This window comes from Lygodium microphyllum, chromosome 23 (assembly GCF_053477565.2).
Source record: "Lygodium microphyllum isolate KBCC chromosome 23, Lygodium_microphyllum_v1.1.10, whole genome shotgun sequence".
Taxonomy (NCBI): domain Eukaryota; kingdom Viridiplantae; phylum Streptophyta; class Polypodiopsida; order Schizaeales; family Lygodiaceae; genus Lygodium; species Lygodium microphyllum.
The window spans coordinates 478,217-603,753 of NC_141157.1; the positions used below are offsets into that span (position 1 = coordinate 478,217).

Here is a 125,537-nt window from a genome sequence, read left to right on the forward strand (position 1 = left end):
TCAAGCTAGAGAGAAAAAAGGAAATTTTGCAATGTGAAATATTTCCATTGTTATAGGATAAGTTTTAGAGATGAGTATCTAATGAAAATCTAGCATACACCTCAAATCCTAAAATTGTGCACCAATATGGATGATGGTAATTCATTAAAGCCTTTATGCAATTGGTTCTAGTAACAGATAAAGAAGAGCCTCAATGGCTTGGAAATGAGATGACATTAGGTTCACCAATTGAAACATTATTCTCTTTAGGGCAAGAAAGGAAACTACAAACTCGCCTAAATCTTTACTTGATATCTTTATAGTGGAACATTTGTGACCTCAATTGACGAATACAAATACTCACCTAGAAGGCTCTAAAGTTCACTTAGGTACATAAGCATTTGTTCCACATGATTGATTAATACTATCGTTTGCTAATGATTGTTTAGTAACAACACTGAATGCATATAAACACACGTGCTTTGTAGTAGATGTTTCAGTCATTTCGAGTTCCCTGCACATGACTGACACATCTTAAAATCACTTCTTATTCAAACATGATTGTTTATCGGCAAGTTCATTAAAACAGTTGAACGAACTAATTGATGACTTTGACTTCTATGTGCAATGTCCATGCGGTCTAACTATAGTGGCCGATCCAAAGGGTTTTTCATAATACCTCCATTGTTTCTATGTAATGGTTAATAGTGTAAGTTTTTGGAAGGGTTAATTCAACAATATTTGGGGCATGCAAGTTCCTGCATTATCTCACACATTTGCTGTGGCATTATTCGTCTTATTCCTACTCCTTTCCTCCATCTAGGCACACGTTTCCTTTGACCTTATTAACTTCCTAATCCTTTTGTCCATGTCTGCCCTCAAATGCATTGCTTTTGGCTTTTGGTACCACAGTGTGTACTAAAGAATAATAACCTCTTTGAATGACGATCAACAGCACAAAGCATGTACTAAAGAAAGCAGTATTGACAAATCATTAAAATAAGCAACTCAGAATGGGTTCCTTAGCTTTGATTTGAGACAACACTCAAGGGCATCATCTACCCTAGGTTGCTGCGCCAGCTTCAAGATTTGAATCATATCTGACAGATATAAAGCAAATTCCGTGTCACTTTTGCATAGAGGACACACAGTTCGAATTTCTTTTCCGTTTAGATGTTCTATGCCTAATTGGACACTTGTGTGTGTGTGTGTGTGTGTGTGTGTGTGTGTGTGTGTATATATATATATATATATAGATATAGATATATATACTCCAGCCTAAAATAAAGGGTTGGGTTTCCCTGTTCTCAGAACCAAATATTCTCCAGCCTAAAATATTCAGTTTGCTACAACTGTTGGGTTTCCCTGTTCTCAGAACCAAATTCCTGCTCTATCTCTACACCCAAGGATTCCCATCTTAAAACCATAAATGCTTAGATCTGCTGTTAAGCCTCTTAGCCTTACGAAGGAACACATCTACTATAGCAAGAAAGCAGAGGCTAGATCTAGAAGTAGCTTTATGGAAAGCCACTCAGATTTAAGCCTGGAAAAGATATCTGCTAATCATTTAGCTTTGGCAATACTAATATAAAATTACCACTGACCGACTACCACATATGTATCTCTCCACATCGCTTATTGAGAAGATTCGTTTGCCAGCTTATGTTTGAGAGCAACAGTTGAGATCTTATCAGAATAAGTCATAGCGTTAGTCCAGACATATCAATCAAAAGGGATCACCCTTGATAGATGATCCTCTCCAATCTTACCAGAGCCGAAGCTTAATTTCGTGCATTCACAATGAAGCCAGCTGTTTAAAATTCCCTACTTTTAATTTTTCATGGTCAAAGCATAAGCCTATCAAACCAAAAGATATCCTATATAGAGAACCTTTGACAGGGGCAAAGCACGATAATTTATTTTGCAGTAAAGTACACAATTAAGAGCATCATCTAGAGGAATGATAAAAGCCCACTTGGCTTTGTCACAGGCTTTGCCCGAATCCAGATTCACAACTCACCATGATAAATTATTTTGCAGTAAAGCAAAATTAAGATCAAGTAATTGATTCAAGAAGGCTTCCTGATTCTCCCTGCTACAAACAAACGTAAACTGTCTTTAATGAATAATTTCAGTCCCCAAAAAAAAAGATTTAATCCTTAAAAAACAAAGCCTTAGCCAATATCTTTTAGGCATAGCAAAGATCCAATTCTAGCATAGCTGCCTACTTGAGCTTTTAGGAATGAATTTGACTGTGACACCTTCCACTGTAGGAGAGAGAACCAACTCTTCATTTCATTCAATATCATCCCCACATAAAGGCCAAATTTCCTGAAAAAAATCCACAGCAAAAGCCATTCATACCAAGAGCCCTGTTTTTCTTCTTGAAAACCACTATCTTCAGCTGATCCACTGCCATAGGCCTGTCAAACAGTAGAGCCTTTTAATGGGACACCATTCTAGGCACAATTGCCAAAATTATTGCACCCTCTGTACACATCCACTTTGGAAGCAAACCACACAACGCTTGAGAGATGTAGCAGAAAGCCTTAACCATACTAAGATCTCGCACCCTGCTCATCCATCACACTATTTATAATGCCACTCAGGATTTTTTAATTTCACAACCTTGGAAAAGACCTAGAGGGGCAATCGCCATGTTTATTTCAAGAGTCAAACTCACAGCTTCAAGGTTGAAAGGTGTTAGCTTCAATGTCATGGAGAACGATTTTAAGAATGTGATACCTTTGTTGCTCTCCACATAAGCTTCAACATCAGAAAGAACTTTTAAGGACTTGATTATTACAGCACTTCATAACAACATGCAATGAACCATCCTTAGCATGACTTGCTACTTCGCATGATGGACTGATTAACCTTTTCCTTGCACATAAACATTGGACACCCTGAACCACATAAAGGTGCTTAGAAAAAATTATGAATACCTGGCCAAATCACCCAAAACTTTGGTCTTTTGTAAAGCTTTAGTCTCAGGCTTTTCATCCTTGCACATTTGACACAGCGCTTGGCACTTAACATCTCTGCACATCCCAAGTACATTCCATGACAGAAGTTTCAAATGCGCAAGAGGGATAAAGCTAGACATTAGAGCCCAATACCCCCAGTGGTACATACTTGTTGGTGAACACAGGAAGTTTTAGTACAGACTTTTTAAGGGATTCCTCTTGAGAACCTCTTTATTACTTCAACATCTTCATCTGCGCCTTTGTTCCACGAATCTTCTGAGATACAGTGTTCACCTTGTTTCTAATATCTCCCAACACCAAAGCTCCAGGAGTCTTCTCTTGATAGAAACCTTCTTGAAGGCCTCAACCAGTTGATGTTCAAGGCTTATCTGGGATCATATTAACCTGATTTTATTCCACATCCATCTTGAGATTTCTCTTCAGAACAACCTGAGGTTTGAGATTCTTAACTTTCTTCCGTGTACAATCACAAGCAAAGCATACGAGCTCCTTGTAGACATAACACGTCTCACGAAATGGGAAAACTTAACTTAGGTCACAATATCCAAGCCAGTACTGTCCTGCAACTCCAGGATCTCAGGGGTTCAGCCCTACAACCCCACAATGACCAACCTCTTCCATCAACCTTTACTACACTAATACCCACATACTATGGTAGGTTTCATCATCATATTTTGGCATAGGTGTTTGTGATAAAGCAGCATGCCCACAAGACTTGGTGCATGAAATTAAATTCAGAACTATCGACATCACCTTATCCATGCTCTATGTGAAATAAAATATCCGTGGCAGTTTCAACTCCAATATGAGCTTCTCTTTGGTCATGGAATGACATTTTTTACAGTTTTCGTTTGTACCTAAGATCCATGTGAGACATACTTATCCTATTATTCTAACATAATTGATATTTGCCATGTGTATGCCAAGTATGAAGTGATTTAAAAGGTAATTCAATTGGCTAAGATAAAATTCTCTTTTTATACCCCGAAAAGACACTTAAATGTCCTATACGAAGTTCCAATAATCAGGCACAAGAGGGACAATATTGAGACATGGTAAGAGTTTTTGTTTCCTCTTGCATTACATGAATGAAATACCATGGATATATTAGTTCATGTATGCACAAGTTTAGTTGCTTTCTGTTTTTGGAGTTAAATCTAAAGAATCTTAATTTCTGTGAAACCTGCTAAGTCAATATTGCCTTTGAATAAACTTGGCAATGATAGCAAGAAGATTCAACAATCAAAAAGAATAATGGGCGACTATATGATACATGGGAAGAATATAAATAGGAGATCTTCTTTGCTATTTATGCAGTGAAGGCTCAAGTCAAATTCCAATGCAACAGCAAGCAACACCAGAAAATCTTGCTGCTAGAACCCTACTTTGTCACTCAAATAAGAGCCCACTTTCTGGGATCTCAATTATACATCACAACAGATCATAGCCCCCTTGCCTGCCTTTCTGCAGCACGCTTTATCTTAAGGGCAGCCCTGACAACATTTCCTCTCGTCAATAGTCCAATCTGTAACAGCCTCAGCACCAGGGCATAAACACATTTGTCAGTGACAATTCAGAAGCTTGATTTGCAAGACAACAAGGAACCTGCATAATAATTTCTTTACCAGTCGTCCAGAATCATCCACCACTGGTAACCTTCGGAACTTTGTCTCCAGCAGTAACCTGTACCGATTTAGGAAGCATTGAATCACAAGCTTTAAAACTGAGATAGGGAAATCAAGTTGTACAAAAACAAAACTGGCCTACTGCAAACCTTGCAGCATCCTCCAAATTAGTCATCTCTCGCACTACCAAAGGTGTGGGGGTCATCACTTCACCCACAGTCTTCCCTTGGGTTTTACCAAGAAGCCTCTGGATTTCTTTGAACGCCTGGAACCAAATTGTCATCAATCAGTGAGATCACCAATCAAGTCAAGTATACATGTTCAACTTGGTCACTGAATTTGTGAAGGCAACAGGCCAATATAGAAGCTGACTTAAGTTTTACTTTCCTCAATTCATGACCTGCCTACATATTTTTGTTTGGTTGCAAAGCATCAATGACTTGGCTAGAAACAATTCATTCTATCTTCATTCTCCCCACCACAGATAAAAATATGAAAAATGTAACATATCTAATTTGAAAACTTGTTGATTTTAACATGACCAAAGCATACATCTCAGAAAATGATAAGGAACTCTGGATGATAAAGTATAAACTCAACTCTTACCTATAATTTTTCCAATCTCTCCTAACTCACATCAGCTTAAACTTGTGGATAACTAGTGCTAGGTCAGAACCCTACTTATTTATAAAGCCATACAATCAACATCCCAAGAATTGACCAATTCAAAATGTAAAAGGACAGATACCTTCCAAGTACTGTCAGCTTCTGGAAACAAAGCAGTGCCCGATGTCCTCATTCCTTCATTTTTTTAAATTATAAAAAGAAAAAATAATTGGACTCTCTCTCTCTCTCTCTCTCTCTCTCTCTCTCTCTCTCTCTCTCTCTCTCTCTCTCTCTGACACTTGTATCATGATACAGATGGTAGTAACTTATGCTATCATAGGTCATTTTTGGCCTCTTGCAGACATTAATAAATCATTTCATTTCTCACATAATATTTCATATACATACATACATACAGGGATGGGTTTTGATAAGCAGCTATGAAAGAATTTTGCTGCTAGATAGGAGAATCGACACAAAAACTCATAACAACAGAAATCATGCAAAAAGCATAAGATTGATGGAGCACGAGCTAATATGGCCCTTGACATCGGCCACTGCCAGGGAATGGCTCAGAGAATCTAGAAGCCATGATGAAAGCTCCAAACATCTATGGTCGAGAAATGCTAGAGACATGCAGCACTAGTAGCTGAAAAGCATATGAAGACATTGATCTTTCTTAGCATCATTTGCTACCAGCATAAAAGGACTTGGGAGCAAGAGAGGATTACGGTCAAGGAATTTAAAGGAACGGCAACAACAAAATCCACCTGCAACAGATGGAAGAAACCATGCAAAATGTGTTGCCCATTGTGGAAAGCTTTTGGTCCACGTCCACCTCCTCCAAACATCATAGCAACCAGAGAGGTGATGTTACATTAAGTTAGCGCCAGCAAGAGACCTTATGTTACATTTATTGGTACATGAAAACTGCACTCACCAGTAGAGCCACAAGAATCTTAGAACGTTTCAGATTTAGGCAAATCAATCAAACAGGGATGCCCACTGAGCGCCTCACTTCATAGCAGCTCATATATATGAGGATACTTGCCAACAAGATGGAAGCATTGGTCAGAGCTTCCCACCCATGTTGATTACCCAAGCATATGCAAGTGACTTTCTTCTTCACTAGAAACTTGAAAGGTGATGACACATCAGCTTCCTTTTATCCTATATAGTCTGATCCATTCATACATACCATGTGCATGCATGCATAGATACTAACTCACTCACTCACTTATGTGTGCAGTATGCAAATACCTATGTATATAGGTACCCATTTGCCTTCCCAGACTGCCATTACCATTGAGAGTGCAATTACATATAGTGTTTGGGCAGGACCCCCAAATGATCATTGAAACAGAAACACGGAGACAACCATAATTTCGTGATGGTTACCGGCAATTTTCCAACAACCAGTCATCATGGATACTTCATGCTCATAGGCACACTGATGATCAAAAAACATTCCACTGACAGTTGGACTTTCCAGAATTTTGCCATTTGGGGAAAAGTGTGGAAACACACGAAGATCTTTAAAACTTGATAAAAGGAGCAAAATGCATAACGAATATGAAAATCCATGGCACAGTACATTTCATACATCCCAAAAATGCTACATAAGAAACCCTCTTAAAAACTTCTGATATTTCAAAAAGACACCAGAACGTTTGAAAAGACACTTTGCTTGCAGTGTAAATAAACAAATCAAAAGATCATTCATAAAATGTCACCTGAGACAGAATCCAAAGCCAGTAAGTCATAGTCTGACACCACTCCGATCTGCGAAAGCCAATAATACAATGATTTTAGCTTGCAGAAGAAACTATCATAACCAAATTACTTGGCACTTCTAAAAACAAATTAGAAAACACTATAACCGAGTATTTTGAATCACAAATTCTACCAAAGAGAGATCCCCTGCCTTAACAAGAGCCATTGTCTATCCTTGGACTTCACAAGAATTGACAAGAAGTCTCTTGCAATATTCATCCTCATAAACTATATTATAATAGTGACTCTGGAAGACTATGCCCAAGGTGTGAAATAAAAATGTGTTACATAATCCAAGACTTGAAGTTAGTAACAAAAACAACCTAAGGGTGACAAGATACGTATACCCTGCCTTAACAAGAGCCATTGTGTATCCTTGGACTTCACAAGAGTTGACAAGAACTCTCTTGCAATATTCATCCTCATAAACTATATGATAATAGTGACTGTGGAAGTCTATGTCCAAGGTGTGAAATCGAAGTGTGTTACATAATCCAAGACTTGGAAGTTAGTAACAAAAGCAACCTAAGGGTGACAAGAAACGTATGTATGTTAAACATCCACTCTGAGCATTAACCATATATGACACCATGTTTCCTAGATACACAAAAGTATTCTAGAGTGGTGTATACTAGAGTTGTCACAAAAATCATGTCATGCATCTGATTGACTTGCTCTTGGCTGCAGAGCACCAATGTATGAAAAATACTTCAGACAGCAGCAATGCATCAATCTTGTCCTCACACTTGCCTTCCTTTTACCCTTATCTTAGTATTCATGTAAGTATAATCTTAACCTTGATAACATGAGCAATTTCATGATCTGCTTGTGAGCCCTCATTGGGTGAGGTTACAAGAGCAGACCAAGTCACTTAACCAACCGGTTCTTGGCCCTCAACTCTTTATTACAAATTCAATTGATCATTTTTTAGGCTGCCACCTTCAATGACAAGCTTTATAAGTTTGTGCCTATTTAAAGGCAGTCCAAAATTTAATTCCTATTTTCTGCAGCCATGTAAAACAAGGCACCAAATAGTCTCCCAACTGACAACAGCTGCAAAGATCATGGAAGTGTTCGCAAGATTGTCAACTCATGTGTGAGTCTATGCATGCCTGATGGGTGGGGCACATTTGTTGGTATTTTAGGCATTTTATGCCAGTTGGACAGTATTTAATGCTGGCCAACCAGCTGCTGGTTATGGCTAATTTTGGGCCTATTTCTCGGGCTCATCCTCCTCCTCCACGTGTACAATCATCGTCATTCTTGGAGTGGTCTTCCCATTAGAGAGAGGAGCCAGTGCCAATGCCCACGCAGCCAATGACTCACAATTTTATGCAACTGTCTCATGTTTAGTACATGGATTCCATTTCTCGAGCACATCTCTAAGTTCTCTTCTTTTGCAGTGTTCTTCTCCTTTTTTTCTCTTCTATCTTGTGTTCAGCAGTTTATTTCAGCACTTATCTACGCTTCCATTGCTGCACCACTTCTGACCTGGTATCAGATTGTAGGATCAAGGCTCCTGCTGTGTGTTTCTCTGCTGATTACAGGCTTTCTACACCCCCTGTTGACTTGGCGACTGCTGCATGTTGCCATCATCCTGTCAGTCCCCTCCCCCCTTCTAGAGGCTGCATTTTTTTTTCACCAGCTGCCTGTGTTTACCTATTTGCTGCATTTAATGCAGGTCGCCTGCCTTTAATGTCATTTATCCTTCGTTTTAATCAGCAACTGCTGCGTTTTCTGCATATCTTGCTCCTAGAGGCTGAACTGCAGCGTATGCCCTCTAGTAACACTATTTGTTAGCTGTTTTCATTCTGCAGTTTAATTTTCGTGGTCAGCTTGTGAATACTGCATGTGAACTCTATTTTTGTGGAGCCTATGTTGTTTGGTTGGCTATCTTCTCTCTTTGTCTACCTTCTCTTCTCTATATTCTCTACTCCTCTCCAGATGGCTCCTCTATTCACTTCTACAGATGAGCAGTTACATGCACTTGACTATCTTACATGGAGTGTTGTGATGAAAGCCTAGTTTGTGCAAAAGCTGATTTGCTACATCGTAATCCTTGACCTTAGCATCCTTTTCCTCTTCTTGAAGATTTTGATAAGGGCAACCATGAGGAAGTTGGGCTTACATGGGATTCAAACGATGCACGTGCACATTCTGCACTACTTCAGTGTATTTCTAAAGAAGTTCTACCGACAATTACCTTCTACATGACATCCCCAAAAATATGGTCAAAGCTTCAGATGTCGTGCAAGGCACCTTCTACCATGTGTGCAGTGACCCTTTATGGACAGCTTCAACAGATGAAGTTTGAACCAAAGAACACCATTGAGTCCGTTTTGGTCCGTGTTACACCGGTGCAAGACCAACTTCGACACGTGTAGTCTGCTCTTCCAGAGGCACATCTCATGGAAATAGTACTCTACAAGCTCCCCCCCGGAGTTTTGCTGGAGTGGCCAATGCTTTGCGGGCACAAACACTGTCTACACCAGTGAGCTTCATAGATATGTCCTCAATGCTACTTGAGCATGAGGCATCTTTGCATTTACAAGGGAGACTTCCATCTCATTATGGAGGTTCCAATGAGGCCTTTACAACTTCAGATAGGGGTGACAGGAAGAAAAAATCGAAGGCCCAATGTGACCGCTGTGGTAAGAAGGGTCACTTGCAAAAGGACTACAAAGAGTTAACAGCCCTACAGAAGAAGGAGAAGAAAAAGTAGGATACCGACCCCTCCCACGAGTCATCCTCTTCCTAAGACTTCGACTCCGATCCTCCAACCAAGGAGTAGTATAAAGCATGAAAGGGATCTACTTCTTCAGATCAAGGTAATGGTTGTTGGCCCCTTCCTCTACTACTTTTCAATCCAAGTGATGGGGTCATCCCTCAAGACTCTCCAATGCCAAAGAGGGAGTGTGAGAGGGTGATGAGTTGTGTTGAGAAACCCTTCACATGCAATTTGTGTTCTGCATTTTGCGTTTAGGGTTTCGCGTTTTGCGTTTAGGGTTTCACAGTGGATAGTCCACAAAAGGGATGGACGCCCACAGTGGTGTGCCACCCTAGACAACCGTCGCCTTCCCTCCGGGTGCCACCACCCTAGACAGTCTCTTGCCTATTTATGGGTAGCCTCTATCACTCATTTTTTACAACTGACTCATTCAGTCTGTCACCTCTTCTCTCCAATCTTTCCACTACGCTCACACCCCTTCAAGAGGACATTGCGGTTCATGGTTCCTAGCTGTCTTCATCATCTTCCTTGTGCTACAACACCCTTGTTCCCTTGTCTCACATTCCCTCCATGATTCAGATCTTCATCATTCCATTCATCAGAGTTTCTTCTCTCTTCTCTTCTCTTCTCAGTGTTTACCAAGTTCACTCAGTGTTCCTCCCCGCAAACCCTACTGTCTCGTTAGTACGTCGTCTTTTGACATGGTATCAGAGCTGGATCTACTCAAACAACGGCAAAGATCCCTCCACTCCAGTGAAGGCAAAGACCGGTGGCAAGTTCGGCATCCACTTCTCTTCTTCTTCTACTACATCAACATCCTAATTGGCAGCTACTCCCTCCTACGTTTGCTGTTTTCCAGCCTGCATTTAAGGCTACCACTGCCACCTCCACCTCCTAGTCAGCTGGCGGCTCCTCCTTGCTGCTGGCGGCTCAAACAGACTACTGGCACTAATATTCTGCATTTGGCGGCTCCTCCCTCACTACTGCAGGCTGCGTTTGCAGCTAGTGGCTCCTCCTTGCCAACTGGCAACTCCTCCTTGCAGCTCGCAACTCACTTTCAGCCCTTCCACTACCCTCCCAGCCCTTGAGGCGAACATTGTAGTTCATGGTTCATGGCTGAACTCTTCTTCAACAAGGCACACCGGTACCCATGGCTTCTTTACCAACAAATGACCAGACTGCTAGGTACTCCTACTGTGGCATCAACGGATACACCACTGATGCTTGCCGACTTCGAACTTTGCCCCCCACCCCCCTAGAGTATATGCATCTTACAACAAGCACTCCTCGTGCCACCTCTCCTTTCCGAGCCATAGAGATCTTTCTACATTGGCTAGCTGAGTACTATACTCAAGGCAATAAGACGCATCCAATGCACACTAACTCCTTTCGAGCACATGGAGGATCGATTGGCCCTACAACCTCCTGGGGATCGTCGCAATGCCAACAGCAGTCTTCTCCCACCTATTTTCGGGTAAAGTGGCTACCATGGCCTGCGCTTTTGCAATCCACTCTATCAAGAGACAATGATTATTTGATACGGTCTCCTCGTCACTCCGCTTCTTCGAGAGACAATGGTTGCTCAACTCCTTCCTATTCTTCGGCTTCCCAGTCTGCTCCATTGAAAAGCAGCAACTGTTGTCCACTCATTGCTCAGTCTAAGCCCCACCCTTCATCCTCGCCTACTCAGTTTGGAGAGGCCACCTCTAGGAGTTTTTCACTACCCCAAATACCTTCTTCGGCACGACCGGTGGCACTTCCTTCATCCTCAACCATTTCAAAGTCTGTGATCCATGAGTTTTTGGATTCCCTATCTACCTCAGAGGGGGATTCATAAGGGGATGATCTTTCTTTGCCCTCCCAGGGGGCATCTACATCTACTGCAACTTCAAAGGGGACTCCTATTCCTCCAGTTTCAAAGGGGTTTCCCACCCACCGCTCAGTCCTTCACGCACCCTTGCAGAGGCCTTTTACCTTATTTTTCTACCCTTGGATGAGGTGGCTTCCTTTCAGCGGTCATCTCACCTATTGATACCCAAGATCTCCAAGATCTACCTAGATCCGGGCCTTGGAGGTTCATCCATGACTTGGTGACGAGGCCTTCGTATTCCTTCTTGCATGGATACATGGAGCTAGTGGCTTCTCTCCCGAGGTTGAGTTTCGGGTTCTCCGGTTCACTCTGTCTACTATTCTTTACTACAGGTTACCTTTCAAGTGGAAATCTTGGATCTTAGGGATCCTCTACATCTTCTTCATCCTCTTCTTCTTGCCTTGGTCATTTGGTCAACATGGAGCCAACTCCCGAGATCGAGTACGAGCATATCCTTATGGTTCTCAGCACCACACAAAGTCCGACATTCCTCCTATGCATTGCATGTTTTCATCATCTTTGTACTAGGATGCTTAGGCAAGTGAGCAATTTCCCCATGAGGGACACTGTCCAAGTGGCACCTACTGCATGAGCGTTCTTCAACATGTCGCATTCCATCTCCACCTCACTCTTCTTTTCTTCCCCTTTTTGGGTCTGAGAGGAGGTGTTGAGAAACCCTTCAAATGCATTTTGCATTCTGTGTTTTGCGTTAGGGTTTCACGTTTCGCGTTTAGTGTTTCACGTTAAGGGATTCACAGTGGACAGCCCCAAAAAGGGGTTGGGCGCCCACAATGGTGCGCCACCCTAGACAACCGGCACCCTCCCTCTGCACACTACTACCCTAGACAATCTCTTGCCTATTTATAAGCTACCTCTGTCACTCATTCTTTACAGCTGATTCATTTAGTTCGTTACCTCTTCTCTCCATCCTTTCCACTACCCTCACATCCCTTTAGGAGGACATTGCGGTTCGTGGTTTGTGGCTATCTTCATCATCTTCCTTGTGCTACAGCACCCTTATTCCCTTGTATCACATTCACTCCATGATTCAGATCTTCATCATTCCATTCATCAAAGTTTATTCTCTCTTCTCTTCTCTTCTCAATGTTTACCAAGTTCACTCCATGTTCCTCCCCGCAAACCCTACTGTCTCACTACTACGTCATCTTTTGACAAGATGGGGCAACTGAGCCTCATCTAAACATGTATACATGTGCCCATGTTCGGGACGTTCTTGACGCATCAACTGAAGTCTGTCAGGTTCAAACCTTGGAGTTGGGTTTGACATCCAAATTCATGATGAATTGGGCTTGGCTCCTAGTCTTGAGTACACATGAGGGAACACTTTGATAGTCTAACCAAAAGGAGGAAATCCATGGTCACATATGTTTAGAGGCATTTTTGACAAGATGATCTTGTATGCTACTGTGAGTCTCCAAGGCACCTTGGCGGCGGTTGGATCATCCACTGCTTGGGTATCCATAGTTCTACTCTGGTGGTTCTATATTGTATGGATTGTGATGAGTCATTATCATTATATCATTGTATTGTATAAGATCACCCATGACCTCGGAAAGGGTATTAGCAAGATTATTAGCTCATGTATACGTCCGTGCATGCTTGATGTGCTGGGTCCATTTGTTAGTATTTTAGGAATTTTATTGGCTTGGCATTTTATGCCAATCGGCCAACATTTAATACTGGCCGATGAGTTGCTGGTTATGGCTTATTTTGGGCCTCTTTATTGGGCTCCTCCTCCTCGTCCATACATACACTCATCATCATTATTCAAGTGATCTTCCCATTTGGGAGAGGAGCCGGTGCCATTGCCCACACAACCAATGACTCACTAGTGTATGTGACTAGTATATGGATTCCATTTTCTGAGCACATCTCTTAGTTTTCTTCTTTTGTAGTGGTCTGTTTCCTCTCTCTTTTGTCTTGTGTTCAGCAATTTATTTCAGCACTTGTCTATGCTTCCATTGCTGTGCCGCTTCTGACAAGAAGCCACCCAACACAAGCTGCAAATGTGACCAATATGTCCATCAATGACAATGTGCTCCCTCTAGTCGTGCAAAAAAAGCAATTGCCATTCGATATTCGAAGCTTTTCAAGAGCCGAGGCAAGGGTCAATCCACCAATGGGCACTCTCCAAAGAAAGACCTTGCATTTGGGTAATATCTTGTTCAGCCATCCTTCCATCACAATCATTTTTCACAAAGTCTTAGATAAACCACATTGGCTTTGGTGACCAAACAATGATGATCCTAAATCATGAGATGGTACACCTAGTTAGTTGAAGCCCTTTGAAAGTCAAGACAGCCAACAAGATCCCAATCTCTCTCTCTCTCTCTCTCTCTCTCTCTCTCTCTCTCTCTCTCTCTCTAGATGTACATATGTACATACATGCATGCATACATACATATGCCATTGCACATAAAACTTTGGATAGCCCAATCAATTATTATGGCCTATGTATAGTCTCATTCACCACTCTTGTTTCAATAATGCAAGGATTTTAACAAGGGAATTTGAAATGTATTCCCAAGTTGCATCCAGAGGGGTCTCCATATACTTAATATTCACAATCATGTGATGTCAAGAAACCTACATTCTTGACTGCTTTGTCTCAGCAAAAAAAGCTTTGAACAATATGTTGGCAGCCATCTTCATTAATCTAAAAATCAAGGCATGTGGCCACTGGTTTACAAACAACTAAGGTGGTGTTGGGTCACTTTGCTTAGTAAGTGTTGGCAAGGCACTTAGTATAGATCTTCAAGGGGAAAACTTGAGGATGTCCTCACTACTTGTTTACTACAAGATTGGAAGATAGTGTTTTCTCATATTCAATTGTCAAGCAAGCCTCCTTCACAAGGTAACTCTCAATGAAAAGAAAGTATGCATTGGAGAGTTGTGTTTGAAACCGCCTTCAATAGAGCACAAGGCAATAGAATTTAACTATAGGCTCAAATGGCTGTTTTTTCCTGGCTGCATAACTCATCTGTTGGTGAGTATTTCAATAATGCACTCTCACTGCAGAATAATTCTTCAAGAAACACTCATATATTAGCATCTGAAAGAGTCAAATGGGCTGCTTTTATGCATCATATCGATGGATGGGATTTACAGGATTCAGCATCTACAGGCTTGCGTGATTACAAATGCCATCATAATGCATACATTGATTATTGGCTGGCCTAGATAGATAGTATTCCATTAATGCTATGCAACATTATGTATTTTCGTGCAAACAAGATTCCACGAGACAAGAGAAGGTGGCTGATACTAACACTATCCAAGCATGATTTTGGGGTTGCTTTGTTTGCAGCATTTCCAAACGTACTTGATACTCCTGCTTCTACACCTCTATTCAGGGAGCTAGAAGAAAGCTTTGGGCCGTTCATCCCATCATTGATCCTTATGAAGCTTGTTCATTTGAAGATCCTTTCACTAAAAAGAAAATGAATCGTGTCATAAGCAAGCCAATCTAGATAAAATCTGCTGGATGGAATGGCTTTACAGTTGCATTTTACCTGGCTTTTAGAATGACTTGTAGGATATTTTATTGTTTATCATCAATCATGCTCATAGTTGCGCCAATACATCATACGGACCTGTCAGCACTGTATGGTTCACGTCGTGCCATATTGTACTGATTTGTACTTAAAAAAACAGGTGTTTTTCCCTCCCTATACTGACAGTTGGAGTGCAACTAAATGTTCTTTTACTGTTCTTGACCATTGTATGGCTTTTTAAAATTGTTTTTTCATGTTGGCCTAGGCACAGCTATTTGGCTTTAAACATGTGTTCTATCATATGTTGTCCAAACCAATCAAGTCTATTTTGAATCGTACTTTTATAATATCATACCCTATAACGTCTTAAGATACCATTTAGTAGCGTACAATATCATATCGTACCCTTCATACCTAACCCCAAAAAGCAATTGTGTGAATCGCTTGCTGATTGGAGACCAATTACTTTAATGTCTAAAATGTCACAAAACTGCACTGATAAAATGTCACATGGAAGCAAAGGTATAAGCATGGATATTTGTCCATGGTTGCAGAGATGAAGGCATCTTTGTCCCTCTTAATGATGAGCATGCCAATGCTATCCTAGACTAACCACATGCAAGTCTGTTTCGGGTGTGGGGGACACCCAATCCGACATAATTATGGAAGGCAAAACCACATTCATGGGACTCCCAAGTATTTCAGAGCTCAATTTAAATATTCAAATCAACAACTGATGAGAGCGAATGTTCAGGTAATGATCTAGAGATCTAAGGTAACACAAATAGTCCCCATGTTGCCATTGCTCTATCCAGATTTGACTTCTCAACGCTAAGGAAGATGAAAGAATCATTGGAATTTGGTATATTTCGAGAGTCAAATGCGACTATTGGGGAGTTATCTACATGAGCTTTGCATGTTTGATTGCAAAATCAAGCAATCTATTATCATGGCTTGCATCCAGTTTCGTTTGTTTCTTATTATGTGGTCCAAAGCTGAAATAGATCCTTTCATTTCAATGGCAATGGAGTTTTTACGGAAAACTAATAGAAATACGAGCAGTGTGAGACTTTTCGCTATGAAAAAGGTTTGCAGCCCAAAAACTACATGGTGGATTGAATGTCCTCAACATCCATTCTTATGTTCTCGTACAGATATCATCTTTATTGCAGAAATTTGCTTAAAGACAGCAGCCTTGGATTAAAATGTTGGCTGCTTAATGAACAAATACTCATCAAAAAGTGTCTCGTAACTTGATGATTTATGCTAAGGATTGGAATTTGGGGCACTTCCAAGGGTCCATTACTACGTGTCATTTTGCTGCCAGACAACTTGCTACTTGGAAACAAGCCCTTTCTCATATTAAATGGATTGTCTTGACGGTAATTCCGTAATGGAAACCTTCCTTGAAGTAATGTTTATTATCCTCCTTTGGCTGTTGTTAAACCAAGAAGGCTTACTTCTTTTTGGCAATGACAACATTCTAGAGTGGCTGATGATCTCACTGCTCATGGTACTAATTATCTCTTTTTCCCTAGTACAAATGCTTTGGGTCGTTATCAAATGCCTTTTTGGACTCTCATTTCAAATATAATTGAGCCTTTTCAGCTGGTTCCTAAACTGAATTCTGAAACCCTAAAACACGGAGCGGTTCGAGAGAGTTCCAATGAAACCCTAATTTGTGAGGGTCCATCCTCATCTATAAATAGACAGGCTGCCCCCATTCAGTCTCAATCCCTTTTGTGCAGGTTTCTCACCCTTAAGTGCAGATTTCAGTAATCAGTCCACACACGTGGCTGTCCAGCCTTTGCGACTACTGCCACACTCTCTCCATCAGCCCTTGCAGTGTCCTAGCATTAGAAATGCATTCCATGCTGTTTAGCCACTTAAACAGCCTGAGAACAAGCTTCATTTAATGAAAACCCTAAAACACAAAGTGGTTCGAGAGAGTTCCAGTGAAACCCTAATTTGGGAGGGTCCATCCTCATCCATAAATAGACAGGCTGCCCCCATTCAGTCTCAATCCCTTTTGTGCAAGTTTCTCACCCCTGAGTGCAGATTTCAACCAGCAGTCCACACACATGTGGCTGTCAAGCCTTCGCAATTGCTGCCACTCTCTTTCCATCAACCCTTGCAATGTCTTGGCATTAGAAACACATTCCATGTTGATTAGCCACTTAAACAGCCCCAAAACAAGCTTAATTTAAGAAAAACCCTAAAACACGGAGCGGTTCGAGAGAGTTCCAGTGAAACCCTAATTTGGGAGGGTCCATCCTCATCACATTCCATGTTGATTAGCCACTTAAACAGCCCCAAAACAAGCTTAATTTAAGAAAAACCCTAAAACACGAAGCGGTTCGAGAGAGTTCCAGTGAAACCCTAATTTGGGAGGGTCCATCCTCATCTATATATATTAAATAGGCAAGCTACCCCCATTCAATCTCAATCCCTTTTGTGCAGGTTTCTCACCCTTGAGTGCAGATTTCAGCCATCAGTCCACACACATGTGGCTATCCAACCTTCCCAATTGCTGCCACTCTCTCTCCACCAGCCCTTGCAATGTCCTAGCGCCTTTCCCCTAGCTGTCACCCACTATCTGGTGCCCTTCCCTTTGTTACATTTGATCCTATTCTTCATTGCTAGTATCTCCACCACCATCTCTCTTCTGCGTTTGCACCTTCAGTGTGTAGGCAAGAGCTGGCAGCCCATCTCCCTCATCAGGCGACATGTTGCTACGTTTGAACTTTGGACCTCTCCATCACTTGGCAATAGCTGGCAATATCACTCCTCCTGGCAACACTCCTACTACTACATTCTCAGCTTTCTGCTGTCACTTTCATCATCATCCATCATCCTCTACAGTCACCTACCTCCTAATGATCAACGCTTGCTGTTCTTCCTCACTCCACACTCCAACTGCTGGTCACAAACTTGGGTTCTGTGTCCAGTGGACATCACTCTCCAACACACTGCTCTGCCCTTGGGCACACTATATACTCTTACATTCACTTACAGTATTCATTCACTTTAGAGTTTTGTTCTTTCTCTCCCTTCTTCTGTTTGTGTTTGAGTTTTGAGTTTTGCATTTAGGGTTTGAGTTTTACTTTCAGCATCCGTGTTTGTCTCGTGCTTCTGTCGTGGTCGTACACTCTGTGTTTCCCTAGGTGAAAACCCTAGCAGTGCCTTCACAATCTTCTTCACATGGTATCAAAGATGGTGCTCTTCTAAACAATAGTCTTTGCACAAGGCACACAATATGACTCGTAATTGCATCATAATGTCACAAACACCTTCTCGTGACCCCATGATGTCTTATCATGGCTTCTCTATCATTGGAGGCCCTGAGGAGGCATTATGGACTCAACGAGGAAAACAACACTCCATATTCACCCTCACCATCACCCTCTATATTCACACCTATACCAAATATTCCAAATTTCATTAACCTCTTAGAGGAGGAGATTGAGGAGTACATACGCAACAAGTATGGACGAGAAAACATCGCTTCTTCCAATTTTGCTACTCCTTCCGGACCGATTGGTGAGACTAGCCACCTTTCTGATCATTGAGGCAATACGACATTTGGGACAACGGGCAATCCATCTTCATCATCTTTGTCGAGCCCTATGTTAGGTTCGTACAACCCTTTTGAGTCATTAAAATCAAAACCCTCGCTATTTTGCCTTTCAGTGTGCAAAATCCAGATAATCAAATGTATGTAAATCTTAATATAGGGGGCTCAAAAAGCCGACATTCATCATTAGGTATACCTACATCTTCTATTTCATTTGAGCAAGTCAATCGCTCTTCTTCTCTCCCTCCCATCCCATCCTCTTCTCTTGAAGCCATATCACACTCATTTCAAAATCTTGGCCTACATTCCACATCCGCCTCTACCACACTGAGAGTTGGACCTTCTATCTCCACTCCTAGCACATTATCATTCTCTATTCCATATTCACACTTCCCTATCACTTTACTGAAGGGGAGAATGCGCAGCAGCAGTGTTTAGAGTAAGAGAGTGAACACAAAGAGATAGGTGTATCAGATTGTGATAGTACACAAAGAATAAAGAATGTATTTATATATTAGGGTACAATAAGGGTGTGCTCACACCTGTATAACTTTATACACGGAGACGAAGTGACTTTACACCCAATAACCTCCCACTTAAAGGCCCGAAGTGGTACCTTTAAGCTAACCAACTCCCACTAATCAGATGCGATCCTCATATTGAGCCCTTGCAAGACTCTTAGTGAGAACATCTACAGGGTAATCTTGGGTTTTGATCTTAGTCAGTGTGACAAGACCATCATCCAAGACATGTTAAATGAAGTAATACCACACATCTATGTGTTTGGTATATGCATGGAACATGTCATTCTTAGTCATATATACTACACTCCTGCTATCACAACCAAGCACTGGAGTACTTGAAGAAAGACCAAAATCCCTAACCAGATAGCCAAGTCTAATAGCTTCCTTAGAAGCTTCGGTGGCTAAAATATATTCAACCTCTGTAGTACTCAATGCCACAATTTTTTGCAACCTTAAACACCAAGAGATAACCCGACCAACCAAAGTAAAGACATACCCACTGGTAGATTTTCTAGTATCAAGATCTTCTACCATGTTTGAATCACAAAATCCATGCAACTCTAATGTATCCTTTCCATAGCATATACACTTCTCTTGTATACCTTTCAAGTATCTAGCGATACATTTCACTACTTCCCAATGTGGATTGCCACAATTAGACATGAATCTACAAACAACTCCCACTACATGAGCAATGTCAGGGCGAGTTGCAACCATAGCATACATCAAAGATCCACAAGTTGATGCATAAGCTATGCCCTTCATAGCACTAGCAGCTGCATCATCCTTTGGGATATCAACTTTGCTCAGCTTTGTATGTGGCGGTAGAGGCTCACCAAGAGGCTTAGCATCAGCCATATTAAATCTATCAAGTACTTTGCTAATGTACCTTTCTTGTGAGAGAAGTAACAAATGCTACCCTCTCTCTCTTTCAATGCGCATGCCCAAAATGTGTTCAGTTGCCCCTAAATCTTTCATTGAGAAGGCTGAACTCGACTGCCTTTTAAGAGGATTCAAAGTACTCTATTGCTTTCCTACAATCAGCATGTCATCCATAGATAAGACCAGCACAATAAGACTTCCATCATCAGCCTTTTTTGTGTATAAACAATGATCTGTATGACTACATTTAAACCCATGGCTGAGTATGAAGGTATCAATCTTTTTGTACCACTGTCTAGGGGCTTGTTTCATCCCATATAAGCTGTGTTTCAGCCCACAAACCAAATGCTCTTTCCCTGGAATAGCAAAACCTTCAAGTTCTTTCATATACAACTCTTCATCCAAGTTACTACGAAGAAAAGCAATCTTCACATCCATCTAATCCAACTCTAAATCCAAGGATGCAGTGAGAGCAAACAAAACACAGAGCCTAGTCATCTTCACCACTGGTAAAGAGACCTCTTGGAAGTCTATCCCTTCCTTCTGTGTATAGCCCTTAGCAGCCAACCATGCCTTGTACTTGGGCTTCCCATCAATACATTTCACCTTGTAAACCCATTTGTTAGGGATAGCTTTCCTATCCTTGGGCAAAGGTACAAGTCCCCATGTGTTATTTGCATACAGAGACTTCATCTCTTCTTGCACAGCAAGCTCCCACTATCTCTTATTTTCACATGACTGTGCCTCTCTAAATGTCAGAGGCTCACCTTCATCAATCAACAAAATGCAATCCAAAGATGAGTGAACCCTTCGTGGCTACCTTCTAACACATCTAGACCTTCTTACCCAATGATCTGTACTGTCAGGCAATGGGCCTACATCCTCAAGTATACACACACCATCACCTGGTGGCTGATTTTCAACATGTCCCTGCTGCTGTAACATGTTTTCAGCATGTTCTTCTTGTTGTCCTATTCCATCTTGAGCATCTATTTGCTGTCCATTATCTTCTAGCTGTAGCACAATGGGTTGCTACTCATTTTCAGCATCAAAAGCAACACAATCTACAACTAATGACTGCTGAATGGCTGGCTGTTCATGCTGAAATTTGGCCTTCTTTTTGTCAAGGTCACCCTATGTAGCATGTTTCAGCAACTTTGCCTCATTAAATACTACGTCTTGGTTGTGTAGTATCTTCCTGCCCTAAGGAAGCCAAACTCTATAACCCATCCCTCCCTCATCTCCATATCCTACGAAGATGCCCTTGATGGATTTCATGTCTAGTTTGGTTCTCTAATCTACAAGTACATGCACAAACGCATCACAACCAAAGATACGTAAATGGTCGTATGAAGCAAGTTTGCCAAACCAAACCTCTTCCCGAATGCCATTTTCAAATGCACGATTAGGAGAGCAATTATATACATGAACTGCAGTTTTAAGAGCCTCTCCCCCCAGAAGTGTTGCCAAAGATTAGATGTGAACCGCATGCATCAAACTCTCTCACAAAGTGTACGATTATATCTTTCAACCACACCATTTGATGCAGGATTATAAGGAGCTATCAACTCCCTCTTAATGCCATGCATCTCACAAAACTTTTTGAACTTATTAGAAACATACTCTCTCCCATTATCCGTTCTTATAGCTTTTAACTTAAGCCCTTCTTGTGTGGTAACAAAAGCATGAAACCTTTTAAAGGCATCCAAAACTTTCTTTTTGCTCTTTAACACAGACCCGTGACTTTCTACTGAAATCATCAATAAAAGGGACAAAGTATCGTGCGTCCCCATATGAATGAACAAGCATAGTGCACAAGTCAGAGTATACTAAATCAAGAGCATTGGACTTCTTAACGACACCAGAGTAATAAGGAGATTTCACATGCCTTTCATACATATAATCATTACAAAATTTGAGACGAGAGCCTTTTACATCAAATCTCCCTAAAGAGGAGAGAACCTGAACGTCTTCCTAACTCATATGGCCAAGTCTTTTATGCCAAAGTTCCATCAATGAATGAACTTCAACCACATCCAAGAACGTGCCAAGTAATGCTTTACAATGCAAATAATACGAAGCCCCCCTTTTATTGCCTTTAACAATCAGCATAGAGACCTTGTGGGCCTTCCAAAATCCACCACCAAAGGTTGTAAAATACCCTCTTGCATCAAGCTATCCAACTGATAGTAGGCTTTTCTTTATGCCATGTACATATCTAACATCCTATAAAATCAACTCTTGGCCATTTTCAAATGTTGAGAAACCCTTCACTCTTCACCAGTAGTTTGCTTTTTTGCGCTTTTAAGTTTTGTGTTTAGGGTTTGCAGCCCCAAAAAGGGGCCCCATCCTAGACTGACTATGCCTATTTATAGGCCACTCTCTCATTCATTCTTTCCGGCTGATTCATTCGGTCTGTCACCTCTTCTCTCCAGCCTCTCCACTGCCCTCACACCCTTTCAGGAGGACATTGTGGTTCATGGTTCGTGGCTGTCTTCATCATCTTCCTTGTGCTATGGGACCCTTATTCCCTTGTATCACATTCACTCCACGATTCAGAACTTCATCATTTCATTCATCAAAGTTTCTTCTCTCTTCTCTTCTCTTCTCCATGTTTGCCGAGTTTACACTGTGTTCCTACCCGTAAACCCTACTGTCCAGCTGGTACGTCGTCTTTTGACATGGTATCAGAACTGGATCTGCTCAAACAGTAGCAAAGATCCTCCACTCCAATGATGGCAAAGACCAGTGGCAGGTTCGGTATCCACTTCTCTTCTTCTTCCGTTGCATCAAAATCTCGTTTTTGCAAGTTTCAAGTGTTTTCAGCTTGCTACCCACACCCCTTTCGCAGAGAACATCGCAGCCTCAGCTGTCCCTTGCTGTCATCTACAATTTGGCGCCTGTTTCCAACCTTCCACCCGCAATTTGCAACTATTTACAACAGAGCAACTGTTGTTTATCACTATCCATTCAGAAAACAATCTCGTTTTGCAGATTTCAAGTATTTCAGCTTGTTGCCCACACCCCGCACGCAAAGAACATCACAAATCAAGCTAGCCATTGTTGTCTACAACAGTTTCGCACCTGTTTCGCGCCTACCACACACTGTTCAGAGCTGATTTTAGCATATTGACTGCTGCTGTTGGTTTTTCCTGCATTTTTAGTCTTTCTCTCTCCTCACCTACGTTTTTCTACTGGTTGCAACCTCTTACTACTGGTCGCATCCTCCTCCCACTAACAACTTACTTCTAGCCCTTCCATTGCCCTCCTAGCCCTTGAGGCAAACATTGCAATTTATGGTTTGTGGCTCACTATCACAAGACTGTGACAACTATTACCTTTTTATTGATTTCTTTATTACATATTTTATTTGGTTTTTCTTTTTGGAAGGATCCCTCTTGAAATCTAAAAGCCTGAGTTGCATGGCCAGTATGTGAAATGGACAGGAATGTCTAGTGAGTCAAGACTAGACAGTTAAGGTCCAGTACAAGTCTGGAAGAGACTGATGGCACTATAGATTGACAAGTCTGGAAGAGACTTATGAAAGTGTATATGGACAAGTGTGTTGAGGAACTAGCCTGGAAGAGACTAGTTCAAAGTGAAGATGGACAAATCTTCAAGAGATTAGTCCATGTGGGGTCATCAGTGGAAATTCACTTTCAGTTGAGCTACATTACAGATTTGAATGTAGCCATAGTCTGCAAAGATGGTCAGAAGACTAGTGGGGATGCAATGGAAGCAACTCCTAAAATTTAGGGAGTTACTATTTTTGGACCCCAGAATCTATTCGGGTCATCATCTTCATTTTTGTACGAGGATTAATCTTCTGGCCTGTACCGAGGTCAAATTTTGAACCGAGGATGGAGAATTTTAGACCGAAAGGTTTAAACAAGAAAATTGTTACACGTATGCCATGTGTCACAATTTGGGCATAAATTCCCAAAAGAGAGAGAGAGAGAGAGAGAGAGAGAGAGAGAGAGAGAGAGAGAGCAGCACAAAAACGAGTTTCAATGCATGGGGGGCTCATTTTTGTGAAAGGGAGATGGATTGCTGCATATGGAGAGCTCTTGAGAGCTGGTCTATCTTGTCTATGATGCACAGAGGGCTGAGCTCGCTTCCTACTCTCTCTCTCTCCCTGACAGTATGGTTATGCTGCAGAATCAAGGGCCTTTCTTTTGATTCAGGTACAGCTGTGTGGAATATGCTGTTTTTGCATGAGGCAAGAGCCTCTTTTCTTCACGAACAGGAGCAGTTGTTTGCAGTTCCCAGCAGGGACAGGTGAGGGTGGTAACCTCACCAAGCAAGTGTCTGAAACAGCACTAAACCAAAACTGATTCTGGACTGTTTAAAGGTTATTTCAGAGCCCAATTGATGTCAGAATCAAGGGGCACTTGGCACAGATGATGCAGAACAGTGCAGGGAACAATAAGAGTTGAAAACAGGTTTCAGAGCAGGTTTGAACCAGCAATTACAGTGGGCTGAATAGTGCAGGGAACAGTATGAACTGAAAACAGGTTTCAGAACAGGTCTGAACCAGTAATTACAGCAAATTGAAATGGTCAATTCTGCACTCCAACCAGAAGTTTCAGACTTGGGCAGAGTTTCCCCTCCTGGTCAGCTTGATTTGGGTCAGTAATTGTACTGTTATGCTGCCAAATTTCACTCAGAATAGGTGAAAGACAGTCCATTGTACTTTCTCTCTTTAAAAATAAAGAAATATTGCAAGGGGCGTCTAACTTAGGGGTCAACAGGGTGTCTGTGTGGCAACAGGAGCATTCTAGCTTCCTGTATTTCTTCTTGATTCTGTGTCTTTAAGTTCAGGTAAAGTGGACGACTGTAAATTGGATGAAAGCATTTATGTATTTTGGTTGTACACTACCGCCCTTTCCAGTGAACAAGCCGGTTTCAGCAAGGCAGACTGGTACCCATGGCTTCTTTACCAACAGATGACCGAACTACTGGGTGCTCCTACTATGGCATCACCGGACACACCACCGATGCTTGCCGACTTCGACATTTGCTCCCCACCCCCCGAGAGTATATGCATCTTCCACCAGACACTCCTTGTGTCGCCTCTCCTTTCTGGGCCACAGAGATCGTTCTGCATCGGCTATCAGAGTACTATGCTCAAGACAATAAGACGCATCTGATGCGCACTAAGTCCTTTCGAGCACATGGAGGATCGATTGCCGCTACGACCTCCTGGATATCGCCGCAATGCCAGTGGCAATCTTCTCCCACTTATTTTTAGATACAGTGGCTTCCACGACCTACGGATCTGCAGTCCGCTCCATCGAGAGAAAGTGATTGTTTGATACCGTCTCCTCATCAATCCGGTCCTTCGAGAGATAGTGGCTGCTCGCCTCCTTCCTCTTCTCTAGCTACCCAATCCGCTCCACTGAGAGATAGCAATTGTTGCCCGCCTCTTGCTCATTCTGAGCCCCACCCTTCCCCATTCTCGACTACTCACGTTCATTAGGCCACCTCTAGGAGTTCTTCGGCACCCCAAATACCTTCTTCGGCATGACCAGCGGCACTTCCTGCGTCATCAGACATTTCGGAGTCCATGATCGATGAGTTTTTGGATTCCCGACTTCAACAAGGACCCCTCCATCTCCCACCTCAAAAGGGGAACCTACTCCACATAAAGTTCTTCACCCATCCTCTACTTTCTTGGGGTGGCTGTCTTTGACTAGTCATCTCTTCTACTAATACCCAAGATCTTCACGTACCACCTAGATGGAGACCTCGGAGGTTCAGCCGCGCGACTTGGTGACGAGGCCTTCATAATCCTTCCACCATGGATGCACGGAGCTAGTGGCTTCTCTCCCGAGGTTAAGTTTCAGGTTCTCCAGTTCACTCTATCTTTTTTACTACACGTTACCTTTTAGGTGGAAATCTTGGATCTTAGGGATCCTCTACATCTTCTTCCCGCTCTTCTCTTCTTGCCTTGGTCACTTGGTCAGCATGGAGCCACCTCCTGAGATCGAGTACGGGCATATTCTTATGGCTCTTGGCACCACACAAAGTTTGGTATTCCTTCTATGCATTGCATGTTTTCATCATCTAGAGAATGGTACCTACACCCTCTATCTCACATGCATAGTCATTTTCCAAGTAAACCTTGCCTGAGCAACCTACAGTGTATGTAGAAAATGACTCCAAAGAGGGAGTAACATGAAAAGAGGCATCTTTGTCCACTATCCATGATTGGGACAGCTCATCATGGGTTGAAGTTGAAAGTAGGCATCAATCACTTCCTTTTTGGAGATGTGCAAATCACCTGTTGTTGCCATTGTTGAGCTAAAAATGCATTAGCTTTACTTAAAAAGCCCCAAAACATACTTAATTAATTAATCAAACTTGTTCTTTAAACAAAAATACGTTCCTAGAGAGTGTTTGTGTCCCATAAGCACAACCCCACTTGGGAGGACCCAAACTTTTTATAAATAGGTATGCTACTCTCCATTTAGTCAACCTCGTTTTTGCAGATTGCAACCATCAGTCAACTCACACGTGGCAGCACCTCCAACCTTGCAGTGCCCTGGCGCCTTCTTCCAACTCTCACCCACTGTCTGACATCTCCTTCCAGGCTCTGTTTGGCCTCCAACTGCCATCTCCAACCTCTCCACCATCATCTGGTGCTTGCATTTGATCTTCATCAGCCAGGCATCAGTCTCCACACCCTCCAGCTACCTGCGTTTTGGGCCTCCATCAACCTCGCGACAATGTAGCTGCTCCTCCATCTGGACACATCTCCTTGCTTAGTGTACTTCTTGCTTGCGTTTACACTCATCATGAGCCGCCTAACATCACCACACCCTAATGCAGTTATCGCCTCTGTCTCCAACAGCCTCTGGTGTCAACGTTTTGCAGATTCCTCTCTCTTCACACTTCGACTAGTGGTCACAGACTTTGGATCCGCCTTCGGTGCTGGACGTCACTCTCCAACACACAGCTTTGCCCTTGAGTATTTGTACACTCTTACATTCATTTGCAGTATTCATTTACTCCACAGTTGTGTTCTTCTCTCCCTTCTTGTGTTTATGTTTGAGTTTTGAGTTTTGCATTTAGGGTTTGGGTTTTGCTTTCTGTGTTTGAATCTGTCTCTTTGTGTTTTTGTCGTAGTCGTACACTTTGTGTTTCCTTAGAGTAAACCCTAGCAGTTTTCTTCACAGCCATAACATCTACATCATTGCATGAGGCTGCAACAAGTACCTCTTCAGTGTCAAGAAGTCCTTCAATGGCCACACTAGATACAACATTTGTCTTTGCAACTTCTTTTGAGAAAGAACTGTCATCCTGGAATCAGCCCATCATGCAAAGCATTTCCTTTGAGAATAGAGAGAGAGTTGATCAGAGGGAGCAAGCTCTACCTTCGTACATGAATCAAAGACAAAGAAGTACTCTCCATGGCTAATGAAATTGCAGCAATCTGCCCTCGGCTCCTCCAAAACTTCATTCTCCGATCTACCCCTTATGCCTATTACGTTTTTTTTTTAATGCTCTCTCTCTCTCTCTCTCTCTCTCTCTCTCTCTCTCTCTCTCTCGCGGGAATTTTTGCCACATGGCATACATGTAACAATTTTCCCGTTTAAACCTTTCCGTCTAAAATTCTCCATGATCGGTGCAAAATTTTACCTCGGCACAGACCAGAGAATTAATCCTCGTCCAAAAACAAAGATAATGACACAAACAAATTCTGGGGTCCAAAAATAGTAACTCCCTAACGTTTAGGAATGGTAACCCCTGCATTCCTCGAGTTGTTATGAGTAACTTTTATCATTGCAACCACATCAAAAAGTATAATGTGGCTCAGTTACAGTGACTTTTATTCCGTGAGCATTCTTACATATGTGTCTTCTGTCTTGGCCAGGCTCATTGTCTTGCACCATCTCCAGTGGCTAAGCATATAGCCCCAAACCACTGGCATTCTATTCTTCAGTGTCCATTCAATATGGAACTGGTCCTAAGGCTCAGACAAACCATCCGTCTAATTTGTCCCAATGGTTGCCTCTTCTGGCCATGCAAAGATCTCGGCTTATTCCAAGAGAACTCTGGGGGTAAAAAGCAACAACAACAAAAGAAAAGAAAATTAAAATATTTATATAAGTAAATACGAAAAGGAACTGTAAAAAGTATCACCACCTGGTGACATACCCCCCTCTTGAAAGAAGCAAGCAACCTTGATTGCATGCCACACATGCTAACGGATAACATAGGACAATAACAAGATTCTTCATGTTATTAGTGCCATCGCATGTATGACTTGCTAACAGATGACACGGGGCGATGGTAGGAGTTTCCCAACTACCATTTGTGTCACTGCAAGTTCAAGTCTCACATAAGTGGAGGATCACATCCTCTATCCAACTATGATTACTAGGAGCCTTTCTAATATACATATTTCGGGATGCAACACAGGGCAATAGCACATATCCCCGAACTATTAGTGTCACAACATGTATAATCATTCAACTGAAGTGTAACAAATACAACTTCAAAGCACTGAGATTTTATTCAATGATATAGATGTTAATGCTAAGTGTAAACCATACATTGTGCATTATTCAATGAGATGCAGTATTCAACTGTACAATAGAGAATATACATTGCTTCAAAAGGCATTCTAAGTCACTGTAGGTTCCAGCAAGAAAGCTTCTCGGTAAAGTTGCAGTAACTGAGGCGAATCTGCTAATTCAGCCTCTTCCATCCATTTGGCATCCATTGGTGAATAGTTCTTGAACTTCACCAAAAATCTTCTTATAACTCTACCTTTCACTTTCCTATCCTTATGTGCCACGAGCTGCTCAGGACTAGAATCTCATCTAATTCCTCTACTTCAAGTTGTTCCTCTTGAACCATATCTTCTGGCACTTCACCAATAAAAGGTCTCAATAGGCTCACATGGAATGCATTATGAATTTTTCAATTTTCTAGCAATTTCAGCCTATATGCCACGTCATTGATCTCTCTGAGACCTGAAAAGGGCCATAGTAACACATACTCAGCTTTGGAAACAAATATTCCTTGCCCTTCTGTTTTCTCAAACGTGCCTTTTCAAAACACAATAAGACCCAATCATCCTTTTTGAACAAGAGTTCCCGACGTTGACTATCAACAGCTCTTTTCTGTTTAGCTTGTGACTTTTCTAAGGCATACTTGACCTTTTTATATGCTTTTTCCCAATCTTTTACATAATGATTTGCTTCAAAAATGTTATCTTTAGTCTGCAAAATGGGAGGCAATTTCTTTCCACCTTCCACAGTCTCAAAAGGTGCTTTGCCAGTAGATGAGTGCACTGTATTATTGTATGCATACTCAACCAATGGCAAGTAGTGTTCCCAAGAAGTCTTATGATTTGAAACATAACACTTCAGTAGATCTAAAACAGTTGAATTTGCTTCTTCAGACTGTCCATCAGTTTGTGGATGGAAAGAAGAAGAAAAATTCAGTGTAGTGCCCATGTTTTCAAACAATGCTTTCCAAAACAAGCTAGTCGTTCTTGGGTCTCTATCACTGACAATTGACCGTGGCATTCCATGGTACTTGAAGATATTATGCATAAATATATTTACCGTGTGTTCTGACCTAATCTTTTTCCTTACAGGAATGAAATGTGCCTATTTGCTGAATCTACAAATGATAGTCTAAATTCCATCATCCCCTAAAGAAGTTCTTGGAAGATCAAAAATGAAATCCATGGCAATACTTTTCCATGGCCTTTCTGGAATAGGCAGTTGTTGCAATAACCCTGGTGCCTTTTGTCTATCAAATTTGACATTTTGGCATACAAGGCAAGATCTGATATATGCATCAACATTAGATCTCAAGGCTGGCCAATAGAAGAAAGTCTCTACCGCTTTAACTGTAGCATCAATACCACGATGTCTTGCATACAATGAAGCATGACTTTCTAATAAAACTTTCGGCCTTAGCTGTTTTGTAACGCATAGTCTTCCATGCATCATGATAAAGTCTTCTTTGAACACATAATGATCATGATGTTGGTCATTGATCAACTTTTCATAGATTTCAGAGAAATCTTCGTCATCAGCATACCGCTCTTTCATATCATCCAATTCATGGTGATAAGAAATGGAAACAGTTGACATCTGTGGTTTGCAAGATAAAGCATCTGCAACTACATTCTTCTTGCCTTCCACATGCACTATCTGAAAATGAAACATAGATAGAAAAGTTACCCAACACATGTGTTTCTCTGACAATTTAGCCTCTGTAAGAAAGTATCTAAGTGTTTAATGATCCACTTGCACTACAAAATCAGCACCAAGCAAATAGTACTTCCAACTAGAGAGTGCATGGATCACAACCAATAATTCTTTCTCATAAATTTGGTAAGTCCTTTCAATGACAGAAAGTACTCTACCCTCGTATGCCGCAACTTGGCCATTCTGCATTAATACAGCACCAATGCTATTTCCACATGCATCACACTACACTACAAATGGCTTAGACAAATCTAGCAAAATAAGTACTAGATCTCTAGTCATTTTCCCCTTCAAACATCTAAATGCTGATTTCTCTTTGTCAATCCATTGCCATTTGACATCCTTCTTTTCAAGCACATGTAAAGGAGAAGCAATCTCTGCAAAGTGTCTTACAATCTTCTATAGTAAGGGCATAGGCCAAGGAAACTGCGGACACCATGAACAATTTTCAAGTCTAGCCAAGAGACAATTGCTTCTATCTTTGCAGAATCCATCTTCACACCATCTTTAGAAACTATGTGCCCAAGGAAGTAAATCTTTTCCAAAAAGAATTCACTCTTCTTGCCATTAATGAGCAATCTGTGACACTTAAGCTCATTAAAGACTATAACTAAGTGTTTTCTATGCTCCTCTTCATTCTTTGAAAAGATAATCATATCATCAAAGAATGTGGCAACAAAACTTCGATAAGGCTGGAAAATTCTATCCATCATCTTATTAAACGTAGCAAGAGCATTGGTCAATCCAAACTGCCTGACTAAAAATTCATAGAGACCAAATGTCGTTCTAAAAGCAGTCTTATGGATATCCTCTGGCCTGATTCTGATCTGATGGTACCCACTTTTCAAATCTATCCTGTTTTATATTCCTACTCCCTTTAATCCATCAAGAATGGCATCTATCCTTGGAATCAGAAAACCTATTCTTGGTCGTGTTCTTATTCAAGGCTCAATAGTCAATACACATTTGCCAAGAGCCGTCCTTTTTCTGAACTAACAACACAGGTGCACAAAACGAAGAACTATTGGGCTGAACTAGTCCCTTCTCTAAAAGCTCATTAACCTGTGTCATAATCTTTTTTTGTTGTGCTGCACTAACCCTGTACGGTGGCCTATTGGGCAGACTAGTCCCTGGAATAAGATCTATGGTATGATCTTCAGGCCTCTCAAGGGGTAACTCTCCTAGTAACGAATCTGAGAAACAGTCACTGAATTTATCCAAGAAAGCCCTTCTACTTTCATCTAGTACAAACACATTATTGTCAACTTCATTAACTTGCTTTGCAAAAACCAAGTACGCAAAAATATGATTTTTTATAACAAAAGTAATTGCAGAAGCAAAAACAACTGGGACAGACTTACCTTTAAGCTTCGCATCTAACACGAGTCTTGCTCCTATGTACAAGAGTAATCGTTCCATTGTAAGTATCCAAGGTAGCATGCTTCCTGTGGCACCACAGAATACCCAACAGAACATCACGGCCCTCTAAAGGCATAATATGGAACTCCTCTGTGTCCACATAGCTCTGAATCTGCATACGGAGTTTACCAAGAATAGGGGTGACAAGTTCAATATGTCCTGGGCATGCCAAATCAGCATGTCCAATTGGTCCCATTTCCTCCGGACGTGTACCCAGCTTAACAGCCAATGCCGGTGAGAGAAAGTTTGCACGAGCTCTAGAATCAAAGAAAATAAGCACTGTGGAATCTCTAATCTTTCCCCAAGCTCTGCACAATTCTGTAGCATCATCAGCTGATTGATCTCCCACCATATCAGGCACTAAGCCAATGCTGGGCTTCTTTTTACTTGGCACATCTTTATCCTCCGCATCTTTAGAAGATTGATATGGGCACTTAGAAGCAATATGGTCTCTTTGTTCACATATAAAGCATTTCCCAGCCATCATTAAAGCCTTTCTTTCTTTAAATGATTTGCCAAAAAAAGGCCTCTCCTATCCTTTACCCTGTTTAAAAGAAATCTGCCTTGACCATTCACTCCCTGATCCTGTGCTTGTGCTTCTTATTGCTGAGGAGTTGTGCCATAAACAAGTCCTCCTGTTCTTGCTTCTCATCCTGTGGTTCAATCTCGATTTTAGGTGTTGACACCTGTGCACCAATACTCTCTCTTCGGTGTCTATGAGCAGAAGAAGAACTCTCTTCTTCATGGGAGAGTTTTCCTTTGCCTTTATCCATGTCTGCCATCTCTCTAGTCCTGTAATCTCAGTAAAATTTGTATATGGCCTTTCACCCAAAACTGTCCGAGCTTAAATTCTTGCAAAAAAGAATTCAAATCCCAAGGATGAAACCATGTAACTAGTCTATGACTCACATAAAGCGGTAGTTCCTTCAATTAACACCTGGTCTTTTCACACAAACACAAAAACAGAGACCTCACTCCCTCGCTCAACAGCAGATTGGCCCCGAAGACCGGCACCCCTCTCAGTATTTCTTTATCGATTAAAAGATGGAAAGCTACAAAAATAAAATGCTTCAAAATATATAACCTAAGAACCATTGATTTTCATCTTTTCTAAGTAAATCCCAGCTGCATAAGGACTATACAGCATGACTAGAACAACATCCCTTTAGGAAAGCATTTTCTGCAACCATAACTCAATGATTTATGTGCAGAATTGCAGTCTGCGGATCTCTGAATTCACTGTTGTTACTGTCCAAGATGTCCAGCATTTTCTGTGAACAATACTCAATGATTCATGTGCAAAATTGCAATCTACAAATCTCTGAATTCACTGTTCTTACTACCCAACATGTCCATCATTAAAACAGTCCCACAAACAGCACTAAAATCAGAGCTGAAAACCCCTATTCCTTTGATGGAATCACCCCATCATGCAAAGCATTTCCTCTGAGAATAGAGAGAGAGTTGATCAAAGGGAGCAAGCTCTACCTCAGTACACAAGTCAGAGACGAAGAAGTACTCTCCATGGCTAATGAAACTGCAGCAATCTGCCCCCCCTCAGCTCCTCCAAAACTTCATTCTCCGATCTGCCCCTTAGCCCTATTACGTTTTTTTTTTTCATTCTCTCTCTGTTTTTTTTTTTCGTAAAAGGTAATTGTATTAATTACGAAAAAAGTACAAGATTACTTGATTACAAGATACATGACGACAATCTAAGCCATCATGTGAAGAGGTTCTAAGTACTACAAGTTACAACGTCATGGCAAAGACGCAGAGGAAATTGCCATATGCAAGGGACGTAAGTCCTCCCTAGAGAGCAAATCAAAATGCTGGAGAAGATCTAACTGCCAATACAAGAGGCCCTTAAGCCTCGCAATATGCCGCTGAACATTATAGGCGGAGTCAAAAAGAAAAGCATTCCGAATGGTCCAGTTATGCCAACAGCCCCAATATCGAAGAAAATGATACATGAGCTTCATATGTGGCTGTGCCGGAGTGGGGTAGTTGGGCTGCCCGAAAACCCAATCAAAGGGGCGCAGGGTGAAACCAACCACCCCTTGCCAAACGGCCGACAAAAATAACCAGACTTTCTTAGCGATGGGGCAAGAAATAAATCAGTGGCGGGCGGATTCCACAGTAGTGGTGCAAAAGAAACAGTTGCCATTGGAGATTCGTCGCTTGGAAAGAGCTGAAGCAAGCGGAAGACCACCAATCATCACTCTCCAAAGAAAGACTTTATATTTGAAGGGTGTCTTGTTCAACCAGCCCTCCATCACAGTCACCCTCCACCATGACCGGGATTTACACAATCCCCATAAAGCATTCGCTTTAGTAAGTAGCCATTGATGATCTTTAATCAGAAGATGATACACTTGGTTAGCAGAAGCTTTGCTTAAAGTCAGCCGGCCTTGTAGGTCCCAATCCTGCCAAGGATGATCCGAAGCAAGGGCAGGAAAGGGTTGTCTGCTCTGGAGCACCCTCAAAAGCTGTTCCCATAAAGGCCTATATCCACGAGGGATCCTGAAAAGCCTCCTAGCTGTACGAAACGATATAAGCACATTGCGACTGGCAAGGGTGGCATCCGCAACTGAAGACAAGCCCAAACGTGCCATCCGGTTGAATTGTGGTCTAAGCTCATGTTTACCTTCCCATGAAAGTAAACGCGAGACTGCCAGTAATTCAAATTGAAAAGAGTTAGTAGCTAAGCGATCCTCCGCTCGATGCCACTGAGCCTTCTGGAGGACCTGTTGCCAGGAACATACCAAATGAGTAAGCAGCGACGAAGAAGAACTAGAGAACCGCGAATCAGCATTAAGAACATGCCACCAAGAACTCCGGATTTGGGTATTGCCATGCAGAAGGCCATGGCCCTCAAGGAAATAACGGGCTATATCGACCCATGGATGATGATCTGAGCACATGGCGCGGAAAAGAGACCAACGGAGTGCCTGCATGTGAGTTTGGGCATCTAAAATAGCTCCGTCACCCATGTGTTTGGGGGTGCACGCATGCGACCAAGAGATCCACGAAATACTCTGAATGCTCTTACTCAGTCTATTCGTTCCATAGCATGAAACGAACAGACTGAGTAAGAGCATTCAGAGTCGTAGTAGTCCAGGGCAACAATGCCAAGAAATATGTGAGCATTGGCAACATAATTGTCTGGGCTACTTTGAGGCGAACATGAAAGGGCCAGGCTTGAGACTTCCAATACATAAACTTATCCACCATTTTCTGAGAAATCCACTGCAGAAGCTGCTTTGGGGGAACATCAACACCCAAAAGGTACCCAAGGTGCCTGACAATGGAGCCACGAGGAACAACCAGACCCTGCTAGTCCAAGGACTGCAAATCCGACTCCGTGCAGCTGAGAATGGCTGATTTGAGCGCATTGATACGAAGGCCGGACGCCTGACCAAAGAGACCCCAAACATCCAATGCTTTTCGAAGGTTATCCTTGTCCGCACGCAAAATCATAAAACTATCATCCGCCAGGGATTGGCTAATGAAGTGCTGTCCTGTAGGAAGCGACAGTCCGGCCAACTGAGAAGAGGCTGCCATATGAGATAACATCGAAAGAACTGGATGTGTCGCAAGGGCAAAGAATAGAGGGCTCAAAGGGCACCCTTGTCTGACAGAGCGGGCAAGGACAAATGGCTCAGTAACACCTCCGTTCAGCATGACCCGCGAAGACGTTGCAGCGCTAATGGTGTATATGAGACGAGACATCCGCGGACCAAAGCCCATAGCAGACATAAGTTCAGCAACGAAAGACCAGTCTAGATAGTCAAAAGCCTTTTCCAGGTCCAGTTGAATCAGTACGACCTCCTGATTGGAATGCCTGGCATAATCAATTGCCAGTTGAGCATTCAATACATTGTGTAGGATATTTCGGCCCTTAATGAAACCATACTATAGAGCGTGCACAATGGCAGGGAGATGCTTATGGAGCCGATTCGCCATTACTTTGGAAAAGATTTTGTACATTGAACCCATCAAAGAAATTGGGCGCCACTGTGTCAACTTAGATGGCGAAGGAACTTTTGGAAGCAGTTTAATAAGTCCTTCTTTCCATGAGGAAGGCATGATCCCCGTTTCCCACACCTGCTGAAACAAAGCCTGCAATGGTTTCGCTAGTTGGGTAGCAAAAGCTTCAAAGAACTCATTGGTGAGACCATCCCAACCCGGACTTTTATCCTTGGGCAAGTGTAACAAGACGTCCATAACCTCTGCCTCACAAATATCTAACTCCATAGTAGCTTGGATGTCCTGCGGAAGCTGATTGCGGACCAGGTCATAAAAAACCGAACGGGCCTGAGTAATTTGGGCTGAAGGTGGAGAAGTGGAACCGAGAAGGTCACGGAAATAATTCCTGCACATATGCACAATAGTCTGCGGATCCAGAATAAGGTGGCCTTCTGCAGCCTCGAGTCTGGTCATATTCTCTCGAGCAGGAGAGGCGTGGAGAGCTCGAAAGAACTTATGGGTCTGACATGCACTATCTTGCAAAGTCTCCGTTAGATGTTGCAGTTTGGCCTGCTGATATGATTTCAACTGGAATTCTTTAATAAGATCAGCCACCCGCATGGCTAGTGCGAGCAGAAATGCATCATCCGGAGTGTCCACCAGAGAGAACGAACCAAAACCAGCAGGTCCTCTGCTGCCTGGCGACGCCGCCGACAAAGAGAGGCATGATAGATCCCATACTGCCGAGCAACCCGCTGCACATTAGAGAGCAATCTTTCAAATGACGCAGTGCCCTGAGAGGAGAAGTCCAAGAAGAATCTGTCAATCAATTGCTGCATATAGCCCTGAAAGATTGCATGCTTCAAGTAAGACGAGTTGAAACGCAAAGGGAGTCTCTCCAGAAATTACTTGAAAGGTGCAATGGGTTGTGCAAGCAGCTCGAGCTGCAGAGGGAAATGGTCCGACAAGGCATATTGCTGCAAAACTTTTATTTCGAGCATCTCGGGAAGAAAATCATCATTCTGCATGATATATATACGGTCCAATCGCGACCATGTTGTTGCATACTGGGCAGAATGGAAAGTAAACCCTGTAGAAGACGGGTGTAGCCAGAACCAAAGATCTTGCTTAAGAACAGCAAGAGCCAACTCATGCCACATACGACTTTCCGGCGCATCCATTACCGAATGCTCCGATGTGGACTGGGAAGAATCCACATATTGAAATCCCCTATGAAGAAGCCCCGTCTGCCAAGCGACAAGGAGGTCTGCAAAGTCTGCCAAAGCTCCCTCATTCTCTCTCTCTCTCTCTCTCTCTCTCTCTCTCTCTCTCTCTCTCTCTCTCTCTCTCTCTCTCTCTCGGGAATTTGTGCCACATGGCATACATGTAACAATTTTCCCATTTAGACCTTCCAGTTTAAAATTCTCCATGATCGGTGCAAAATTTTACCTCGGCACAGACCAGAGAATTAATCCTCCTGCAAAAATGAAGATAATGATGCGAACAAATTCTAGGGTCCAAAAATAGTAACTCCCTAAATTTTAGTAATGGTGACCCCTGCATCCCTCGAGTTGTTTGGAGCAACTTTTATCATTGCAGCCACATCAAAAAGTATAATGTGGCTCAATTACAGTGACTTTTATTCTGTGAGCATTCTCACATGTGCATCCTCTGTCTTGGCCAGGCTCATTGTCCTACATCATCTCTAGTGGCTAAGCACACAGCCCCAAACCACTGGCATTCTATTCTTCAGTGCCCATTCAATATGGAACTGGTTCTAAGGCTCAGATAAACCATTAGTCCAATTTGTCCCAATGGCTGCCTCTTCTCGCCATGCAAAGATCCTAGCTTATTCCAAGAGAACTCTAGGGGTAAAAAGCAACAATAACAAAAGAAAAGAAAAATAAAATATTTATATAAGTAAATAAGAAAAGCAACTGTAAAAAGTATCACCACATGGTGACAAAAATCCCCGAAATTTCACTAACCAATCTGCCTGATTGCATGACTACATGTTCCCAAGAGCATAAAACGAGCAAATTTGGCAAAATTCCACAAAATTTTGCGAAAAGCCCCGAATTTCTCGGGTCCGAATGTGCACCAATGTCAATAAATTTGACTCAGCCGAGCAAAATTTTACTGGTACATGAAAACCCCAAATTTTACCAAAGCCAATGTGCACAATGTTTGCAATTTCTGGGTCAAATGTCACTATTGTGCATGTACGACATCAAATCTAGGAAAAGCCCCAATTTTCTGCCATGAAATTGCTGAAAAAGCTTAACTGTGCTGCCAGGTGTGAACCGGGGCCTGTTTTAGTGTGCCAAATCACAAAAAACTGTGAAACAAACAGTTGTGACCTGTTGTGACTTGTAGGAGCTATCATGAGTTGTTCCCGCTGGTCAAAATGGACTGCCACCTGGTCACGTCAGCTGTCGCCTATTCGTCGCCTGGTCAGGGAGCTGTCGTTGAGCTGTCACCTGCAAAGATTTAGGGTTTCAGACCTATCGCCTGCACAGATTTAGGGTTTCGGACCTATCGCCTGTCTATCAGGTACACACATGCCTGAATAAAGTGACAACCTGATGTTTCTTCGCACATAAAAGCTGGAGCTAGCCCACACGAACTTCAAGAAGCGGACACACCTTAGCCACAACTCTGATACCAGTTTGAAGGGGAGAATGTGCAATGAAAGTGTGAGATAGAAGCGAGAGCAGCAGCGTTTAGAGTGAGAGAGAGTGAACGCAAAGAGATAGGCGTACCAAATTGTGATAGTACAAAAAGAATAAAGAATGAATTTATATGTTAGGGTATAATAAGGGTGTGTTCACACCTATATAACTTTATCCATGGACTTTACACCCAACATTCACATCACCGTGCCTCGTTAGGGGGCATCTCACCTCTTACACTGTCACCTACCCTTTTCCACAAGCCACTCTGCACTGAGGGGCTTTGTTACAAGGAATGATACCCTCTAACACAGTTCCCTCTACCTTTTCTCATGTAGGCATCTCTTTTCCCACTAAGATAGCTGTGATGGGCATTTCCCCTCACTACCCCTAAGCACACACACCCCATGACCTCTCATATATAGGGATTTCCATCCTTTGCCTATGGTGCATCATCACACTTTCCATGGGTCACTCCTATGCAAGGATTTCCATCCTCTCCTCCACGTGTCCCTATCCCTCCACCATGGGGTCCTCATGCGGCGACACTCTCCATGCCTAGTCATCCCATGCAAACATTTGGATCTACCATGCACACTTCTTGTATGCTTGGTAGGCACTCTGGGACGCATTCCCAAGTGTACTCCTTTCCACCACACTACACACCCTATCCACCTTATCCAAGCACTACCATTGCTGTTGCATCACCCAAGAATGCCTTCACAGTCTCCATGCCTAGTCATCCCATGCAAACATTTGGATCTACCATGCACACTTCTTGTATGCTTGGTGGGCACTCTGGGACCCATTCCCAACTGTACTCTTTTCCACCGCACTACACACCCTATCCACCTTATCCAAGCACTACTACTACTGTTGCATCAACCAAGAATGCCTTCACAAACAAGACTCATTTCAACAGGTCAAATTTCACCACTTGGTCGAACTATATGCAACAAGTGTTTGAGTCTCAAGGTCTTCTAGATCGCATTGTTGGTCTTGAGCCTATGTCTCACCCTCATCTAGCCCACCTTGATTACACCCATCAATGGCGAGCTTGCAATGCCACAAAAGTTGGCCGAATATCGGAGGTTACTAGCTGAGTTTGCCACCGTTGGCTCTCCGAAGTCAAACGACTAGGTCATGTTCTTCTTGAACAAGTTACCTGACAAAAACTTCCATTTTATCCAACACATTATCTCACTGTCTAGATTGCTGACCTTCTATGAGTTCGAGTGTCAATTTTTGCATTACGCAAGGCTATATGATCAAGTCCACAAAAAGTCCTCCACTCACATCTATTCAGAGGGACGAGGGTTGGTTGCCTCTTCTTCATGAGCGAAAACCAACAATGGCAAAAACTCGCAAGATACGAAGGCAAGCCCAAACAAGGGTGACACTACTTCCTCTGACAGAAACAAAGAAACACGACCCCTTTGGCAACAATTTTCTAAGAAAAATAAGATTTGCACGCATTGCTAGAGGTCGAGCCATGTGGATGAGGAGTGTTGTACCAAGGCCCAAGATTTACCAACTAGAAAACCACAACAGACTACTACGACTACACAGTCTAGTAGGGCTATGCCTCCCACTATTGCCCCATCTACTCCAACCCCCACAGCTAATACTGGACATGTGGCACACGAACAACCTCAACAGCCATCCTTCTCTACTCCTAAGGAGATGATTGATTGGTCTGCTAGCACAAATCACATTGCACTTTTTGCATCCACATCATATTTGCCTTCTTTTAGGACTACCTCACCACCTCATCAAATGTTTCATTGGCATCTATCTGCTAGTGGGTGTACAAGATGGTAGCCATCCTCTTAGCTTTTTCTCATTGTCGCTCTCTTAGGACTTTAGGCTATAGAGCCGGGCCCATAGAAGTTTTGTTGTTTCCCTTTCCTTTTCAAGTTTTCTGCTACATTTACACACACATAACATTTGCATTCTTGCACTTGTTTCCTCCAGTTAATTCTCTATTTCAATTTTGTTTTTAGAGCATCTCACTACTGGCCTCTTTGATTGCAGACCTTGCTCTCTTTTGCAGACTTTGTTTTCAATGCAGAGCTAACATGCAAGTTTGTCTAGTCCTACCTATGCTGGAGACATGATCCAATCGGGATGCTTGTTCCCATCATGGTTCTCGGCACCACACGAAGACTGACATTTGGCTCCTCTTCCTCCTTCGGCATCAGCATTCAAGGTTGAAAGGGGGTTCCTACTCTTCTTGGTATTCTACAAGTTTCGGTACTTATCTTCGACATCGGCTTCTTCAACATCCTCCAATGGATGGGCAGCTTGTATATTTAATGATGGGTTGGACCTAACCATCCCTTCTCGTTCTTCCATCTTCTCCTTGATCGACCGCAAACCATCTCTCACTTTAATTATTTTTTAAAAAATATATAAATCAAACTCCATTGTAGTTTCATCCAACTTTGTAGGGCTTGGTAGGCCACTGGGCAGCCAACAAGCACCCTTTGTCCAATGCCCAATCCTCTCTCGGTTAGACTACTCAGACTCCCTTGGTAAGATACCCATTGCCTCTGTAGTCTTGATAGGCCATTGGGCAATCACCGTGCACCCTTTGACCGATACCTTGGTTCTTTTGGCATGGGAAGCCTTGGCCAAAAATGGGTTGGCCTTCTCTTTTCACCCCGTTTTGGACCTGAGACGGAGTGTTCAACTAAGAAATACATTCCATGTTGACTAGCCACTTAAACAACCCCAAAAGAAGCTTAATTTAATGAAAATCCTAAAACGGGAAGAGGTTCAAGAGAGTTCAGCTTGGTAGGCCACTAGGCAGCCAACAAGCACCCTTTGTCCGATGCCCAATCCTCTCTCGGGTGACTACTCAGACTCCCTTCGTAAGATACCCATCGCCTTTGTAGTCTTGATAGGCCATTGGGCAACCACCGTGCACCCTTTGACCGATGCCTTGGTTGTTTTGGCATGGAAAGCCTTGCCCAAAAACGGGTTGGCCTTCTCTTCTCACCCCGTTTTGGGCCTGAGACGGGGTGTTCAGCTAAGAAATACATTCCATGTTGATTAGCCACTTAAACAGCCCCAAAACAAGCTTACTTTAATGAAAATCCTAAAATGGGAAGCGGTTTAAGAGATTTTAGTGAAACCCTAATTTGGGAGGGTCCGTCCTCATCTATAAATAGGCAGGCTGCCCCCATTCAGTTTCAATCTCTTCTATGCAAGTTTCTCACCCTTGAGTGCAGATATCAGCCATCAGTCCACACACACGTGGCTGTCCAACCTTCGCGACTACTGCCATCTCTCTTCATCAACCCTTGAAGTAACCTAGCACCTTCCTCTACGCTATCGCCCACTGTCTGGCGCTCTTCCCTCTGCTACGTTTGATCCTATTTTTCATTGCCAGCATCTCCACCATCTTCTCTCTTCTATGTTTGCACATCCAATGTGTAGACGACAGTTGACATCCCATCTCCCTCATCAGGCGACCTATTGCTGCGTTTGATCCTATTCTTCATCACCAGCATCTCCACCATCATCTCTCTTCTATGTTTGCACCTCCAGTGTGTAGGCGACAATTGGTAGCCCATCTTCCTCATCAAGCAACCTATTGCTGCGTTTGGACCTCTCAATAACCTAGCGGTAGCTAGCAACACCACTCCTCCCGGCAAAATTGCTACTGCTACATTTTGAGCTTTCTGCTATCACTTTCATTATCAAGCATCATCCTTTGCAGTCGCCTACTTCCTAGTGATCAACGTTTGGTGTTCTTCCTCACTCCCACACTCCGATTGGTGGTCACAGACTTGGGATCCGTCTCCGATGGCCGTCACTCCCCAACACACTGCTCTACCCTTGGACGCATTGTATACTCTTCCATTCATTTACAGCATTTATTCACTTTAGAGTTGTGTTCTTTCTCTCCCTTCTTCTATTTGTGTTTGAGTTTTGAGTTTTTCTTTCTATATATGTGTTTGTCTCGTTGTGCTTCTGTTGTGGTCGTACATTCTGTGTTTCCCTCAGTGCAAACTCTAATGGTGCCTCCACAGTCTTCTTCACATGAGGATCAATTACAAGATTGGGACACTCCATACAATGATGGGATTATTCTCTGCATGATATGACAGCCAAGAGAACGTATCGCATGCTTCTCCTATGCCTTCCATATTTGAGTATGTCAATAGACTATGGCATCATACAGATTGTGCTATTCAAAAACATGGAAGACACTCAAAAGCATTGACAACAAGCTCTCATTCAAGATATGCCTTCAGCTTTGGAAATGTATGATTGGTGATTTTCCTTCAAGTGCATTTCTTACCAACAAAAGGACTGCTCTTGACGCTTGTCATAGATGTGGTGCTTCAAATGAGACTTCTATGAGAGTGCACAACGGGAGAAGAAACAAGAACACACACACACACAATCTACAAGGAAAGAAAAAAAGAAACCTGTACTAAACAAGGAACAAATACTGAATACAGAAAGGGGATTGATCAGTCCCCTGCACGCAACCCACGCATCAATGAGGACAGGGCAAACAAATCAGGCTGATGATGATGGCAACACTGGAGACAAAGGAAGATGATGACGCTAGAGTGTGCACCTGCCAAGAAAGAAGGAAGATAATCTGCTAACTAAGTGGAGAAGGCTATAAATAGCCAAATACACCCAAATCTAGCCAACTTGAAATCTAGGGAGAAAATATGACCGAGTAACATTTAATGCCGGTCCGCCAACCAGCATTTAATACTCATACATTGCCAAAAATGCTCAAAAAAATCTTGATAAAAGTGAACGACGTTTGACAGGTGAGACAAACTACTCCATGCAAAAACCGCCCGGGAAATGCACACAAAATTCCAACTAGAGGTGAAAATGCATTGACAGGCAATAAAGTGATTGCTCTAGAATGAGCTACCTCCTCCATCAAAACAACTGACAGATAGGTCAAAGCTCCGAAAGTCCTCATCTCACTCAAACTTGGGCTCACAAGCAAAAGATGACAAGGCATGACATACATGATTGCTAACACCCCCTCCCAAATCCTGGGTGTGGCGAAAGGCCAAGGAAGAAATGGATCTTGGGATGGCAAGAGGAATGCCAATGTCAATGAAGTCCATCAATGTAGACTGCCCGTGAAGAAGAAGCTCTTGATGATCCTAAGAAACCCCCTCTACAGCACTAGGAGCCACAAAATCCACAACCGCATCACCGACATCATCCCCCTCTGAAAGGGATGGAGAAAGCAAGGGAACCACAAGAGGAGAGGATGGGGAATGGAAAGGAACCTTTGGAATAGATGGTGCACAAGCAGGAATGAGTGTAGCAATAGACAACTACCTCGGAGTTCCTTACATAAGAGAAGGGGAATAGAGCCTGTAAAGCCCGCTCTCCTACCAACTTGAAGCAATAACAGCCCCTATAGAAGAATCATCAATACAAACAGCTTACTTGATGAAGACAACCCGGATACCAAGCCTAGTAAGGCCATAAACTAAGAGTGCAAAGCTCAAGTCCGAAACATAAAGGGCATGTGAAAGGGAGCTCGAAGAGCGGTTGGGAAACAAAGGCAAAGTGCTAACACCACTAATAGGCACCAAAACAATGTCACCAACAGTGACGGAACTCTCAGAATGGCATAGATCCTACAACAAATCACCTCATGGAGTCATACAACTAGAAGCTCCACTATCAACCATCCAAGGCCTCTCAGAAGATGAGGCAACCACTAAAGAAGGCTCCTCCAACTAAACAATATAAAGCACTGACTCATGGGTAACCACTAGAGTAGAGGTAGAAGGCTCGAATGTTGTAGCTCCATCCATCATCTCGAATGAATATGAGGGTACTTCCAACATTTCTCCTCTAGATGTATCCTCTTCCCATAGTATGGGCACTTAGGCTTCTCCAAGTCAAAGTCAAAGCTTGAAGAACTCTCTTATCATTTCGCCTTTGACTTCTCTTTCTTCCTCTTTCCCCCTCCTAAACCTACAACAAAAGCTTTGGTGGAGGTGGACCTACTAACAACCTCTTTCGTGCTTATCAAGCTCCAAAACAAGCGATGCAAGCCCCTCCCATAGAAGCTTCTCATGGATCCTCAATATAAGAGGGCTGATGTAGAAGACATCAAGCCAAGGAGATGGCAACTGAGTCAAAAGAATCATGATCATATCCTCTAAAGAGATCATCGTGTCAAGGGATGCAAGCTCATCCCTTGTATCCTCCAACCTATTGATATGATCCTTTATGAAAGGAAAATCATCAACAACCATCATTCGTAATTTCTTCTCGAGAGTAATCTGGTGGGCAAATATCTTCACATGGTATAAAGAAGTAAGCTTTGTCCACACTTCCCCCGATTTCCACAACCTGCACACATGCACTAAGACAGAATCCTGAAAGCTCATAGAGAGAAAAGATCCCATAAGGCCATACGATCTATCAATGATCCAACAATGGGATCCTCCACTAGACAAGAAATAGGCTGGGTAACAAACTCCCAAAGATTGAAGGTATCAAGGATACACTCCACATTACACGACCAAAGGAAGTAGTTTGTGGAACCAGTCTTTCTTCTTGGAAAGGGTGATAATTCCCTAAACAAGCACTTAAATTACAACAATAAACAAAAACATAAATTGAAATGCACAACTTACCTTAATAATCTTGGACAGTAGACACCCTATTGACCCCCAAACTAGCCCCCCTTTCAATATTTCTTTAACTTCAATTGCCAGTGGATGTATTACAAGCCAAGATTCCATGACCTCTTTGGCTTATCCAAAAGCCCCTTGCTGATCCCACAATCAGAAAATGAATTGGGTAATTTGCTACTTGATTTTTACCTAGGACTTGCTCTAACAAGACCCCAACTAGCCAAATGCTACCCCCAAATTTACAATGGATGGTTCGACATCTGAAATCCCTAACAATACAACAAATTGTAGGTGCTGATTTCAACGTACAATGCCTTATCTTGTTGGCATGAGTCTCAAGGTGCCTACTAAACCCTAATTTCTATAAAAATTTAGGATTTACAGCAGAGATCCCTCTATAGTCCACCAAATTTGGCTAAGCTCTGCTCAAAATGGCTGAGAAATGCTGAGATCTCCTAAGAATGGGTTGGAGAAGGGGAGAGAGAGCCAAGATCACATAAAAAATCCGATTTTCTTTGCAAGAAATCCCTAAAATCTCCTTGTTGCCTACTCCATTAAGGCCTCAAATGGCTATCTTCTGCAGCGAATTGACGTTCTCTAATCACAAAATGGACCAATAGCTCCTTCTCTCCTTCCCAAGCTGTAAACTTACTAAATGGCTAAGACCAAGCCCCCATAAACGTTTTCTCAACTTACATGGGCATTTTTACTAAGTGGCAACCTTCTAAACCCATTTTTCACCGTTATCAAGCCATTTAATTAATTTTCATAATTAAATAGTCCTGAAAATTAATTTCAGCTCTTCTGACCTTGCCCAAAATTAAATATGTCCATCCATAATTAAATTAGCTAGGCCATTTGCAACTTGGAGTGGTCCACAACCTCTGTTGACCCTTAGACTGGTATTAATTAATTAATTAATGCGAGTCTCTAGTGTCACCACTGACACTTACTGGCCAAACAATTGTCCTAGGGTCAAAACTGACACCAATTAACCACCAAAACCCAACTAGCATAACTTATCACAACTTTTGTCTTTGACACCCACTGCATTCTCGTGGTCCTTGGCTTGCTACCATGAAATAACTGTCGAGTGCACATGTGCTAAACAACCTTGCACATTTCATTAATAACTTAATCAAATGTTATCAGCAAGATTAAAGCATCTCAAAATTTCATGTCCCCGTGACAGTTTGAACCATAAAGCCAATCTTCTTTGGGTAGAGAAGGCAGTAGAGGCACGTATAGCGGGTGCCATGCATGGCATATCAAGGCTAGTAGAACAGGCCTTCTATGAAACATGGAGAGAACAAGGAGGAGAGGGATCTCATACAAACAAGCTAGGTGATTACCGTTTGTCGAGTGAACTAGTACGAAAATCTCTCTATCTCTCAGAGAAAGAAATAGAGACCTCATTCTCTAAGCTCACAAAGAGCTTATGATAAGACATCCTTGCGAATACCCATCGAGCTGAAGAAAATCTGCACTAGACACAAGGAAACAGCCACAATTAGATTGTAGATCCTTCGTCTTGCCTTAGTATGCAACTGCCTTACCAGAAAACTTTCGCCTAGAGCTGAAAAGCTGTTGCCTACAGCCAAATAATGCCGCCACATGTAGTAAAGGCTGCGTTTATAGTAAATGCAAGGCTGGGAGCTGTCATCGAGCTACAAGGAAGATCAGCTATAGAAAGAAGGCTACGTGTGCAGAAAACACAAGGTCTGAGGCTTGCATTAACAGCTGAGGTAGTCTCCTCTGCAAGCAAACTTCACTCTATCCTCTCTTTTGGCGATGATACCATGTGAGTGCGCAACAGAAAAGGGTACAGAAAGACATACACACAGAATCTGCAAGGAAAGAAGAAAAGAAACCTGCATTGAACAAAGAGCAAATGCTGAATACCAAAGAACTGATCGGTCCCTGCAGGCAGCCCACAGTATTAACGAGGGCACCACATTAAGCTAATGATTATGGCAGCACTAGAGACAGACAGACTCCTCTAGAATGAGCTACCTCCTTCCTCAAAACAAGTGACAGACAAGTCAAAGATCCAAAAGTCCTCATCTAGACTAAGGCTCACAAGCAAGAGATGACAAGGCATGACACGCATGACTACTAACAACTTCTCTAGACTTTTTTGGCAATGTCCTTGATTGCAAGAGATTCATTTAGCAAGTGTTTGCTGCTCTTAGACTCTACTTTCCTTCTTTTGAATTTAGCAAGCTCTTTTTTCTTTAATTATGAGAATGAATGAGTCATACTCATCTCATGAGTTACAATCGTCCTCATTGGTCGGGCATTAAGGTATAACTATCGTTTCTTGCGCACTTCGTGTGAAAAAAATGCTAGGCCACTTTGTGGCTCATAAACCTACCACAAAGCAGCTTCGTGTGAGCAGCGAAACTATCATTCTATCACATGGTAATTTTGCTTCCCTCACTTCCTCACCACACAGCCCCAATATCGAAGAAAATGATACACGAGCTTCATATGTGGCTGTGCAGGAGCGGGGTATTTGGGCTGCCCGAAAACCCAATCAAAGGGGCGCAGGGTGAAACCAACCACTCCTTGCCAAACAGCCGACAAAAATAACCAGACTTTCTGTGCGATGGGGCAAGAAATAAATCGGTGGCGGGCGGATTCCACAGTAGTGGTGCAAAAGAAACAGTGGCCATTGGAGATTCGTCGCTTGGAGAGAGCCGAAGCAAGCGGAAGACCACCAATCATCATTCTCCAAAGAAAAACTTTACATTTGAAGGGTGTCTTGTTCAACCAGCCCGCCATCACAGTTTCCCTCCACCATGACCGGGATTTACGTAATCCCCATAAAGCATTCGCTTTGGTGACGAGCCATTGACGATCTTTAATCAGAATATGATACACTTGGTTAGCAGAAGCTTTGCTTAAAGTCAGCCGGCCTTGTAGGTCCCAATCCTGCCAGGGATGATCCGAAGCAAGGGCAGGAAAGGGTTGTCTGCTCTGGAGCACGCTCAATAGCTGTTCCCATAAAGGCCTGTATCCACGAGGGATCCTGAAAAGCCTCCTGGCTGTACGAAAAGATATAAGCACATTGCGCCCGGCAAGGGTGGCATCCGCAACTGAAGACAAACCCAAACGGGCCATCCGGTTGAATTGTGGTCTGAGGTCCTGCTTACCTTCCCATGCAAGTAAATGCGAGACTGCCAGCAACTCCAATTGAAAAGAGTTAGTAGCTAAGCGATCCTCCGTTGGATGCCTCTGAGCCTTCTGGAGGACGTGTTTCCAGGAACACACCAAATAAGTAAGCAGCGACGAAGAAGAACTGGAGAACCACGAATCAGCATTAAGAACATGCCACCAAGAACTGCGGATCTGGGTATTGCCATGTTGAAGGCCATGGCCCTCAAGGAAATAACGGGCTATATCGACCCATTGATGATGATCCGAGCACATGGCGCAGAAAAGCGACCAACGGAGTGCCTGCATATGAGTTTGGGCATCTAAAATAGCTCCGCCACCCATGCGTTTGAGGGTGCACGCATGCGACCAAGAGATCCAGGAAATACCTGCATGCAATGAGTCTTTCTTCCATAGCATGAAACGAATAGACTGAGTAAGAGCATTGAGAGTCGTAGTAGTCCAGGGCAACAATGGCAAGAAATATGTGAGCATTGGCAACATAATAGTCTGGGCCACTTTGAGGCGAACATGGAAAGGCCAGGCTTGAGATTTCCAATACATAAACTTAGCCACCATTTTCTGAGAAATCCACTGCAGCAGCTGCTTTGGGGGAACATCAACACCCAAAGGGTACCCAAGGTGCCTGACAATGGAGCCACGAGGAACAACCAGACCCTGCCAGTCCAAGGACTGCAAATTCGACTCCGTGCAGCTGAGAATGGCTGATTTGAGGGCATTGATGCGAAGGCCGGACGCCTGATCAAAGCGGCCCCAAGCATCCAATGCTCTTCGAAGGTTATCCCTGTCCGCACGCAAAATCATAAAAGTATCATCCGCCAGGGATTGGCTAATGAAGTGCTGTCCTGTAGGAAGCGACAGTCCTACCAACTGAGAAGAGGCTGCCATATGAGATAACATCGAAAGAACTGGATGTGTTGCAAGGGCAAAAAATAGAGGGCTCAAAGGGCACCCTTGTCTGACAGAGCGGGCAAGGACAAATGGCTCAGTAACACCTCCGTTCAGCATGACCCACGAAGACGCTGCAGCGCTAATGGTGTATATGAGACGAGACATCCGCGGACCAAAGCCCATAGCAGACATAAGTTCAGCAACGAAAGACCAGTCTAGATAGTCAAAAGCCTTTTCCAGGTCCAGTTGAATCAGTACGACCTCCTGATTGGAATGCCTGGCATAATCAATTGCCAGTTGAGCATTCAATACATTGTGTAGGATATTTCGGCCCTTAATAAAACCATACTGTAGAGGGTGCACAATGGCCGGGAGATGCTTATGGAGCCGATTCGCCATTACTTTGGAAAAGATTTTGTACATTGAACCCATCAAAGAAATTGGGCGCCACTGTGTCAACTTAGATGGCGAAGGAGCTTTTGGAAGCAGTTTAATAAGGCCTTCTTTCCATGGGGAAGGCATGATCCCCGTTTCCCACACCTGCTGAAACAAAGCCTGCAAAGGTTTCACCAGTTGGGTAGCAAAAGCTTCAAAGAACTCATTAGTGAGACCATCCCAACCCGGGCTTTTATCCTTAGGCAAGTGTAACAAGACGTCCATAACCTCTGCCTCACAAATATCTAACTCCATAGTAGCTTGCATGTCTTGCGGAAGCTGATTGCGGACTAGGTCATAAAAAGCCGAACGGGCCTGAGTAATTTGGGCCGAAGGTGGAGAGGTGGAACCGAGAAGGTCACGGAAATAATTCCCGCACATATGCACAATAGTCTGCGGATCCAGGATAAGGTGGCCTTCTGCATTCTCGAGTCTGGTCATATTTTCTCGAGCAGGAGAGGCATGGAGAGCTCGAAAGAACTTATGGGTCTGACATGCACTATCTTGCAAAGTTTCCGTCAGATGTTGCAGTTTGGCCTGCTGATATGATTTCAACTGGAATGCTTTAATAAGATCAGCCACCCGCATGTCCAGTGCGAGCAGAAATGCATCATCCGGAGTGTCCACCAGCAGAGAACGAACCAAAGCCAGCAGATCCTCTCCTGCCTTGCGACGCTGCCTACAAAGAGAGACATGATAAATCCCATACTGCCGAGCGACCCGCTGCACATTAGAGAGCAATCTTTCAAAAGACGCAGTGCCCTGAGAAGAGAAGTCCAAGACGAATCTGTCAATCAATTGCTGCATATAGCCCTGAAAGAGTGCATGCTTCAGGTAAGATGAGTTGAAGCGCAAAGGGAGTCGGTCCAGAAATCGCTTGAAAGGTGCAATGGGTTGAGCAAGCAGCTCAAGCTGCAGAGGGAAATGGTCTGACAAGGCATATTGCTGCAACACTTTGATGTCGAGCATCTCGGGAAGAAAATCATCATTCTGCATGATATACATATGATCCAGTCGCGACCATGTTGTTGCATACTGGGCAGAATGGAAAGTAAACCCTGTAGAAGACAGGTGTAGCCAGGACCAGAGATCTTGCTTAAGCACAACAAGAGCCAACTCATGCCACATACAACTTTCCGGTGCGTCCATTACCGAATGCTCCGATGTGGACTGGGAAGAATCCACACACATATTAAAATCCCCCATGAAGAAGCCTCGTCTGCCAAGTGACAAGGAGGTCTGCAAAGTCTGCCAAAGCTCCCGACGAGATAACGAATCATTCGGAGCATAGAGGCCAAGTAACCATAAGATTTCCCCTTCGAATAAAATTTCAATCACCAAAAAGCGGCCATGAACATCATTTTTAATAAGCATAGGCTGATATTTGTCATGTACAATCATGAGCACTCCCGAATAATGCATGGCCTGTGTCCCTGCATAGAACAGTCGAAAGCCATTGCAATCTACTACTTTTCCGGCTTCACCGTGACTCTTGTGCTCAACAGCGCACAGGACATCCCACTGATTTTCATGCAATACCGTCCACATGGCATGTTGTTGTTGGCGAGAACAAATTCCTCGCACATTCCATGTGGCTATTTTCATGTGTAGTTAAAACCAAATCAGGTACGAGGCACAGCTTGCCTCGATTTGACTTTGTCAGCAAGAATGTCCAGGACTCCCTCGTCCAAGAAATCCGCCAACAACGCAAAAGAGTTCTGAGGACCAGATTTGGAAGTAGACGGCATATCTGCTGGCTTGGGGTTGGAACGGGGATAACGACGATCCCACGGGGTAATGACGTTACCTCTGGTATCAAATGCCAGCTTAGCAGGGGGACCCTTTGGACGATCTGAATACATTTTTCTGGCGGGCTGATGACGGGGGGCAGAGGAAACCATAGCAGGAGCAGAGGGCTCGGAAGACAACATTTCCTTCCTGCGCATATATGTACGCATGGAATCTTGTGAGGGAGTAGGCACAGTATTTTCCATGCCAGCAACAACCCTGTTGCCTTTTTTTGGACGTATTTCCACCCAATCAGTGGCGCGGGAATCCAAACCCGAAACCTGTTGTTTACCTTTGGCCAAAACTTGGGGCTAGTGGATAGCATCCAGCGCCGGGGCATCACACACCATATCTTCCATGGGCGGCGCAGCATGGCCAACATCGGAGGTATGTTGCTGTTCCGGGCATTCAGCCATAAAATGCCCCAACTGTCCACAGGAAAAGCAATGCCCTGCAAAATTGCCCCATTTCAATCGAAAGTGCAACGGATGCATGCCCGAGCAGTTGAGGCGCAACCATGCAGGTCTTTTTCTTGTAGTGTCCCATAGCATGCACAAGCGGTTACGATTCACTGCCCGGAGACTGGGAGGGATGAGAACAGTGCCCACCGCGGCCATAGCATCCTTCAACAGTGGCCAATAAACAGCCGGGCAGTTTTCCACTTCTACCCACACAGGGCATTCACGTTGCAGCAGACGCTGAAAATCTGCTATTGGGCGCCATGGAACCACATGAACCAACCGGCGTTCAAAAAATAAAGGCAGTTTAGACAGGAGAGCAGCACGGTGCGTCTCTGATTTCAACAGAACCTCAAAAAACCCCCGGGAGCCAACAAAAATCTCTTCAACACATTCCCCTTGTAGCAGACTGTGCAGCCACTGGCGAATACGGGAAAGCAGCGGGATTCGACCAGTGAAGAAGAGTATCACAGCGCGATCATAAAATACCGAAAAGGAGCGTAGGACAGTTTTTGGATCAACGGTGGCGTCCAGAACATCGTCAGGTGCTGAGTCGGAAAAGGCTTCCTGATTATGTTGAACGTAATCGCCAAGCAACTTGTTGGCAAATTCCAGCAAATGCTCCCAGTCAACATCCTGGGAGTCCACAGGATCCGAAGCAACCTGAGCATAGGAACGATCCTGAGGAACACCTATCTCTTCCGAAGTATGCTTGGTACATTTACCCGCAGGCTGAATGTCGGGACCAGGGGGCATCTCTTCGTTGCACGGAACCATGTCCTCAGGTTCCTCGGCATCAGAATCCGGGCCAAGTGCTGCCACTGTTTGGTCTATGAAATCCAGATCCAAACCAGCCATCGTGTGACAATTTGATCTTGAAGGAGGACTGACCCTGTCTCTCTCCCGCTCTCTCTCTCGCACGCTGGTCTGTACAGAGGCGCTGTCCAGGGGTATACTCTGCAAAGACAGCTAATGAAAGCTGAGCTGTACCTGTCACCGTGCAGGGCCAGAAGGGCGAAACAAAGGCCTGTCGGTCGCAACGGCAGGACGGGACAGGCTGGGGTGCCGGGCAGGGATCCGTCAGGTCAAGGGACGGGGCAGCAAGGGCGGCCGTGGACAGGGCGTCAGGGGCGGCTGTGGACAGGGCGCCAGGCGAAGAAGGTGTTGACGGCGGCAGGCGCAGGGCGTCAGGAACAGGGCGCGATGGGTTTTCACTGGCGGCGCAGGGAGAAAGCTCGAAGAAGGTCGAGGGCGGACGAATCTGCAGGCGTCGACAGGGCTGAGGAGGCGCGAGTGACAGGCGAGCAGCAACGGACCATCAGGCGAGCAGCGACGTAGCGGCGGGCAGCGACTGGGCGGACGCGAACGCGAGAGGAAGACAGACGAGTCTTCAGTCTGCGACGGCGCAGATGAAGGCGACGCGAGGGCGTGCAGGACCAGGCGAGGGCAGGGCGGCACGACGCAGGGGCACCATCGCTGTTCGCTCCGTCGCGTCGATTCCTCTCTCTCTCTCTCTCTCATATACCACTACTTCCACTATCACCTACCAACTAAGCCTACCCTGCATTGCTTTATGTGACCTCTAAGAGTTCAATCACCACTTCAACACCACAGTTCACCTACTAGGGCAATGTGTTGGAGTGAACATCCTATTATCTCTACCTTGTGATCACTTTCTCCAAAACCAATTTATACACAAGGACAGCTACAAATCACACTAACACAAGGGTTCGCAAGGCTCACCCCTCTAAAGAAATAATGTACCATTATCTGCGATCATATCACAATTAAATATCACTATATTTGATACACCACGTAAGTCTGTACTTCAAATGGAGTGACAACTTAAAAGATCATTGAAGGCCAAAGTTTATGAATGGTTTATAATGGTTTATAACCACTCACATACATGAAGGCATACCAAAACAACAAACAAACACTAAGGCATATCCTTTCAGACCATCGGAAAATGCTTGATTTTGTATAGGCTGGTACATATGATCTACTTGTAACATCTCTTCTATTTGCTTTGTTCTGGACTTGTATGCATATGACAAATTTCCTTCAGAATTACTTCCATTGTACATTGTGTCCCTTTTGGCAATGACGTGTTAAGACACACACGACAAAACATGATCATGAGCAAGAGTAATCATATCAAGTTAGAAAAATGCCTAAAGAAAGTTCTATCTACAGCATGACCAGCAGACTTCAGCATTGGTTTCACACTGACCTAATGACATGAATAACATAATCTCTTAATCTGAGATAACTAAATGCGGAACTAAAACATTGCCTTCAACAAACTCAGATTCTGTGGTCATTAAAAAAGGCACTCCTTACTCAAAATCCTGTGATTGAAAAATTAGACCTTTTTTCTCTGAAAAGAGCTGGTAAAAGTTTCATCGTATTACCAATTTTCCTGCATCATCAACCACTGGTAGGCCTGTGATTCGATTCTCCACCAATAATTCCAGTGCTGTTTATTATAAGAAAAATTTAGCGAACACTGAGCATGCTTTATAGGCATGCACCCCAATGCCTTAGCTCTAAAATGATTAAGCAAATCAAATTACCCTCATCCACAGTTGTTGATTGCTTGACAACAAAAAGCTCATCTTTGCTTGTCATGAAATCTCCTACAGTATAGCTATCTTGCTTTGCCTGTTGAAAAAAGAAAATTAGAAACTCAATTTTACATAATAACCACCTACATGGCATCAATAAAACATCCTATGTTAAGCCCCAATACCCTGCCAACATTACAAATTTCCAAGACAAACTCAAACCCAAAAATCAAGTTATTTGATGAGAAGATGGAAAACCATGAACCCATTATTAACTTGGCAAAAGAGAAAAATGACAATTTTGTTGCAGTAAAGAATTGTATATACACTATGTGTGCTTTCTTACACACTTAATGCTTGGATATTTGAGTTTGCAAGTTTTGGCCTTGTGAAGAACTAATACAACCCTCCCCTATGAAGAATGGATACTCTATGTGAGATAGATTGGCCACTCAATTGCACAAAGAACAAACTCACTCGAATCGCAAATAAAGGCTAATGCTTTGTATGATAAAGGGAAATGACAATGATGGTGGACATGAATGAACATGTGCTGTAAGTTATGAACTGAAATGTGGATGTAGTATGTAAGGTGCCAACTATTGTAGAATCTAGAGCAAAGGTACTTGCTTGAAGAAGGTGATAGTGTTGAGAAACCCTTCACCCACAGTTTGCGTTTCTGCGTTTTGCATTTAGGGTTTGCAGCCCTAAAAAGGGGCCCCATCTTAGACCGACTATGCCTATTTATAGGACACTCTCTCATTCATTCCTCACGGCTGATTCATTCAGTCCATCACCTCTTCTCTCCAATCTCTCCACTGCCCTCACAACCCCTTCAGGAGGTCATTGCGGTTCGTGGTTCGTGGTTGTCTTCATCATCTTCCTTGTGCTACAGCACCCTTGTTCCCTTGTATCACATTCACTCCATGATTCAGAACTTCATCATTCCCTTCATCAAAGTTTCTTCTCCCTTCTTTTCTCTTCTCCATGTTTGCTGAGTTCATTCCGTGTTCCTCCTTGCAAACCCTACTGTCTCGTTGGTACGTCATCTTTTGACAAATAGTAGGGTGCACAAGGGTCAAGGACTCCATGATGCCATGAATAGCAAAGTGGTGGTGTATCACAAGGACATGTATTTTTAATGCTTGCCTTTGGCATTATTGAGTTGTGCACATGTGAGGTACACATATAAAATGCAAGTCAGTTAAGTGATAGTGAGACCTTAGTAACCCTAGTGATCACTACGTCATGACATTGGTAAAAGTCGTAATAAGTTATGCCTCATATGTACTAGGTGGTACCCACTGTTAAAACTTTGCCTAGAATATTTAATTAGCCATTAGTATCAATGGTTACACTAAGGAATTCGCATTAGTTAATTAATTAATGCTAGTTCTGAGCTAAGGAGTGATCCAAATCACTTGGGTGATAAATTGGCCTAGCCAATTTAAGTGTTGGCCACTCATATTATTTTTTTTGAGACATACATAATAATTAACTTAATTTTTTAGAATATTAATAAAGCTAGATAATGCTGAAAATTGTTTTGAAAGCCTGCCACTTGGCAAAACTTGTCGATACAAGTGGAAAAAATTTAAAACGTTTTCGAAGCTCGAAGAGATGTGGAGAAATGCCATAATACAAAAACTTAATTACAATTGTGCAACAAAACACAAACTGATAATAGAACACATTGTTAGGGTTAGGGTAACTAAGAGACAATGAACATAGAGAATAAGAAACTGAATGAACCTAAATATAATACAATGCTCCTACAACAAACACATTATCCAATGAGACAGAATAATGACCCCTTAACTCCTGTCTCTTGAGGGTTGGAGTAGAGAGTATGAGCTGAAGAGTGTGTTGTACTCCAACCAATCCTGAAACCCAACAAGGCAGCCTCCGTAGGTGTCTAGCAACAGCAAATGCAACTCAAGTGTGACTAGATCAATGGAAAACAAGCAAAGGACAAACAAGTCTGGAGGATGATGTGGCAGCCTAGGTGGAGAGTGGAAACAACAAAGCACGAATTCCCTAATGATCTAGAGGAGACAACAACTGCTCTAGAGCAAGCGACAACAAGAGAGATCAAAATCGCTAGTAGTAGGCGACAGCACTAGGGTAGGTTCCATGCGGAAAAACTAGTTGCCAATAGCAAACACAATGTTCTGAGACAAGTTGATAGCGTAGGACAGCTAGAAAGGGCAGCAGACTATGAAGGAGGACTGGTAAGCAGGTGCCAGATGGTAGGAGATGATGATGCGCAGCTGCAACTGAAATATTGTCCACGAACGGGCTATAGACAATGAAGCTTCAACAACTACATTCTACAAAAATGAGATTGGCTGAGTGATAGGGCAGCCGGTATATTCATAGGAAGTTTAGGTCCTCCCCAATTACGATTTGCATGTGGGAAACTGAAACTTTCAAGGACTCCATTTGTTTTAAATAAAAATGTCAAATTCATTAATTAATTTGAGTTCTGGGGCTGTTCAATAAATGCTAATGTATTTTTAGCTCAACGAGAGAGAGAGAGAGAGTCATTCCAACATGGAGAAAATTAAGAGAGAGAGGACTGTCATTGTTGCTCCAACAGTTGACATGCCATTTTCAACCAACAAGAGACCCTCCAAGACCTCGTGACATGCTCATATGACATCAATTTAAGGGTTGTTTCAACCAAGCAACATCATATTTGGGATGTTCCATTAGTGGAGACAACTTTCACGACCGTGTAGACAAGGCAGTTGTTGATTGCTTCCATTTTCTTGCAATGGAAGTCTAAATTTTCTCTCCCCTCAACATTCTATCTCATCCTTTGGCCTATTCTCATCCTTCCTCACTAGTTTCAAGCAAAATCAGCCATTGGAAGAGGAGATTTTGGCTAATCTCTACTACAAACCCTAATTCACAGTAAAAATTAAGGTTTGATAGCCACCTAAGCAAGCATGCTCACAAATTGAAGGCCTAAAGATTGGAATTTCAATCACTAAAATTAAGGCAATTTCAAGAGATTTAAGTGGCTATTCAGCCACCAAACATTTGGGGCTCAATTCATCACCCAAGAAGCACAATTAAAGGCCAATCCTCGAGCAAACCACGGTGCAATTTGGGTGGAAGGATTGATGGTCATTTATGACAGCAAGAGGTATTTGAACTAGCTACATAGATTAGAGAGAATCTTGGTTGTACTCCATCTATTTGCAATTAAAGATAAAGAAATACCACAAGATGTGCTAGTTTTGGGGCGAACACACTGTCCATTGTCCAACTTTACGTGGTAAATTGTACATTTCAGTTTTATGTGATTATTTACTTGCTGTAATTGTTGATTAATCAGGTCATTACCACCCTCTCTAATAAGGAAGGCTAGTTTCAGCCTATATCGAGTCAATGATGCCATGAATAGCAAGGTGGAGTGTATCATCCATCACTCCACATCTCAAATGTAAGCAGCCAACCAACACTCCCAGGTAGGGGTACTGAACTGATGTGAATCTATGCTTTGTATAATAAAGATGAAGGGAATCCTGCATTTTGGCTGGTAATAGCCATCCTTAGTGCAAAACCTGCATTTAGGCTTGCAAATACTTGCATTTAGAGTTGCAGGATGCTGCCTTTTGGCTTCAGCAGCACTATGGGGAGTAGGTGTGGAGAAATGGTAAGAGTTTGCAGGGAGGAACACACAATGTGTACAGCAAACACAAAGACTGTGAGTGAACTCACAAACTCAAAGAATGAAAAAAATGAATCATGTACCTTGATGATACAATGGAGCCTCAAGGTCCCATGTCTCATGGACCAATACTAGTGAGCATAGAGGAGTCAATAACATCGAACATGGCTGAACTTTCAAACCCCGACTAGGCAGTAGCACCTTTGAAGGGATTTGCAATGTGAAGGGACCAAAACACAGTCCTTTAGGCAGAGGCGTGTTGATGACAAAGATGAGCATTGCTTTGAATGAAGACCAACTATAGTGTGAATAGGTGGGGGAAGCTATGTCAGAGTGCAGCGGTGCGGAAGCGTAGGACTGAGAGAGAGAGAACGCAGAGAGAGAAGGGAGAGAAAGAGACAGTGTACATTGAAGATCTGCTGTATAAAGAATGCTGAATACAAAGATATACACGGGCGCAGTGCGCTGGACTGCGTGTCTCCACCTCGACGATGCGACCTGCTGTCCACCTCGAAGTCTGCTGCAGTCTGCACTGTCTGCTGTCTGAAATCTGTGAACAGAGACAGAAATCTGCACGGCACCGGTCTGTAATCTGCGACAGAGAATAATGACCAGACTGCTGAAAACGTCAGCAATAAATAGGCGAAAAATCACCTAGAACGGGGCGCCAAAATAGGGCGCAGCCAGGAATAAAATGGCTGCAGGCAGTCGGACTGCCACGTGGCAGTCCGACTGCTGCAGGTCCGACTGCAGCAGTCCGACTGGACTGCACCTGCCTGGCTGTACCTGCCTGGCTGTGATCCTCTCTAACACCCCCTCTCAGAGCCTGGGCAGGGCAGAAGCCTGAGGGAGCTGGAATGTTGCCGAAGTAGAGCCTGAGGAAGCGCCTTCGTAAACAAATCCGCAAGATTGTACTCCGTCTTGCAATACTCCTCCGTCTTGCAATACTCCACAGTGATGGTCTCATCCAGAAGCTTTTCTCGGATGAAGTGGTACTGGATCTCAATGTGCTTCGTCCGGGCATGAAAAACAGGGTTCCTTGCCAAGGCAATGCAACTCTCATTGTCACATCGCAGCAATGTAGGACGAGTCTGGGGGCACCCAAGCTCCTCCAACAATCTCCGAAGCCACACAACCTCGCATGTAGTGGAAGATGCGGCCCGATACTCCGCCTCAGTAGACGAAAGGGCTACCGTGGGCTGCTTCTTGCTACTCCATGAAATAACACCTGCACCCAAAGTAAAGCAGTAACCTGTTGTAGACCGCCTGTGGTCCACGTCACCGGCCCAATCCGAGTCGCTCCAACCTGCAAGTACAAGATCTGACCCATCTGTCCTTGCGGGGTAATGAATCCCCAAATCAGACGTCCCCCTCAGATACCGAAGTATCCTCTGAGCAGCCTGCCAATGCACCGTCTTAGGTTCACTCATGAACCCTGCCAAGAGCCCAACAGCAAAACATAGATCAACCCTGGTGTTGAGAAGCCAAATCAAAGACCCTATCAACTGTCGATAGCGGGAAGCATCCGCCAAAGGAGAAGCTGAGTGGGAAGTGGCCTTCCAGTTCGGATCCATAGGAGTAGAGAGGGCCCGACAATCTTCCATCTCAAAAGACACCAAGAGCTCCTGTACATATCTCTGTTGGGAGAGAAAGATCCCCCTCTAATCTCATGTCCTAAAAAGAAATGGAGTAGCCCCAAATCCGTCATCTCGAACGTCCGATGTAAAGCTGACTTTGTCTCCTGGACCTGCTGTGCATCATCACCTGTGACAATCAAATCATCAACATATAATACAAACAGCACACAACCATCCTCGGAAGTGTGAACATACAGCTGCAGATCGGCCTTGGACCGCCGATATCCCAACTGAGTCTGGAGGAACGAATCAATCTTCTCGTTCCAAGCTCGCGGGGCTTGCTTGAGACCATACAGGGCCTTCTTCAACCTATAGACTTTCCCATCCGAAGAACCAAAGCCAGGAGGCTGCTCAACGTAGATCTCCTCCTTCAAATCACCATTTAGGAAGGCCGACTTCACATCCAGCTGATAAACGGGCCATCTCCTATGGCCAGCCAAAGCAAGAACAGCTCTAATGGTTGCCATACGAGCTGTAGGGGCAAAGGTGTCATGACAGTCGATCCCTGGGCGCTGGGCAAAACCCTTAGCAACAAGGCGAGCCTTGTGCTTATCCAAAGTACCATCACTGAGATATTTGGTCTTAAAGACCCACTTGACTCCAATCACCTTCTTCTTCGGGGGGCGTGGCACAAGTGACCAAGTGCCATTCCTCTCAATAGCCTCCAACTCAGCTTCCATAGCTTTCTTTCATGGGGCGGACTGTAAAGCCTCCTTCACGGAGGTGGGCTCTCGATCCTGCATAACTCGGGACATCAAACAATAATTGGAGCAAACAAGCTCCGAAGAATGCGCCTGGTGCCTCCGTGACCGCCGCGGACCATCCTGCGGTCCCCACTCCTCAGGAACCCCCTCGATCCCTGAATCACGGAGTGTGTCACGGGCCCAGCGAGGAGGAGGCCGAACCTCCCCTCGTCGTTCTCCATCAGTAGAAGACTCTGGAATGTCCACCGGTGGTAACTCCTCAGAAGGATCCGGTGGAACAGTAGACTCTGTGTCAGAAACAGAATCATAATCAAACGGCACAGGCTCCAATGGAACTGTAGAAGGAGCCAAGCTCTCCCCTGGATCTCCAAGAACGGGATGCTCCTCACCCGTTGAAGAAGCCGGAACCTCCACAAACCGCACATCACGGCTAGTATATACATCCCGCTTGACGGGATCATACAGTCGGTAGCCTTGGGACTGGGAGCTGTAGCCAACAAATACCTGTTTTCTTGAAGCCGCTTCAAATTTGTCACGGTGAGCCTTGGGAATGTGAACATAGGCATCACACCCAAAGACCCGAAAGTAAGAAACATCTGGCTTCGTCCCAAAATAAGCCTCAAATGGAGTCATCCCTTCCACGGCCGAAGTAGGGGATCAATTAAGAATGTGGACTGCAGTAGCCACAGCCTCGGCCCACAGAACCTGAGGGGTCTGTCGGTGCTCCATCATGGTGCGCGCCATCTCGATCACACTGCGGTTCTTCCGTTCTAGAATACCATTTTCTTGAGGAGTATTGGTATTGGCAAACTCCTGGTGAATTCCTCTATCTGCACAAAACCGAGCAAATTCATTAGACACAAATTCACCTCCCTTGTCGGATCGCAAGGTCTTCAACTTCCGGCCTGATCGGTTCTCCTCAAAGAGAAGCCAATCCTTGAAGTGCGAGAAAGCTTCTGACTTTAGTGCCAAAAAGTAGGCCCATGTCATCCTGCTATAGTCATCCACGATCAGCATGAAGTACGAGCTCCCACGCAGGGACTCATTCCTCATAGGGCCACATAGATCCGTAGATACTAACTCCATCGGTGAAGTAGACCGCCGCGAAGCGGTGTGGGGAATGGCATCCCTATGCTGCTTCCCCCTTATGCAGGAGACACATGGCTGCTGGCTCACCACTATATCCGGCAACCCTCGAACAAGCTGTCCCCGTGACGCCTTCCGAAGATAGTCATAGTTCAGGTGACCAAACCTAGCATGCCATAATTCAGAATGTGACTGTGAGGTAAAAAGAAGAGTGGAGAGGGCAGTGGAAGACTTCAGTTTGTAAATGCCGTTCTCCTCATATCCAGATGATAGAACCTTCCTCGATTCACGATCAAGGACTCGCACTGTAGAACTGTCAAACTCCACCAGAAGACCAAGGGAGCAAATCTTATGGACTGAAAGGAGATGGTACCCCAATCCTGGTACATGCAAAACCTCTGAGGTATGGGTGCCACCTCGTCCATCCGGAATAAGCTGCATCTTACCCCGACCTGCAATAGAAACTGAAGAGCTGTCTCCAATGAGAACCTGCCCACGCGAAGGTCGCAGCTGGGCAACACCATCTGATGAAGGAGTCATGTGCCGTGAGGCACCACTATCAATAATCCACTCTCGAGATTGGGAAACCGCCATCGCAGCATCAGAAGCATTCGGTGAAGCATCCTCAATGACAACTAAGTGTAGAAATGCAGCTGATGAGGGTGCAGCCACCGCTCCAGAATCCTTGGTTTCCTTCTTCTTGGTGTCCTTCGAGTCTTTGTCAGGGCAATCCTTCTTCCAATGGCCAGTCTTTCGACAAATATGGCATGTGGAGTCTTTGTCCTTGTCCTTCTCCTTGTCCTTCTTGGACTTGTTATCCCCCTTCTTCTTCTTTTGGTCTTTCCCCTTCTTCTGAGAGGCTTGACCTGTCAACGCCTCCGTCTTGGAAGCATTCTGTCCCTTTAACTGTTCCTCTTGGTCCAAGACCATAGGAACCAACTCCTCCCACCGAAGAGTAGACTCTCGCCCCGAAGCAATAAGGGCAGAGTAAAATGTACCGAATTGTGGCGGCAACTGGGACAATAGTGTGATCGCCATGTCTTCGGAGGAGATCGGCTTCCCCGCATTCTGAACCTGCATCTGTAGCTGCCTTAGCTTGTTAATGTGTTCCCTTAGCGAAGAAGACTTATTGACGGACAAAGTCCACATCTGTACCTCCAAAGAAACCCTCTTCATCAGGGTCATCCGATTGTACATTTGATCAAGCTCCAGCCATATCTCATGAGCCACCGTCAAGTGCTCGATGTGAGCGATCACGGCTGTAGTGCATGATAGAAAGAGAAAGGATCGAATCCTGGCATTCAGTTTGTCCCAATGAGACTGGGCCCTGGCCAACTCCGCACGAGCATCGGAAGAGAGTTTGGACTCATCTCTTACCGAAGGCCGGTCAATATCTTCCTGTACCAACTCCGCCAAATCATAGGACTCCAGAATGGCCAACATCATAACGCGCCAAATGCGGTAGTTGTCGCCATCGAGCTTCTGATCTGTAGGAAGAGCCGGTAGGACAGGCACCTTCCGGTCCATAATCGCCTGGAACTCCAAGTCCATCTCTGTAGACATCTTCACCTGCAATGCCTTCTCAAACGCAAAAGCAGTCCCCCTCTGACTGGGTAAACTCAGCCTGCTAAGGCTCTTCCGCGTCCCGAAGCTTCTTCACCCGCCGGAGGCGATGAAAAAGCAAAACCTGCACTTTTAGGTTGAAAACTCAAACTTTCTCCGCGTCAAACAGCAGTAAACAGCAGCAAATCCACCACCTGTACTCCTTTCCTGTGCGCCCACACTCGTTTCAGCCTTGTTTCAAGGCGCAGCCCTCCTGTCTGCCCTTAAACGCAAAAAACGCAAATTTGTGTCGCGATGGAAACTCCTCTTCAGGTTGATTCTGCGCTCAGTCAGCCCTCAAACACTGCTCTGATACCATGTCAGAGTGCAGCGGTGCGGAAGTGTAGGACTGAGAGAGAGAGAACGCAGAGAGAGAAGGGAGAGAAAGAGACAGTGTACACTGAAGATCTGCTGTATAAAGAATGCTGAATACAAAGATATACACGGGCGCAGTGCGCTGGACTGCGTATCTCCACCTCGACGATGCGACCTGCTGTCCACCTCGAAGTCTGCTGCAGTCTGCACTGTCTGCTGTCTGAAATCTGTGAACAGAGACAGAAATCTGCACGGCACCGGTCTGTAATCTGCGACAGAGAATAATGACCAGACTGCTGAAAACGTCAGCAATAAATAGGCGAAAAATCACCTAGAACGGGGCGCCAAAATAGGGCGCAGCCAGGAATAAAATGGCTGCAGGCAGTCGGACTGCCACGTGGCAGTCCGACTGCTGCAGGTCCGACTGCAGCAGTCCGACTGGACTGCACCTGCCTGGCTGTACCTGCCTGGCTGTGATCCTCTCTAACAAGCTATAAATGATGGTGTCACGAATCACGTGGTTGAGGGACTTGCTTGAGCTTCTACATCAAACACACACTATATACACAAGAGAGAGTTTACTCAAGAACATAAGAAGAGAAATGAAAGCCAAAACCTTGTATTGTTGGTTTCTTTTTTCTTTTTTTCACACAATACAATGTACACAAAGTATAGGTAAGATACAATACTAAGTCAAACATTGCATAACTGACTATACTAATCGATTGGCACTATAACTATGCCAGTTGTAGATAGGTGTAACAACCAAATATAATAAGTGATAAGTCAATGGCCATGTGAGGATCATAATGACCACCAACATGCTAAGTGTAGACATGTGAACACATCTAGCTAGGTGGTTCATCATCAATGTCCGTATACGTTGAGCTTGCCATCTCAACACTCCCCCTCAAACTCAATTGTAACTCTACAACTCCAAGTAAGCTTTGAAATATTTGAAGCTTCTCTGCACCCAATGCCCTTGTGAAAATGTCAACTATCTAATCCTGTGTATTGGCATATACCAAGTCAATCTCTCCTACAAGTACCTACTCTCTTACAAAGTGGTAATGCACCTCAATGTGTTTAGTCCTAGCATAGAACACCGAGTTTCTAGCTAACTGTATGTTGCTCATGTTGTCACACTGAATGACAACTGGACCATCTCCCTACACATCCAAATCACCCAATAACTTTTGTAGCCATACCACCTCACACGCTGCCATTGCAGCACCTCTGTACTCAACCTCTATACTTGATAAAGCAACTATAGGTTGCTTTTTATTACTTCACGTAACTACTACACTACCACGCGAAAACATGAATATACTAGAAGATCTTCTATCAAACATGCTACCAACCCAATCTACATCTGTGTAACGTAACATTTGTACATCCTTACCTACCTTATAAAAAGCCTATAATGCAAAGTGGACTTCACATACCTCAATATGCATCTAACAATATCCAAATGAGGCTTTCTAGAAATCTACATAAACTAACTAACAAGGCCAATAGCAATACTCAAATCTGGCCTTATGATAGTCATGTAAATTAGACTCCCCACTATCCTATTGAATATAGTAGGGTCTTCTATCTTGTCCTCAACATCAACACTCAACTTCACATTTTGCTCCAACGACACTAAAAGAGACTTACATGCTGTCATATCATACTTGGACAACATATCCAAGCTATACTGCCTTTGGGACAGCCATATGCCATCATCACATTTTATCACCTCAATACCAAGAAAGTGCCTCACCTCAACCAAATCCTTCATCTCAAACTTCTTCTTCGAAAAGTCCTTAACTTCAGCAATCCCACTATCACTAATACTTGTAATAATAAAGTTATCCACATAGATGACTATGATTACCAAACCTACATCTCCCTTTCTTACATGAAGTGAGTTATCCCTATCAAAAACATAAAATCCAATGTTGACAATGTCGAAAGATGATATATCAGCGAAACAATAGGGTTTGCGGGGAGGAACACAGAGTGAACTCGGCAAACATAGAGAAGAGAAGAGAAAAGAGAAACTCTGATGAATGAAATGATGAAGTTCTGAATCATGGAGTGAATGTGATACAAGGAAACAAGGGTACCATAGCACAACGAAGATGATGAAGACAACCACGAAACACGAACCGCAATGTCCTCCTAAAGGAGTGTGAGAATAGTGGAGAAGCTGGAGAAAAGAGGTGACGGACTGAATGAATCAGCCATAAGGAATGAATGAGAGTGGCCTATAAATAGGCACAGTCAGTCTAGGATGGCGCCCCTTTTTGGAGCTGCAAATCCTAAACGCAAAGCGCAAACTACGGAATGAAGAGTGATCATCAACAATCGCTCAGCTGTAAACAACTACAAACTGCAAGTGGAAGGCTGGAAATAGGCGCCAACCTGTAGATAACAGCAAGGGTCAGCTGAGACTACGATGTCCTCCGCGAAAGGGATGTGGGCAGCAAGCTGAAAACACTTGAAACCTGCAAAAACGAGATTTTGATGCAGCGGAAGAAGAGAAGAAGTGGATGCTGAACCCTTCGCCGGTCTTTGCCATTACTGAAGTGGAGGATCTTTGCCACTCTTAGAGCAAGTCCGGCTCTGATACCATGTCAAAAGACGACGTACCAGCTGAACAATAGGATTTGCGGGGAGGAACACAATGTGAACTCGGCAAACATGGAGAAGAGAAGAGATGAGAAAAGAAACTCTGATGAATGGAATGATGAAGTTTTGAATCATGGAGTGAATGTGATACAAGGGAATAAGGGTCCTGTAGCACAAGGAAGATGATGAAGACAACCACGAAACACGAAACACGAACCACAAACCGCAATGTCCTCCTGAAGGGGTGTGAGGGTAGTGGAGAGGCTGGAGAGAAGAGATGACGGACCGAATGAATCAGCCGTAAGGAATGAATGAGAGAGTGGCCTATAAATAGGCACAGTCAGTCTAGAATGGCACCCCTTTTTGGGACTGCAAACCCTAAACGCAAACCCTGAACGCAAAATGCAAAAATGTAAAAACGCAAATTGCAGAGGGTAAAGGGTTTCTCAACACCCCCTCTCAGGCCCAAAAAGGGGAACAAAGAGAAGAGTGAGGTGAAAATGCAATACTTGAAGAATGCTCATGCAGCAGGTGCCACTTGAACAATGTCCCTCGTGGGAAAATTGTTCACTAGCCCAAGCGCCCTAGTACAAAGATGATGAAAACATGCAATGCATAGGAGAAATGTCGGACTGTGTGGTGCCGAGAACCGTAAGAATATGCCCGTACTCGATCTCGAGAGGTGGCTCCATGCTGACCAAGGGACGAAAAAGATCCACTGTGTAATCTGAGAATGCCACCTGAAAGGAGACCTTTGAAGATAATCAGGAGACAAGATGAGCTGTAAAACCCAAAACTCAACCTCAAGAGAGAAGCCACCAGCTCTATGACTCCACGCTAGAAGAAATACGAAGGCCTAGCCACCAAGTCGCTGCTCAAGATCCAAGGGCCCCGATCTAGGTAGATCCTCTAGATCCTCGGTATCAGTAGAGGAAATGACTTCTCAAAGGAGAGCCACTCCTCGAGAGTGAAAGGTGGTGGTGTGTGAAGAACTTCATGGCACATGGGGTCCCTCTCTGAATCGAAAGAAGTAGAAGTAGGAGTCCCCCTCTGAAGCCGAAGAAGAATTGGAAGTCCCCCTCTGAGGGCGAAGTACAAAAATCCCCCTCTGAATCCCAGTTTGAGAGAGAAAGGGAATCCAACCACTTATGGCTTACGGATTGCAAAGCATCTCATGACGAAGGTAGTGCCGCTGGTCATGCCGAAGAAGGTATCTAGGGCTCGGAAGAAGAAGCCAGAAAGCACCCAAATGTGGCCTCTCAAACTTGAGTGGAAGAGGCTAGGAAAAAAGAAGGCCCAGGATGAGCCAAGGGTGGGGAACAATCTCGGGCTCTCAAGAGAGAGGACTGTGGAGGAGATGTGGGCCATGGAAGCCACTATACCCGAAAGTGGGTGGCAGAAACCTCCGCGCAAGGGAGTGGTCTCCAAGAGGAATTATCGCCTCATAAGGTCTTAGAGCCTCCATGTACTCGAAAGGACTTAGTGTGCGTCGGGTGCAGCTTATTGCCTTGAGCATAATACTCTAATAGTCGATGCAAAACAATCTCTGTGATCAAGAAAGGAGAGGTGGCACAAGAAGTGCGTGGTGAAAGACGCATATACTCCGAAGGGCTGGGGAGCAAAGGTCGATGTCGATAGTCTTCGGTGAGATGACTATTCGTGCCGCAGTAGGAACACCCAATAGAAGGGCAATCTGTCGGGGAATATGCCATGGTACCGGTGTGGTAAACTGGATAAGGGAGTGCGGAAAAGAGAAAAAGGATATCTCCCGATGCGCAGCGGAAATGATAGAGAAATCAAATGTTGAAGCTGAACCTGCCACCGGTCTTTGACTTCTCTGATGATAAGGAGGAGAGAGAGAGACTAAAAACGCAGGTTGCAGAAGAGAGAGACTGAAAACGGAGGAAAAACCAACAGCAATAGCCAGTGTGCTGAATCAGCTCCAAACAGTGTGTGGTAGGCTGGAAACAAGTGCCAGACTGTTGTAGACAGCAATGGCCAGCTTGGACTATGATGTTCTCCACGTCCGGGGTGTGGGCAACAAGCTGAAATACCTGAAATGTGCAAAAACGAGATTGTTTTCTGAATGGAGAGTCATCAGCAATAGTGGCTCGGCTCTAAACAACTGCAAACTGCAGCTAGAAGGCTGGAAACAAGAGTCAAACTGTAGACAACAGCAAGGGACAGTTGAGACAGCAATGTCCTCCACGAAAGGGGTGTGGGTGGCAAGCTGAAAACACCGGAAACCTGCAAAAACGAGGTTTTGATGCAGCAAAAGAAGAGAAGTGGATGCCAAACCCGCTACCGGTCTTTGCTGTCACTGGAATGGAGGATCTTTGCCGCTGTTTAAGCAGATCCGGCTCTGATACCATGTCAAAAGACGATGTACCAGCTAGACAGTAGGGTTTGCGGAGAGGAACACGGTGTAAACTCGGCAAACATGGAGAAGAGAAGAGAAGAGAGAAGAAACTCTGATGAATGGAATGATGAAGTTCTGAATCATGGAGTGAATATGATACAAGGGAACAAGGGTGTCGTAGCACAAGGAAGATGATAAAGACAGCCACGAACCACAAACCGCAATGTCCTCCTAAAGGGGTGTGAGGGTAGTGGAGAGGCTAGAGAGAAGAGGTGACAAACTGAATGAATCAGCCGTAAGGAATGAATGAGAGAGTGGCCGATAAATAGGCACAGACAGTCTAGAATGGCGCCCCTTTTTTAGGCTGCAAACCCTAAACGCAAAACGCAAAACGCAGAAACACAAAAACGCAAATTGCAAGCGAAGGGTGAAGGGTTTCTCAACAGACAATACAATCTTGTCAGACCATACTCTAGGTACTTGCTTCAGCCCATAGAGCTCCTTTTCTAAACTCTATACATATGTGGGATGCTTTAAATCCTCATAACTTGTTGGCTGCTCCATATCCACCTCCTTGCAATTCACCATACAAATAGGCATTCTTTACATCCATTTGCTGCAAACTCCAATCTTTGGCTGCTGTCAAAGCAATCACACATTTAACAATTGCCATCCTAGCAACTGGACCGAATGTCTCTTCGTTATCTATGCCATATGTTTGAGCATAGCCTTTTGGTAACCAGCCTAGTCGTATACCTGCTAGTAGAACCATTCGCATTACACTTAATTTTATAAACCCACTTACAACCAATAGCTTTATTGCCCTTAGGCAATGATACTAGATCCCAAGTCTTGTTGGCTTCTAATGTAATCATCTCCTCATCCATTGCCACATTCCAATGAGTATGACCAACAACATCCTCAAAATAAGCGAGCTCAACATTCTCAACCACCTTTACCATATAAGCACAATGGTAAGCTATATAACCTTCAAAACCAAATCTTTTAACACGGTATATAATCCTACTAGACCTACGTCTACTAGATCACTCAATGGTGCCTTTACATTACCATATGCTCTTTGTACACCTAGTGTTCTAACTGAAGGAATACCAAGCTCATCATCCAAACTCTCTGAACCACTCGAATCTCCATCAAATCCCAAATGACTAGCAAATTCATCATTACTATTTGAAACTTTCTTCTTCCCTTTGTCTTTACTTATAACACTAGCACATACACGTAAAGATGTGGAACTACTCCTCAGTCTCCCGAACCAAGGGCTAACTATAAATGTAGTGGAAATGATGGTACTCACAAATGACAACTTAGATGAGCTTACATGGACTAGCCATCTCCCGCCCTTCGACTATAGCCTCGATTATCCTACACTTCCCCTCAACCGATCTAAGCTGAATTCAATCATTAAGGATGATGTCTTGAGGGCCAAAACATGGAGGACATGGGTCTAGTTGTCTCTTCCTCTAGGACTAAAGATGAAGTTTTATTGAAAGAGCCACTTCCTATATCTCTCTAAGGATGGATTTATTGTTCAACCATAGTATATGGGCATGTAGCTCTCCCACAATATGCGGACTGCTATTGAAACACATACGCACCTCCTCCCACCAACTCGGAACAAAAACAAGCAAATGAACAGATATCCCAATAGAGGATAGAATATGCTAGCTCTATGAGAGAGAGCTCGAGATGGAAGAGCACTACATATGCAAATATACTATGATGTACAAGGGAGGTATCATTGCCTCTTGCGTGAGGGCTTCAAACCTCTCCACTCTATCATGGACTACAAGGACCAAAGATATCTAGGACTTTTCCTCTTAGAGCTCTAGGGGCACTGCACAGCACTACTTTTAAGACGAGACCAACTTGTCCAAAGGGACCTAGGCAGAGAGAGAGAATGGATTTCTTCTACAAATTAGATTCTACATGCACTATTACTTTGACAAACACAACGTCAACCAGTCGGAGTGCACCTACCCCACGCCACAAAATCACACTAGACAAGGCCATTGCACATTGTCCACAGAGACCTCGATCACCTAGTAGACAACAGAGGATTCCATACTATAGCTACATCAGAGCCATCATTGAGAGGCACAAGAGACTCACCCCTCAACACATTAGCAAAGGGGCCCTCAACCACATCATAGCCAAGATCATGTGCTAACCTTGAGATTTAGAGAGAAGCTACTGTAGCTAATGTATATACAATTTTTAGACTTATAGAGATCTTTAGATATTAACCTTATACCAGGATGCATTTTTCTTTCACTTCATGACGAGATGACATTGGACACAAATGTACTTTGGTTTTGCCTCATAGGCCACATTGGCCTTTTGCAAACCCCTCTATGTGTGTGTGTGTGTCCCTTCCCCCCCCCCCCCCCCCACCAAACCCCCAAAAAAGTATCATCAATGGCTACTACTCCCCAAGGCCAATCTAAGCAAAACCCACCTAGGGATTAGTCATGGTGGGATACACTAAAAGCAAAGTACCTCATTGATGGTGGAAGAGCACGTCAATAGACAAGTAAGTTGTGTCATTGTGGGTGAACAAGCAAAGCAAATAATATACACACACACTTCTTGAGTAAGGAGGAAAGGAGGTGCAGTTTTACATGCATCTAACCCCTAAGAAGAGGCTAGAGCTTGAGGCGCATCCTATGACCAACATGCCTTGGCTTGATCGAGGCAATGTGCAGTTGTTATCCTACATGTCCACACCAGGTGCATCCGCATCAAGATTGTCCAAAACTACGCCTTCATCCTCCCATGTCTAAAGCACATTCAATGGGTGCCCCTTCATCTACTTATGTTACCTCTCACACGCAACAATGGGGGTACCTTTGAGGCTTCATGGGATCCATAGAAGTAGGAGGCCAATTCGGCCATCACTCACTCACATTGCCTTTTATACTACACAGTACAACTTTAAAAAATAATAGGCTTCTTTTTGCATGGCTCATTGATTCATCATCTTGTAAAGGATATCGATAAGCTTTCGTGGGTATAGCCAATTGTTACTAGGGCTAGTAAGATGGTGACCTTTTATGCTCAAACATCAAGTTGTTTGCCATGATCTTTCCAAGCAATCCAAAAAGATTCTCCTCAAGTTCTTTTGACACTCACTTTGCTTTCACCTTCTTGGTGTCAGATTGCTTAAAGGGAATGCAATGGTGTAATGAGACGACTATTCATTAGTGATGAGTTCAGCAGCTCTTCTTTGGCTTCTACTCCTGAAGAAATCTCATGATTGGGTGTAGCTTAGGACATGGGCTTTTGGGATGAAGTGTAGAGGCTTGACGCCTTGGTCCAATCCATTGTGAATTCATTGAGTCTCATAAACATTATGCAGCCATGTATTGGCAAGTTGTACAAGGCTATGGGTAGGATAATTGGGAGCCTACATGAACTGGTGTCCAATGAGGATCAGTATCATGAGACCCACACCTTATATGCGACACAGTGGGATGCCTATGCTTCTCCTTTGCATGAAGGAGTATTCACACTCAGCCCTCACTTTTAGCATCATCTGCAAAAGAATGGCATGATTTAGTTATGGTGATGCATAAGTGGACAAGTTTACTTGTGTTTTTTTTTTTTTGGTGTGATGTGGAGGTGTGTGCGCGCACTTGTGGCAGAAGGATTTTGGATCAAATTGTCATGGGCTTATAAGCAATTTGGATTTTGAGCCAAGCTACTAGCTCCTCTTGTTTAGAGCAACTATGGAGCTCTTCTAATCACATTACATCCAAGACGAGGAGCAAGCTTTGTATGCAAAAGGCCATTCATCTTATCTTTCTATGCAAACTTGCGTATGCTTTGCAAGAGTGCGACTGTAAACGTCAATCCCTTTTCTCAAGGAGAGGTGGGTCAAGAGGAGAAGCAAGCAAGAGGGTATGAACCAAAGCCTAGGCTAGGAGTTTATGAGGCAACAAAGGAGGTCACGAATGAGATGGAACATAAGGGGTGTTATCATGGATATCTTGGAGGAGCCAAACAACCCTTGAGCCTTGAGTATTCATAAATGCAGTTTATAGCTTTAGCTTACCATCAAAGAGCATTGTTTTGACATTTTGATCAATATATACGATTGGCCTTGCCACTTGGGCCTTGGCCTTTTCATGATATATATTTAAGCCTTTAGACATTTATGACTCAATTCTATGCTCTTTAGACTTTTTTAATGGTATGTACTTATTTAGCAACATCAACTTATCTTAATGTGCCATTCATTGTTCAATTATGGAAATTTCTTACCTTTACCTACTTTTTAATGACACATTCCCTCCCATTCTAAATTGGGCCTCCCAATTCCTATCGCATTCCCATTCCCATTCCTCGTTTCATGTTCCCCCTTCCCTATTCTTGGTACCCATACCTTTGCATGCAGCCCAAAAATGATCCACACTTAACATTCGGTAAATTTCAATTTTCACTTGGGCCTCCACATGCAAAACAAGCTGCATAGCACTTTGGCCCTACCCTCATTTTTAATGATATTTAATACTGCCCAACCTCAATTTAAATTCCTAACCTCTTTGAACCTGAAAGTGTTGAAACTTTCCACAAACAACATATTTAATTCTCTAACCCCCATGACACTAAAAATCATTTCCAGGGGAAAATTCAATGTCCCTAATCAAGTTCTTTCCTGAATACCCCCTTGGCAGCTATCACCAACATTCAAGAAAGCGCTTTACAATGTCTCGAAAGTATTACAACCTTGAAAACAAACTACAAAAAGACTTGAAGATTACTCCAAGATTGAATACCACCATCCACTGTACCCAATTGCCTACAATGTGAGAATGGTCAACAATGCTAGCCCAATCAACTTCTCTACACCAACACCAAGTGCCAATGTCACTTCCAAGGCACTACCATGATAGGTTACCTACATGCTGGCATTGCTAGCAGAGAGTGGATCATAAGCAACTAAGTCCAAATGCCACTAACCCATAAGGGTGGTATCCTATGTTGGTTGAACATGCAAGTTGGGCCCTAGCTCATAGGTGACACTCACATCCATTCACCTTCAAGAGATAACTTCAAGCCCCCAAAAAGGCTCAAACACAATCTTCTCCCTCACCACAAACACGAGTGCAAAAAATCCACATGAGAAGCACGTGTCACACCTACCATGTGGCACTATTCTCCTATTGATCAACACTCAAATATTTTTCATATTCTCAAGTCACCATCTTAGCATTTTTATTTGGCCAACTTTTTCCATGATTATTTGATCGGCTAGGGAAGAAGGGGGGAAAGGTTGGGCCCAATGGGGACGTTCATTCTATCTGCATGAGCCCCTCAAGATTCAGTGCACAGCACTTTTCCTCTTCTATTCTCACCCCCGCTGGATGCGAATTTGAGAGCAAACACTCGCAATGACAAACAAAGATCCATATCCTCAGTCAAGATGACCTGGCTGCAGGTTTTGCATCTTCCTAAAAGACAGTCTTGGGTGCCTCCTTGGACATAGGCTATACCTACATGGAATTCAAACAGGGGGGGTAGGAATTGAGACCTAAAAAGTGGCTTTTGGAGGGCCTTTGCAATGTGGGACTAAATTGGGTCCATTGTTGACAATGCTGCATGAAAGCAACTAGAAAAATTAAACTTGCTGCATTTCGAGCTGTTTCGAGATGGGAACACAGCATGGAGAACCGAGGCTGGGAAAAAAATGACCCACAGTTGTCTCGGATACAAAGCGCAGTAGGGACAGGTCTAGTCTAGAGAGGAGAGACTGGAAAAAACTGCCCTGCCTTTTGACTTCAATCAGTCCCAGACTTTTCAGACCAGACCTCTCATACATCACCAGCCTGACAATTCCTTAGAAGCCCATTCCATGGAATTCTCAAGTAACTTTTCTGTCTCTCTCGCAACTGGTTTCCTGCTTATCAGTAGTTCTGACCATGAGGCTTCCAAGAAAGTCTCTTAGCACACATGGTCAGAAGCTATCAAAGAAACCCCTTGTAGCCAGCCCCAAACAAGCATAACCCTTCCAATCATCCAACTACCTTGAAAATATGCTCAGCTATTATCACAAGAATAAAAGCAAAGTGTTTCCACTCTAATATATGCTGCAAAAGCCAGCAACATACAAAACTGTCAAATCAGTGCACATATATATGCAAGCTTTTTGAGTCCGTCCCCCCCCCCCCCCCCCCCCCCCGGGGGAAAAAGCAAGCCAGTCACATAGATGGCTCCAAACTTTTAGTTTATATGCCACTGCCAAATACTAGTATACAAGTGGAAGATTATATGTGATTTCCAAAAAAAGTGTATCAAAAAATACAAAAACCTTATTTCCAACTATAAGAAGTTTTCCTTGATGTTGAAGCTATCCTCACTTTTGAAGCTCTAAACGCCCAAACTTTTGAAAATCTTACAAATAATGGCCAAGCTTAGACTTTAAAAAGCCAATATGTACCTCAAAGGATGTGCATGGGCATTACAAATTTCAGCCTAGAATCCCAACTTGTGCAACAAGCACCACTCCATCATTGACAGGGTTCTCCAATGGTCCTAATGGCAAACTCATTTCTAATAGTTCCTCAAAGACCTTGACATTGATTCACTATCCAGATTGTGTGAAGGCCTTAACTTACCTTTACTGTCTGGATTGCGTACGATGCAACAAAGGCTTGCTCTTTTCCAACATCCTATGTGTATAGGGAAAGGCCCATGTTCTGCAATCAATTGCAAAGTCATTAACATGTGCCACATCAAACTATCATTAAGCTTCTTTTGCTCCTCACCCTAGACAGATTGAAGAAACTACTGGTCGACCTAGATAGCAATGTAACGAAATATCTGTAACTTGCTCCTCTGTGCTCCCATATGTGAGATCAATGTCACCTGCCAAGCTGGGTGTGACAACACCATTGAGTTTGCTGAACCTCTGATGGATGCTAGTGTTCCAAAGAGTTTTGTTTTCTGGGAGCAACTTTAACTAACTCGTACCTTCAATACATGTCCTCTCAAAACAAGTCTTCTCAAGCTCGATATTGACCGATTCAGGCATTATTGACAAGAACAAATGGAAAGATTTTATCTGTCATCCGGTAAATGATACAGCTGCCTCTACAGTTCTGAGCAGAAAACAGTCTAATTGCCGCAGGACTGTGTGAGGTAATAAAATTGAGACGACATACAATGAGGGAAGGTACCAAGCATCACCACACTGGATCTAAAAAAGAAGGATAAGTGACTTACAGGAACCGCGTTCTCCATGACGGCCGCCCGAGCTGAAGCGATAGAAAAACAAAGGCGCTGGGGGGGACTAAGGAGCCAGCTTCTGCTTCCAATACGGCTTGGGCTTCTGTTTCTGCACGAAGAGGCAGGGGCAAAAGAATCCCGGCTGCACATGGAAGCGCATGAGCAGCCAGACGGCAAGGGGAATGCTCGGGACAGAAGACGATCCACGGCAGCGGCGGACGCGCAGGATGACGAAGGAGAAGAAGCTGACGAGGATGAAGAGCAGAAGCTGGTCAGATCCATGGCTGCTTGTCAATCAATCAATGGCGATATGTATAAGTGCGGGTGTGTGAGAAAAAGAGCGAGGAAAGAGGGGCTAGGCTAGGTAGCCCTTTGGATATTTGTGTTTGCGTTTGTGTTTGTCAACTTTCAAGTAACCAAGAACAAAGCGACCGAGAGAGTTGCGTATGCCGTATGTCTCTTTCTCTCTCCCCCCTCTTTTTCTTTTCGCCCGTGACCTGGGAATTTGGAACGCATCGGTTTACAGATTTTTATGCATCCTTACACGTGTCAAGTGCTGAGCAGCCGCATAGGAACTTTACCTTCAAAAGCAAGAGTTCGTTCCCACGCTAAAGAGGCCCTTCTCTTATGCACGTTCTAATATTTATCTATTTAGCAAGAATCTAACGATTGTTAAAGATATCTCACATTATAGAAAAGCATCTACCAACTAGAAGGATTGATCTTTAGTTTTGCCAAACCAAAATAGCAATTTGAGGGAGAGAGAGGCTTTAGACAAGGATACACCACCCTAGATGGAGGCTAGCACATGAAGGATTATTTTGCTACTTTGTGGTTAGTAGATTTCTACAAGTCTATTAACACAATACCACAAACCTTGCCCTTACATCAACTCCGAAGTACCACCGAAGATGATGTGGGGGATCTTTATACTATATGAGTCAATGACAAATAGGGTATGAGAACCAATTGCAATGTATGACATAGACTCGAGCATGATTGTCTTGCAATAATATTGCCCCCTCAAACCCACGTTCTGTGAACTACACATTTATTAGATTGTTGGTATATAGATAGGGTTGGAGGAGAAAGAGCACCACTTTGTAGGAGTTTTTATCTTGTTCCTACTATATATAGATGGCATTGTGCTAATATCAATTTCTCTTGAAGGGCTACAATATCTTCTTGATGCCCTACATGCTTATTGCATAGAGAGGGATCTCGCAATGAACACAAGAAAGAAGCATGATCTTTAATCCATTTATTTGTTGATTGTCACTTCACATTGTCGTTCATTTACCATTGCAAACTATTGGAGTGAGCATTATCATGTGTTTACATTGGGGTCACCTTCATTAGGTCAAATTTCTCACAACAGGAGATGTTGATGCTTAGCTCTATTGGGACTAAAGGTGCCTATGCCTACGCCGTGTGTATTAACTTCACACGCTGTGATTGCATACATGTACATTACAAGTGATGGACGCCCATCATTGTCACTTTATTCTTTATTCTTTCAGTGACTATTGAATAAGTGAAGGCCAGTTGCACATTGTGACTGTTGGAGTTCCCCCATATGATACTCACTTGCTCTCTTGCTTCATATGTCATAGCTTTTGCTTTGCTCTTTGCTTCCACTTGGGCTTTACCTTTCAACTAGTATTAGAGCCAACCATTTGAGGTGCTTCTTCATTCTTTGCTTCAGCTCGGATTCAAAGCTCATCTCAAGGTTTCATGATGGCTGTTATTTTTTCTTTCTCCCAAGGTATGCATTGAGTCTTCCCTTCTTCTAACTTGTTTAGCTTGCTCCCAGCTTGTCGAGGAGCTTTCCAAGGCTTAGTTGAGCCTTATTGAGTGCTTATTAAGCTAAGGAGTAGCAATTCTATCCATTTTAGTGGATACAAAGCATGTTGTAGAAGTCATAGATAGGTGTGGTAGCTTAACAACACTATTATATTTTGGCCATAACTTTTGCATACGGTATCGAATTTAGGCGTTCTATAGCTAGAAATGAAAAGCATGATGAGAGTTACAGATCTAAGCACTCACAAAGATGATTTTGTGCAATTTTTTGTTCTTTGTTTCACATAGAACAATATATTTCTAGTTTGGATAGCAAACATAAATTCCATAATGCATGTTTGATACTTCGGGGATGTTATTTTGATACCCAGATGATATGGTTATGCTTTTGAGATGCTACTTGGATTGTTTAGAGCTTGATTAGTTCAAATTTACAAAATTTTATTGATGTTATAACAGTTTGGACAATAAGTGTACCATAGTGAGCTTCATGCTTTGAATGCATATTATACCTACATGGTATTTTGGGTATGTTAGATGTCTATGGTTATGTCTAGCATTGATATATGAGATCGGATATGCTTATTACATGATTTGACACTTGGATTTGAGCTACATTTGATGTACTTGGGCTTTGGTCAATTGCTTTGAGCTTTTATGCTTACTTACGAGTATTGAAGCTTCATTTGACTTTTATTCTTCGGGATGTATTTGTGATGCACTTGGGCTTCTTGAAAGCTTTGATGTATATGTCTTGAGCTTTACTTGCTTGCTTTGCACTCTACATTTGCTTCCAGTGGGAGATGCTTATACTTACTTGGTAGAGCTTGGTTCTTTGAGACAATGGAACTCTTGGTTCATGTATATGCTCTCTTGTATGCTATCCGGTGCGGTTACCTCCTCTTGTGATCTAATTTGATTCCGTATACTTGGGAGATCGGCACTTACCCCTGTAAGTAGTTTGTCAATTATGTATATGCTTATGGGATATATGGCTTATTGACAATTTTGAGTTTGTGATAGTCATTTGGTACCAATATGTATTCTTTGTATCTTGATTGCTATTCGGATATCCCTAATAGGGGGAGCTTACTTTCTTGGCTATTTGCCCATAGTTATATTGGCATATACTACTATTTTTATTTTAGCATTATTATAATTGTAGTTTTTAGCATTGTACTTCGGTAGTCTATTGCTTGTAGTTGGTGGATAGCTCTATACTTTGGTATTCCCTCCTATTTTGCCCTTATTTTGGTTGAGTTTTGGTGGGTGCTAATTTGTAATCATTTACAACAACCCATTCTTTTGGATTTTACATTGGTATATTCTCATTATGGTTGGTTCTTCTAATAATAGTGCTATTTTTAAAATTGAAGAGCTTGATGTAACAAATTTCACCTATTTGAAGATATAGATATGGCAGGTATTGGTTCAAAAGAGGCAGATTAGGCCTTTGAAAACCATGAGTGTAAATCTCAAAGGCATTAATTAGGATATTTGGAATGAGCTGGATGAGCTATGTAAATCCACTCTTATATTGTCATTGTCAAAACATGTTTATTTCAATGTTGGAGTGTAAGGCTCAAAGGCATTGTTCAAGATACTTGGGATGAGTTGGATGAGCTATGTAGATCTATTATTATACTGTCACTGTTAAAACATGTTTATTTAATGCTTGGCAGTTATGGGAGAAGATATGTAATCTTTATGATAAGCAAAGTTATGCTTTACAGATGTATTAGCTTAGACAAGTCAAGGATCTTAGCATGAAGGAAGGGACTAGTATGTATGCACATTTGAATGAGTTTCATTCAATTTTTAGCCAAGTGACTTTGTAGGGCATTAGGTTTACAAACAATCTTTCTCCCTTGTTCTTGTTTGTGATACTTACTGGATCATAGGACACTTTTCGTATTGTCATGTGTATTCATATGCCTAAGTATGGTTTGAAACTCCAGGATGTTAAGGGTACCTTACTCATAGAGAAGATTTAAAAAAAAAGAAAAAAAGGATACAACCCATACTTCTCATGCATTGACTATTAGGAGCAGACATGATAGTAATAGCGGTAATGACTACCATAGTAGAGTCTCACAAAGGTCTCAATCTCATGGATAGTCTCGTAGTAAGTCACGTGGTCATAAGGCCTCTCTTATGTGTCATTATTGTGCAAAGTAGCATCATATTAGGCCACAATATGTGAGATAATAAGTGCAAGGAGAAAGGTAAGGGTAAAATGTAGGATAAGTTTGATGATTGTAGCATTATTCTTAGTAAGTCCACATGAAAATTAAGGAGATAAATGCCTCGGAGCCTGAGTTTGATGATGATTACATCTTGCTAGTTTCTTCTCTTGATGCTAGTCAAGTGGTTGATACCTCGTCCACTTTTTCTTAGTGTTAGCTACATGATTCAAGGGCTTCTTTTCATACTATCCCACATAAGGATTGGTTTTATTCCTCTCATTGGGTGACAGGTACTGTGAGACTAGAAAATGACTTGATATTGGTGATGTTAGACTGCAGTTTGCTTCAGTCAATACTTTTGTTTTACACAATGTATGCCATGCTTCAGCTTTGACCAAAATCCTACTCTCTACTAGACAATTAGATGATGCAGGATCATGTATCTTTTGGTGATTCCGCATAAGAGATTACATATGGAAATATTGTATTTGCTCAAGGTGGCAAGGTTTGTCAACCTCTATTCCTTGCTTGTATCTAGATCTATTGACCATGTCTTGGTTATGGGTGATATACTACATGTATTTTCGTGGCATCATTGCTTTGGGTACATGTCCTTGAAAGGAATGAAAATGCTTTCTCATTTGCAATATCTTCTGTCTCTTAATTACAAATGTTTTGATTCGTGTAATCATTGTCCTTATGGCAGACATGTAGTTCTCATAAGAAGTCTTGTATTATATGCACAGGAGAGCCATTGGCTTTTGTTCATTTGGATGTATATGGTCCCATGTCCTATCAATCACTAGGTGGCGTGAAGTACTTTATGGCTTTCATTGATGATTATTCACATAAGGTCTAGACATATCCCATTAAAAGCAGAAAGCAGATATATTGGCTATCTTTTAATGTTGGCTTGCTCTTGTTGGAAACTAGTCTGGGTATAGGTTAAAATGCCAAAGGTCAGATAATGGGGGTGAATTTGTCTCTAAAGCATTTGAGTAGTTATGTGATGAGCGAAGTATTAAGCATCAATTCATCGCCCCTTACATTCCACCCCAGAATGGTGTTGTATAGCACATGAATATGACGATTTATACTTAGCCAAGAAATCTTACCATAGCATTTTTTGACTAAAGTAGTTACTACTATCATACACTTGATAAACAGATCGCGATGCACTATGATTAATGGTCTAGTTGCAAAGGAGGTATGGTCTGAAAAACCTCTATTATATGCTCATTTGTGTGTCTTTGGATGTGAGATTATTTGTTGTTCCTAAGGATAAATGCAATAAGTTGGATCCTAAATTAGTGAAATGCATCTTTCTTGGTTATGGGAATGTAGGTGAAATGGGCTATCACCTATGGGATCCACAAGCTAGGAAGGTCATCTATAGCCACGATGTTGTTTTCCAAGAGGAGAAGATGCATAAGCATTTTGAGAGACTAGTTGAGGTACACGGAGTTATATTTTAGAAGGAGCCTCATATTATTATACAGGTAGTTAGATAGCCTACAATGGACATTCCAATGGCCTGTAATCATGATGTTGAATAGGATGTACATATCCCACAGCCTGTTTTGCAGCAGTTTAGAGATAAACATCAACCTCATCAGTTTGTGCCCTCCATGGATTATGTTATGTTAATAAATACTAGTGAGACTCTTACCTATGATGAGGCCATGTGCATAGATGATAGTCACTCTTGGGAGAGGGCCATGCAGTCAGAGTATGACTAATTGCAGAAAAATCATATGTGGGATTTGGTTCCTTTGCATAGTGGGAAACGTGCTTCACTATGCAAGTGGATGTACAAGTTAAAGAGTAACCCTAGATACCCCCAAGCTAGGATTTAAGGCTAGATTAGTTGCAAAGTGTTTTAAGCAAGAGCAGGTGTTGACTTTGATGAGGCCTTCTCTCATATGGTTATTAAGATCACTAACCTACGCTTAGTACTTGCTTTGGTTGCATAGTAGATCTAGATCTTGAACATATGGATGTTAAGACAACTTTCTTACATGGGGACCTTAATGATGAGATTTATATGTAGTAGCCTAAAGGTTTTGAGAAAAAAGGCAAGGAACATCTAGTGTGCAAGTTGAAAAGTTTCCTTAAGAAGAGCTTTGAGATAAAGGACATGGGATAAGTCTCACATATTCTTAGCATGCACATCATGTGCGATTGCTCTAAGTGGATCCTTTACTTGTTAGAGAAGGACCACATACAGAAGGTCCTTGAGTGCTTCCATATGCAAGATGTTAAGACCATTGGTTGTCCCTTACCTTCCCATGTGAAGGTCAATTAGGTAGATTGTCCCTAGTCAAATGAGCAAAAGCAAAGACAAAGCACATTGAGGTGCACTATCACTTCATTAGGGAGGTAGTAGAGGACAAGCCTATCGACCTTGTCAAGATCTCAACTAATGAGAATTCTACAAATCTGCTCACTAAGAGTCTCTAATAGAATGTTTTACCTTCATTGGAAGATAACGAGTGTAGGATGAGATAATGTCTATTCCTCATCCTACTGTACTTAATGTACATTTGTACTTTGTCACTTTTGCTTGTCCTCTCCTCATTAGAGGTGCATTTGCCTTTAAGTGGGAGGTTGTTGGGGGTAAAGGTGCATGTGCCTATGTTGCCCTATATTTACTTCACATACTATGACTGCATACCTGTACATCGTAGATGGCGAGCATCCATTAGCGTCACTTTTTTCTTTATTCTTTCAATGACTATTGAATAAGGGAAGGTTGTCACACATTGTGACTATTGGAGTTCCCACATATGGTGTCTCTCTCTCCTATTGTCTTGCTCCATCCACCATAGCTCTTGCTTCTGCTTGTGTGCTTCCACTTGGGTTCTACCTTTCAATCTCCTACAAGGTTTTGCAATTGTTGCAACCTTAAAAAGGTAGTGTGCCCAAATCTAGTTTCATAAGCCACATATGAAGATATTGCTTTTCAATACAATGGTCACCCTAGTGCTCATGTATGCATTTTTGGGGTCATGATCCTCATCGCAAATGGCAGAGAATGGAGAGGCCATTTGTGTTGGTGACTTCTAGGATGATACATAGCAAAACATATGTGCTAAATGAGATTGTGCAAGCATGGCTAGATGCTTACCCCATACTAGTTGAGGTTCTCTTCCATGTAGTCACATATATACATAGATTATACTTAGTTGACTCCATATAATACCCCTAATTGGCACTACGCTCTTCATAACAACTTGTAATAGTAGGAGAGATTGGATGCTGGTTTGCACAAACTAGCACATGGTCAAGGGACCATGGCCATAAACAAAATGCATATGCATGGGAGTGGTAGCGCATGGTCAAGGGACCATGGCCACAGACAAAATGCAAACGTCCTAACAACAACTTAGAGTCAAGACATGTAGATACTTAAAAGAGGCACAATAGGACAATATATGTGAATTGCGTTAACTTGAGTTGGATACAAAGGAGCAATACATGTATATATATCATGTCTACTATGACACATGAGGGCGCTACTAATTCCTTTTCCATAGGGGATTTGGTTCATTTCACCAAATCATTGCCTTCCCCAATTAGATATGAGTGGGATTTTGCTTTCACAAGCTTTGAAGACACCAAGATTCATTGAACCGACTTTGGGCAAGTTGCAATAAGTGTACATGGTAACATATAGCAAACACTCACAAACTTATTCTCCAAGTCCCCACCACCTTTAAGAAATCTCACCACCTATACCATTGCATAGAAGACCACTTGAGGTGATCATTGAAAAAGCCATAGCACTGTGTATGGTAATGAGGCCCCATCCCTAGCTCCAAGTGTTGCCCACGAGATTATCTCATGATATCATCCCATCACTAACAAACATTTTGAAAGAGCCTCCCCTCGCCTCAAAACATGCCATTGTGGATAGATTGAGACCCCTGAGTAGCATTTGCCTCTTCTACACAATTGTGAGTCTCACCACTATAAACAATAATACCAAAATGCCTATCTATGGTAGACAAGGAAGGAATATCATCATGCACACCAAATATGCACACACATTTCTTTCACCCCTCCACCTCTTGTGACACCCACAATTACTACTACCTTGTCTACCCCAATCTCTAATACAACAAATAAAATACAAGGAGCTTGTCCAACAATTAATTGCATTCCACAATCTTAATATATGGAAACAAGTATTATTAAGGTGAAATATCATTTGTCATGCAAGAAGAAGCGAGTTGAGAAAAACACAAACATTAAATGTCCATATTGCACAATAGATAAACATAGTGACCTTGGAAAGGAATCATAAAGAAAAGGATGAGAATTGAATCCAACCCAATGATGACTGTGATTTTGATGAAATAATACGTGGAGTTGATATTGTCAAACCCTTTAAGGAACATGGGGTTCATTTCAATCTTTTCTTCTCAAGGGATTCAATTTCCTTATTCTCATACACACCATAATGTTCTCATATATGATTTCTCATCTACATGACTATGATGATGTTGATCATGAGTACAATGTGAGGCCACCTACTGAGCTTGAGTAGCAATTGAGGTTGTAGATGTTATAACAATCAATAGGATATGAGAGTGGAGAGAACTCAAAGTGTATTTCTATATGACAAGGAGTAATAAAAGTAGCCTTATTAATAAGCCATGTTGTAGTTTTATGTGTGTACATACGTATGTCCTTACATATACGCTTTGCTTGATCTAGTCATATCATCAAAGAATTTCTAGGTTTCTATAGTGTGTAGGTTAGTGGAACTTGCTACCATACTGTCTAAATGTCACGTAATTTTGTAGAGGGAGTGTCATGGATTAGTCCATCAAGTGATGCTAGTGTTTGTGCATGCTAGAGTTGATGGAATCTACTCAGGTTCAAAGTTCTATATGTGGGGAATGTGAGGTGTTGCTAATACATTGCGATATGGGAGAGAATCTCAACAAGGAAGCAAGAAAGGATGCCATGGCTATAATGAAGAAGGAAGAAACTAAAGAAACAACACTCTAACTACCTTGCATCTCTACCAATCTAATGCACTTTTTACCTAGCCCTCCTAGATGACATGAGTGAGAGAAGTTGTTTACCACTTGCATTCATCAATTTCTCCTTAGCACCTCTTCATCTAAAGATATCTCAAAACCATTATATGTTTAGTCATCATTTCTCATTAGAATCCCTACAATATAATCCTTCGAAACCTAACAACATAGCATTCCCCACCCCCTTGTACCAAAAAAGAAATGAAATGAAAGATAAAGCAACAAAAAAGCACCCATAATAAGACCCACACTTAGCCACTACATCTACTCAGGTTCAAAGTTCTATATGTGGGGAATGTGAGGTGTTGATATATGGGAGAGAATCTGAGGAAGCAATAAAGGATGCCATGGCTATAGAGAAGAAGGAAGAAACTAAAGAAAGCGCACTCTAACTACCCTGCATCTCTACCAATCTAATGCAACTGTCATAGACAAGAGAGAGGAAAGATGAAACCAAGATGAGTGTCTCTTTCCTCCAAGACAACATCCTTATGTTATCTAAATAGTAAAGGTTAAAACCTCAATAAAACCATCTACATCATCTTGTTGTACTCACTCTAAAGGGCAATTCACACATTGTGGAACACCACACACACAATATGAATGGTTATTTTCTAAATGTGACTTTGAAAATTGCCATCCATTTGTTAGTCTACCTTCAACTATTATTAATAATCAATCCTTTTGGACTCACATTGGTGTCTTGACATGAGAGAGAGAGAGAGAGAGAGAGAGAGAGAGAGAGAGAGAGAGAGATGAAGGTTACCATTGTGACATTGAAACTTATTTCTTGCCTTAGGTCTTTCTAATCTAGAAATTAAAATAATGTGATAAAAGAACAATTTTTCAATGGCTAGGTTTAGCACAGCTCATCTTGCTGCCAAAATAGCAAGTGGTAACCAAGAGACCCTTCATCTCTTCCTTCTCCTAATTCTTCTTCTTTTGCTGCTTCTTCTGATGCTTTACATTTATTGCATGCACAAGTCATGAGTTAAAACTGTCTTTCTCTTCTTGATAATCTCTTGCCGCCATTAAGTTCCTGCTAAGTAGCACAGGTGCTACTCTTAAGAACAAGACGAAGAAGGAGAACCAAATTTTGGCAGGAGATTTGTGCGGGGCATGTGGAGAGAGAGAGAGAGAGAGAGAAGCGGAGGGCATATCCGCCATTGAGCAGTGATGTTGTTCATGAATATTTAGCATGTGCGTCTTGTGCATACGAATGAACATTTGGCACGTGTGTCCTGTGCATTCAATGGCATGTACTGTACACGCTACTGCTAGAGCATACATCATTGATTCCGCGCCACTTTTAGAGCATATAACGTCATCCTGTGCCTGTATTCATCCATGCCACATTGTTACCATTGATTTGGCACGTCGTCCTTTGGAGCATATGTCATTTGAACGTGACTACATTGCTTGATCTAAAGCCTAGTACTGATGGATTTAGCAACATAGACTCTTCTAATATATTAATGGAAGGTCAAGTCTGAGCAACATTAACAATCGTGCACACATAACCAAAGCCCTAGTGTAAATAATCACCACTAATATAACAATTGGACATGGACACCATGTTTTCACTCATGCACAATAGGACTTACACTCCTACATAGATTCCCTTAGTCACATGCACTAGTGTAACCGAGGACATAAGCACTTGCACCTAAACCCACATTACGTCATAATTAGCTTTGGTTTGAAACTTTAAGTGTTTAGGACTTAGAGGCACCACTAGTACAACATTTGGACATACACAACATGTTTTCACTCATGCACACTAGGACTTACACTCCTACATAGATTCACATGTGTCACATAATCCACTAGTGTAACCTAGGTCATGAGGACTTGCACCTAAACCCACATAGTAGGTCATAATTAGCCTTGGTTGGGGACTCCAAGTGTTTAGGGCTTAGGGGCATATACTACAACCACGCTATCCTTGCACATAGGAACCCATCACCTCTAAGCACATACATACCTCACAACTTAGACACGCACACATCACTTAGCACACGCACATTATGTCACTTGTGCACATATCACTCCCACACATATGCATTCAATCCTAAACACATCTGGCCCTAGTGTACAAGCACCTAACGATCCATAATGCCAACCAATTAGCACACACACATAGATAGGGAAAGTATAGCCTAAGTGTCACAAGGCATACACATCCTTAGGCCCTACAAATTGTAACTCACACACACTTCTATATTCAACTCCTATACATAGAAAGACACATCCATATTCACAATAACGCACTTAGGTGGTGACTTGGTTAGGGATTTAAACTAATATTTTAAATACATACACCTCTACTAGGACCACCCTTTCAACCTGCAACCATGTTCCTTCTAAGATCCAATAGATTCTCAAAAGTCATAAGTCCTAGGCCTTCATTTTGAAGCCTAGGTACTACAAGCATCACACTCTCCTTAGGACCTCTTTATCAGTGTAAGTGTAAGTCACGTAGCTTGAGAACCAATACCTTCAAATAATGTCTTATCTTTGCTATGTTAATCATAGATCCCATTCAATTTTGTGCAAATCTCACAATAGATATTCGTCTTGATGCATGGAATGCCTTGATAATATGAATATTTAGCACGTTTTTAGGATATGTTCATGGAATGTTAATGGATTTTACTTAAATGGGTTTTGCTTTCAAAAGCTAAAAGTAAAAATAGAGCTACCACCAACTCTTCTATATTGTATGAAATCCTTCTTCTCTTAGAATAGGGAATACTCACGAGTCCTAGTATGATTAATGGAGTTAGAGTTGTTGCATACATCAAGAATGAGGAATCATTATAGTTTAGGGGGTTGGTAAGTACAATTCCAAGTATCACTTGTCAGAGGAGATGTCTAACCATGCTTAGGAAAGGATAACCATTATGATGGGCCTTTTTGGCCCTAGGGAGATGATCTTCCTATCCAAGTAGGGTTTCATCATCTCTTGTTTACTTTTTACACTAGGTTTTCTTGAGCATAAGTTTATTATAGTAAGTTCCAAGTATCACTTGTTTGAGGACATGTCTAACCATGCTTGAGAAATGATAACTACTGTGATGGACCTTTTTGGCCCTAGGGACACGATCTTCCTATCCAAGTAGGGTTTCATAATCTATCATTTGCTTTTTATGCTAGGTTTTCTTAAGCTCAAGTTTATTACAACAAGCTAGGAAACTAAAAATATTAAGAGTTTATATAAAATCTTAATTGAATGGTGCTATTGTGGCATAGATTGCAAGTTCCTCAAGTGATATGAGAAGATGCTCATGCCTATATAAGTGTTCACAAACTAGTCAAGGATGGCAGATGGTTAGTTAAGTACTTTCTACCATCATAGTCACCAAGATTTACTTGGTAATATGGATAGGAGGACTGGTTTACAACTTCCAAACTTGACTATGGTCCAAGATGTGGAACAACTAACTAGAACTATAGATGGTCCATAAAGAGGAGACAAGTCTGGTGCAATTGTAGTTTATATTGTCATGCTGGAAGATATGTTGTTCCTTCTACCTTTGCTATTCATCAACAATTCAGGTTGAGACTTGGGAGTTGAGATAGGATTGACACCACAATCTAATGACATTATTGGCACTTCTAATGCCCATGGTGATAGGTCTCCAAGTATGATAAATCATCCTGATGATATGATAAGTGATGTTCATGACCATGGAGATCATGCATATAGTGAATTAGATCAACATTGTGAGGATAATGCTAACAATGCTAATCACTTGGAAGATCAAGATGAATATATAGATATACATGAAGATGTTGATCCAAGTGGTGCAAATGTGTGTGGTATAGAGTCCTCATTGTGCATCTAGATACTTGAGAAGGTAATTGAGTTATAAGCTCTTTGGGATAAACATGGAATATCTATTACAGCTCAAGGTAAAATGCTTCAACTTTTGTTTGGTGACATGGGTGTACAGAGAGTTGGAAAATGAAATAATGAGCCTTTGAAACCAAGCTTGATTAAGCTTTTAGTTCAATTGCTTGAGACATGGGATGGGACCCTGGATAGAGTCAGGATCCCTACATGTTGGGAGCAATTAATTACAATGTACAATGAACTTGGATTGATTCAACATTATAAAATTTGTGGAGATATACATGATAATACTCATGAGATAGAGCTTTTTGAGCCTAGTAGAGAATATCTATATGTGGGCAATGTTGAAAAGTGTTATTGTGTGAGAAATAAAAGATAAAGTATTTTGAAATGTGACTACTTGATTTGTTCTTCCAAGTGTCCAAGGTGTCAAAAGCCATGGAAGGATCTATCACCCCTCTACCCTTACAATTTGCACAGGAGGGAGCTTGGCGCTCTTTTATAAGGATTTTGGCTTCACCTTTACATTCAAAGATGCACCTTCTCTTATTTAGCACTTTTTGGGCTTCAATGGCTGCGCGTTGGACTTATTGTGGCTATGCATGCACTTTTGGGGTCTTCCAAGTCTGATTTCCTTCTAGGGTGCCTCTTTCAGCTGCTCACTTGTGTTTTTCTATTTTTTCCATTTTTTTCACTTTCTTTGTTTTTTCTTATGCTGAGGTTAACATTATCCCCCTCCTAGTCGAGTGCTAGTCCCATGCACTGATGGGTAGTAGTTGGAAGGTGGGGTGGCTGTAGCAAGTTGGCTTTTTGGGTTTGTATACAAGCCCTTGTCGAGGATGGTGTCGGATGGATCTACCCTTTGAAATTAAAGATGGTGTTTGGGCGGGTCCCTCCCTGGTACTAATGGTAGGTGGATCTATCCTTTGAAATTGAAGATGATGTTGGATAGATCCTTCTTGGAGAATGGCAGATGGATGGATCTATCCTTGAAATTGAAGATGGTGTTGGATGGATCCTTCCTTGTGCCCTCTGAGGTCGATACGACACGATCTTAATCTACAAGACAAAGTTGCGCACTTCCTAACGGGTGTATCCATCTCTCCGTATAGTGCATGGTGTAGGTGCAAGTGAAACTAGGATTTGGGTCGACAAACCTCGTGCAAGCATGTGGTGTTGTCCCACACTTGAGGACCCAGTTCACGCATCGTTGTATGTGCAATGCGCGGCTTAGGGAGATAGGTCTAGAACTCTTGCCTGCCCTTAAGGTGCCCTAAGCGTGAAGTGGGGGATGGGGCTAGGTTAAAAAAATCCTAGGTGTAGTGATTGTGGCACTGGAATGATTATAGAGACTTAGTCTTTTCATTTTCTTTCTTTTCCTCTTTTCTTTTATTTTCTTCTTCTTTTTCGTTTTCTCTTTTTTTTTTTTGGATAGATAAACACAATTGACACCATAGATACAGGGGTGCTCTTAGGCTGTACCCGATCCTCTTCTAATGATGCATTATGGGGTGGCCTAAAGAATTTGCTAAATAAAGGCACAGCTTTGCATGTAGCTCTTGAGATTAGCCTTGATGTTTAAAGGTGTGGTTGACAAAAAGGGGTGTCCACACCTTGTAAATTGGCTATCGTTCATCTCTTTGAGTACCTTCATGCAAAAAGAGGGCAACAATGTAGCCCTTATCATTAACCGGGCCATGGCACAACTATCTATTCCTAGGTTGAGATAAAAAAAAAGTGGAGGATGGTGGGCATCCTCAGGCTGGCTTTTGCTTTAGTAGAAACCTAATAGTTCTAAGATAATTACAAGTTGTGATGAAAGGGGGTCTAGATAGGATAAGAAATCCTGGAGGAAGCGCATGATTTAAGGACAGATGTCTCTTGCCTTGAAGGTTAGGCACTCCTAGGGATTCTTTGCATTGGCATTGTAGATCTTGGAAAAGTTGTACCTACCATGCTCCTCCCTATTGTAATTTGGTCCATGCCTACGAGGGAGGGCATGTAGATAGGATCATTCCTTTATTCAAGGAGTGTGCCACATATAATGCCATCCATGCATCAAGGTTTATATCCTAGATCCTTCTCCACAACTTGGGCTATGCTTCATAGCCTTGGATAATCTTGGGAATCTCATACACCTTGTCTTGCGAGTAGTCTGGGGCCTCCTACCTCCATCGAGTGATAACTATGCTCTGCTCCTCCACCCATCGATTCGCCAAGTTGTTGGCCATTTGAATTATGTTGTCCACTACTTCCATTGGGCATCAAGGTAAGCTCACTACACTCGTAGGATCGAGGGTGCATCGGCTATGTAATAGGTAGTCATCAGAGCATGCTTGGAACGCTTGAACAATAAGCGGTCTGTGGGTCTTGGCGGTTGAGCGAAAGCTCCCACATTTTGGTTCCATTGTTGGGACCACGGATTCAAGCTTGAGCGCTTGTGCGCCCCATATCAAGCATCGAAGTAAGGGATTCTCCCCCGAAACGGAGCTTAAGGTAGGTAGGAAGGTTGGGTGTTTTGATCTTCAAAACAAGTAAGTATTTTGGGTTAGTTAGTTTGTTTGATGATTGGAAAATAGGGAGAAATCATGTCAGTTTGTTGCTTCTGATTCTTGTTGCATTTAGTGTAGGATAGTATTAGGAAATTGAACAGGGAAAGGGTAGGTTTTATTGTTGCAAACAAGGCATAAAACATGGAAAAAATGGCAAAAAGCTAGCTTGGGATGCTTAATGTCGGCAAGTGAATGATTGAGAGTGTCAAAGCCCTGCCCGGGAAGGGGTTTAAGGGTCAGGAGGCCAAGGGAGAGCTCATTTGCAACCATTGCACAGAGAGAGAGAGAGAGAGAGAGAGAGAGAGAGAGAGAGAGAGAGAGAGAGAGAGAGAGAGAGAGAGAGCCCACCAAGATTCGATTCAATCGCATCGTTGGAGAGCCTATCGCTCACCCCAGGTATGCCAATCACTTCCCTTGGTGCCATAGCCAGGATGTGGAAGTTTATGCAGGGGATGATTGCCTAACTAGGGAGATTCAATTGAAATCGTCATTGCGCAGCATTCGTCGCGTCGCGTTCGGCCCATTCGAATGGCCCTTGTTAGGCCGAGTCCCAGACTCAGCCCTTGGACCCACCCATTCAGCCCTCAGACCCGAAAACCCTACTTGGCCCTTCTGAATTACTCGACTCGGCCCGTCCGAAATACTCGACTTGGCCCTTTGACTAAACTAACACTCGACCCCAAGTCCACTCAGCCCGATTGACCCCTCGGCCCAAGACAAGATACTCGGCCTCGGCCCAACATCTAGCTCGGCCCGTCCGAGTTACTCCACTTGGACCTCAGCCTACGAAAAAACTTTTTGCACTTGAACATGCGAGATTTGGCCCGTCCGAGTCACCCGCTCGGCCCCTGCAATTTGGACCAGTTGGGCCGAGTGTGTGCCCCAACTCAATCTCAGAGATTTGACTTGACCCAACTGGAGCTCAGCGGCGCAACCTGTAGTAAGCCTTTCTGACGCTTAAAGCCTGAATCTGGCGCACCGAGTAGACAAAATTGTAAGGCATAGCCACTTAACAGTATGAGTGGGTTGTTGTGATACCTAGAAACCCAAAGACCTAGAGGTAACCCGCCGAGCCATAAAACCTTGATCGAGCCCAAAAGAAATGGCAAGGCAACGTAGCCGAGAGACCCTAAATCCCTCCTAGATGGCCAGAGAATCAATCTACCAAGTCTATCAGGCCCAAGGGTGCATGAGATGCTTAGAGGCTGTTTGTCGCACTTACCTTGAATTTCCGCACTTGAAGGGCACTTAAGAAAAACTGAAAGTCTGATTGAACACACGTGCACCAGAAAGAACACTCGCACTGAGTGGAGATAACTTGAGAACTGCATTTAATAAGTCAAGGGACTCACTCAAATAAGCCACTCAAGGAACCCACAAATAGGAGAGAACCCACGGACGGAGACAAACCATCAACACACAAAGTAAGACCAAGCAAGCGGCACGAGTGAAGGGGATTTGACAAACCCACTCAATTCGATTGATAGCTTGGGGAAGCGCGAGAACTCGACCATGGCGGAGGAATGCTCAGACCTCAGGTCTATCAAGGAACTCGACTTGGGCATCTTCCCAAAGGCTATTTAGCAATTGGTCAGCAGCTACGATGTGCACGCCCGATATGAGCACCGCGGTTGGACATCAGATGCTATCATTACACACTTGGAAAAAGAGAGGAAGCTAGCCTATAAGGCATTGCAAGGCATAGCCGAGTACAATAGAGACCAGCAGGTCAAGAGCCAGAGGCAAAACATGGAGTTGCGTGAGGTACAACGAGTGCTGAACTTAGCTGGCAAAAACCGAACAAATCACGAGAGAGTCCTAAAAGGAGACTTAACACTGAGCGAACTTATGAAAGAAGCGCTTGTTACACAACACCGCAGCAGACCAAAGCGCTACAGCATTAGCAACCTCACTGCTGGCAGGGTTAGGAGCAACCCAAGGCTCTAAGAGCCAGTCTAAAATCCCGATAGTCGCAAAGCAACTCGACAAGTACCAACCCCATGATGACCCATACAGCTTTGTAGAGCAGTTCGAGCAAGTCTGCAAAGCCAACGGCCTCAGCGACCTGACTCAGTGTTCTCAAGCGTTCGGACTCTGCTTAGGTGACAAGGGCAGGACCTGGTATACAAGTTTAGACGCTGCACAGTGGGCAAACTTCAACAGCCTCAAGGATCTCTTCATTAAGAGATTTGTTGAGCCTGGATACTCTGACAATCTGCTGATGCGATTGATGAATGTCCAATAGAAAGAGAAGGAGGACATTCGCGATTACATAACCCATGTAAGGAGCCTCTTCAAGAGAATCCCTACAGGTGAACAACCAACTGAAAGAGCAGTTTCATTCTGTGTTCATCAGCAGAATTTGAGATGAGGAACTGTATAAGGCTTTGCCAGTCAACTTGAGCTTGCAACGAGACGTGCTAGCTAGGGATTTTGAGGGAGCTATCATAGTTGACGACCAACTAAAAGAGAGGAGCTCCAGGAACTCTAGTTTAGAAGAAACCAGCTCTCGAGGTTTGGAAAGAGTACCAACCTCTGGTGAGCGACCCGCACCATCATCCCAACATAAGGGGAAGGCCAGCGAGACGAACCACGACTTGGCTGATGTCAAGGTGGAGATAGTCAAGCTGCAAGACCTGTGGAGATGACCAACGCGGTCACACATCCAATGTGTGTACTGTGGCGGAAATCATTTGCCAGCTGAGTGTCAAGACCCTCAGTCGAGACCTTGCACTGACTGCTGCAGGTTCGGTCACGACACTATGCACTGTAGATTGCCCAGGAGACTTCCGTACTCCCAACCATATGGTCAACCTTACCTAGCAAATAGACCGCAACCTTTGTTTGGAAGGGGAGCCCCATCGGCATTTCCTACGCTTAACGACATGAAGTCGGTTGTCCCCAGGATGGACATAAACCCCACAGGTATACCTAGGCCACCTGGTCCCTATGTGACCCATCCACTGAGTGATGTCTCTCACGACGAAGAGGGTAACACCGTCCTCATGGACTTTCGACCAGTACTAGTGATGGCGTTAGGAAGGGGACAAGGTAGAGGCCTAGGGGGCAGACGCAAGATCCAATCATTTGTTGGACCTGTGGACACCTAGGCCATGTCTCATTGCATTGCCTAGAAAGGGAGCAGCAGAACAGGGACAAGGCTAACCTAAGATGTGTAGAGTGTGGAATCACCCATCTCTTCATCGATTGCCCAAAGCGGAAACCTTCTACAAATTCAACTGAAGTACCATCTGTCCCATTGGGGCTGTTCGGCGTCGAGAACCTTGATGGGGAGGCCACGCCCATCCCGTTGTGGGTCATGACCCGTGCCCAGACAAAGCAGGACGGCATATCTCTACCAGGGCCTAGCAACCTCGATGCAGCCTCGACAGAAAAAAAGAGCCACAAGTGAAGGAAGAGGAGGTCGGAGGCTAAGATCGCACTGAAAGCTAAGAGTGCTACAACTCTACCTATTGGAAAGAAGGTCAAGGACGCAGACACGGAAACTTCAATCCCCAAGACGGCCGAAAAGGGGAGTGCCAAGGTAGGGGAGTACCTGCGCCCGAAGAGCCAAATCGAGGCCATAGAGAAGGCGAGGGACTGGGTAAAAGAGGCACAAGCACACTTAAGAGATGCTGAGCCCATCCTAGAGAATGGGAGTGAGGATCTCATCAGCATGACCACGGCAGAGTCACCCCCTCAACCAAAGTTAGGAAGGGCAATTGCACCCCAGACAGCACCCCTTAGGGCAAGCCTTGATGCTGAAGGCCCACAAATTAGTCACGGCCATTGGCCAGGACAATTCGGCACAAGAGAGGGACGAGCAACCGACAGCCTCCTCACCACGCTAGTGACCACCCCAGTGACGTTAAGCCTAGGAGACCTGCTTAAACAACACCCCATCCTATGGCGAAACCTCAAGCAGTGGGTCGAGGAGTCACGATAGCAGGCATCGGATCTGCAGGATCCGGACACAGAAACACAAATACTGAGTCTAATGCTACACTCTGCGCCAAAATCCTTGCACATTAACGCTTTCTGGGAAGACACTAAGATGCATGCAGTGTTACCAGTCCTAGCCTTAAGAGACATAACAAGAAAGGGGATCATAGACGTAAGAGCCGGGGTTAGTGTGCTAAGCCATGCAGTACTGCAAACCTAGGGTACTTAAAAACTGGCTGGTAAAAATTGCAAGTGTCCAGTTCTTTCTTGGTCGACTTTATAGTCATGAAGGGGGTGGACTACGATGTCGTGTTAGGCCGGCCCTGGATGCGCAATGCCAGAGTTATTGAAGATTGGGGTAACGGCTTGATATTCTTAGGCAACAGGACGGAAGCTTTGAGGGTGGAGATGGACACTTGGAAAACCTCACCAGTCAACTTGGATGCCATCTCCTCAATGCTCAAGGGCAACGGTCAGGTCAAGAAGTCTTATGGGCCCTTGACCAAGTATATCCCATGTCCAGAAGATGAGCGTGATTGGATGCATGTCCTTGCTCCAATCAACCCGTCGTTCTCGGACCAAAAAGCGCACGAGCAAGCCATCAAGATGATGGGCGTGACTGACAGCACGCCCACTATACCAGTGTACATGATGGAAGGAACCCATCTTGGGAGACCTAAGCCCATCACCTTCCAAGTGCCAAGCAACAAGAAAGAACTCCAGGAGGCCTTAGAATACTTAATAGACAAGCTAGCTGACAACTCAGCAGCAAACCTCACACCTCTCTAGGAACTCTTAGGCAAATCTGAGTGGCAATGGACCAGAGTGCATGACTTGAACCTTATGTACAACTGGGCCTTAGTCCCGGATCAGCGACAAGTATATCATGCTATGTGTCCTCCAGCGTAGGGTTTGTTTACTAGATACAACAAGGCTTGATGGTCAACAAAGAAAATAAAGGGCATAGCCAGAAGATAATCTTGAGATTTCTTTACGGAAAACACCATGACTAACCCCTCTCATTAGGCTTTGGAGCATTTTGTTTGTGTATTTGTGAGTTGTGTGCTAGCAAAGCTCACTAGATAGTCTAAATTGTGGTCACCGGGCTAGCACAACACAACTCCCATTGAGAATTTCAAAGCATCAATATGAACATGGAAGGTTATGTTTCAGTCTGGGGCTCTTAAAATTAGTGCGGTGGTTAGAGCCCTTTTCAATTCCTCATATGCATGTTGGCATTCCTAAGTCCATTCAAATATTATCAATAGCTTGTACAAGGGTCTAGCAATCAACACATAGTTTATGTTAAACCGTCGATAGTACCCTATATGGACGAAGAAGCACTGAACTCCCTTATAATCAGTGGGGGGTGGAAGATTGACAATAACCTTGAGCTTTGAGAAGTCAGTGGCAATGCCGATCTTGTACACCATATGTCCTAGGATTTTAAGGGGTTTAATGAGAGACAATATAGGCTGCATCGTTCAAAGCTCGAAGTTTGTCTAAGTGTTCTTTCCAGTTGGATTAAACACATAAATTGTCAACAAAGACCTCTAACTCTTTCCAAAGCATGTGATGCCAGGAGGAATATTCCACGGTGGATTCCGTGAGGTTTTACGGTGGATTCCGTAAACTTAGATGACCAGGGCTCATACACAAAGAGGATTCTTTGTGTGAGAAGTTGATGGGGACGCCTGTCCTTTTCGGGCGTTTCATTAATTTAGTGTGTACGTGGGTGATTCCATAGCGGGTGATTCCGCAAAATGCATATTAAATTAATAAACGTTTATGAGTTTACAGTGCGCACTCGTAATAAATTAAGGTTAGGATTTATTTCTAACCAGTTGATTTATTTATGTAGCTGAAGACTGCTAGGTATTCACTTTTGTCGGTTTAATTGTATTATTTTACTAACGATTGTGAATGCTTCAGTTGATGTGTAGAGATAGCAGCAGTGGCGGAGGAAAGCATTGGAGTCTAGCGAGTATTCGACCTTTGGATTATATTTTGATAGGCGCCACGCCTATATTTTGTTATGTCTATTGAGACATTGATTATTGATTATTATTTTGTATGCGCCTATGCGCACGGATATGTTATTTCTATTTGGACATTGAGATTGGGCGTGCCAGATTCCATGGGCACCGTCCATTAGCTTTATTTCCTATTTTTGTAGAAAGCAAACTCAAAAGCTAAAAGCTTGTCATATTTTTGTAAATTGGGCTATTATTGAGCATGAAGATGGAAACATACATAAAATACATGCTTTGTGAAGCGCTCACACAAGGCATGGGGGGAGATTGAACCCAATTGGTCTCTTGCTTCTTGTCGTTCATGCTTTTACATTGTTTTTTGTGGAAAAAGGTAGAGTTCATTGTTCTTGGGGACCTTCCGGGATTCACTACGTGAGCATACTACGTCCGATCTGTGCACCAGTGGTATCAGAGCAGAGCTGAGATCAAGAGCTTCCAATTGCTACCAATCTCGAGCGAAGGCGGAGCTCCAGGAACGATCGGGCTCTACAGTCAATCTCATCGCGAACTGTCGATACAGGCAGACTTCTGGCGATCAAGAACCCCTGTTTCTACTGTCAGATCGCGAAGGACCAGGCTGTGCAGGCAGAGGACCACGCATCCATCTCCTTCATCAAATCGTGGAAAAAACAGAGATAAGCTTCATTATTTTTCTCATTATTTCTTTCAAAAAACTTAAGAGAAAGCTTAGAAGCTTGGTGAGCAGCTAGAAAACCAATCGATTGATCCAGGAGAAGGGCCGAAAATCTCGCGACGTGAAAAAATGGCCCCCCCCTCACGATTGCGCCATTTACAGATTGAAAAGCCCCCCCTTATTAAGCTTAATCTATTAAGCTTAATTTCTTAAGCTTAATCAAGTTCCATAAGGCAGGCAAGTCACCAAACTCCGGGTCCTGCGCATCAGAAGTCAAGTTCTGCAAGTCAAGCAGAATCAAGTCCTGCAAGTTCATCAAGTCGGCCTAAGTTCTGTAAGTCTGCAACTCTGTAAGTCGGCTAAGTCTGCAACTATGCAAGTCAGACTAGTCAACTGGAGTCAAAACTGACTAGTGCTCAAAACTCCTAGAAGGCTTGTTCCTACGCAAAAATTCTGAACTGGAAAGTTGTTCGTGGCAAGGTGTTCTACCTATCTACAGGTTCGCTGAAGTATTTTCAGCAAACGAAGATGGAAATATTGCAGATTTTCTGAAAATTGAGAAAGAAATACCCAAAAATACATAGCCTTGTAACCCCGAATTTGAGCTACGCTCATCCCGCTAACCTGATTTTGAGTGAGAAAGGTTTATTGAGTTTTACAGGATGACGACCCCACATATGGATGATCCTATGGCTGAAGACAACTTACCTGAGCCAACCATGGAACAAAAGCTGGATCTAATCATGCTGCAATTGGAAGAAGAGCGAAGGGCTAGGCAAGCATTGCAAGCGCAATTGACAAAACTACAAAGAGCGTCTACCGACAAAGAAGAACCTGAAGCTGAAGATTTGATTCGACGTACCATTGACGCCACTCTTGAAGCACAAACCATTCGCAAGGAATCAAAGATAAGTAAACGAAGTTTCAAATTTCGCACTTTCAATGGCATACGAGAAGGAAAGACTGTTTTATCATTCATTAGCCAGTTTGATGACTATTTCCATGAGGAAACTTATCCAGAAAAAGATAAAATCAAGTGTTTTACTAATCATCTGATAGACAGAGCATCACTTTGGTGGACTGTAGTACGCAAGAGCATAAAATGTCCTACTACTTGGGAAGATTTCAAGAAGAAGTTCATGTAGAATTTCCTTCCACCGCAATTTCATGAGAAGGCTATCAAGCAATGGAATTTACTTCAACAACGGGATTGTGAGCCTATTCCACAGTATACAGAGCGTTTTTGGAATGCACTCCTACAGCTACGCATGCTTGAAGACGTACCAGAGACGACACATAAGCGAAAGTATATGTCTGGACTTCTAGGACATTACTACGCTGAAGTGAACATGTTCAAGCCTGCTACCCTTGAAGATGCCATCTCACTAGCTCACGACACTGAAGATAAGTTACGCGGAAGAGACAGACGACCACAGCAATTCCAAGCCAATGGTAATTATGGATCTAAACAATTCAATTCCAATTTTAGAAGGTTTAATCCAGGTCGTTTCTCTTCACCATCTTTCCGCAAGAATTGGGCTAAACCACTTGCATTACCATCCAATGTCAATCCAAATCCTAAGCCTATTCCACAAGCAAATCCAAATGTACCCAGACTTCCAGCCATTGCAAATAATGTAACCAAAGCCAAGCCAATAGTATGCTATAAGTGTCACCAGCCTGGGCATCTCGCAGCAAATTGTCATTCAAAGAAGCCACCAGCACATATCAACTATCTTGGAGCCATGGACGAAGACGAGCATGAGGATATGCCTGATTTCACTGAAGATGAGGATGATCCTACTACTACTTCCGACATTTTACCAGGTATGCCTACTCCACATTCATTATTGACTATGAAATATTTGGTGCATGGAAATGAAAGAACTATCTTGCATGATGACGGTAGTACTTATGACTTTATTTCAGCAAAATTGGTAAAGGAATTGAAATTACAGACTGTACCTACGCATTATCGCATAAAAGCTGCATTTTTAGGTACTAGGTACAATGGCACACAAGAAGTACAAGATTTAGAGATTCAAATTGGTTCATATATTGAAAGAAGAAATTTCTTAGTTGTTCCATTACAGTCAAGCGACATTATTTTAGGAATGCCTTGGAGACACCAGCATAATCCAAATATAGATTATTCCACGCATACAATGAATATTAATTTTCAAGGAAAATCTATTACATTATATGGTATGCATGCATCTAATATTTTTTCACTGCTTTCGCATACTCAAGCAAAACGTGCATTACGCAAGAGTACTAAATCATATCTCATTTGGGTGAATGAATTGCATGCAAAGGAAACTCATATGCACCCTAGGCATAAGGAATTTCTTGCATATTTTAAGGACTGTTTTGCAGAAGACCTACCACCAGGTTTACCACCTTCACGTCCAGAAGACCATAAGATTGATTTAATCCCTGGCACACAACCACCTTGCAAAGCACCATATAGGCACAACCAGATAGAGCAAAAAGAAATCCAGAGTCAAGTTGAAGAATTACTAAATAGAGACTTAATTTGACCTAGCAGTTCTCCATTTGGTGCACCTGTACTCTTAGTCAAGAAAAAGAATAATACTTATCGTATGTGTATTGACTACCGAGCATTAAATAAGATCACTGTAAAGAATAGGTATCCTATACCTAGAGTTGATGACCTTATGGACAAACTGCAAGGATCTTCTATATTTAGTAAAATTGACCTTAAGTCTGGATATCATCAGGTGAGGCTAGATAGATCTGACATATTTAAAACTGCATTCAGAACACAGTTTGGCCATTACGAATTCTTAGTCACGGATTGACTAATGCACCTGCCACTTTCAGTAGAATGATGAATCGTATCTTTCTGAAATATCAATATTGTGTGATTGTTTTCTTTGATGATATTTTGGTGTTTAGTCAAAGTGAAAAAGAGTATTATGAGCATTTATCATTAGTTTTTCAATTACTGAAAGAAAATCAATTGTTTGCAAATCCTGAAAAGAGTGAATTCTTTAAGACAGAAATAGAATATTTAGGTCATATTGTATCAAAAGAAGGAATTAAAGTTGATCCTAAGAAAATTGATGCAATATTGCATTGGCCTGTTCCTAAAAATGTGCATGAGTTACGCTCATTCCTTGGTCTTGCTAGTTTCTATAGGAAGTTTGTACGTAATTTTTCATTACTTGCTTTACCATTAACCAAACTTCTTAAGAAAGGAATTGTTTATCAATGGACTGAAACTCAGCAGAAATCCTTTGACTTACTGAAGCATGCATTAACTAATGCCCCTGTTCTACAATTGCCTGACTTTAATAGACCATTCTTTCTAGTTGTGACCGATGCTAGCAGATCAGGAATAGGAGCCGTACTAATACAAGACAATCATCCAATAGCATATTCTAGTTCTAAGCTGAAACCCTCTGAGCTGAAATATTCCACTTATGACAAAGAACTATTAGCAGTTGTACAAGCATTAAAACAGTGGAAACACTATTTAATGGGTTCAGAATTCATGATAAAGACCGACCAGCAAAGCATTAGACATCTACTTAGCCAACCCTACATTTCTGACCGTCATATCAAATGGGCTTCCTTCATTCAAAGTTTTCATCCTATCATTCAATACCAACCTGGAAAAGAAAATGTAGTTGCTGATGCATTGAGTAGAAGACCTGCAATTCATAATATTTCTGTCATATCTTTTGATTCTTTGATTGCTATGAAAGATACATATCACCAGGATATTACTTTTCATTCTGATTGGCAAAAATTAGTTCAAAATAATTTCATTCCTATTGATTCATTGTCATATAATGATGGATTTATGTTTTTTGAAAAGAGACTGTGTGTTACTATTCCATTCCGATCTTTTGTTTTGAATGAAATTCATTGTCCCCCATATCAAGGTCATAGAGGTATCATATCTACATTACGTATGTTAACTGAAGATTTTTATTGGCCGCATATGGATGCAGATGTATCTAATTTCGTTTCTGAATGTTTGATTTGTCAAAGAATAAAGAGACATCATGGTAAACAGTATGGATTATTAATGCCTTTGTCTATTCCATCTAAACCTTGGGAACATATTTCTATGGATTTCATTACTGGTTTACCAAATACTAAATCTAACCATGACATGATTTGGACAGTTGTAGATAGATTTAGTAAGCAATGATATTTCATTCCATGTAAGAAAACTTTAACAGCATCACAAGCAGCACAGTTATTTTTGAAAACTGTTTTTACTAACCATGGATTGCCAAAAGTGATCATTTCCGATCGTGATACTAGATTCTGTAACAATTTTTGGATTACACTGTTTGCAAATTTAGGCAAAAAGATTGATTTCTCATCTGCATTTCATCCAGAAACAAATGGACAAACAGAAGCCACAAACAGCACCATTTTAGATCTTTTACGTGCATATACTATCTCTAAACCTCAGACATGGGACACTCATTTGCATTTATTACAGTCTATGTGACCGGATGGCAAAAAGGTGACCGTTGTGGGTCTAATCTTTGGGTTAGACGGAGTGGTTAAGCTGGTAGCAACTCGAGGCGCATTGCATCGAGTTGTGGGGTAAGGGAGTTAAAAGGGGCCCCTATTTTGGGGTCCGGGGGCCGCGGAAGCGGCCCCTGGCTGAGGGGGTCCTAGGGGGGCCAACGGCCCCCCTCGTGGGGGTCCGGGGGCAACGCCCCCGGCCCGGTGGTAAAGGGAATATTCCCTGGCCAACTAGTGGAGGCTCATATGGTAGGTCAGCCAGGCCGACCTAACAGCCTTCACAGGCTATAGAAGCTAAACCCCTGCCTTTTACCCGATTAATCTGCTTTGTTCGGGGCAACGTGAGATGTCTCTTGGGTGACCGCAGTTCCAACACGAGATTGGTTCTTGGGTCTGCCCTCCAAAGCCTCTCCTTTACCTCTACTTAGTGGCCATCACTGGTATAGGTTAGTAATCCATAAGGATTGCATTGCCCTCTTTGTCATATGACATGTAGGGGTGCACATAAGGCTCTTCATCATTTGACTCCTCCAGGTAGTGGACTGGAGCATCACTTGGTGGATGGTTACATAGGGTCCAAGTGGTCTAGGTATACCTATAGGGTTTATCTCCATCCTAGGAATGGCGAGCTTGGCATCATTAGGTACCAGGAGAGCCAATAGGGCTCCCCTTCCAAAGAAGTTTTGTGGCCTATTCGCTAGGTAAGGCTATCCATATGGTTGCGAGTACAAGAGTCTCCTCGATAGTCGGTAATGTAAGACATCATGACTGAACCTATTGCAATTAGCGCAAGGTCAAGACCTTGAGTCTTGACACTCGACTGGCAGGTGGTTTTCGCCACAATACATGCATTAGATGTGAGTGCGTATTGGTCATCTTATCATTTCTTGTAATTTGGCTAGCTCTTTCTTCATCTCCACTAGCTCCTAGCTTGTGTCCATGCCCTTTCCTTTATCCTCAGTTCTTGGGCCTTATCTTTCACTTGACGTTGAAACTGTCTCAGATTTGCTAGCATTTTTCTCCTCTCGGGTTGAGCTCTTGGAGCTTCTCTCTTTGAGATAGTCATCCACTCTGATTGCCCTGTCAAAGACCCTAGATAACGTGTCTAGTTGCAAGCTTGAATTGCCTACCAAGCCGTTGTAGAGTTACTCACTTCGTATCCCATTGACAAAGATTGTGGAGACCACTCTTTCGATAGGTTGCTCACCAATTGGGATTCTCTTGAAGAGACTATGCACGTGGGTGAAGTAGTCTATGATGTCCTCATTGTTTTCGCCACAATACATGCATTAGATGTGAGTGCGTATTGGTCGTCTTATCATTTCTTGTAATTTGGCTAGCTCTTTCTTCATCTCCACTAGCTCCTAGCTTGTGTCCATGCCCTTTCCTTTATCCTAAGTTCTTGGGCCTTATCTTTCACTTGACGTTGAAATTATCTCAGATTTGCTAGCATTTTTCTCCTCTCGGGTTGAGCTCTTGGAGCTTCTCTCTTTGAGATAGTCATCCACTCTGATTGCCCTGTCAAAGACCCTAGATAACGTGTCTAGTTGCAAGCTTGAATTGCCTACCAAGGCCTTGTAGAGTTACTCACTTCGTATCCCATTGACAAAGATTGTGGAGACCACTCTTTCGATAGGTTGCTCACCAATTGGGATTCTCTTGAAGAGACTATGCATGTGGGTGAAGTAGTCTATGATGTCCTCATTGTCTTTTTGCTTAATGTTTATCAGTTGCACCTAAAGGTTATCAAGTACCTAGGCTCAGACAATCTCTTAATGAAGAGATTCTTGAGGTTGTTAAAGTCAGTCCACTTAGTAGCGTCCAAACTCGTGTACTAGGTCCTACCCTTATCTCTTAAGCATAGAACAAATACTTGTGAGCGCAAAGTAAGATCGGTGAGGCCGTTGGCCTTGCAAACTTGCCTGAACTACTCTACGAAGCTATATGGGTCATCGTTTGGCTAATACTTGTATAGCTACTTAGCCATCACCGGCATTCTTGATTGGGTCTTAGAGCCCAGGTTAACCCATTATCCTACAAGCAACGAGGTTGCCATTCCAACAGCGCTCTACTCTATTGACGCGTTGTCTAGCAATCGCTTCATAAGAAGCTTGCTCAACGTGAGATCGCCTTCTAGCGCTCTTTCCCTTTCTACATCAGTTCCTATCCTATTTTTGCCTACTAGGGCTTGCACTCATTGAATCTTGCACATTTCTATGTTTTATCGCAATCTTCTAGCTTCCTCTTACTGATTGTATGCCATTATGCCTTGCAGAGCTTCCTGCACTAGTTCTTCCCACACTAGTTTCCTCTCCTCTTTGAGGTCCACTATGATATCCTCGAATGGCCTACCGTTGTGGTCCATCCGGGTTTGCAAGTTATACTTGCTCACCATCTATTGGATGGGGTGGGGTGGGTGAACAACTTGGGATAGAAGATGATAAGGATGCTGAGGCTGGCAAGAAGCTAGCAGTGGCTAATGGATGAGCCATGGAAATAGAGTATGTTGTTGTTGCTTGTTTTGATGGCATTATCGAAGATGGAGTGCTATGCCAAGAAGGAACAAGGTCTTATCAATGAAAAGAAGCATGCACAACCTACAGATGTTGGTAAAAAATCCCACAAGGCACTTGTGCCTCTTATCCTTTCAAAGGATTAGATAGTAGTATCTTGAGTATTCCTTTGTAGGTACTTTCTTTTATTGAATGGGGTGCCCACTATTTGAGGACGAATTTAATCGTTGGTTTACTGCTACCTTTTAAGGAAAAGCATTTGTGTAGCTGTTTAGATTCATTGATTGAGATTTTTTTAATGGTATTGCCTAGCCCTCTATAGGAAAGGATTGGGTCCTAGGATGCACAATGGGATACAAAGGTAATTTGCTTCTTACAATTCCTTGGTCACCCTCATTTGCCATGCAATATGAGTGTTGTGTGGATCACTCTTGCATATCTTACGATATGGTTCAATGAGGAGGTGGAATCTATTGCATTAGCCATTGGAAGAGTCCTCTATGTCCTTCTATTGCATTAGATTTTGGGGCCCTTAAATGAGAAAGGAAGGTGTGTATTCATTGGGATTGCAGGAAATAGCCATTAGACTACCTCAAAGTCTATGATTAGCATGGTTTTGAGGTGATGGTTTAGGTTAGATTCAGTAGCTTCCTAGAGTCCTACCATATTTGTAAGAAGTGCGTGCACTTTGCCGAGGACTAGCCTAAGAAGGATGGTAATGCTATCAAGGAGGTGGTGGTGGAGATCAAAGATGGCAACACGAAGGTGTAGCCTTTTGAGCCATCTACCTCTAAGAAGGAGGAGGAGAGCAAGGTTGAGAAGAGCAATGCTATGGAGAAAGAACTAGAAGCCCAAGGCAAGCCTAGGCCCAAGGCTATCAAATAGCATATCCTTAAGAGATTAAAAGTAAGGAGAAAGAAAGCATTGATTGCAAATTGGAGAAGACCAAGGAGAGGGGGCAGATGCAGTCCAAGGTTTCTATTGAGAAGCTGGTGCGAATGCCTTTGGTGGACCCAATTACTATGCAATACTCAAAGGGGGGGGGGGGGGGAGTGTAATGAAGGCCCTTATTATTAACAAGATGCATACCTCAATGAAGATTTCTTCAATAGTGTGGAACAAGAGGGACCTTTGTTTGGAGTGAAGGAAGAGCATGTTGCATGGCATTCTTAGAAACCACAAACTAGACACCCTCATGCTCCAAGAAATGAAGGTTGCCGAAGAAGAAGTGGTAAGCTTAGTAGCATTCGGCTATATTTCTTTGGCAAAAGATTGCATTAGGGGGAAAAGTGTGATCAATTATGCTCACTAAAGTTTTCTTCATTTCCAAGCTTCTACGGGTAGAGGATGAGGATTAATAATTACCTATAGGTTGTGGAGATGACAATCGGGGGAGAAAAGATTTGTGTGGCATCAGTCTATGCATCTAACATTTCCAAAAGGGGGATTCAGTGGTCTAAGTTCGTTGAGTTGCTAGACGATAGGCCAATCCTCGAATTGGGCATTGATATATGAGCTTGGGAAGGGTGATAGATCACATGGTTGTGCAATATTGTCTAAAGAATGCAATAGTTGGGAGAGGCTTCAATTGTTGCATGGTTTAGTTGATACAGTATCTACATTTGGTAAAGGATAGCAATGCTACATGTGGCATAATCATCACATTGTGGAGCCCCGAGAGGAACACCAAGGAAAAGGGAATTCTCTTGCAAGAAAATCTATCTTGTAACATCAACAAGCTTGTTTATCATGTTTCATATGATCACAATGAAGAAAAGAACACCAGGCACAACAAATCTTCATGCAGCATCATGTAAATCTCCCACGGTTTTTAATAGAATCGACCATATTCTTCAACATCTTCACAAAATCCATCAATATCACAAAGAAAGCAAAGGAATACACCATCTTTGAATGAAAATACATCACATAGTATTCATCTTCAATATCTTCATAGTCTTCTCTCTCAATCTCTCTTATACAATCACTCTGTTTCAGTAGAATTGGCTATCTCTGACTCTCTCTCACACACTCCATCAATAATACATCATCTCCTCACTACAATCTCTCAAAAATTACTCTCAATAATCACTCTTAGGTCGTGGATACCCCTCCCAATAGGTATGTCTGATATGAAAGGTCACCAGAGCCACTACAGTGTCTCTTCACAGCTCACTACTGTCACTTCACTCTAGTCTTCTCTTGAGTCTTCAGCAGCTACTTCTTCCACTTCCTTCAGCTCTTTTGCACTTGTATTCACCTCTTTCCAAGGCTAGAAAACTTTCCCAAAATCACACATACATTCCACAGAACACTTACAGAACAGTCTACAGAACAGTACCAGAACAGTTACAGTACAGAAACAGAACAGAAGCAGAACAGAAGCAGAAGCTCTACAGAAGACCTACAGAAGGTTACAGAAGGTCATCAAAACCTCATAACTCACTCTCAAACCATTTCAAAACTCTCACAAAACATTCAATAAACTTTCACAATATCTCATTCTTCATTAATCAATACTCCATCCCTCTTTACAGAAGACAATCAGAACAAAAACAGACCAAAACAGAACAAAACAGAAGGTATACAGAACCAATCAGAACCTATCAGAACATCACAAAACCATCAACAAACATCATAATCTTCCAAAACACAATCAATATCATCCAAAACACTCTCAAACCACTTCCTAATCAATCAATCATCTCATAAAATCAACCATTCAGCTCTCAAAAACAACAAAAATCAGCCAAAAAACAAGTCATTTCAACACTCAACATATCCCCACACTTAATAAGGAAGCGTCCTCGCGACCTAGGAAAAAGGGAATACAAGTTCATTTCAAAGCTTCACTTTAATCTTCAATATCTTCATACAAAGAATCCATCCACCACGACCCCAACTTATAACCTGTTTCTGATATATAAAAATACAAAGAAAGGAAAACTCTTTTTTTTTTTGAAATTAACACCTCTTATCAAACTAAAAATCATCACAAATTTATAAAGGATATAAGAGTTTGCTTCTTCTTCTTCTTCATCAGCTTCAACTCTCCAACCACGACCCCATCTCTACAAATCTCCAAAACATAGCTCGTACACAAAATCCACCACGTTCGTTTGACATAAATAAACTCACAACACAAACACTAATACACAACACAACCATCTGAATGACTTCTTCAAAAAGAAGAGTTTGGCATTAAAAAGCTTGCACCATACATTGGAAAGGCATCAATGAAGATGATCCCTCTTAAAAGATTGATGTTGTCTGAATCGATCCATAGATAAGGATTCATCTACAAAGTTTTTAGGAGGATTTTGGAAAAATTGGAGACAGCACATCCTTTCCAACAGGACTAGGTATCTGCTAGGCAAACAAAGGGCATGAAAATACAATATCTCCAACTGTTGAGAATCAATGCTAACATTGACATTCATGCACAACTTTGGGATAGGCTTTGAATCAGTATGGGAGTGCCTATGCATATACGCCAGGTACCAAGCAAAGTGAGCAGTTAATCTCACTGAGGGATCTGCAGACTGTGAATATTGTTGGGCAAAATGAACATAGTTTTGATAAGCTTGACTTGAAACTGTCCATTCCCCTGGAATTATTGGCCAATTAATCTGCGGTCCTGTAAGGCAATCATCCGTACTCCATCCCCTTCTTCTGGAAATCTGAGTATCAAAACCAGCACAGTCACTAACCAACTGAGGTGGTTGAGATATGGAAGTGTTAGGAGAGGGTAATGGAATAAGAGAAAGTGGATGTAGGGAAGGATAGGAAAAATCATAAAAGGAAGAAAATGTTAAAGAAGGAGTGGCAGAAATTTGTAAGGAATCACTAAGGAAAGGTGTTAACTGATAAATAGGAAATGTGGAGGGTACATTAATGAGGGGTGAAGGACAGGGTGGGGAAGGGGAAAATACCCTATCCTCAATAAAGGAACAGTAAGTGAAAATAGGAATTTGAGGGAAATTGGAAGGTTGGAAAAGAAGTGGTAAAATTACTGTGGAATTTGTTTGACAAAGGGAGAAATATATAGCATAGCGGTGAGCCAATTGTTGGTAATAGAGGAGGGTAGGAACAGAAGGTCCCAAGAGAGATCGTCTCTGATAGGCATCAAAGAAAGTAGCATCAAATGGATTATGTTTGGAAAGATAAGTTAAGAGATCTATCCTCAGTTGGTTAGTACTCTGTACAAAGGTAGGAGCTGTGTTTTGTCTTTGATTTAGGACCACTGACTCAATCATAGGATGCCACGAACTATCCTGACAATCAGCCACTTTGGAGGAATATCTCTGAAACATATCAGCTATGCGCAACTCCAAATGATTGACATAGAGAACAGCCTGTAAGACCACATCCCCCACATACCATGCCATATCTACCTCATCTGGAATTAACAAATCTCATCGGAGATACATGTATGCCATCAGCATGGTGTCTGGCGTGACAGAATCTTCAAAGAGCATGCGGACTACCTCTGTCAACAACTCAGCAGACCAAGCCCCACTCCAGCCATCCTCTGGAAAAGGTAAATCCATCGTGGAAAGCTTCATATAGAAGACCAACTTCTGTAAGTGGTAGTGGACAAAGAAAGAATGGTCTGGTAGGACATAGTCCTGAAATTGCTCAAAGGTAGACCATAATAAGTCCATTCTGGACTGCAATCTTTCCACTTTGTCTTGGAATAAAGGGCACAAAGTAGCCTGTCGCTGTAATGCAGCCAAGTCCTGCTGTGAAAGAGAGGGAATTAATGGAACAGGAGGGCTTGGAGGAACAGAGCGGGACTTTGCAAGCTGATCTTGCAACTGCTGGATTTGGGAGGCTTGGTTGGCCACTGTGTCATTAGCCATTTGTAAAGCTGAAAGCTTGTCATCTAATTGAACTTGGAATTCTTTTGCTTCACTGGACATCCTCTCCGTCTCTGCGGAAAGGTTAGTAACCTGTGACTGAGCCTCGAATAACTGGGTTTTTAATGAAGAAATCTCCTCACGTTGGGTGGCAACCAGTTGGGTTTGCTGTTCCATTTGCTTGAATAGATCTGCTAGGGTATCCTTAGTAGATGCTAATTCAGAGGTTGCCTTATCCAACTGGTCTTTGGACTGCATGAGCTCCTCATAGAAAGATGCGTACAGCTGTTGAACACAGGCTGTCACTGATAACTCAATGGAACTTTGAATATCCGTGCAGAGGAAAGGAATGGCATCTCCGGAAACGAGACTGTTTAAGGAAGGAACTGATATATCCAAGGATCCTTCTCTATGTGCCCTGAATAGGTTATTGCAAGTGAGAAACCCAGGGAGGTCACTGCCAGAAGTAGCAGGGATAGGCACTGAGGGAAGTACAGCAGGGGCTTTATCCGCTACCCTCTTCAAGCGTTTGCGCTGTATGACCAGGGGAGGCGGAGAATCATCATCCTCAATGTCAATAGGTGCTGACTCTTCTGAAGGTGGAGGAGGAGGTACTGGATCTGATGGAGGAGGTGGAGGCACAGTCTTCTGTAAACCTGAATAGGTCAAGAAGGCAGACAAATAGGATCCATAGGTAACATTGGTAACATTACCCCTCGTGACTTTAACAAAATGCTGATCCATCTTAGTAAGGAGGTAAGTGCTCCAATCAATGGCAACTCCTTTTAGCACCATCCTGGAAGCTGTGAAAAGCTCTTTGGACAAATAGTGGGATGGCGTTTTGGCAGGCATGAACCGGTCCTGAAGGAACTGGCACATGGTCTTCCAGACGGGATCAGTGATCATAGAAAACGAAACTCCTGAAGAGTTTATCACTTTCTTAACATCAAGGACCTCCCTTGTCTGCTTCTGCAACAGTTTGAGAATCTCTTCATTAGAGAAGAGCTGTCGAGTGGTCACGAAAGGTTCCCCTTTAGAGGGTAAGGACAAAGCCTTCCCTAAGCCTCGAGACGTCAATGTCATAGACATGCCTTGGACTACTCCTGTCTTCTTGCTGTAAGAGGCCAGGAACTCATCACAGACGGACGGATCCTCTGGAAGCAATGGAAAAGGAGTGGCCACAAAAGCAGCAAGTCCTGCCTTCGTGAGGGGCTCAAAAGTAAGTAGGGACGAGTAATCCCTACTAACTAATGGGACGTACTGGATAGGGGGAGGAGCATGAGAAGGCGCCATTCAGATGGTTACACACACACCACAAACACAGACAATCAAGGTGAATGCCTGCAAAGCAACAGACAAAAACCAAGGATAAGAGGATTACCAAATAAAACGTGACACGACCTACTAACCCCAAGCAAACCACATCCTAGAAAAAATTTGACATGACCTCGAGACAAATGCGACCGAAAGCTTCATGCGATGCATCAAACAAACACCCTGAACCCCGTATCAGGCAATAAAAGAAAAAAACTACATACCGTACCCGTAATCGTAACTAAGACAGGAAACCAAAACCATACCATAGCCAACACATATCAATACGACATCTATGATAGAACCAAGACTGGACCATGGAAAACATCACTAAGAACGGCGTATACCCATCCCACGAAACGTTTCATTAAAAAGGGGATTAAGTGCAGTGAGGGGGGAGTTAGTTAATGAAGGGTGGATTTTAATCAATTATTAAAAATGGGTGAATTTTTATTAGGTGATAAACCTTAATAAGAAAACGGCGGTTCCTTATTATAAATTAGTTACCAATTATTAGGTTAAACCGGTGCAGTTACACGAGTCCCGGACTTCGATTCCCGACTGGGTCTCTAAATGCAATTCATTGATTATAATTAAGGTGATGTGGAGCGCTTTTTTGCCAGCGCGTGCTCATGTGACGGCTGGTTCTTTTTAATTAAAAATTTTAGAGTGCCTCTGTAGCGCACGTAGCGCGTGCTAAGTGAACGGCTGGTTGATTTTAATTAAAAAAAGGATGTGTGTTGAGCGCGAATGCGCGTGGAAACGGTGGGTGAATTAAAGAGTTGATTTTAACAATTAATTGTGATTAAGGGGGAAAAGAAATAAATAAATAACAGAAAATAAATACCTGGCAGGGTGTGTATGAAATGCAGGAATGCGCACGGAAGAGTCCCAGGAGAGGAAAAGCAAAAATCACTGATGAAACAACAATGAACACCTTAGCAGATGTGTTAATTGGATTGATGTTGGGTTTTTATTTTTATTTATTTAATTTGATTTTGAGGTGTGATTTTTTATGTTGGAATAAATGGAAAATGAGTAAGGGAGGTGAGGGGAATTTTTTAGAAGGTTTTTAGAAATTTTTAGAATTTTTTACAATTTTTTAAATGATTTTTCCTATTTTTTTGGCAATTTATGGGTAATTTAGGAAAGATGGATTTTTCTAAAATTATAGGAAAGGCAATTCCTAGCAGACAAAGGTCCAAAAATGGGCAACTGGCAGAAGGAATTTTTAGAATTTTTTTTTGAAATTTTTTTATGAAAAAATTAATTTAGTGATTAATTAAGTCACATTGATCACATAAATCACATAAGTCAATGAGACATAAGTCACATTAGTCAGGTTAGTAGGGGTAAGTCAGGTTAGTCGTCCTAAGTCTAGTCAGGTTGGTTAACCTAAGTCTAGTCTGGTTAGTCAGGTAAGTCTACCTAGGTCAGTCAAGTAAGTCTACCTAGGTTAGTCAAGTAAGTCTACCTAGGTCAGTCAAGTAAGGCTACCTAGGTTAGTTAAGTTAGGTTAGGTTAAAACAACTAAGTTAGGTTAGTTAACCTAAGTTAAATTAACTAAATTAGGGTTAGTTAACCTAAGTTAAATTAGTGGTTAATGATACTAAGGTTAGTTCCTAACCTTAGGTGGTGGAGGAGAAGAGGAGAAGGAGTGGTGGGAGACGGCGGCGAGGAGGCGGCTGGGAGCAGCACAGTGGCGGGCGCAGGCGGAAGGGCGACCAGGCGATCCGGCGATCCAACGGCGACGGCGGCGCGGCGAACGCGACGACAGCGGGCGGTCGTGGCGCGAACGGCGGCGGCGCGGCTGGGCTCGGGGGCGACGAGGGCGCTGCAGGCGCTGCCTGGGGGGCGCTGCGGGCGCGGCCGACGACAAGGATGGTGGGCGCGGCGGCAAGGGTGGTGGGGAGGGGGAAGAGGAGAGGAAGATGGGTGGAGGAGGGAGGGAGGAGAAAAGAAGGAGGGAGGAGGAGGAGGGAAGTAGGGAGGAAGGAGGTTGGGGGGAGGGAGGAGAAAAGACGCAGAGAGGAGAAGGAGGAGAGGAAGAGAAGAAGAGTGGGAGGAGAAGGAGAAAAAGAGAGAGGAGGTGGAGATGGAAGAAGAAGGGAGAGGGAGAAGAGAGAAGGAAGAAGGGAGAGAGAGGAGAGAAGGGAGATGATGGAGGAGGGAGAGGAACGCACAGAGAGGGAGAGAGAGAGAGAGAAGCAAGAAAAAGAGAGAGGAGAGAGGAGAAGGCGGTTGAGAGGCGGGGGGGAAAGGTGGCCGTTGGTGAAAAATTTTTCTATTAATTTTTTTTCATCTTTTTTTTTTTTTTTTTTTTTTTTTATAAAGGAGGTAAGGGCAATGGGCGGGGGGTAAGATGGATGGGCAGGGGCAATGGCGGACGTATCCCCGTCCCGCGCACGTGCGCGGGGCGGGGTAAAAAAATTTGCCGTGACGGGATTGAAACGACGCTGGGATGACGGTACGGGGTACGCGGACACGACCGGGGCGCGTGGAGACGCGTTAAATCAAAAACGGGCACGTTCACGCGCAAAAGGGGCGCGCGAATACACGTAAAAATAAAGAAAAATTAATAACTCCCATTCCGGATGTCAAAACGGAAGACCGTAAAAACGAAAAGTGGGCAGGACGACAGGGGGGAAACATTAAAAATACGGGACGGGGGTTCCGGGAGGGGTAAAGGGCGTTCACGTGCAAAAAACACAAAAAACGAACCAAAAACGCAATTGAAAAATTAATATCGAAAGATCCGTGCATCGGAATGAAGTGCAGAAAAAAGGAAAACTAGGCAGAAAGATGTGCCCAACAATTCTATTTCGTCAAAACATAATTCCGACTAAGGTAAGACGCGTTCACATGGGAAAAACCCAAAAAATAAACCCGAAAATGGGATCGGAAATTAATATCGGACAAACCGTTCACCGGAATGACATGGAGTAAGAAGGAAAAATGTCCGAAGAAAGGAGTGGCACAGGGTTATCACATTAAACCGCAGTTCCGGCGGAAATAGGAGGGGTTCACATGTGAAAAACTCCAAAAATACTCCCAAAAAGTCATTTAAAAATTAATAAGTAAAAATCCGAACGTCGAAAAAGGGTGGAGAAAAAAGGAAAAAGGTAGGGGAAGGCATAGCGGACACGACTGTCAAATCAAATTGGAAGTCCGATGCCAATAGGGCAAGTTCACATAGAAAAATGTCAAAAATACGCACGAAAAAGGCTTAAAAACCCGGAAAATTAAGAACGGACAAACCGTGTATCAGAATGATGTGGAATAAAAGGAAAAAATGTCAGGGGAAAAGATTTGGTCAGGGCTATGAGGTCAAATCACGGTTCTGAAGCAAGAAAAGCGCGTTCATATGGAAAACCGGCTAAATTGCGGAAAATGCGTCAAAAATTAATAACTCAAAAACCGTGCACCGGAACAGGGGTAGGTAAAAAGGAAAAATGGTCAGTTCAACAGGAGGAACAGGGCTATGAGGTTGGATTTGGACTTTGGTGAACGTAGGATGCATTCACAGGACAGGACCGCAAAATCAGGGAATGAAGGAAAACTGCAAAGGAACAGCCCCAAGGGTGGGTGGAACATAACCGGGTGGGTGGGAAGGGACCCCAGGAAGGTAAAAGCAAGTCAAGGCATTCATGCATGAGCAAGATAAGGCATATGCAGAGGGGTATGCAACATAGACGCGCAGGGACGCATCCCCACACTTAAGACCTTAACGGATAGGGTTAACCGAGCAACAGGGACCTAGGACCACGCCACAGACCATCCACTAACTTCCCCACACTTAAAACATGACCGTCACTAAGAAACAGAAATGGGAGGGTTAGAAAAACTTGGCCCATTTCGTCAAAAATCAAGGTTGAATGTCGACGGCACGTCCAATGTTGTTGTCGGCGCTAGAGGGACCAAGGCATCTTCTTGGCACACGTTCGTCATGGCAGGGACCACGCGGCAGCACCCAGGGAGGTAACTAATGGAAGGAATCGTAAGAAATTCGTTGTCGATGAGGGATATTGCACTCAACTCACAGTCACTCAATTTGAAATGAAAGAACAGTCACTCGCCCCATGACTAATATCACTCGAGGAAGAATGATTAAAACCCATATCTCATACCCGGGTGAGGAATCGACAAGGGGAATTGGTGTAGAAAGAGTATGCCAGGGTGCACAGTTGATGGTGCATTAGTGCGTCCAACCCATCTGGCATAAGTGCAAGGAGGAAGGCAAGGGAGCCTTATGGTGCAGTGTACAGAACAGAGTGATGTGTTTTGTGTTGATGGTAAAGACCCATCCCGTGGGTGCATAGGGAAACGGGAACATACCTGACTCCAAGTGTCGTAACGTCCCTCAATCTCACCTCTCGGTATTTGATTGAAGAAACTCCAGTCACACTCAACCCACCCTCTGTCTCACGCTCTGTTTGATAGATACAGAAGGGCAACCTTTTCCTGAAACCCATTGATGTAATCCTCACAGTCACTTGTGCAAAGGTTGTATGCCTTGTGCGCATTTGATGGTGCAACTGTGCATCCCGCCCGGTGCCGGCATACGGTGCGAGAATGAAGGCCAGGGAGCCTTATAGTGCAGTGCACAGAAACAAATTGTGCTTTGTGCATTGAGAGGCCCATCCCGTGCGTGCAACACTTCATTCACACTTCTCACCTCTCATTCGATTTGAAGGGAAAAGACTGGTCTCTCGCCCCACCCTCTGTCTCACTCTCTGTTGATAGATACAGGAGGGCAGCCCATACTCACTTCCCCATCCGGTTAGGATGAAAGCTCACATCACTCAAGGGGTTGTCGATGAAGATCGCGTCATCAGTTGTTGAGGAGGCGTACCCAGGGAGGTAGCCATCAAATTCGAACATTGTGTTGGATAGGAATATGTCGTCTGCTGGAGGACAGTTAGTCACTTTTGCAAAGAGACCCATGACACAGCGTACCAAGGGAGGCAGCGTCGGAATTGGATCCTAGGAATATCAATCAAAGAATCCGCTTTCTGGACTGCTGGGTGTTACCACCTTTTCCACAGCCAGCTTCTCGCCCAAGGGTGTTTACCACCTTTTCTTGGAACGAGGCCCGCTATGACAGGGAATTGCTTCCTTTTCTCTCATTACAGATTTGTTTATTTGTTTTTTTTCTCTTTTTCTTCTTTGTTTTTTTTTTTTTTTTTCTTATTTTCCCCTATTCCCGAGGGTGTTTCCACCTTTTCTCGAAGAAGAGGTCGGCATGACAGGGACCTAAGTCCTTTTCTCCCATAACCGATATGTTTGGTTTTGGTCTCTTTTTTTTTTCTTTTTCTCTTTTCTTCAAATTGAACAAGGGAATGGTGGAAAGACCATGTGTCAGAACCCACCTCGCCACTGATGCTGGTGGAAAATAGAGGATAAGAAATCAAGGCTGGAAGGGGGATTTGAGGGGACAGAGGGTTGCGTCCACTTCATCAGGAGTGATTGAAGAACGGCTATCAGAAGTAACATCATAAGAAGTACAGTGCCGCGCCAACGAGGGAAAGGATCAAGTGTCCGTAATTGTCAAGATCCCCAAGGAGGGAAGTACTTCTTCAGGCGATATCCATTGATCAGAAAGGGATCATCAGAGGCATCAACGGTCTGCACTTGAACAGAACCATTAGGGTTGACTGCAAGTACCTTATAGGGGCCCATCCACCGCTGTTGGAGCTTGCCAGGAAACTTGCCAAATCGTGAATCATAGGCTAGGACCAAATCACCTTCTTTGAACTCCTTGTGCTTGATGAAGCTGTCATGGTAAGCCTTACGTCGGGCTTGCGTGGCTTCCATGCACTGTAGAGCCATCCTGCGAATTTCGTCCAAACATTCCAAGTGCAGGAGACGGCGTTGCAGTGAATCGTCATCCCCCAAACGCTCTTTGATAGCCACTCTCAACGAGGGTAGCTCCAGTTCAACAGGGAAAACTGCTTCTGTACCATACACCAACTGGAAAGGTGTTTGTCCCGTTGCTGCTTTATGGGAGGTTCTGTATGCCCAGAGGGCCTCTGTAAGTCGATCATCCCAATCACGACGATGTGCGGCAATTGTTCTTGTCAGAATCGAGCAAAGGATGCGATTGGTGACTTCGACTTGGCCGTTGGCTCTGGGGTAATAAGGAGTGGACTTGCGATGGCGGATCTTATACAACTCTGTCAACTCTTCCATGACTTTGTTGAGGAAATGCGTGCCTCTGTCACTTACCAGCTCTAAGGGACTGCCAAAACGGGTGATGATATTCTCGTACATGAACAGGGCCACGCTGTTACCATCGTCCCGCTTGAGGGCTTTAGCTTCACACCACTTTGTGACATAATCCGTACATACGAGGATGTATCTGTTCTGTTTCCTTCTGGTAGGAGGATCGATCGGACCTACGAAGTCAATGCCCCACTTCTCAAACGGCTTCAACGGAAGGATAGGGTGTAGTGGCATGGCACTTGTCTTTGTAGGCTTCCCCATTCTTTGACAAGCATCACATCTTTTACAGTAATCATAGGAATCTTTGTGAATGGTAGGCCACCAATATCCTGCTAGCAGAGCCTTCCTGGCCGTAGCTTCTCCTGCAAAGTGACCTCCACATGGCTCATCGTGGCAAGCCTTCAGAACGATCCCAATCTCATTTCCTGCAACACATCTTCTGAGCACTTCATCTTTGCCTTTCTTGTACAGTGCACCACCTAGCAGGGTGTATGGGGCTGATTCTAGCATGAGCTTCTTCCTTTCCCGACTAGAAATACCAGGAGGGTACTGTTGGGTTGCCAGTAGATTGGCAATGTCTGCATACCAGGGAGTTACAGTTTCTACCAAGAATAGGGAAGCATCAGGGAGGTCTGGATCATCTTGTTCCTCGTCTACAGTTTGTGGGATACGCGACAGATGATCAGCCAGAACATGGGAACGACCAGGCTTAGTAATCACCTCAAAGTCGAACTCCTGGAATAAAAGGAGCCATCTCATCATTCGTCCTTTCACATCTGCTTTGTTCATTAAGAAGGACAGGGCCTCATGATCCACATAAAATTTAAAGTGAGTAGATAGGAGGTAATGGCGGAACTTCTCCAGGGCAAACACCATTGCCAAGCACTCCAGCTCTGTCACTGTATAGTTTCGTTCCCTATCAGTGACTTTTCGGCTTGCATAATAGATCGGTTGATCCAACTTCGAGGAGCCCTTTTGGCAGAGGACAGCACCTAAGCCTTCAATTGATGCATCAGTGTGTACATGGAACTCTTTCGTCCAATCAGGAGGTTGCAGAATGGGTGCCTCTATCAGACACTGCTTCAGAGTGTGGAAGGCTTTGTCACATTCTTCCGTCCAAGTAAACTCTGCATCTTTCCTTAGGAGCTTATGCAAGGAAGTTGCCTTTGTCGCAAAATGGGCTATGAACCTTCTGTAGTAACCCACATGGCCTAGGAATCCCCTCAACTGTTTGAGGTTGGTAGGTGCTGTCAGAGCTGCAATCTTTTCGATCTTTGCAGGGTCTGTTGATATCCCTTGTGCTGAGACAATGTGGCCCAACAGAACTCCAGAAGAGACCCCAAAGATGCATTTGTCGGGGTTAAGGGAAATCCCATACTCCCGGCATCGGTCAAAGCATTGTTCCAAATGTCCCCAGTGTTCACTGATCAAACTATAGACACAGAAGTCATCCAAATATACCTCAATAAAGTCGTGCAGATGATTTTGAAATGCGGCCATCATGACTCGTTGGAAAGTAGCAGGGGCATTGCAGAGCCCAAATGGCATCACTCGGTAAGCGTAGGTCCCCCATTCTGTGGTGAAGGTTGTTTTGGATTGGTCTTCTTCTGCGATTTGGACTTGATTGTATCCGCTGAATCCATCCAGGAGAGAATAAAGTTCATGTCCTGCCACTGTGTCCAACAGTTGGTCTGTGAAAGGGATAGGAAAGTGATCCTTCTTTGTCTTGGAATTAAGCTTTCGGAAATCCACACATATTCGCAATTTGCCATTCTTCTTGGGTACAACCACGATGGGTGAAACCCATTCACTGTTTGCCACTGGATAGATGAACTCGGCTTCTAGAAGCTTCAGCAGCTCCGCTTTCACCAATGTGGAATAATTCGGGTTCATTCGCCTCTGGCGTTGCCGTACTGGCTTGGCATCAGGCTCCAAGTCAATATGATGTTGACATATTGTGGAATCAATCCCCTTTAGGTCTTTGTAAGACCACGCAAACACGTCCAAATTTTCTTTCAACAAATTGTACAAGGTTAACAACTCCTCTTCTGGGAGAGTGCTACCCACCTTCAAGTGGCGTTCAGTGCCTTCTGCATCCACAAAGGTTAACTGCCTTTCACCTTCTACTTCACGGATGAAGGTCCCGCGGACTGTTTCTGGATACAGATCCGACTCCTTCAAGGGAGTGGTATCCTCTTCTGATGTCCCACTAGAACCAACTTCTTCTTTTGGTGGAGACTTAGGTTGCTCCTTAAGATGTTGGAATGGAATTAGAGCCGTTCCGGGTTTGGTTTCAAAATTAATTACCTCGTGGCTTGAAGACTCATCTTCTGAAGATACATCCAGGAACGTCACATAACAGGGACCCTCTGATGCCTGTTGGGTTGGTGGGACTGGTGCTTGTTGGCACGATGCATCATCATCATCTTTGTTTGGCAAAGATGAGTTAGGACGGCATGAGCCACTGCTGAAAGACGGCTTGCTCTTCTTTATCCATTTCTTATAATGGTTTTGCATATGAGAAGATACATTTACCAAACCAAATGGTACCATTGCCATTCTGTCCCATAGCATGAGCTCATCGGCTTCTGATGCTTCTGGAACTTCTTCCTCAAATGTATCCTCTTCAAGTGGGATAGACTCTTCCATTTCACTTTCATAATCTTCTTCGTCCATATCATATCCATCCTCTTCGGTCTCGGTCTCTGCTTCTGCTTCTGTCTCTGTTGATGCTTCTGCTTCTGTTTCTGCTTCTGTTTCTGCTTCTGTGTCTGCTTCTGTCTCTGTTTCTGCTATGGCCATGTAACAGGGAGAACAGTACATCCATGCTTCTATCTCACTGTCAGAAGTGATTTCAGAAGTCCTTCCTGGTTCAGGCAGGAAGTATTCACCCATTGATAATGGCTTTGCATCTTTTGGAAGTCGGCTTACAGTATCCACTGTTAAAGAATGTGCCATTGTTTTCTTGGGAAGGATCTGTTTGACAGCATCTTCGTCTGCTGATGTTCCATCCGTAGCCTCGTTAGGGGAATCAGAAGATAATTCCAAGGAGGTGGATCCGTGTCCTTTTTGAGAACCATACAGTTTCAGCACCACTTTGTTGGGTCCTCTGCCCAAGGTCAAAGTTCCTTTAAACCAATCCGTCCTTGCTCGGGCTTCAAAAAGCCATGGTCTGCCTAGTAACAGAGGATAGGATGTACCATAAGAGTTTGGCTTCACCACCAGATAGGTTAGCCAATAATCTTTTCCAGCCACTGTAGTCTTCACATATGGGAGAATGCCCAAAGGCTTGATTCTGCTCTGATCCGCCAGTCTGATGAGCCATTGGGTTGGTTGCACACCTTGTAAGCCTAAATCCTTCATCGTCACATCCGTCATAATGTTTACTGATGAACCACCATCAATCAGTGCATTTGCAATGAAGCAGCCTTCTATCCATACGCCAGTCTCTGGGGTACCCGGATCTAAAAAAGCATTAGCCACATCCACTTCTTTTACAGGCTCTGGAACCTTGTTGGACTTTGTCACTGTTGAGGGAGCAATCCTTAAACCACGTCTTTTCGTCAGTATACTTTTGAATCTTTTCCGGCAACTGGGAGACAACATCAATAATTGTCGGAATGTGAGGTTTGGTTTAAAGGTATCTAGATCTCTGACCAGATCGTATTCCTTAATAGGATCCACTGGCTTCTCTAACCGGTTAGGGAATGGGGCAACACCCATTTTCATTTTCCCTCTTTCTTCCAACAAAGGAATTACAGGAGCTTCTTCTGCCACTTGTGGCACTTCCTCCTCTTCTGTATCCTGGACCTCTGGTCCTGCCTCTGTAACTGTCTCTGTAACTCTCTGTGGCTCTGTAGGGCTCTGTACGGCACTGTTAGGCTCTGTTCTGTTCTGTTCTTCTGGTGGAAGATTAAACTTCACTGTTCTGGCAGGAGGATTATTTTCTTTCTGGATAGGTGGTTCCTTCTGCTTTGCACGCGTGATGGCAGCAACTTCCAATTCCACTAAATTGGAGGTAGGCTCTTGGGCCTTGGACGGACTATCAGTAGCACTGTTTTTCACTGGGGCTGGGCTTGGACAGTCTTTTGCAGTGTGGCCTTCTCCTTTGCATCGACTGCATAAGGGCTTGTAATCCACCGACCTTCGAGGATTTGGACAATTTGGTGAGATGTGTCCCTTTTCTCCGCATCTGTAACACTCCACTTCTGATCTCTGACCACCGCCAGACTGTCTTCCTCTGTAACTTTGGGAAGGAAATCTTCTGGGTCCGAAATTAGGACCAAACTCTCTAGGCTTAGGTCCAATATCTTGTGTTGTCATTTTGGATTCCAGCAAGTTAAATCTTGCGTCTTCTTCCTTTCTTCTCCTGTCATGCATCTCCTTCAGGGAGCAAATGTCCTCTGTATGGTTCTTCCGCAAACAATAGGAACAGAAGGCTCCAGGGATAGTTGGTTTCCGTGTACATTCAGTGGCTAAATGGCCTGCTTGATGACACTTACCACACCAAGTATTTGATCGCATCACATCTCTTCCTGCTCCTGCAACGTTGGATATGCTCGCTGTGTTCACTTTCAGCGTCTGTAGTTGCTCTGTAATCACATCCATCAACTCTTTTTTTATGTTTGCAACTGAGTTGGATAAATAATCCTTCAAGCTTTCTCCTCCAGACGTACTGACAGGAGGGTTTTGAGGAGCCTCTGTAATCACTGCATAAACGGGTTGGGCTGGTACAGAGGGGTCTTTGTTCTGGTTCTGATTCAGAGCTCCTGTTTGAACTGTTGGCTGTTGACTCCATTTGGTAGGGTTCCACTGTTGCTGCTGATTTGGCATTGGGGAAATTGGTTGAGACCATGGTTGTTGTGGTTGAACCATCATTTGAGGCATGGATTGTGGCCACTGTGGATTTGGTGCACTGTACTGTGAGACCGGGGGCATCTGTTGGTATGGATAAGGAACAGTCCCTGGGACTGCATTTGGTGGGTACATCATTCCTGGCACCAGAGGAGGTAAGACTCCTCTTCATGTATTCATTGCTAATCTAGCTTCCACTTCATCGTACAGTCTTGCACCTTCTGTTGCAGCTTGCAGGGTGGCTGGTCTTTGTAGCTCCACAAACTTACGGACTTCTGGTTGTAATCCTCTGAGAAACACTCCCTTCTGAATGCCATCATCTAGATTATGGTTAGTCCATCTCTTCAGGATGGATTCCATTCGTGAGACATAGGCTTCCACTCTTTCTCCAGAGGACTGACTTAGGTTCATAAATTCCTCTCTCATCCGCTCTTCAAAACCTTCACGCCTGAATTTAGTGAGGAAGGCCAACTTCAGGTCGTCCCATGTGCCAAAAGTTCCTGCTGCTTGTCTCTCATACCACTGAAACGCCGCGCCCTTGAAAGTGGCGGGGAATATTGCTAACCAATGCTCAGGGGTTCTGGCATTGTTAGCCACACACGCTACCATAAACTCTGCTACATGAAGATCGGGGTCTTCATTGTACTCTCCCTTAAAAACTGGCAATGGGACTACATTTGCTGGTCTGTCATCAATATTTCCAGGACGGATCTGGCTTGGAAGTGGACCTCCAGCAGGAGGAGGAAGGGCTTGATGTGCCATTGGGACTTCTGTAAAGAGTTCCGCAAGGGCGTCCAAGGCGGCTTCTGCTGCTAGCTCGCTCTCGGCTCTGATTCTTGCTTTCTCTCTTCTCACGTACCTCTGAACTCGTTCCAACGCTTGCCTTTTTATTGCGTCATTCATCAGGGGGTTGACTCCACTATGTTGTTAGTGCTCCACAGAGGGTTAACAGAAGGCTTCAGTCTCTGGAGGACTCTCTTGCCAACATTTCTTCTACTTCTTTCCTCTCAACGTCCCTGAATTCTGCTTTCATGCCACTACACAGGGGAAGGTATTCGGTTCTGAAGGTGTCAAAATGCATACGTCTTAGCATTGTGGTAGTGCCATCATCATAGTAATGCCAGCTTCTGATAGTTTCAATAGTGTATGTTGTGAAAAACACTCTGTCTACCAACTTCCAATGGGTTGCTAATTGAACAAACAGAAGATTATCAGTACACCAAGCATCCCATGTATCTTGCTGTTGAGCATCCACGAACAAATTCCAACTCTTTTCCTTCTTGTCTTTGTGAACCTCTACAGACCAAGACTCCTGTAGCTTCTTCACAATTTCCCACTTGATGTTGTCTGGAAACTTCTCAATGAATGCCAAATCTTCCATGGATGGTCATTCTCTCTGTTTTTGCTCTTCAGTTTGTTCCCAAACAATTTGCCACCAAGATGCAAGTTTCTGCTGCTTCAACAGGAAGAGGAAACTGTCCACCATATAGAGCATGCATCATGATGGTGATGTGTTTCCGCCATTGTGGGATGAACTTCTTGTGGAAAGTGGCTTTTATTATGAGAAATTCCAACTCTTCAGTGGAAGAAGGAATTTTACAAACATCCATTGAATTCTTCTCTTCTTGGCAATGCCAATTCCTTCATTTTCAGCCTCTTTTGGTGCTTGTTGATGGCAAGTTTCCCCGGCTGCGCACCAAAAACATGGAGCCCCGAGAGGAACACCAAGGAAAAGGGAATTCTCTTGCAAGAAAATCTATCTTGTAACATCAACAAGCTTGTTTATCATGTTTCATATGATCACAATGAAGAAAAGAACACCAGGCACAACAAATCTTCATGCAGCATCATGTAAATCTCCCACGGTTTTTAATAGAATCGACCATATTCTTCAACATCTTCACAAAATCCATCAATATCACAAAGAAAGCAAAGGAATACACCATCTTTGAATGAAAATACATCACATAGTATTCATCTTCAATATCTTCATAGTCTTCTCTCTCAATCTCTCTTATACAATCACTCTGTTTCAGTAGAATTGGCTATCTCTGACTCTCTCTCACACACTCCATCAATAATACATCATCTCCTCACTACAATCTCTCAAAAATTACTCTCAATAATCACTCTTAGGTCGTGGATACCCCTCCCAATAGGTATGTCTGATATGAAAGGTCACCAGAGCCACTACAGTGTCTCTTCACAGCTCACTACTGTCACTTCACTCTAGTCTTCTCTTGAGTCTTCAGCAGCTACTTCTTCCACTTCCTTCAGCTCTTTTGCACTTGTATTCACCTCTTTCCAAGGCTAGAAAACTTTCCCAAAATCACACATACATTCCACAGAACACTTACAGAACAGTCTACAGAACAGTACCAGAACAGTTACAGTACAGAAACAGAACAGAAGCAGAACAGAAGCAGAAGCTCTACAGAAGACCTACAGAAGGTTACAGAAGGTCATCAAAACCTCATAACTCACTCTCAAACCATTTCAAAACTCTCACAAAACATTCAATAAACTTTCACAATATCTCATTCTTCATTAATCAATACTCAATCCCTCTTTACAGAAGACAATCAGAACAAAAACAGACCAAAACAGAACAAAACAGAAGGTATACAGAACCAATCAGAACCTATCAGAACATCACAAAACCATCAACAAACATCATAATCTTCCAAAACACAATCAATATCATCCAAAACACTCTCAAACCACTTCCTAATCAATCAATCATCTCATAAAATCAACCATTCAGCTCTCAAAAACAACAAAAATCAGCCAAAAAACAAGTCATTTCAACACTCAACACATTGGTGGAAGTTGGGGGACATGAATTTGGATTGTGCCTATGCAAATGATGATGCATGGTGGATAGCTATCGATTGTAGATTTTATGTTTTGCTTGATGTTTTTACATTAGACATTCTCAGTAGCTTGGTAGAATGAGCTCTAGAAAGTCTTTTAGAAAAATTCTATGGTCAAGTGGGGTCAACAATCAATGGCACTCAATCTCTTAGGATGTTATGATAGTCGAGAGAAATGAAGGTGGTTTTGGCATATTGATTCATTGAAGGACAAAGCTACTAGCTTTTTATTTTAGATGTTGAAGAGGATTGAAGGGCTATAACCATGGGCAATTTTATTGAGGCCTTGGATTGTTGGAAGCGAGATGTCGGGTGGAAGATGGGAAGAGATAATGTGGAGTGATATCCTCTTCTCTAAAGGCCTAAGTTAGAATGGGAGGCTTTGAGGAATTGCAAAGAGTGATTAGATGGTAGAAGGAGATATTCAAAGAAATCAAATGGTGTGGTAAGACTAATGGAAGGGGGGACCCTAGCTTACTACTGTGGGCTTGGCTATGCAATGGAACATACAAGGATAATTTTGTGCCCATCAAAGGCAATCCCAAGCAAGCTGAAGTCATGCATGAAAAAGGGATAAGAAGATCACTAGACTTATGGGAGCGTAATGAGCTTTGTTGGATATCCCTATAGAAGTGCAATCTTAAGTGGAACTTTTTAGAGATGGTGGGATGGTTGGGTGAGGTTATCTCACATAGGCAAGAGTATTGGCCTACATCCTTCAAAGTTGAAACACTCAACCCACTCAAATGTTTTAATATTGAAAAAGGTAACGTGT

The 125,537-nt window shown here is 43.2% G+C and overlaps 1 protein-coding gene and 2 long non-coding RNA genes across 4 annotated transcripts; all 3 read right to left on the minus strand.

Annotated features, from left to right (window-relative positions):
• Positions 1-1,870: 1,870 nt before the first annotated feature.
• LOC148015789 (uncharacterized) lies at positions 1,871-3,112 on the minus strand. The gene is made up of 3 exons (XR_015688035.1): positions 2,925-3,112; positions 2,344-2,402; positions 1,871-2,074 (listed from the first exon to the last, which is right to left on the minus strand). It is a non-coding gene; the product is annotated as an uncharacterized LOC148015789 (long non-coding RNA).
• A 1,088-nt stretch (positions 3,113-4,200) lies between these two features.
• Positions 4,201-75,964, minus strand: LOC148015790 (CBS domain-containing protein CBSX2, chloroplastic-like). The gene is made up of 8 exons (XM_087663696.1): positions 75,559-75,964; positions 54,325-54,412; positions 54,163-54,227; positions 6,931-6,979; positions 5,340-5,392; positions 4,741-4,856; positions 4,592-4,649; positions 4,201-4,491 (listed from the first exon to the last, which is right to left on the minus strand). The coding sequence occupies exons 1-8, from the start codon at positions 75,841-75,843 to the stop codon at positions 4,408-4,410; spliced, it is 798 nt and encodes a 265-aa protein (XP_087519822.1). The 5' UTR covers positions 75,844-75,964; the 3' UTR covers positions 4,201-4,407.
• LOC148015791 (uncharacterized) lies at positions 74,536-75,388 on the minus strand. 2 transcript variants are annotated; one of them, XR_015688033.1, is made up of 4 exons: positions 75,307-75,388; positions 75,133-75,201; positions 74,952-75,032; positions 74,536-74,868 (listed from the first exon to the last, which is right to left on the minus strand). It is a non-coding gene; the product is annotated as an uncharacterized LOC148015791 (long non-coding RNA). The 2 variants fall into 2 exon arrangements; XR_015688034.1 differs by lacking the exon at positions 74,536-74,868 and having other exon boundaries at positions 74,948-75,032; positions 75,133-75,209; positions 75,307-75,374.
• Positions 75,965-125,537: the final 49,573 nt, after the last annotated feature.

Coding starts and splice junctions, on each gene's coding strand:
- LOC148015790 (XM_087663696.1), bottom strand. CDS start 75,843: ATGGATCTGACCAGCTTCTGCTCTTCATCCTCGTCAGCTTCTTCTCCT. Junction 6,980..54,162: donor TTGATGATGCAGGAAAATTG/GTAATACGATGA, acceptor TGGCTTTCGCAG/ATCGGAGTGGTGTCAGACTA. Junction 4,650..4,740: donor AATTTGGAGGATGCTGCAAG/GTTTGCAGTAGG, acceptor AAATCGGTACAG/GTTACTGCTGGAGACAAAGT.